The sequence below is a fragment of the Chionomys nivalis genome, chromosome 25 (genome assembly GCF_950005125.1).
Source record: "Chionomys nivalis chromosome 25, mChiNiv1.1, whole genome shotgun sequence".
In the NCBI taxonomy this organism is placed as follows: domain Eukaryota; kingdom Metazoa; phylum Chordata; class Mammalia; order Rodentia; family Cricetidae; genus Chionomys; species Chionomys nivalis.
This window is the reverse complement of record NC_080110.1, coordinates 14,056,161-14,200,339: the sequence shown is the minus strand read 5'-3', so window position 1 is coordinate 14,200,339 and position 144,179 is coordinate 14,056,161. Positions and strand designations below refer to the sequence as shown.

At 41.9% G+C, this 144,179-nt stretch overlaps 1 protein-coding gene across 3 annotated transcripts; it reads right to left on the bottom strand.

Annotated features, from left to right (window-relative positions):
- Window positions 1-27,185: 27,185 nt before the first annotated feature.
- Kitlg (KIT ligand) lies at window positions 27,186-112,922 on the bottom strand. Of its 3 annotated transcripts, none has more exons than XM_057758044.1 (10): window positions 112,726-112,922; window positions 73,641-73,754; window positions 61,626-61,688; window positions 50,790-50,960; window positions 47,917-48,073; window positions 47,114-47,200; window positions 40,032-40,141; window positions 39,278-39,345; window positions 38,250-38,325; window positions 27,186-31,368 (listed from the first exon to the last, which is right to left on the bottom strand). In XM_057758044.1, the coding sequence occupies exons 1-9, from the start codon at window positions 112,738-112,740 to the stop codon at window positions 38,286-38,288; spliced, it is 825 nt and encodes a 274-aa protein (XP_057614027.1). In that variant the 5' UTR covers window positions 112,741-112,922; the 3' UTR covers window positions 27,186-31,368; window positions 38,250-38,285. The 3 variants fall into 3 exon arrangements, with proteins under 3 accessions (XP_057614027.1, XP_057614026.1, XP_057614028.1); XM_057758043.1 differs by lacking the exon at window positions 112,726-112,922 and adding an exon at window positions 112,606-112,710; XM_057758045.1 differs by lacking the exons at window positions 47,114-47,200; window positions 112,726-112,922 and adding an exon at window positions 112,606-112,710.
- Between the last annotated feature and the right edge of the window lie 31,257 nt (window positions 112,923-144,179).

The window sequence follows — 144,179 nt, the reverse complement described above, 5'->3', positions numbered from 1 at the left end:
TGTAATCATTGTTTTCTTACCTTTCTGCAAGCCAGAAGGCCAAGATCAAGGTACTAACATTTAGTACTGATGCCTCTGCAGTTTGTAGATGTATGTCTTTGTGTGGTCAGCCCTCTGTGTACGCCTACCTTTCTATTCTGTTCAGGACATCTAAGTGGATTAAGACCCATCTTAAAGTCCTCGTTTTGATTTCTTTTCTTAAAAAATTCATTTCTTAATATAATTACTTTACAAAGACTGTGGGTCTTAACATATAAATTTGGGAGACACACAATTCAGACCATGGTACTCAGTAATAAAAATAATCAGACCACATCTATTCAGCTTTGAACTACATTTCCCAGCCTCCCTTTGAGCTACCAGTTGGTAGATGGCTGCCATTTTACTCTTATATGTGCACAGAAGTGATATCATTTCCGTACTTCAAGTCCATCTCATCTAAGAGATAACATTCTCCTCCTTGATATGTCCCTCTCCTGGAGTGGTGAAGCTACACCAGCATCCCTTTCTACTCATAAGGAAAAGGAAGGCCAGGGCACACATTCTGTATTGTTACAGGAAAGAGAAAGAACTCTATGTTTAGACTTTAAATAATAGTGGAATCTTATGTCTTTAACAAACACATAAAGACACGCACACATACACATCCTTATGTATATACTTGCTACTTAATGTTGACTGAAGGGAAGGTTGGATATTAACCATTAATTTGAGTGTAGTTGCCAGGCTTATGGCAAAATAACTTACAAGTTCCACAGTCTATATGTTAAACTATTTTTTAAATACTACAGCTATTTATTAAGTTGATAAAATTAATCTATTGAGCTCTTACGCTCTAGCCATAAACAATCAAGGAAGCAAACCCTATGGATTTCATACTGTCTTTGACCTCAAGTTGCTCCAAGTTCTATGACAGAAGATGTAATCAAGCTACCAAGTACATTTTTTTCAAAGGGAAACCTACAGAATCTGCCAGTGTATCTAGATGAAACTACAATGGATTATTATATATGGATTTAAAGGAACCATATGCAATTTTTAGAAGACATAGACATGGAAAACTTAGGAGAAAGTTAATTGTTAAATATAAGATGAAAGAAAATAACGTACGAATGATTTTGAAATAGGCATAGAAGTCAGACCACCTGTAAGAGAGAATTGTTGATAATTTCCCTCTGTGCTGGGTGAAAATTAGTGATGCTTAAACATGATCAGGAATCTGATTTCCCTGTGCTCAGTGGCTGATCTGGGTGTCAGGTAATGGAAACCAGCTCTGTTTCTGGAAAACGTCAGCGTGCACGAGGCACTGAACTCTGCAGATAGGTTCCTGTTGCCTTGAGGCGTGAGCATGGTGAGGTAAGTCCTGAAGCTGTTCTTTTGCTTCTAGGAAGGTGAGAGAAAACAACAAGAAAACTAAAGGCATGTTCTGCAGTGGTTGTTTGGAATATATATCCATATACAGTTCTTTGTGGAAATGCTTATGTTAGTCCTATCTTATAGAAGAAGAAATGGAGTCCCAGAAAATAAATGTGCACGGTCGTGCAGAGGAAGGAGTGAATTTTATCTGACTCTGGCACCCATGTTCTTCCATTTCACTTTGTACTTTCTACAACCTACTTGCTGTGAGGGCTTCCAGAACCTTCACCTGAACCAGCGCACTTCCGACAATTGCATCACAGTGTTGAGCGAATCCTCTCTGGAGGCTGGCTACCTGGGTGTGAAGGGACATTCACCCCCTGTGAACAATGTGGACAAAGAAACACATCCAAATCCCCCTGCCCTCCCGCTTCCTTCTGCCCTCCCCTGCAGGACTTCTTCTGCAAGATATAGTTGTAATATGTGCTTGCTGCAGAGAGCGACCCAGCTGCAATCCACAGAGCAACCACGACATGCAGTGTTTACCTACTCTTGGCCGTGACCCAGAATAGATTTTTTTCTTTCATCAGCTTAAGGCTTTAAAGATCAGCATTTAATTTTCCAATTTCTTTCTCAGTATGCAATATTAATCTGCACAATAAAAAGCAGAAGCTGGAATCTATTGTGTAAGAAATTAAATGTTTTTAAAGATGATTGTGGGCCTCAGTGGTCCTAAGTGAAACATTATGTCACTCTATTCCACAGATATGTGAGGTTAAGACACTGCATACTTATGCTTCTGTCTTTAAATTTAATGTTTATTTATATATAAATTAAAATTAAATTTAATATTTGAGTCTCACAAGCTTTTTCTTTTTTATTTTTAAGACTGTTCTGCTTAACTCCAGCTTTTAACTCTTTTGTAATGAACACAATTCAGAATTAATGTCCCCTAATAATATGCCACAGAACCTAACCCTGAATCAAAGCTAAAGTTGATTCTGTTGTTTGCATTGTTAGCTGTCTATCTCTGTTGCCTGTGTCCTCCTGGCTAATCTTTCCCACTGATAATTAATAGTCTTAGGCCTGGAATCTTTTCCCCTTCCCAAACTGCTGATAGCTATGTGGTCATTCTATGGCTGTCCGTGCTGAGTCAAAAGACGGTTTCCTTGCTCCCTTCTTTGTTTGTAACAGTAACTCTCAATATAGAGTCCATACCAGTGCCCTGACTATGCACATTGCACAAGCCACATCGCAATGAGCAACCATTCGTTAGCTTTCAACCCCCAAAGTCCAAAGGGTCTACTGCTCACTCTCTTAACCGAGGACTGTTTTCTCTTTGGAATTCTTGTAGTAAGAGCAGATGTTCAAGTTTCTCTAATTATCCTCAGTGACCTAACAGGAGAGTGGAATCCTAATAACAGCTATGTCAAGACCACAGGTGCAATAAGGTTTGGGATCTCCCTATTCAGCCCAGCCTTCCCTCACCATCTGTTGAAAAGGAGCTAATATTTCAGACTAGGAATTATGGGATGCTCATGCCGCCTCCATTCCTCTTTGCTGTTTATGTCTTTGAGCAGTAAAATGTACTATCCTACAGCTACGATTGAATAAAATTTAAACGTAATAGTCCTGTTATAATATTCAACATCTTTGGCACTTTTATTTGAGATGTAAAGTTACAATAGCAGAGGTACCAGAATCGCAAATAATTTTGTTTTTAAATTTTAATGGTATTTGTAAGCTAATAGTTGAGTTCTATATGTATAGCCAGTCAAAATGTGTGCATGTGTTGAAACACGAGTGCAGAAGCATTGATAACAGCGTTGCATTTCAAACTAGAGACCACTGACATCTTTGTCAACAGTAGAACCCATAAATCAGTATGATACCCAGCAAGAGAATGAGCAACTACATACAAACAAGGTTGACTCTTGCTAGCATGCCCTTGCATGTTTAGCTATGGGCCTCAAAACAGTGCATACTACCTGATTTCATTTACATACCTTCAGAAAGAAATTAAATTAACACATGACATCGCAGTAAGCCATGCCAATGGCTGTCCTTTGGTGGGGGTGAAGATGTAACAAGGCATGCTGGGAGAATATGAGATTCTAATAATATTCTGTACTAGCCTGATTAAAAGGTACATTTAGTTTGCGAAAATTCAATCAAATATGTCCTTATATTTGTTCTCTATTTAATATATACATGATACTTTGATGCCATTTTAGATTTTATATATGTAATCATCTTATATAAACAAATATTTTTTTCCAAAATCTGGCAACACCAGTTTTATGAAAAAACAAAACAAAACAGCTCTTAGCAAATCAACATAAGGAATGGAATTTCGATAAAATTCATTAAATTCAATAGAATTCCAATGGAAATTCAATAAAAATATTGAAAAATTCTGATTGCAGCAGTCAGCAGTGAAATAAAGGAGTACAGGGCTGATGTTGTAGCTTAATTGGTAAAGTACTTTGCTAGTGTACAAAACACTATAGGTTCATTGCAGTGTACGTGAGTTAAGGCAGACAATGAAGGTCGCATGCCCTTCAGGAGTAGGGTGTGACTCCCACGCATGTCAGCCAGTTTTCCTAAATGATACTCTGCATTTTCTGAGCCCCTTTGCCAGCTTGCCTCCTTCCAGGGTAACACTGGTCAGCACCCTGTCATGGAGGATTGCTGGCCTCCCGTAAAACCAGCTGGAGGAGAGCTTTTTGTGAAGTCACCCATGATCTATAAGTATCTAATACAGGAACTTGAAATCAGCTGGTGAGTACATTTATTTTTGGCCATCATTTGTTTCCTTAAAATTCATGCCCGTTAACTTCAACAACACATTGCTTGGTTGCTACCTGGCTGTACGCATCAGCAGATTTAGAACGTGTGGAGTTCCACACCTGGCGTTAATTTCTGAGGAGAGGAAGAGGTACAGAGCAGACATGATGAATCAAGAGCCAACCGACTAAGCACGGGGAAGGATTAAGAGTCTTGGCTGACCATCAATCACCCACCCCTAAATTAATTGTACCCCAGAGGCCATTCTGATTCCCTTCCTTTACTTGACCTTTAGTCTTATCTCGGAGCATGTAAACAACTCAGAAGTCACTGTAATCTTTTAAACTGAGTCTAACTTTTAATAATTAATAAGACCAATAATGATGATACAACTATTGCTCGCAATGTGTGAGGCACTTCATATACTCGCCAGAGCTTCCTGGGGTTGGTACTTCATCCTCACAGATGATGGAGGAGAGTGGCTTCTGCATGCGGGAAGCAAGTAAGCAGTTAACTTAGGACTTGAGTCTACAAATTCTGAATACAGAGTTTGCTCTTAAGACCTCTTATACCTTCCTGCTGTTACCCTAGCTCATAATTCAACTTGTTACCCCATAGAATTATATTCTTACTAAAGGAGCAATTTGCTCCCAGTTTCTTTTTCAAATGGCATGTAAGTAAGTAAAATCTCTCTCTCTCTCTCTCTCTCTCTCTCTCTCTCTCTCTCTCTGTCATTTTTTTCAAGACAGGGTTTCTCTTTGTAACCTCAGCTGTCCTGGAACTCAATACACCAGGCTGGCCTCAAATTCCTGAGTACTGGGATTAAAGGTGTACGCCATCACTACCTGGCTTTCTTATTTCTACCTGGCTGATTTATGGTCAGATAAGTGTAGTTGTGCCTTAGCAACACTGAGAAAACACAAGAGAACAAATTGGGTTTTGAGATGCTGGAGAAGGCAGTCTTGAAATGCTGAAGATGGAAAAAAAGAGCTCAAGTTTGGTGGTTAAAATACAGAATACTTGCGGAAAACCCAAGAGGAAGGACTGACACTCAGATACACTTAAAAAGATGGAAATTTGTTTTTGCAAAGGTGTTCCATGCTGCCTGGCTGCCTCCCTCCCAACCAGTACCACCTCATTTTGATTACATATTCATTTTATTTAAGATTATGTAATGCCACTTTGAGCGAGATCACTGTGACTATTTTTATTGGGATGGGGCATACGTGTGGGGGTGTGTGCATCTATTAGTATATGGCGTGCGTGTGTTAGTATATATGTGTTCCCTGTGTATATAAGGACACATGCTTGTGTGGGTGATATGCATTAGTATATGGTGTGCATGTATTAGCATATGTGTGTTCCCTGTGTATATAAAAGCACATGTTTGTTGGGTGCACATGTAATTATGCTTGTATATGTATAACTCAGTGGTTATACATCCTTGATTGCTCTTCATCTTGTATCTTGCGGCAGGGTCTCTCTTGACCCTGTGAGCTATGACTAGTCTAGCTACCAGTTTGCCTGTGGAGATGCCCTTTCCCCATCTCTGCAGTGTGAGCCCTGGGATTTCAGGTGGGCTTCTGAGCACACGTAGGCATTTACACAAATGCTGGGGATCCAAACTCAACTGTTCAGGCTTACACAGCAAATGTGTATCCACGGAGCCATCTCCCCTGTTCCTTGAACCACTTTTTCTCTAGCTCCAGTTACATAATTTTATAAGTCATATTAACATAATGATAATAAGTAATATATAATGCAGACTTATTTCTCTCACCTGAAGGAATAATCGCTAATTTCACAGTCTGATTTCCATAGGAAAAGCATTTCCCAATGTGTAGAGATTTGTTTCAGCAATCCTTCTTATTAGCAATAAACTTTGTTTTTTAAGATCTCCACCCTTGAAGCTTTACACTCAGTGCTACAGCCAACCTCAAATTCTTATCTAGTGCCTGCCAACGCTGAGCATCTAAAGCTTCTGATGAAGATAGAACAGTTTAACTAATTTTTTTAGTAATCCCTTGTGTATAAGCTTTGTACGGCGTGTTTTACAAAGCTGTGCAGCATTGTGTGCAATCAGCTCTGCTATTCTCTTAATGAATTCTGTTCTCTCACTGAGTGAGGGTCTGTATGTGTATTAGACATGAGTCATCTGTTACTGCCAGCATCTCAATGAGTCGATAAATCATGATTCTGGATAAAGAATGACTAAAGTCTAAGCCTTTTTATCTACACGACGTACGCACTATAAGTGGAAAATTGCTAAGTGAAGAGCAGCAAATCCCGTGTTTGATCAGACATTTGTCTATGACACTGGGGTTTTAAAGCAATTCAAAGTCAGGCCCGGGTTTTCCTTAGTTAGCCTGAGGCAGCAGGCCTTTCTCTAAAAGCCTTGCCCGGGAAATAGTCTTCTGCGGTTAGATCCACTACAAGATCAGACACTAGACAAGCGCCCTATGGATGTATGCACCTTAGGAACCAGCAGAGGCACTGAGTCCAGGAAGACTTTAATGTTGTCTATAGAGTGCACTATCATTTTGGAGAAAGAAAGCAGGATATGAAATTATGGCTTTATCTGCATAGGATACCCTGTCAAAAAAAATAAAAATAAAAAGTAATATAGAATAAAAGTGATGGTAGTTTTTGCAGAATCTTCCCAGTAGTAAGGAAGAGGAAACAACTTCATGGGAGAAAATGAGAAACAATTGAATTTTGTTAGGACCTTAGTAAGTGCATCTCAGCGAAGTCGTTAAAAACCATATAAACTTGAAAAAAACTAGAAATCTTGTCAAAAGCTCCATCTGGGCAATATTTCTTATCTTGAAGGTTCTCAAGATGAAATGAAAAAAATAACTTTAATAGAGTGTATTCAGGGATTAGAAACTCAAACTGTTGAACCAGAATATAAGACCTAGAAAAAAAAAAAAGAAACAAAAACAAACAAATAAAAAACATTCAAGATTTACGGAACTGAAGACAGTCTCAGCGGCCCGGCCTTAAGTGTGTCTGCCTAACATTGGCTGGGTGTCATTTAAGAGGGTTTTCAGCTACAGATAGCCTAGGCAAAATTAAGGTGCTAAAAGAAATCTAACAGGGAAAGAAGTTGAGCCGTAGAATCCAGGGCGAACTCCCTGCTGTAGCGATTTCTTCCCTTCTCTTTATTGCTATGTAATCACAAGAAGCCCGTAGTATATTGAAGGTTTGCTTCTCTTCTTTAGTCATAGAGAGAGGAAGCGGCAGCAGACAGAAGAGGCAGCCGAGCCCATTATATTATCATAATCAAGAAAACAACATTTCTTAGGAGCCTGTGTCTCTCCACTTTCTTTTTTATTATATTCTTCAGAACTGGGTCATGCAAGACTCCAGAGATAAGATAAGTTATCAGTGTTGAGGAGGAAGGACATTACTGTAATTTAGACCAGAATTGGGATAGGGGTCAAATTGCCCAGGAGCCCTGTGGGTTAACCAAACTTATCAGGGTCTGTGCTAACAGGGAAGAGAGGATGCGAGAGAATGCCAGGGTGTAGTCAATGATGGCTTCTGTCAGAATTAGCCACGGAGCCCCAGCCAGTCTTCATGGTTGAAATCCAATTCTTTCAAAAAGCAATATATATCATTTCAGTGCCAGACCCTTCTGGAAAACAAACAACAGGAAAATACCATGCGGATATATTAGCAAAATACGTTTCTAATTTGTTTACTACTTAGGTAACTATAATAAATTCAGAGGTTTGTTGTGTATACTTATACACTTTTAGGCATGTATAGAAAAGAATAAAACATAGAATCTTCTTTTTTTTCTTTCAGAAAAAGCTGAAATCTCTGTTTTGCCCTGAAATTATGAACTCTTTTTTGTTTGTTTGCTTGCTTTTTTTTTTCTTTTTTTGAGACAAGATCTCTCTCTAGCTTTCGAACCTGTCCTGGAACTAGCTCTTGTAGACCATACTGGCCTTGAACTCACAGAGATCCACCTTCCTCTGTCTCCTGAGTGCTGGGATTAAAGGCGTGCACCACCACCACCCGGCCTGAAATGATGAACTCTTTCTTTGGAAAGAAGGAAAAATTTTTATTGTGCGTGGGAAGAAATTTAATCAAAGGTCCTTGGTAGAGACAGAATTCCTACTTCATGGTTAGGGAAATACTTTTAAAACCTAGGATAAAAGTCCAAAACCCATTCGTCAGTATGGCAGAATAACGGTCATCTGTTGCTGTGCTCAGAGAAGATGAAAAAGTTCTAAGACCCAGGAGAGAGTGTGTTGCCATAGGATGCAATCTCAGACCTCCTAACCCTATCTTGGAGTGCTTTTATCTCTAGCTTTCTCAGGCTGAAGCCATCCAACAATCTGGGGAAAGAATGTGGGGTGGGTAGCATTCGTTCCTGTAAGAGAGGAACAGATAGGAAGAGGAATTCCCCAGAGAGTTTACCTCCCAGCTAGGAGGAGAAGGAAAAGCATGTTTGTATACAACCAGCAAGCCTGAAATGTTAAACTCTTCCCCCGCCACACACACCCCAATTTCCTCTCTTTATTTCTACCTGTGCTTATGCAGCCTCTGTTTTCTAACTGACACAAAGTATAAAGTCAACGCTGTGCTTTGGTACAAACTAAATTTTGAAATACGCTTCTAGATTTTACATGTGGTCACAATCAAAATTATGGCTTATGATTCACTGGAAAGGAGCCTTCCCACAATGAGTTCAGTGTATCTAGCGTCTCGTCCAAAGAAGAAATGAATTTCTAATTTCATAGGAGAATCAATACTAAGTGAAGAAGTCAACTTTTGTTTAGGGGTCAAAGTGCCAATCATGTCTTTAATTTAAGTGTGTTTGAATCATGTTCGTCGTACAAGATATTTCACCAGAGAGACAGCTAGAAAGCATGGTAGATTTCTAGGTGTAAAAAACAACATCCAATCTATCCTCTCTCTTTCAACCTACAGCCCCTGCTCATTGAGATGAATGCTGCAAAGCACTCTCCCGTTTTTTTTTTTTTAATATTTGAGATTAATGGTTGCTTTTTTTAAAAAAAAATATTTATACAGTATCCTGCCTGTAGGTAAGAAGAAGACACCAGATCTCATTATAGGTGGTTGTGAGCCACAAGGTGGTTGCTGGGAATTGAACTCAGGACCTTTGGAAGAGCAGTCAGTGATCTTAACCGCTGAGCCATCTCTCCAGCCCCTACTCTTCTGTTTTGAATAACATTATCTTTTTCCAATTTTTTTAAGTTGTGAAGTTCACTTATTAAAGTCCATCTCAAGCCTCATCAGAAAAGCTTCTCCTTGCAGTAGGAACCCAAAGGACCTCAACTGGTCAATGTGCAGAGAATGAGAGACTGTGGCCTGCTCATCCCTAGCTGAGCCACACCTATCACAGTCCTTCCCCCAAGGCTCAGGGAGGTTTGAGAAACAGAGGAACCAAGGTTTTGAGAGTCCGCGGTGGTGGATAATATCAAGGGAACAGTATTTTCCAGACAGAGAAAGGCAGTGGAAAAGACAGACTCAACGCTTTTGTGATATTATGTATGAGATCTGCACAAGCTTAAGATCAGTGTAACTGGGGCATGGTACAAAATCTCAGCATAACTGGGGTGTGTGTGGAGGGAGGGGTACGAAATCTCACCACCAGTGGAGAAGCTATTGGCGTTTGATAGCTGCTGGGAGGAGAGTCTGTTTTCTCTAGTGTTGTGACCTATAGTAGGTCAAGCACACACCAGGGCAGCCCTCACTCCTGAAACTAGTTGAACAACACAAACTGGATTTGATTGGAAGAAGAAGATTCTTCTCAGAATAGGATGGAGAGTGGGGGAGGGTGGAGGCAGTACTTATGAGCTGAGTTGGGGTAAGTGGGGGCTGTTAAACGTGTTTAAAATACGTTGCATGAAATTCTTAAAGAATTAATGTAAACATTGCTTAAATTATTTAAATTAATTATTTATAAATTCATTATGCATGGACATACTATGAAATAAACTGGCACATACATGACCATGAAAGTGGAGGATTGTAGTTCAGTGTCCAATAAAAGTTGCTACAGATTCATATCTGTTTTGATCTGGGGTAGGAAAGAATAGTAAATAATTCACAAAGTACTGCTTAGAGATCTATTACAAGCTAGGAATTCATCAAAGGAAACTAACCGGAGCATCTCCCCCTCTAAAACCTCCATATATATTATGTCTTTTGACCCACAAAGAAGCAGAAAAAATAACTTTTATTAGCCCCAGTTACAGTGACAAAAACAATGAAATTCTTAATGACTTATAGTTGGTAGGTGGTAGAGACAAGATTGGAACCCAATTTTGTATGAACTTAAAAATCTGTATTTTTTTCAATGATGGAGCCCTGTGCCCAGGACAGCATAGATTGAGATCCATGTGTGAATCCCTTTCTTTATATGGAGTCAGGGGAGACAGCTCCATCTTGATCTTCAGTGAAGACTAACGTACAAAAAGCATACTGAGTAATTGTACATTTATATACAATATATAAAGAAAGTCTTATTCTACTGATACAAAAGTTAGCATCCATTTTTTGACTAATCTCTGCCAAGATCAAAATTCTATTTTATGCCTTTTTTTGGTTCAAACCCCACTTCTTACTTTCATTAATTTTTCTTTTGCTCTTCAGTTCTTCCCTCTGACATTGTGAGATCTACAACTCATAAAGACATACGTGTCTTACCTAGAGCTCCTGGCTCACAACTCTCTCTCCAAAGCAGGACACATTTCCCAAAAATTCTACCTTAGAGTTGACCATTGATGCTATATGACCTACTTTGCCTGATAGTAGATAAAAGACCTTCATGTCAAAAGAGGTTTTGCTTCTATCCCAGGGACTGCTGCTGAGAGAAGCCACTAAGGATCAGGACAGGTCACACATGGTCTTCTGTCTTCTGTTTAGGATTCTTAGATCAGACATCCCCTTTCATCCAATTACATTTACACATGGACTGTTCAAGCTTCAGGGATGCCTATTCAATAAAGTTGCAGTTAAAAACTCCAAAGAAGATTAATGGATCATCTGTACACGGGAACTGGAGAGGCTCCCGGGAAGCAGACAAGGGTTCATTAGCATTCCGTGACCATGACTCAACGTAGCTCCTTGGGAGTAGCAACTCTTACTCTCAGGACCCTTTCAAACCTTACTTTCTTTATCTGGTTGTTTAATATTCTTTTAATACACCACTGGATTTACAGAACATAAACTTTACCAATGAGGGGTTAGCTAATAAACTCATCAACTACAAGAATGTATCTAACAGAAATATTATGCTTATTACTGTGTCCACTTTTGCTGGCCTCCGTCATTCACTTTAATGTGCAAAGCATGAGATAACCAGAAAAGAAGTGTCTTCCAGTAATAAAAAAGAGTATTTATTTATGACTAATTACGTATTCTGAGTCATGCACTATGCAAAGTCTGAGGACAAAAAGATGAGTAAGATATATTTGCTTCCATAATAAACAGTGAGCCCTCTTTAGTAATCAGCACTGTGCCTGAGTTCTACCAACAGTTGCTCAAAACTGTTCATTAATACACTTGTATCAAATTATGAGGAATATAATGGTTATGCCTGTACTGAACACTTGTAAATTTGTCTCCTTTTCTTTATACTATAAACAGAACAATCAAGAACACTAATGAAGAATTTGAGTTCCATTAGATATAATGGTAATTTAGAGATGTGACAGATTATAAACAGATATATTTTAAGTAACCTGAGGATCTGCAAACTTTTTCATCTGCTTGGTTCCTAATAGCAAGGGATGACTGTATATAATTATTGCCAAATACACCTTGATTAACAATGTTTTAAAAATACACATTTGAGGCTGGTGAGACTCAGTGGTTAAGAGCACTGACTGCTCTTCCAGAGGACCCAGGTTCAGTTCCCAGCACCCACACGGCAGTGCACAACTGTCTGTAATTCCAGTTCCGGGGGACATGACACCCATGGCAAAATATCAATGTACATAAAAACAAAGCAAAACAAAAATATGTATTTCCTATCATTAATTTCAAGTAGCTGCCATAAAGGGCGATTATGACAGAGCTATATGAAGGACACTCTGAGACTAATACTGTGAAATGTTCAGTTACACGGTCAGAACCTTCTGGGACCCCTGAAGGTGAATGTGTTCTATGACCTCCACTTAACTTCTGGCAGTTGTAGCGATCCTCGATTTGTAATGTGTCACTGTCTTCTCTGCCCCATCACTGCATGGACTTCTTTTCTCTGACTTTATCATCCTACAACTTCTTTCAACTCTAATCATTGAATTTTAGAGCCGTTGATTCTACATGACAGTAACACAGAGAATACCATACATACATCTGCAGACCCTACTAACAATTGAGTTCATGCACGGAGGTTCCAAGCAGATGTGAGTTATGAAAGGTGCTACTCAGGCCCCTGCATTCACTTGCAGTGACATGAATTTGATCAAAAAGCTAACTTCTTTGGGCCTCATATATAAATGGAGACTAAGAATAGCATCTAAATCCTAAATTCTAGGAACGTATCAGTAAAACATATCCATGTATTCAGGATATTGTTTGGCAGATAATAACTCGTAAACAAATGCTAAGAAATATTAGTTCTAAGCATAACAGTCCATTTTTTTCTTGGGAAATCCATCCTGCTGAAGAGTTTAGATCACTCCCAAACTGCAGCAGAACCCTATTACATGTTCACAAAAGCTCTCCAAGAAACACCAGGGCCAAGAATTGTACCATTATAAGTATGTGCAAGAAAAGTCATGTTCCAAGAATGTGTGCACTTGGGGACTGGCTGCCTCCACTTGATCTTCTGATGAAGACAGTGGGTTGAGTAAATCCTGAACCACAGAAGAATCCGAGACTAAGATCTGGCTGTGACTTCCAATTAACTTGGATAGGAAACAGAGATTTCTGCCTCTCTTCTCCTCTACCTCTCTGACGGCCAAGTATGAAGATGGGAAGGCACACAGCAGATACCAGAAGACAAGCAGCATTGGTCCTTCACATTGCAAACTCTGGGACTCAGTCCTGGGGGCAGATCACAGGTTTGTCAAGCGTGAAAGATGGAGACGTCAAGGTCCCCTAAGAGATGTGATGCTCAAATTCCTGAAAAGATTGAGGAGGGTGAGTGTGTGGCTCTTGACAGGCTGCGAGGAAGTCCAGCAAGTTGGTCTTTTCGCCCAGACTAGCTCAGTCTTCCCAAGCCTGGGCATTGAAATGAAATCATGGGACCTCCTCTGAAGCACATGGTGTATAATGCTGACTTCTTTTCCATCTGGTGGAGGACCCCTACACAACGGGACCTCTATCTTTGCCAGTGTGCTCAGTGACCTCTAGCCAGGGACATTGCTGAATGTAACTACCAGATAACATTACTCTGTGTCTGCTGGAGTGTGCCACTGTGATAAAAACTCTCTACCTTGCCTTCTAATGAAGAGGCTACCAACAGGAAAGAAAAACTCATCTACGGTCCTGTAGTGTCTCAAAACAGTTAACAGTGCAAGAGGATGAAGATGCTTCTTTATACTGGTGAATTCTGCTTTACGGAGATCCCACCATGGGATACTTGATATTTCAGGAGTGTCAAGCCTGAAGTGAATTTTCTGTGTCTCCCAGTATTTAGGGAAGTACATTTCAGGGATCTCTTAAGGAAAGCTGAAAAGTTTTATGGGGCCTGGAATCAGTTGAGTTAGAAGTTCAATGATTTAGAGGAAAACAGAAGAAAAGTGTCCAAGATGATGGATTTCTTGTGGCATTTTCACACTTGTATGCCATAGACTGATCTCCCCATAATCACTCTCATGGTTTGCATCCTTCCTCTCAAGAAGCACGCTTCTACTTTCACACATGTTTAGATAGTTATTTTATTCAAAACATACCATTACTAATATTAATGAATCCCTAGTTCCTAACAGTTAATTCATACAACCCTGGCTGCCCACAAGGAATCTACTGAGTCTGATGTGCCAAATGATTGACTTGAAAGAGTCTGGATCAAAGAAAAAGGTATATACCGCCTTCTCAGAGATTTTGTTAGATTTTGGATCTTAGAACTATTGGTGCTCTTTTGTTTCGATGAGCAACGCTACTCTAAAGAGAAAGTTGCTCTAGGGATGAAGCATGGCAGAGAAGGGTCCAAGAACTAATGGATAACGTCAACTTTAAGGTCATTTGACTTCAGGACTTCTCAGCCACTGAGCCATCTCTCCAGCCCCAGGCTTCAGGACTTCTCATTACGAGTCAATGCTTGCCCTCGTAGACTAAATTGAGTCACTTCCATTATGAGTTTATTCAGAACACTCTCATGCACTGCTCTCTATGATTAGGACAGTCCCTTCTCAAGAAGCAAAATACCTTTCATTCAACACCAAACTAAATGATCACATCTTCCATTAAGCCTTCCTCATCCCATGGGCAAGAATCATTGACACTTATTCTCCTATAATGTTTTTTTTCCTCACCGAATGATGACTAATATTTATGTGTTAATTGTCTGGATTAAGGATTTTCAGGACAGTTTGGTGAAGCATTATTCCTCAGAATTCTTGCAAAGCTTCTAGAAGAAATTAGCATTTGAATACATAGACTATGGGAAGAAGGTGTCTGCCAAAGGCTTAAATACAAGAACAATGCAAAAGGGAAGGTTCACTTTCTGAGTTGGGACATCCATCTTCTCCTAATTTCAGATGTGGGTATTTCTGCTTCTCAAATCTTCACATTTGAACTGAGCAAAATTGCAACACCAACTTTCTTGTGGTTCTAGAAACACTGATGGCATATTTTGTGACCTCTTGATCTCCATAATCATGAAAGCCTAAAGTTCCTATAACAAATCTCTCTTCTTTTGCTTTCTCTCCCTCCTTCTCCCTCTTTCCTCTTCTCCACACATATGTGTGAACATAAGCACACATACATAATCGGTCTGCTTCTCTGCAGAATTCAAACACTTCCTTTTATTCATCCTCCATCCACTCACTATATATTTACTGGGGATTTGTAGATGGCAGTTTCTGGATAGGCAAAGCCACGTACAAATAGGGAAAATGGTGGAACTCCAAGCCTCCATGGACCTTATGTTCTAGGTGACAAAACAAAGTAAATGCCACCACCAACAACAACAGCAGAAGCATGATGGAGGGGTATTTAAAATGTTTTTGATGAGGCTAGAAAAATACAATGTGTAGCCATGGGGAGTGGCTGCAATGTGAAACGGGGTTAGAGAAGGTTTATGGTTTCTTTCAGAAGACGAAATTTAAACAATGATTTCAAAGGCATGAGGAAGGCCAGGTGTGCTTGGATTCCACAAGTAATGCCAGCACCTGGGAGGTAGAAGCAGGGGAATCACAGGTTTGATGTCCGCTTGGGCTGTTACTACAAGACTGTCAAAACAAAATGTAAGAAGTAAGTGTATGATTATGGAAAATGAAGCAGGATATTGGGTATGTTCAACATTATTGTGAGATGGGAGTAAAGAACCAGAGAAAGGTGGGACCAGGACAGAAGGAAGAAAAGAGGGGAACACATGGGAAGCAGACATCGGATGCACAGGGTCTTGTAAGTTCCCAACATAGCTATGGGCAGGGCAGATGCTGCCAAGATATGGCTTCTGACCCCAATGCCTCTCTTGGCTGCTGATCTGAGAGCTAACTTTGGGAGGCTGTTTCTCAAGCTGTGGTCGTTAGCTATCTGTTCATCTCTAGCACTTCTCCCCCTTAACAAGACTGACATTTCTCCATTTTAATACACTTGCTACTCGACATTGTTTGACTTACTGAGTGATCATTAATTTATTGACTTTTTTCTATTTCTTCATTAATGATTATATATATATAAATGCATACATATATGTGCATATGTGCATGCATCAAATATGATGTGAAAATGTATGCAAAACGTATATCACAGAAGAGGAAAACTAAACAGGCAGGTGAGATTAAGGGAAAAGGAAAACTACATAAGCTTGCACGTAGGAAGATAACAGATTTAAAACAAAGAATAAAGCCAAAATGTTATGAGATTCCAAAATGAATTAGGACCTAAATAAATTGAGGATTATGATACCAAAAAGGTATCAATTCAACAACTACAATACAAATTATCCTGCAATGCATCCCTAACGCCTTTCAAATTAAATGTTGCTAAAAGCCTGGATAGAGACTCAGATGCCTGTGCTAAGTCACTGTTATGGGCCAATCACTGTCAGTACTCCACAGCCAAAGAAATTTGTCCTCAGCCTCTAAATCAAATGTGAGCTCGAGGCACATCTGCTACTTCCAAGTACAAACTTGCAACTTCATTGACTTGTCAGACAATTCATAGGTTTTGCTGAATTTATTCTTCAGCCCCAATTGTCTGGGGTTTGAAAAGCAGTATTCATCAAACCACTGGAAAATACTTCTAAGCTGCGTGGTGCCAGGCATTGGCAAATGTCCTCCCCTGGACATGTGCTGGAGCAAACAAGCCACACAGCAACTTCCCTCCCGCATAATCCCTATGGTTTAGTGGGATTGGATGACCTTCCTGGGAACTCTTTACGGTAGTCCGCATGAGTGCCAAAAGCCCAAGGAAGCTTGCTGCGTTCTTCTCATTCAAATACTTGGGCTTGCTGGGTTCTTATTCAGGCATCTTTAGACACACTTCCTTCTTGCTCAGCAAAACTGCTAATTGGCACAGGAAACATCCTGGCTTTGTCTGTTTTCTATAGAAGTTGGAAATGCTTCTACCTGACTATACAGACAGAATTATACTTTCAATGGTATGAATGGCCCAGACATTTCAATGACAACATTGGGAGCAAAGTAACACATAATACAGTTAGTCGGTCTTCAACTGTCTCGTGAAACAATGTAAGTCATTTAAAGCAAAAATCCTCAGAAACTGGGGATTAAATAAAATAGATGTTTGGGATATGGCTATTTAAGTTTGGTGAAAGCCGTACACAGGACTTTTCTGTTTCTATGTTCTTCACCTTCGCTGGCTCCCGCCCACACGCTTAATCTGTTCACCACTTGCTATAACTAAGAAGGGTTATTATAGTTGCTTTCCCAAGAAATGGTTTTTCATAAGCTCAAGAAAACACATTGTATTGCCAAAAGTAAAGAAAATAGTATTTGTACTTACTGCCAGCCCAAAGCCCATGTCTCGAATGGACCTGAAGGCGGAGGCAAAGGGTGAGCGAAGGAAGCCTTTAATTCCTATTTTTATGTCCTTCCTGCCTCTCCTGGATTTATGTAGAGTGAAAGGCAAGGGGAGGAATAATTAATCACTTGTGAGTACATTGGGAACTTGGATTGAAATTATTACGAACTTTTAAGGTTGACATTAATATTCTGAATCTACTTGCCCAAGACACCATAAATTATTAGTATATGTATTTGCATATATATATATTTAAATTCATGTAGATGAATTAAGTTTCACTTGAGTCTTTAGGGGCAGTCCTTAGAGGATGTTCTGTTATAATGGAGTATTCTGTTCAAATACATCACTATGATTAACCCTCATGATCCAATCAAAACTTTTAAATAACAATTGACTAAACAGGTAGGTGGCTATATATAGAAAAGTTATTCTTAGACTTTTCTACACTTTACTTATAAGAAATCCATTCATGCTACCCTACTTCAGTGTTGGAAGTTATTTAAGTCATGAAAGTTCTATGCCCTGACAATGTGCCCAGAATGGTGATAGACATTTGAAGGGATGGAAAAGAAGTCTCCTGGAGAACATCTGTTCAGACAATGATTGAATTGTGATTTACAATCAGTACTCGCTAAGCTGTTGGAATTAGTTTTTATAAAAGAGTTTGGAAGGGTAATATTTTATGTTTCAAACCCTCAACTTAAATAATCCATTAATATGCAATGCTCAAGTAGAAACTATCTTCAGGATCACAGTGAGTTAAACAGTCAGTCTCTGAGAGGGCATTGAAATGACAGAACAGAGCTGACAGTTACAGAAATGAATACAAAATTCTCATGGGGATTTGGTGCGCGACAAAGCTGTTCCTTCCACACTGTGAGGGAAATCAATTATTTACTAAATAGGGGTGAAACAGCTGGCTAGCCATTTGGTTGAAGTTCAAGTGGAATCTATATTTTTGAACTGAAATAAATGCTTTATTAAAACAAATGACTTAACAACAACAGTAAAGGAACATTAAAAATGTGATATAGTTTTTCTTCATTGTCATGGAACAGGTAATGTCTTTTTAAAAATAAAACAACACATGCAGTACACACAGAATTAATGACTGAATTGACTACATAAAAACATGAAATTTCATGTCACAGAATTATATAAAACACAGTACCTCCAGGAACAGGTAGCAAAAATTATCTTTAAGATGTGATAGATAGATAGATAGATAGATAGATAGATAGATAGATAGATAGATAGTCAAGCTGGTACGAATATCTGCTAAATCTATAAACAAGAATTGAATTTCTATGTGAGCAAAAAATATTCACAAACCCACAAAACAACAAGAAACACAACATGATTAGCAAAAATGTAGGCAGAAAAGTCACAGAAAATATAAAGGCCAGTAATCATATATATCTGCATACTTTAAAAGAATTCATGTAGATGCATCAAGTTTTACATGAGTCTTTAGGGGCAGTCCACTGAAAACCATGACTACTCAGACTGCTCGGAGTATCTGAGAGAGCAAAGCAGGGGCAAACCCCTCCCCACACACTTGGGCACATGCTGTCGTGATGGGTGGCAATGAGAAGCCATTTTCCTAACTCATCTAATACAGAAGGAATAGTACCCTAGGTTGGGTTGCCCCTTCCTTCTCAACAGTATGCTGTTTAAATTACCAAGGGTATGAATGTGAGTGTCCCCCAAATGCATTTGTTGGAACTTAATTCTTGATGTCATGGTAATAATAGGGGGTCGTTAGGGAAATGATTAAATCATGAAGGTCCTACCCTCACAAATGGGATTAGTGTCCTCATAGATAGAGAAAATAAAGAGAGCATGTCTACTCTTTTTACCTCTTCTTCCATGGTCTGTCAAGCTGACAGTCACGATTAACCACCTTAAGTAGTCTTTGAAGCTGCACTAGTTTCTGAAAGCTTCAGGAAGGATGTTACACTAATATATTTTACATAACCGACATTTCCCATTATATTCACCTTAATATGGCTATTCTTAATTACAATGGTGATCTTTCCTTTTGCTTGTAAAATACTATAGAATCTTTCAGACCTGCCTATAAATGAGATAATTTCTATATTGGGATAATTTCTAAATGAAACTTAGGATACATAAATAAGAACTAAAATTAGTGTTCCTATTCATATATACTTTAGTCACAGTATGAACATTATTTTGTGTTATTAAGTATTTTAAGCAAATTAATTTTAATTGACAAAAATGTACATATTAAAATTTACTGTGTGCTGTATAATGTTTAAATCAGGTTAAACATAGCTATGTCTCTTCAAACACTTATCATTTCACTATGATAAAAATCTCACAGCAATTTAAAGTTACTTAAATTTATATTCATTTTTAATGTTTATGATTGTCATTCTGTACAACGATACATCAGAACACCTTATTTCTACACCACAGCACTCTTAACAATGGAGCCATCTCTCCAGGTCCAACAATATTTGACTCTAGCAAATTATATAGTAGTGGGACCTTCTTCAATTAAGAGATACCAATTAAGGGTATAATTCTTATTAATTCTAAAAAGTCATTTGGAAAACCTCTATGTGAGTGCTGGAATTGAACCCAGATCCATGGGAGATCGGCCTGTCAGAGCTGACTGAGGAATGAGGTCTAGCTGAATGAAGTAGGTCACTCCTCTCCTCTCTCGCTCTTCTCGCTCTTCTCCCCTCTCTGCTTCCTCTTAGCTTTCTGGCCTACAGTGAGCAAACAGCCTCCTCTAGCACCTTCTCCCTCTACCGTGATGTTCTTCCTACCGCAGACAGACCTAAAAGTAATAGAGTCTCCCAACATTAACAGAAAGCATGATCAGAAGTAAGTTCTCCTTTAAAGTTATCTTCCTGACTTGGCTGCTCTTCCTGAGGCTCAGAACTCATCCACTGATATAAGGAACATCCTCATGGTCCAGTCACCTGTTAAATGGTCCAATGAGCAGGGCCAGACCCTCAGCTCATGAGCCTGTAGCAGTCACTTCCTATCTAAGCCTCCACCATGTAGATCTTCAACCCTTTGTTAAGCTGATGACGCTTTTAAGCAGCTTATAGTTAATACGTTGTGGAGAACATATTATGAGCTTTGCGTTATTTTCCTCATTATGATATTTAGTTTCTTTCTTTTTTTTTTTTTTGAAATGGGTCTGTCTTGCCACACAACAGTGTAGACTGTGCAACAGCTTAATATTTCTGACTCATTCCCCCTGCTGAGATTACGGGTATGTGAGATTTCTCTATTCTCAGAAAACACAGGGCTGCATCAAATCAACAAAATCTTTAAGTAGTTTGTCAATATATTCCAGTTGGCCCATTTCAAAATTGATTATAAGTCTATCTAACTATCTGCTCATTATTCCCTTTGTGAACTTACATTTTTCTACTAGCAACTTAATGTTTTTTTAACTTTTTATTTTTATTTATCCTTTGTGTCTTTCATATCACGCATCCTGATTCCATTCCTTTCCCCGTCCCTTCGTATCATAAAATGTAAGAGAAAAAAGAAAAAGGAAAGGAAAAAAAAAGGGGGGGGGGAATCTCATCATGGAAGCTGTAGTGTTATACAGTACACCCTTTTGGTCATATATCTTTACTTGCAAGTGTTCATTGCAGAGTCATTGGTCTGGTTTGAGGCCTCTGGTTTCTGCTACACCACCAGTATTGGGCCCTCACTGGGACTACTTTTGAATATCCTGTTGCCCTGTGCTCTGGAGATCCTGCAGCTTTGGGTCTGTACAACCAGCCCCTTCCCAGCAGATCATAGATAGGGTGGAAGTTCCAGTGCACCATCTGATTCTGGGCCTAGGGAGTTGCAAGGTTGGTCAGTTTGCCAGCAGTCTGCCATCCTTACCACCAGGGTGAGCTCTCCAGCCCTGCTCCTGGGCCTTGCTAGTTCATCCCTTGCTGCATTGAGGAAGGGGCCTGGCCGGTTCTCCTGGTTTTTTTTTTTGCCCGCAGGGTCTACTCCCACACCTGAATCATCAGGGCCAGCTCTAAGGTGCTGCCCAGTTGAGGTGCAGGGGCCACTCGCCTGCATCCTACAGCTGGTGGCGGGGCAGGGACAGCTTATCCCGCTCTTATGACCTCAGGGCCAGCTCTCCCATCTGCCACAGGCAGGAAAGGGGCCAGTCCTGAAGATGTCAGCATGGGAGAACTGTTGCACTACTTGTCTGTCATGGGGTAGCGGTGAGGGTGGGGGAGAAGTCCCTCCTTAATCCTCGCCCCTCGCCCCTGCTACAGAGGAGGGAGCCTCCCCTCCCCTTATGAGCTATAGTGCTTAGGAAAGCAGGCCCTGCTCCTGGCCTGGGCACCACAATAGAGCTGACCTTGTTGGTAGAGGCACTGGTGAGATAGTCCTGAGCATGTGAGAGTGAGCTAGCGGGCCACACATTCCTTGTCTGCCTTGTGGTGGACAGGGCGAGGGAAAGATTCCCTCCTCATCTTGCCCCGGCCCCCACTGCTGTGCCAGGGAGCTGAGCCTCCCTTAACCAGCTACAGCACTCAGGAAAGGGGTCCCCACACCTCTCCTGGGCAACGAAGCAAAGCTGGCCCTATCGACAGGAAGTACTGATGACCTGGTTCGAAAAAAGAGCATGGAGATCTGGCCCCGCCCCTCATCTGTCATACGGTGGTGTGTTCGGGGGAGAGATGTCCCCCTTGTTGCCTGTGATAGTGGAAGAGTTGGATCTGAGGTCATAAATTACTGGTTATATATGATGTTTTTGCTAAAATTCGATTCTCAGAAAATAATGCAATTTTCTTTCCTCGGTGATCTTTATTGATTTCTGGTTCATATTTATTTAATTTAAATATCGTCCCAATTATTTAATAAATAAATGAGTACAGAGACAGACATAGATTTTTAAATCTATTTTATATGCTGGAATCCGGGTATAATAATTTCTGAAATGGTTTTTATGATACATTCCAAAACAGCCTTCCAAACTGCAGTTAAATGTACATAAATTTTTGCCAACATTTTAATGTGCTTTGACTTTCTATGCATTAAAAATACATTCAAGAAATCGTTAGGGTGACATACTGTATTGTATTGCTTTTTAGGGTTCAGTATACAGCATCTTGACCTCTTAAAAATTGAAGTTTTCAAGTGTTAAACATGTTCTGTCGACATGAGACACTGGGGAGGAAAACATACGACAGCTGTGACATATGGGAACCATCAAATTGTGTACCATGTAGACTGCTTTCTGAGATTAAGGAACGGACTCATCATATGAGTCTCACGTATTTTTAAAACAGTCACAGATGCTCTGCAGCAAACAGCGGGCAGAACGGAAAGGCGAGCCACAGGCTGGGATAAAGTCTGTGCACATCACACATCTAACAAAGAACTTGCTTCCAAAACACCACAAAGAACGCTTAAAACTCTAGGTAAGAAAACAAACAGCCCAGCTTCAAAGTGGACAAAAGATGTGACCAGAAACCTCACTGCAGATACACAGATGGAGAATAAGCACATGAAAAACACTCATCCGCCTCATTGGTCACCGCAGAGCTGCAGGCTGAACAATAGCGATGGATTCAAAGGCAAAGCTGGCCATGGCAGTTGCTGGCAAGGATGGGGAGCTGCAGTAATTCCTCCTAGTCATCATGGCCCCGGATGTAAGATGGCCCCATGACTTGGGGGAAATAGTTTGGCAGCTTCTTCCAAACCTAAACATAGCTTTACAGTATAACTAGGCAACTGTATTTCTATGCGTTTACGCAAATAATTGGCACTCTCAAGCCCACATGGAAGCTTATATAGTAGCTTTTTGTTGAAAGTATTTTCAAGTGTCTGCACAGGACTGGATGTTCATACTTTTTTGTGGCTATTCTCTAAGCTGTACAGTATAACACATATGAGTCTGGCATTTTTATTTCATGTTAAGAAATCTCGAGATGATTTTCTATATGAGGGATGTGTATTAGGTGAAAGCACTATACATTTCCTATATGAGAACTGGGCGTCTTAGAGTTAGCTATGGGCAGCAGGTTCTTAGAACAATTCACCAGTATCAAGGGATAAGTGAACTGCCTTACTGACTTCCTGGCCAGGAAAAACTTCTGTTTGGCCAGACTTGGATGAAACCAGTCTTCCTTTATAAGGTAAATTAGCAGTTCTGAAAACATTCTACAAAGTGTCTGCTGGCTCCATGCGGTTCCTCAACCCTCACCAACAAACTTCAGGTATAAGGTCCACAGAATGTTTCTACCGTGTTATAGCAATTGGCTATGCACCATCGGGTCACGATGGGTTAGAGAGCTAGCACATGGTCAGTAACTGTCACTGGAAGCAGTTCCGCTATCATCACAGCTACTGGTAAACATAGATGGCTGAAAATTTACAGAAATCTATGTGCGAACATGTGACAAGATTGCTTAGGTCCCCTCTCGTGCCCTATAAAGTATGTGTGGAACAAGAGATTCTGACATCATAGTCTATTGAGTATGACAGAAACGAAGACAAGGGTGTGAATAAATCAAACGATAATGATCCAGGCAATAAAACTACCAAGGAACTGCCTGAAAATCAGCTAGTGTCTGAAAGGAACAAGGAATGACGTTAAAAATGTACTCTGGGCATAGACAAGCCAAATTAAGGACCCCCAAAAGGTGCCCCAGATGATACAATGAGGAATGGAGAACACATCCTCAGATCGTGTGGCAGCTGTGGTGGAGCATAGTCATTGACAGAGAGGATTGAGGAGGCTGAGGGGTCCTGATAAGGACCTGTGTTTAATTCTGAAATGATGAGGGGAAATTATTTTGAGTCTATCATGCATTTCACTAAGTGTGGGCTGAAATGTTGTCTAAGGGCACACATTACGTCACAACCTTAATGCATATACCTGTGATTTCCTGTCTGCTGATGTACAGTGGAGAGTAGTTGGCTGTTTTCTAGTCTTTACTCTCTTGGGGGCCTGACACCCAGCTCCCAAATAAACACTCATTGAGTATTATTCTTTCTTATGAATGCCCAGCCTTAACTTGGCTTATTACTAGCCAGCTTCCTTAACCTAAATTATCCCATTTACCTTTTGCCTCTGGGCTTTCTCTCTTTCTTGTTTCTTTCTGTGTATCTGTTGTTCTTACTCTGTGGCTGACTGGGAGGCTGGGTGACTGGCCCCTACTGTCCTCCTCTCCTTGTTTCTTGCTCCTCAGTCTTCCCCTCACAGATTTCTCCTATTTATTCTCTCCGCCTGCCAGCCCCACCTATCCTTTCTCCTGCCTTGCTATGGGCCCTTCAGCTCTTTATCAGACCAATTAGGGTATTTTAGACAGGCAAAGTAACACAGCTTCACAGAGTTAAACAAATGCAGCATAAAAGAATGCAACACATCTTTGCATCATTAAACAAATGTTCCACAGCATCAACAAATGTAACACATCTTGAAATAATATTCCGCAACAGTGAAGGTAGATCTTTCTAGGCTAATGCACACTCTTCTAAGTGTATCAAAGTACAGATCAACATTACATTTACTATTACATATTACATTACATTGTTTTCTACATATTACACAAAATTATAAATATTACATTACAAAGTACAGACCAATATTACAATTACATACAAGCACACACACGTGTATATATTTATGTGTGTGTGTGTGTGTGTGTGTGTGCGTGTCTGTGTATGTTACATTCCAAAACTATTCTAGAGGTTGGCAAGATGAGGTAGAAGTGATACCTCGGGCACAGCCAACTATCCTATGGAGGGAAGGTTGTAGGGTTAGGGCTCGTAGGGCTAGATTTATACATTATTCCTTACTTCAGGGTAGTAGTGCTTCATTGTAAAGTGTGAAAGAGCCAAAGTATGAATAAAGCAGGCCTTTGTCATCAGTGGGTTCCCAATTAGTGGATTCAAGCAGTCATAGTTGAAATGTTAGATAAAGTCTTCTTCTTCTTCTTCTTCTTCTTCTTCTTCTTCTTCTTCTTCTTCTTCTTCTTCTTCTTCTTCTTCTTCTTCTTCTCCTTCTCCTTCTCCTCCTCCTCCTCCTCCTCCTCCTCCTCCTCCTCCTCCTCCTCCTCCTCCTTCTTCTTCTTTTTAGAATAGACTAGGAGGACTGAAGGGCAAAACCAAACAGCCCCAAGTTTATTTCTCAGCCAGTATATATACTAAATACAGTCAAAAGGCAGAACAAAGAGCATTTAAGTCAGCTAACCATTTCCCTGCACTATCCTTGGGATGCAGCTCAATGAGGTGCATTATCCTATTCAGCCTAGCAGCTTTTTTAAATTAATTTTTAAAAAAATAATTTATTGTTTTTTATTGAGCTCTACATTTTTCTGCTCCCCTCCCTGCCTCTCCCTTCCCCTTCAATCCTCTCCCATGTTCCCGATTTACTCAGGAGAGCCTGTCTTTTTCTACTTCCTGTGTAGATTAGATCTATGTGTGTCTCTCTTAGGATCCTCATTGTTGTCTAGGTTCTCTGGGATTGTGATTTGTGGGCTTTTTTTGTTGTTGCTGTTGTTGCTTTATGTTTAAAAACCACTTATGTGATAATGGTCTTTCTGAGTCTGGGTTACCTCACTCAAAATGATGTTTTCTAGCTCCATTCATTTGCCTGCAAAATTCAAGATGTAATTATTTTTTTCTGCTGTGTCGTACTCCAGTGAGTAAATGTACCACATTTTCCTTATCCATTCTTTAGTCAAGGGGCATTTAGGTTGTTTCCAGGTTCTGACTTTGACCAAACTCCCATCAGAGTGGTCCATTGTGAAGTGACAAAAGCAACTTATGGAAGGGTTATCTCGTCTCTTCAGGAGTGCAGCCATAATGGTAAAGGAATGACAGCGTGTGTGTGAAGTGGTTGGACTCATGGGTCCTCAGTCAAGAAACAGACATAAATGCCAGCGCCCCACGCAACTTCTTTCTATTTAGACTGGGGCACCAGCACGTGGAACGATGCAACTCATATCACATTCTAGGTGGGTCTTCTAGTATCAGTTGAAACTGTCTTGAAAACTGTATTTATTACAAATAAAATCCACCCGGTGGTATTTTTCCTAGGCAACTACCCAACTACATACAGACAGATTGACACAAAGATTAATCAGTGCATAGTCTCCAGTCAGTGCTAGCCAGGGACTGAGTAAAATGTTTATATACTGCCCAAACCACAGGCATCATAGTGAGTTTAATTGGCCAGTGATTTTCTCAAAAGCACACATGAATGTAGACACTAGGACTGTGTCTTCATTACCTGTTGTACCATCCTTAGGTCTCATCTCTCTGTATATCTTTTTTTATATAATATATGCTGAGGATACCCTTGTTTGACTAGGTGGGAAAAGCTAAGTGGTTTTGATACTTCCTTAGTTTCAAGTATGAGAATGTCTTATCCTTCCAAGTGATAACTCCAAAACCAACTCTTTAAAGAACTTCCCTTGCTTAATCCATTTCTTGTGTGCCATAAACATGTTACCTGGACTCCAGTTTAGCATGTAGGGGTAGCATGTAAGTAGTTACTGCAGTGTGACTTTGCACACATCATGGTGTCTTTCATTTCCTTTTCTTATTTACGCTGTAAAACTCTTGAAAGCAGTATGCTAGCTAATCATGATCACCTTTGCCAGATTTTATAGTAAAAATTTCCTATCTATTTGCATTTATACTTGATGACAAGGATACACACACACACATAGATCTGCAGCTTAATAAATGCTAATCCATGTTGTTAATAATATAATAACCTGAAGATATCAAATGAGAGGGCAGATTTATGAGGGTGCATAAAATTCTTTATTTAGAACAATAAAGTATATGTTTATATAATGTAATTTCAAATTCAAACCTGTATAAAAAGGGTCAGGACATATACCTATTTTAAAAAGTACACATACAATATATACACATACACATCACATTTTACAACTTTTATTTAATTAAACTTCAGTCATAAACTATTTAGAATAGTGTTGACATACACTTACATTTACAATATGCAAACTCCAATGTATGACTGAACTAGCAATATATCTGTGAAGCCATCTAAATGTCTGAATACTTCTCAAGTCTATTGACTTTAAAAAAAAAAAAAAAAAAAAACAGTGGCAGGTGGGCACAGTAATCGCACACCAATCCCTAGACTACTGGAGAAGAAGACTATAGGAATCTGGATTGCGAATTTGTATTTAGTGAAGTCTTATGCCCTAGAAATGGAGTAAATGAAAATACCATGTTTTTTTTTCTTTAAGCATTTTCTAAAAACAGCATTGTAAGAAAATATTAGGAGATGGCAGTTGTGCATTTCCAATACTTAATAGCAAACATTTCAGAACCATAAATATCCCACCTTCGTATGGATCGTTCCTCACCCACTCCTGTTACGAAAGAGTTGCCGTTAATTTTATTCTGACAAAGGCATTTTAAGACTGGTTAATGGAAGGCAGTAACACGAGTTGTGTAATCAGATCCCATAAATAACTTTTTTGATCTGAATTGGTTACATTTAAAGTCACTTTCACAATATCATTCTAAAGATAAACCGGCTTACTTTCAAATTCTTGTCCTACTTTTTCAATTTTAAATGTAATTTATGGATTATCATTTTACAGATTGGCTTGAATCTATCTCTTGGCATCTAAGATCTTTAGTAGCACCCTCCATTTTTTTTTTTTTTGTTCTTAGCTTTTAACAACATGAGAACATTTACACTCGTACACATTTCCAAATGTTACCCACGTCTTGTGTCTCTTCCTGATGAAAAGTCACTACTGGTTTTCATTCCTCAGAGATGATTCCAAACATTTATTCAAGCAAAGGTAAAAGCCATCTCATGTGTAAATGATTATCCAATTCACCCTACTTAAAGTTGAATTTCGCTTTTACTAATGGACCCTATTTATATTAGAAACTCAAACAGAAAGGACTTCTTCCAGCCCAACACTTATGCAGAAAGCCAGAGTTGTGTGTTTTCCATAGGATGCTTTCAGCTGTTTTCTCTGTTTTGTTAACTGTGTGATGTAAGGGCTCACGCCTGAAGAGAGACCACAGAGTTTGTCCACACACAAATACAAATCTGAGATCCAAAGAGGGAGGTGAATTATTGTATCCATAGGTGGCAACCTAGAGTCCCCTGACAATCTTTCTCAACAGTCACTTGAAGCCACCTAACTGCCTAATTTGAAAACTATATGCCTTCAAGAATGTCTAGGATAGCTAAGATTCTATATCAGAACTAAATCGCAAAATCAAAACCCACTGTAGAAACACAGCAGAAACCATTACGATTCCACAAGAGATTTTTCTGCTCATTTATAACTTCAACTCATTTACAGAACCAAACTAGGGCACGCTGCTTATTTCAAAGCACATGAAAGTTCACTGAAATGTGTTTATTTCTCAACTAAAAGCACACACTTCATTGTGGATACATTCTTTTACATAGTTCCACTTTTTCTCAATACTTTTTGTAGTGCAGCTTTTTTATTATTGTAGAGAAAAATTCATTTTTTTCTATGACTCATTACAACGTGGCAGTGTGATAAGCGTGTTAGATAACAATATAAAACCCAGGACTCTTCTAGCACAACCCACTGGTCCACAGATAGTACGGCTACAGGCTTCATTTCTACCGGGGGATACCAAGCTTCCAACACAATTTACACTTTGCAGATTTCTTAGATTGTTGACATTGAAAAGCAAGTTTTAAACATTACAAAAGAGAACTCTTGGAAAAATGGGTCACTTTCAGGGTGAGTTTTACGCTTTATCTTCTCAGTTGGGAGGTTTTCATATTTTAAGAAAAATATTCAGAACATATATGGAATAAAATATGCAAAGATATGTATTTTTTAATCTGAAAGCAGATATGCCATAATTAATGTCCAAGCAGCTAGCATTCAAAATAATGGTCAGCATTTTCCTATTGTTCATGCATTTTATTGAACCTTAGTATTTAAAGAGAATTGGCAATCCGTGGATCAACCTATTTAATCTTCCACCCTATACACATCAGATTTTATAGCCTGTTAAATTTGTTTAATCAACACTATTGATTAAGACCGTGGTTTCGAGTGTTAAAATCCAACTGCTAGCTTTGAAAACCAATGTACTTATTGTAGTCTCCAGCTCAGTAAACAGCACTGTCATAAGCCTGAACAAAATGTGACTTCCAGAGCAAGAAATCAAGCCACGAAACTGAGAAATAACAGCAGTCTCAATCTATATACACCTACACCTATGATTTGTGCTAACCTACATCTATTATTATTCCCAAAGCAATCAATGCCAAACAACAAAATAGGTCCTTTCTGTAACTAACTTGATTGCTAGTGTATTACTAATTACTGGGCTATCTTAGGGCTTGAACAAGCAAATACAACGTCTCGACGCACTTGGCTTCAAGTAGCGGGAATGATAGCATTGGAGTAACCTTGGAGTTTGAGATTAAGAACTAAAGAAACCATCTGAATTCTTTGGTATGAAGAAGAGCAGAGGCCAGGTAGTGGAGTTGTGTTTGGACTAGCTCGGAATGTAAGCTAGAATTTTTCATGCACTTTCAAGAGAGTAGAGACACTAGCAGTTAAGTTCCCATGCACTTCCACATAAGGGCATTGAAAACAGCTGTCTGGAGGTTTGAGTACAGGGCAAATAAGACTGTTACAAGGGTTAAGTTAGAATGAAATCTTGAAGTTTTGTATATGCCTATGGTAGGTGAAAAGACCCTTCACCGAAATTAAAGCAGAAGAGAAGTTATTCTTTGATTTTGGCCAATTGTTCTATTAAAAACAAAAACAAAACAAAACAAAACAAAAATGGACCAGGGGAATCCACATCACATCTTGTAAGTTCTGGTCTTTAAAAGCACTGTTCACTGCCAATTTCCGTCTACTATGAGAAATTCTGTCACACATTTGAAGTAGCAAACTGACAGGCGTAACTACATACAGCTCTCCTTTTATTTCATTTCATAAACTTTAATGCATACACAGTGTCTGATTTTCAAAATGGCTACTTGAAGGAGATAATGGCTACACTGTAAGTCACTAAAGTTTTCTAGTTCCTTGCATTCTTGGACAGTCCGAGTTACTTAGTTTGCAACACCCATATTAGCATTAAGTGTACATTACTAACCTTATGTACTACATACCATCATTTATTTTCATTCTCTTCCATGATAAAAATTAAAAAACAAAAAAAAAAAAAAAAAAAAAAAAACAACGGGACCCTTACACATTCAGCATATTCTCCCAAGTCTGCTTTCATAGCTCTGCGGTAGTTTCTAAACCTAAACGTGTCACATTTTAGTTTTGCAAACACGAATCACACACTCTAGAGCGACGGTCAAGGGAAAAGACCGGCTTCATTAGGGGCCAAATGTCTTTCTTGGCACGTTCTTCCGCTGGTCCATGGCAACAGCTTTTTCGGCTGCGGCGACTGCACTGGAGTCTTCCATACACCATGGCATCCCACTTCAGTCCAGGGCTTCTGCGGTATGAACCAGCCCACCATGTCCATTTTCCTGGCGGGATGTGGTGCACATGGTTTCGGTCAAGAAGAGCCAAAGCTTTGGCTCCTCTTGCTAATCACAACCACAGAGCAGATATGCCTGCTTCCAAAAACAAAACATGCTCCCCATGGCTTTCAACTCCATACAGTGGCTGATGCTACGGAATTATTGTTCTTAAAACTGTTTTCTACATCCCTTTGTGAAAAAAAAGTCTCCCTCACCCCCAATATCCAGGCTGAGATCTACTTGCAGGGTCCAGAATTAACTACAGGCTGCAGGTTGTAACTGAAGACCGAAGCTGTGTGGGCATTTCCCAAGCCCTTCAAATGGCGCAAGCGGACTAGACACGCGTTCCTTCCTTCCCATCATCACTTTCGAAACCTCCAGAGTCCTGCTCCATGTAAATTCTTCTTTCTAGATGACAAATTCAGTGCCAGGTTCGCAGCCAAACGCTCTGCTCCCACTTCTGAATCAACCATACAAAGTCATGGGTAGCAAGACCAGACAAAGATGAGGGCTGTCACTTCAGACAGAATAGGAGTTTGTTTAAAGCTGCTTCATTTATGAAGCAAACATGAACTGTCACCAGCCTGGAGAAGGAGAAAGAGGAGAAGGATTAAGATGTGTCTTGCTGCCTTCTTTTACAGCTACATTCACAATTCACATAAAACCCCAGAGCAAGGATCAGAGTCAATGTGTATTACTCTCAGCCTTAAAGGACTGGGTAGGATTTCTGTGATAATGAGCCACTGTCTCCTTGGGAAGACTTATTATCTCAAACCATCTTATTGATGATCTGTTGTCTTCTCTTCTCATTAGACTAGAAGCTCTACAAGGTCAGATGACTTCGTCTATGATTGTCACTGTTGTAGACGACTCTCAGAAAAGGGCCTGGCATGCAGTATAATAGACAGGCAGCAAATATTTCTTGGACATACGAATGAATAAATTTCACTGCTTCTCTCTTCATGATAGCAAGAAAATGGAGCCTTCTGAGGTGTCCCCTGACAGGTGGATGGATAATGAGATGTGGCGGTGCCTGTACCCAGTGCAACTTTATTCAGCCATCAGAGAAAGGGAAAGTACAAAATTTGTAGGAAAATGGTTTGATCTACAAAAGTGTGTGATTTTCTATAGGCACAAACACACATGCACACATGCATGCACACACACACACACAAATACACAAACACACAAATGGGTGTAAATGTGGAAAAAGCCTAAGAAGCTGTAAAGGAAACCAAGAAGGGTAAATGGGTGATGAGGAAGGATGGGGTGGGGCGGGCAAAAGGGCAAAAAAGAGATGTGAAATTGGGAAAACAATGGGGGATAGGATGGGGTGGAGATAGGAAGGGGGATTTGCTCTAGCAAGGTGAGGTCACCCTGTTTATTTCATGAGCGTGATGTAAAAATTCAAGGTAACATAATAAAAAATTATAGTGTTTTTCCCCTATGGACGAATGACTGTAAACTACAGGAAGGAAGGAGAAATGAGGGGGGCAAAAAATCAAAAGCATACTTTGTTGGAAAATATTATAAAAACAGAAGAACAGAATGATGATCATTGAAAAATTAAGAATAATAATAAATGGACAAGTGGGATGGGGAGACAGCTCAGCTGAAAAAGTGTCTGCCAGTCAAGTATAAAAACCTGAGTTTGATCACCAGAACATGCTTGAAAACCACACACACACACACACACAAACACACACACACATATACACATACACACTCATATATATACACACACATACATAAATGTATATACACAAAAACAAATATACATACACAGGCATGTATCGCCATATCAAAACCCATTTCTTTGTAAGCCAATAAAAATAACATTTAAATTAAAAGAAAAATCTAGACATGGTGGCATGTACTTGTAACCCTGGCACTATGGAAATGGGGACAGGTAGATCCTTGGACATCACTGGCCAGCCAGCCCAGATGAATCGGCAAGCTCCAAGCTGGTAAAGGACACTGTCTCCGAAAACAAGATGGGTGGTACCCGCAGAATGAGAGCCAAAGTGGTCTCATGTCTCAACATTCATACACACACATGAACACACGTACACAGGGAAAAAAAGAATGAATAAATTAATATCCCACGGCTGTCATGCCCCCAAACCTCCATTTATCTCAGTTTGGGGCATGAGAGTGAGCAATCTACATAGCTTTGAAGTTCTCTAGCATCCAGAGTAGTGGATGGATGGTGAGCAAAGGAGGTTCGAACCCAAGGAAGTGTCTAGGGAGTGTGGGGGTGGAGCCAGATGGAGTGGCATAAGCCACATAGCTGGGGCAGGTGGAGAAGCTGTCCAGAGGCCACCGTTCCAGCCTCAGGGCTGAGCAGTTGCAGTGTTCTGGCTGCCTAGCTAGTTCGAAGCAATTGCTTCTCCCAGCCGAGGAAATCCCAGCAACAGGCTCTCCCTCGGTGTTTCTAAACCAAGAAAGAATTAATGAATTGGTGGCAACACAGGCTGAAGAATTAATTCACTTGGCCTCGGTACAGTTTATTGTACTTGGTGAAGCACAGAAAAACATACTTTGTTTTAGTTTCTCGGGGCTGGTTTTAAACCACCGAATGCTCAGATATTTCTGCTTTCCAGTAATTTAGGAAAGCAAATTTAAATCTATACAGAGAAACAAAGAGGGATGAAAAGAAACCTTCAGAAGTTGAGAATATAGAGATTTTTTAAAATAGAGCCTGGCAAGACAAGCAAACTGGAATAAGAGAACACAGGAGAGCTATGTATAATTTGAAATTCTAGAGCTAATTAAATACAGAGAAATCTGTACTGGAAATATATTTTAGATTTTTGTTCTTGAGTCACTAAAGCAAAGAAAATAAAATTGAAGGCTGACAGCAATTGTTCCATCGAACAAAATTACAAGTTCTTTATAATGACATCTTGGGTCTTGCAGCACACTCATGAAATAAATAGAGTGGTACTGTTATTCCATCAGTATACAACGATGTGCCACTTAACGATAGGGATGCTGTCTTACAAGCAAGGCATTCGGTGGCTTTGTTGTAGAAATATTATCAGGTCTACAAATCTAGATGGGATAACATGCTTCACAGCTAGGCTATAGTATAATGGTGGCACTGGATAACCACAGGTAGGGTACACTGGCCGACACAGCAGCATGTGCCTATGAAAGCACAGAGGTTAAAGGATGCCAAAGCGTTCAGGATGCTACGACCGGTTGCATAGTCAAGGTTTGAACTCAGGCCCAACCTAATTTATAATCTCTTGCTTTATTATGCAGACAAAAAGAAAACTCACAGGAAAAAGGAGCCCTCCCCAAACAAAGACACTTTTAGGAAACATCTCAGAAAGCAATCAGGAACCTCAATAACAAGTGACCTTCCATTTTCAAGTCGGCGCCCTAAATGTCCGGGCATGGCTTAAGCTTCCTCTCTTACCAAGTCTCAGATCTGTTTCTCCTAGTGAAGCTCAGATCTAAAGGGAAATTTACTTTGTGTTGTTTTTAATCTTTTTTTATGACTGTCTACACATGTGTGTATGTATATGTATATATACATATATAAATTATAAAATATATTTCAAAAATACTTAAATATTTATATATTGAAGTTATAATAAATGCATGAAAATACATAATTTTAAGATGTTTTGAAATTATACTTTTTGGAATTTACTTTCTACTCTTATCATGGTGAAATAATGGAAGGTAACTAAGTGCACGCTACAAGTGCTTGCTATTAATGACCAGCCAGCCTCAGCCTTCTCCACGAGTCAAGTGTTTTTTTCCCAAGGTCTCTATAGGTTCCAGCCCCAAGTGACCTCCCTACTTTGAGGTCACTGCATGTGGTAACTTCTCAGCTCAATATTCATCTCATCAAGAACTCTCTCTTGACTTCAGGCATCCCATTTCCTTGAGCAGGAGCACCATCCTTTCTTCCTTAAATTGCAGATCGTCGCGGAGACCCATCAAGCTGTCCAGTCTACCAGTAAAGGCTGATTGGTTCTGCTACTGCAATGTCTCCAAAGTGGTCCATTTTTTTTTTCCAAATTGTCAAGGCCCTGACCCTAGTTCTCATCTCTCCCATCTGAATGGAAGACAGTTCTCCAGGGCATAACCTCTACCTCCAGTTCAAACCTCTGTCCCTCTGGCCACACCAGTATCTGATGACATTTCCTAAGTGTCTGCTTGCACGGCATGGCTAGTACTTTTCTAAGCCCCCGAACAGCTTTTAGATTACTTAATGGAACGTAAGTCATATTCCTAGAATTCAAATGTGCGTTTAAACTGACATCCACTCTTTCTTTTCAGCACTGACCCTGTGTGCTGAATCCTTTTCCTGTCAACTTGATATAGGCTAAAGTCATCTGAGAGGAGGGAAACTCGCTGAAGAAAATGTTTCCCTAAGAACCAGCTGTAAAGCATCTTCTTCATTAGTGATTGAAAGGGGAGGGCCAGCCACCCCCAGAATATTGGTGCCACCCCTAAGCTGCTGGTACTGGGTGCTATAAGAAAGCAGGCTGAGCAAGCCAGGAGGAGCAAAAGCCAGTTACGCAGCACCCCTCTATGGCCTCTGTATCTGTTCCTGCCTCCAGATTCCTGCCCTGTTTGAGATCCTGTCCTGAGTTCTTTTGATGACTCAGCAGTGATTAGGAAGCTTAATAATAATAAGGCATTTTCTCTCCATATTGTTTTTTGATCATAGTGTTGCATCAAAGCAGTAGTAACCCTAATAAAGACACCCTGAGTATGTGACTTCCACTCGAGTCCTTTGTACCAGCTGTGTGGCTTTGCAACAGTTGTTCGTACTCTGAGCCCTTCCTAACTTTGTTCATGCCACGTGAAGTCTCTACATCAATCCTCTCTATTGCTAATAATATGCTACCAATCAGCCACCATTTGACACATTTAGTGTACACATTACCTCTATCAATCACAGGACCAAACCTTTCTTCTATGGCCAGTGATTTTTTTTTAGCCCCTCAGATGGAGAGATTGGGCCTGGCACAACCCTAGGGGATGCTGTCCACATCAGCATCCAGGGTTGTGACAACCTCACATCTTCTATACGCAGTGGTCTTACTGTGTAGCCTTTGCAAACCCCGTTAGTTACTTCTGAACTTCGTAAATTCATTTACTTCAACATTTCATCCTGTAGTGTTATTACCTTTCGTAGGCCATAGTTAACACGAGGACACAACTATGCTGTGGTGTGGTGCACATACCAATGTAGCTTTTGCAGTTTGTTGGAATAACATCGTGAGAAGCATGAAGAACACAGTTTCTCAATAATGTACCAACATAAATGAAGCTTTTAATGTACATCATCTCCACTTTATTTCTGTCTTTTAAGTTGTATTCCATACAACCCAATTCATGAGTAAGTTGCTGTGTGGGGAGTCAATGTCATCTAGGTGACAAAGTCAAATTCTTATGTGCTATAAAACTTTTCATGATTGATGTCAAACAAACACAACTTTAACATGTTTTTTTTTTAAGAAACTTCTCTTGCTTCCAGTTCATCATTTAGTTCCTTCCACATTATTTTCATTACTTTTATTTTCGTCTACAAATTTTATTTCCTTTGGAAAATCAGCTATTTAGTGTTTTCTCTTCCATTTGGTTAAAATAGTTTAAGCCTCACTGGTTCATCCACATAACAAATATTCATCAAGAATCCATATTGTTGTGGGGATAGGGGGAGGGGAGGGGAGGGAGGGGGCAATATTTGGGAGGAGGGGAGGGAAATGGGAAACGGGGAGCAGGTGGAAATATTAATTAAAAAAAACAAAAAAAATACCAAAAAAAAAAAAAAAAGAATCCATATTGTACTGGAAAAGAATTCCCCGTGCTAGGGATGTGGCATGAAACCAGACAGCCCCACCTCCTGTCCTTGAACGTTAGGAGACTGGTAGAAGTGTGTATAACTCCTTTGATTACGTCTGTTCTAAAATGTCATCAATTCTTTTCCTCCTAAGCAGTGGCTTGGGTTCCCTCATCTTAATCCAGATGTCATAGGGCAAACACCACAATTCAAACCACAGGACTGAAGAACTACACACCAAAACGGGATCCCTGAAATGCAACCCCCCACCCAAACAGCAGTGGCTATCACCTGAGCTTCTAGGGTGCAATCAACCATTTAAGGGGTGGCATGTAAGAAAGGATCTCTGAAACTTGGGCTGGGACTGAAGGACAAAGAAAGGGGATTCAAGGAAGAACAATGATTTCAACTTAAAGAACACTGTTTTGGGAAAAAAAAGGAGATTTCATTTCCTTATTATTTCGTCTATTACAGGAGAGGGGAAAATTGAGCCTCAAGAAGCTAGGACGGGAGCAGATAAGACCCACAGTCATGGCGTGCACGTGGCAGTCAGGGGGATGGCTGGCGGCAAAAGCCAAATGTATATGGAGCAATTATTTTCTCATGGTAAGTCCAGTTGTTAAAAATGGTCTCTTACACCAATCAAAGGGAGTTATTAGAGCAAGACGCAGAGGCTACGACCCAGGTTCCCCGGGGAAGATTCAATTTGGAGATAATTTTGGAATCTGGGACAGAGTGACAGCTGGAAGGACAGTGACCTATAGGGAAAGGAGAGAATTCGCCAGGCACTTTATCCCGAAAGAAGAAGGAAATGGTCCTTCAAAAATGAAGGTGTGTAGGAAGAACTGAGGCTCTGGGGGGAGGAGCAGCCAGTCCTGCTCGCTGCGGAAAATGCACACAAGGCTAAGAGAGTGATCATTACTGACCAGGTGCCGGAAGTAAAAGTGAGTCAGAGGTGGAACTGATAATGGATCAAGCTGAGGGCTCTCTGGGTGTCCCACCACCTGCATCTGTGCCTGAGAGCAGGAAAAGTGGCTAGCGTGAGAGCTAATGAACACCTGTCCCTTCTAGCTAGGCCATACTCTACTTTCTTGTGCAGCATCCACCCCCCACAAAAAATACCTCATGATCACATCAGGTGTCTGTTCTTGGTTTATGGAGTCAGTACACTGAGCAAGCCTGCACCAGTGACATTTTGCCTTAACAGTTTTGTTCTGGCTATAAGAAGCTGTTTTGTTTTGTTTTCCTTTAAATGGCAGGAAGATAGTTTGAGGTTTTCTCTTTATTAAGTATCTAGCAAATGGGTCTCTGTCTTTTGACAATGGTCACACCTAAATGAAATAGGATGCGATTATTGTTTTTTTATTCCTAATTTTCTCTGCTTCCTTTTACTCCAAGTCAAAAATCAATGATTAATATTTTGTGTATCTCCCATCTAAAATGAAGCCATTATTGTGGACCAATGCTACCTACTTTTCAAAACCTGAGAATTTGCCAGTGAGAGAGGCAGGCACCATTCGACTTTGTAACTACTCCAGCTACATTTAGACACCAGTGCCATCAAGGACACAACAATCAAGTTTGTTTCTAAATGTTGACCTTTAAAATCTTTTATGGTTCTTGCATGCTCTGGCAGCTTGACTTCCAGCAACTTACCACTGTGCGAAGGTAACAATGTTGATACATCCACAATTACACCTCCTGAAACTCTCTCTCTTTTTGTTGCAACATACTGAAAAACAACAAGAAAAAAAATCCTCATTTGTTTCTGGAGAGATTCTGAAGTCATCACTAGCAGCGCACTGTAAGAAGCTGATCTAGAAATGTTAGTAAATACAGGAGCAAAAGACTTGCTGGGTGGGGAAGGGTTAATGCAAACATGTAAGAAGCTTATCTTAATGTCTGTCCTACAGAGAAGAAAGATGATGTGGCCTGCATAATATTGCCCCACAATCATCAGCTGAAGCAGTTAAAAATATATAGCGATAATGTTTATATGTTCAGTGTGTGTGTGTTTGTGTGTACACTGACAGACAGACATAAGAGAAAATACCATGGTGGAGATTATACTCGAAGGCAGATAAAGTGCTGGGGTGAGAGGTGGAAGAGTCTTCTGGGTCAGTTACAGTAGCTAGGAAAACATTTAAAATAATAGCATTGTTTAGCTTTAAATAAAATGTTAAATAAACTGGGCAAAGTTGAGGGCTGCAGAAACCAGATTGAAGTAAAAAGTTATGTTAAGGCTGCCAGAGAAAGTCATTCCACAGGGTTTTGACCAGGAAGTCGAATCACACACAGAGATTTAAAAAGCAACAGGACAAAGAATGTATCTACAAGAGCTGATGAAGAATATGCTGTCTGTACCCTGTCTGTGAAAGCAACTCAGGCAACAAGGATAAGACAGACACCAGACACAGGCAAAAAAGGTTAGCTTCTAAGGACACAGGAGTCTGTGGAAAGAGAACACAGGCAAATGTGCCCTCAGAGACAGCTAGTGCACAGGAAAAGACGTAGGACTGAGGATACAGCGGACGGTCAGAAACAGCCAAAGATTGGGGAACACACTGAATGGGAGGTGGGGTCCAGCAATGAACAACACCCTAAAGATGTTTACGATCAAGCACAGCGGGGGAAATGGCAACACCAAGCTTATCCGAGCACACACGGTTCAGAGAACAAAATACCTTATCTCATTATCTTCTTCATTAATCTGTATATTTTCACCTGCTCTTGTGAGACTTGACTGTTTCTTCTGGGAAAAATAAAAGCAAAAACAAACCAATGGCATGGATTGCAGAAACACCAATGACTGCTGCAAGGTTTGAGGTCAGTGGTCTTCACTTACATCACTAATGGCAATTACATGCCGTCCCAGGTGCTTTTTCTTAAAAATGCAAAATAACTATGTGTGTGTGGGCACGCACGCAATGAAGGTCGTGCAAGCATTATCAACTCAATAGCTTTAGACTATTCTATAAATAGTGATCAAATTAAAAAGCTATCTCTTAAAGTTGAGTCATAATGATTTAGCACCTTCAAAATTTTAGACAGACTTCAGCAAGAGAACAAAAGAGGGAACATTCAAAGTAGCAGCCACATATAGATACATCTGTTTGGCTTTTAAATCACAGCATATGAGTCTCAATATATTTAATTCCTTTTTCTATTTAATTAAACTGGGTCCCATCCCTTAACTGTGCATACTCAGTTACGGGACTGCTCCAACGAACAATGAAGAAGAATGGAAATCTTTCTAAAGCTTGAGTTTCATTGAGGCTCTACGCTATGATAAAAATGATCTTTTTTTCTCAATAGAACCATTTTTTGGAAAATAGGAGTACGTCAATCATGTGTATATATGTGTAGATTGTATGAACAAACAAACATGTAAAGCTGTTGATGGGGTGGGAAGAATAGCAATTCCAGTATGAGGCTCACCTTCCAGTATAAGGCTCCAAAAGCAAATCCAATTACAAGAGAAATGAGTGCCGGCAATGCCATGGCTGTCCATTGTAGGCCGGGGTCTTCAGTGGACTTTGCGGCTTTCCCTGCAATTCAAAGAACACGGTGGTGAAGACAGCTGCTGCATTCGGGACGTTTGCCCGTTAGGCTGTGGTTGTTCCCAAAGGCTTCCGTACTGATGTGCAAAACCCTTCACAGTTTTCCAAAAGCAGGCTTTTCTGTTGAATTCTCTTTTTGCAAGCAATATAATTCCATACATGCTCCAGCATTTAAAAAAAGAAAGAAACCCAACAGACAGCAGACAGAAAGAGACTTGAAGTGGTTAAGGTTCATGCATATGTGGAATACGGGCTTGCTATTTTCCCGAGCAGGAAGGATTTCTACCAACAAGCAAATCTCTCCTCTAATCAATTGTCAAATATCTAGCCTTCTGGGCCTTAGCATTCTGATCACTCTCCCCCACCCGCCAACTTTAAAGAGCCTTGCAAAGTGGACCATCAGATCCTGCTTGCAGTCCGTTGAGGTTTAGTCTGCTGCAGACAGGAAGTCATTCAATGCATACTGCATATACAGCACTTTAAGCGGCCTTAAAACTACGGCTCGTTGCTTATTCACATCCTCAGTGCACCCAGGGGAATGGGACTTTCTCTTTTCTACATTGGAAAGTTCGAAACGACACTGAAGACTGGCTGAAGCCACCAGTGTCACCACAGTCGAAATAACACCTTGAGCACAAAAACAAATGACACCGAGGGCTGATACCTCTCCTTGAGAAGCTGAATGAGTCGCACAATAACCTCTTCCTCCCAAAGTGAGACTGACTTTGATGTTCCTATGGGAATCCTCACAGAGAACAGTTGAGTTATTTGGAAACATTGGCACATATGCTAGCTTGGAATTTCCTTTCAAAGAAATCAGAAATCTCCAACAATTACAGGACTCAAACTAAAATAAGATCAAGGTTAAAGTGGCTGCTTTTAGCTAACCTTATAACAGGAATTTGGTTACAAGGTCAGCTTAGAATTACTTATTTACCGTCTAACGCCCCTCCAAGAGATGACTGTAAAGGAACAGATTCGCTGTGCATGTAAACCCATGCTGATAAGGGGAAAGCTCATAAGTTTAGCCTGAAAGGTAAGAAGTCAATCTTATCCACTACAGCGAGAACAGGGATCCGCTATTCCTTTTGCACATGTCAACAACAAGGAGGGAAGTTCCTAATTCTCTGACTCCTGTACTTCCAACATAATGTTTCCTTGTGAGCTCATGCACACACATGTGTGAGAGGGGATGCGAAGGATGGGCGTTCAGCATAAAACACAGGGATTGTGCGGGAAGTTGTGGGAAGGGGTACCAACCACTTAGATGATATTAACACTACCTCAGGACAGAGTTAATAGTGCTCTGGCTGCGACATCAGAAAGACTTGGGACAGACATGTTCTAGGCATCCTAGGTTAGGGACCAGTAAGCATTTACCTCTTCAAACAAAGCAGCCCCTGCATTGCAGACAGATTGAGTATAACCAAAGCAATGACGTACATCATAAGCAACTACACCACTTCAGGAATCTCAGTATCACTGCCTACCAATAAACAATCTGGCCTTCTGTGTTTGTATCCCCTTTGAAGGATGACCAGCTATGGCTGCCACTGTCTACTGGGACCATGCACCCTCGGACTATTGGTAGACACAGGCTGTACAGTCTAAATGCAGCAGCATTCCTTCTATAGAAAAGGAAGGGAGAGGGATCCAAAAAAAAAAAAAAAGGCACGGATGCTATTTCTTCTGCAGAGGTCAGTGTTGCTCACACTAGCACACACCAGGGAAGACTTCAGCACCATCACCGTGGCTTCTCCACCAGAACTGGATGCCTCGGAGCCCACAGGAAGGGTAGCTGACCCAAAGCCCATGTGCATCACAGAGCACTGCTTTAGTCTGTACAAGAGATTGCCTGCCAAGACCTTGTGGAAGAGAGAGTCGATCAAGACGGAATCTGAGTCATCGTCCCTGGGCCACAACAGCATGGACTGTCCCTCATTATTACTAAAACCCGACAGTGCTTGAAACAGCTTACAGACTGATTCATTTGTTACATATCCTCACAATCAACATCTGGAAAACACCTGGAACACAGACATCTGTGCTAATCTTGCCTGGCTTCTCTTTAGGGAATTGGCCTGCTTAGGAACTCCCTGACAATGGCTCTCTCTCGCCACTTCAGAAACAGGCAAATGATTCAGATCCCAGACTCAACAGCATCACTGCCCCATAGTCCTATTGTCCCACAGGGTCTAGCTGTTCCCATATGAATGACTAACTCTCTCACTAGACATTAAGTATGGCTCCAAGCACATGCACACTGAGTCACTGAAATTCACAGAAGTCCCGGTGAAGGAGGGATTAGCACACACCAGCCTAAAGATTTAGAAAGTGCAAGCCACTTGCCCAAGATCACCCAGCATGCTCTCGCGGGTCCACGTATCCTGATTCACAGTAGATCTCTAGATGTGCAGCTGACCACAAAGCAGGGCTTTCTTTCTGCACTATTTATTTCAACACTGCTCGGAAGGCTCTCAGACAAGGGTTCTGGAAACACTCTGGCTTTGCATAAAGAATGCTACTATTTACTCTGTAACTATAACCCCATTCATATAGACAGTAGTAGGCCTGAGTATGACTCCTCCCTGTTCATTTTTATGTTTCATAAGCCCTGGTCCTCTGATTGACACAGTTTAGAACTCCTCCTCCTCCTCTTCCTTCTTCCTCTTCTTTCTTCAACTTCGCTTTTGGTTTTCCAAGACATGTAGCCCTGGTTGTCCTGGAACTCACCCTGTAGACCAGGCCAGCCTTGAAAGAGAGCCATCTGTCTCTGCCTCCCGAGTGCTAGGTCTAATGATGTGTGCCACCACAGCTTGGCCACTTATAACCCTTCCTTTTTTCTTTTATTTTATTGGTGTTTTGCCTGTATGTATGCCTGTGTAAGGGTGTTGGATCCTGGAGTTACAGTTGTGAGCTGCCATGAGTGTGTTGGGAATTGAACCTGGGTCCTGTGGAAGAGCAGTCAATGCTCTTAATCATTGAGCCATCTCTCCAGCCCCTGCTTATAACACTTATCTCTACAAACTATAATTCTTTTTTCAAATTTTCCTGACCACTCTTCCCCAAACAGACTAATTTCCTTCATGCTGTAGGCAAAAACATTTTACAGTTCTATGGTGATTCGTATTATAAATTGTACGTAGGTGTTTCATTCATATCTCTTAGAATGTGAGCACCGCAAAAGACTGGTATCTAACATATGAGTGACATTATACCTAGCCAAGCTGTGGAATGTAAGACCTATGTTTTACAAAAGAAAAAAGGAGTGAAATATATGAGAATGGGTAAGGAAAAGAAAGATAGACCAGGATGTCCACCTTACAAAGAGAGAGAGAGAGAAAGAGAGAGAGAGAGAGAGACTTAAATAGCTTTTGGATTTGCATCCAGGTTTTCTCTTTTTGTTTGTTTGATCGTTTTTTTTTTTTTTTTTTTTTTTTTTTTTGTTGCTGTTGTGGTTGATGTTGTTTTTGAAGTTAGAAAGTAGGAAATTCTTTCCTTCAAATCAGGAGTGACAGCCTTCTCAAACTACATAATTATAACCTTGGACACATTCTATGAAACAACTATTCTCACCAATTAGGCCACAAACAGTACAAGATGTGACTGCCAACAGAAATATGCAAAGAAAGAGCCATTACTGATTTTGGCTTCTCTGGGCTGGGAAGATGCAACTCCACTAAGGCTCCATGCTCTCTTGAGAGATGGGAGTTCAGGGTTGTTGACTTGGGTGGGATTGAACCCTTGTACTTGATGAAAATGAACTGTGCAAACAAGAAGCATCACAAACCTTTTGCTGAGTCTCTTTAAGGTATCAGACAAATAACAACCTATATAAGGGCAGAGAGACACATAGCAAAGGCTTGCCGGAACACAGCTATTACCGAGCAAACACACTGATATTCTCACGGCAATACAAGGAGGTCTACAGCCCAGATTGTTCAGTATCCAAAGTACTCTAGAGACATTTCAGAAAACCCAAACCATAAGAATGAGGCTGTTACCCTTTCCTTGTCCCTAACAAAGTTTTCAAAAAAGCCTGGAAAGGAAGATGAAGCTTCTCTATCAGTGAATGAACCACTAACCGAACAAAACGCAAGTCTCTAAAAGAATGCTACAAAACCCAGACACATCAACAATATAACAGTCATGATATGTGGCATATGTTAAAAAATTACTGACGTTTAGAGAATAGCTGGCCACAATCAGGAAGACAAAAAAGCTATAGAGATTGAATGCTAAGATGACATACATGTTCAACTTAGGTAGTAAGAATGTTAGACAAAAAGAAAATGTCTTGATACGAAGATAGAAAATCTCAGCACCAAAACATAAGAAGTAACTAGATGGAAATTCTAGAACATAAAAAGAAACCAGAGATGAGAGCAAACTCTAGCTGTAAGATTCAGTCCAGAGGAGGTTGAAGAAAACCTTAGTAAATTGGAAACCAAAGAAGTGAAAATTATACATTGAGATCGACAATGATAAAGAGGCTTCATAAAATTAATACAGGCAATCCCAGCACTTGGGAGGTGAAAACAGAGAATCAGCAAGCTGTGACCAGTGAGTTCAAGGCTAGCTGGGGCTGTGTGAGATCTTTTCTTAAGAGAAGCAAAAAGGGGGCCGGGCGGTGGTGGCGCACGCCTTTAATCCCAGCACTCGGGAGGCAGAGGCAGGTGGATCTCTGGGAGTTCGAGGCCAGCCTGGTCTACAAGAGCTAGTTCTGGGACGGGCACCAAAGCTACAGAGAAACCCTGTCTCGAAAAACCAAAAAGAAAGAAAGAAAGAAAGAAAGAAAGAAAGAAAGAAAGAAAGAAAGAAAGAAAGAAAGAAGCAAAAAGGAATGAAAAATAAAAACGATGCAAGTCTTGTGACACCTAACACAATACCAAACTAACAAAGAGATGTGTGACCGGCTGTCTCAGAAGAAGAGGAACAAGAGAATAAGGAGGAAGTATTTGCCTATGGGCAAACTCTCCTTAGCTTTGGGATTGGAAGGAAACTCAGAAATTCAAGAAACCAGACAAATGTCAAGAAAAATGAATACAAGAAAAATCCCCTGTCATTGGCATCTTTCATATTAATTTACCTTTCAAAGAATAAAAGAAAAAATTACTAACCCAGAATTTGCTATCTACTAAAAAGTACCTCTACATGCAACAAATATTACATACGTTTCTTTAGAAAAAGAAAGGATTTGTTGTGGATAGATCTGTGTTGCAGAAAATGCCAAAGGGGTTCTATTTCCTGAGAAGAATTAATGTGAGGTAGAAACTTGGATTGAGGAAGAAATGGAAGGGGTATGAAAATAGCATAAAAAGTGACACACTTTTTTTTTTATTGAAAGGATACAGAGTTGTTTAGAACAACAGTTTGAAAACTCTGAATATGGGCATTTTTGACTTCAGGGTATGACATTTTATAAACACAATAGATCGGGTCAGGTAAGGTCCATGTTTTTTTTTCCTGAAGTACACCAATAATAACTCTAAAAAAATATTACAAGTTAAGATGTATATTTTAGCTCCCCAAATCACTATAAATAACACAAAAAGATACTGAAGATCAAATAGAAATAAAATGGATCCCTCAGAACAAAGGGGCTAGAGTGAAAAAAGAGGGAATAAAAACTAGAGCAAGAAAGCAGAGGGAAAATTTATCCACAACAATGACATTACATATAAAGAGTTGAAACAGCAGAGGCAGCTGGGTGTGGTACCCATACTGGAATACTCAGTTCAGAAACTGAGACAGGCAGATACCAAGCCTGGTTACACATTAGAAATTTGTTTCCAAAAACCCAATGTATGTATGCATACTTTTGAAAAACCATAGAAACACAATATACAAAAACGTATGGGAATCAGCAACACCAGTACATACAAAGGAACTTTTACCTATTAAGGCAAAGAAATTAGTTTAAAATCAACTATGCAATTTTTCCAATTTTAGAATCTGGGACAGGTTGAGTAAGTTAGAAGCAAAGTAAGGAGGATGGAAACAGTAAATATTAATATCAACGAGACAGGAACTGAGGGTCTAAGATGTTAAAAGTGATTTTTTTGAATAGACGTGTAGGAGATTCTAAGATGAAACACGCATGAAAAACTCATCAGATTGGATGTGTTAAGCATGCAGTTCAGAATTTAGGTTTCGGGAGACTTCCAGCAAACATCCAACACTGTAGACTGCCAGCCCATGAGCTCTGGCACCATTTTTCCATCGGATGCATTAAAAGTCTATACTGTGAAATGTACAGATGTTTCCAGATTCTAAAACGTGAATGTCAGAGATTTTTCTTTTAAAATGACATAAGTTACTATAAATTCGTAAAGGAATGAGGCCAAAGTATATACACAGTATATTCAAGAGCCTTTGTAATTCTCGTTGCACAGATTTGAAAATAAGACACAGTCTTCCAGGACCTGGGTTCTTGGGTAGAGAGGACTGAAATTTCAGGGAAACAACTACATTCTCCTCCAACATACATTCTTGGGCAAAATGACAATGTCACCAATTTCCCAAACATGTGGTAATAAATAGAGACACAAAACTGAACATAATCTTGTACGTGGAGAGAGAGACTTAGCACAAATACTTTAAATGTCAAAACCCCATTCTGGCCCGGGACATTCTCCACAAAGTTTATTTTAAGCCTACAATGATTTTATTAAAAAAAAAAAAAGTCTTCATCATATTTCTACAGTTAATTTCATGTCTTATTTAAAATAATCTTAGCAGAAAGTTTATTGGCCTAATTCCTTCATCATTACCTTAAAACTCCAGGGAAATCCAAGTCTATCAATCAGATATTTAATTGTCAGGAAGACCATACAAGGAATAACAGTAACAGAACAGTATGATTAGCAATAGTGTATAAAATGTCTTTAAAGTCCATGCAATACTCCTAGAGAGGCTACTTGGAGCCATGCATGCATTAAGTCAGGTGCGTGTACTTACTATTACTGCTACTGCTGCTGTCATTCCTAAGGGAGCTGGCTGCAACAGGGGGTAACATAAATGGTTTTGTGACACTGACTCTGGAATCTAAATAGAAAGCAATAACGTGTCAGTGTTACCATGGTGATTTATATGAATCACAGAGTCCCCAAAAGGTGAAGTGCGATACCAGAGCACGTGCTGGGCCTGCTCCCCAAATCTAGATCATCCAGTTCCTACTTATTCATACTTAGTCCTGTTACTCAGTTTTTTCAAGAAAATCCACTATAGCTATCTTGCAGAACAATGATTTATGGCATGCATATACATGTTCAGAAATGTGAATAACAAAAAGCCGTTGGTAATTCGTCACATTTTGAAAGAAAGCAATGATGTTAGTTCTATCATAGGGACCCAGTTCAGGGAGAATGGGGATTAGAATGAACTGGTGAGGGTCAGAATTCAAGTTTTAAGGATATAAGAAGTGAACAGTAGAGACACTGGGAATGAAGAATAACATAATTTTACTCTAACAAATATCAGGTAAGAAGAAAAAAAATGTGAGTCATCATTGTGCATTGTTAACTCACACAATTCTTCCATTTAAAAATAGTGAGTATTGTTTTTGCCTCAGAAATTGACATATCTCTAACAATTAATAGATGATAATCACTAGTGGTCATGGATACTTGTTTTTTTTTTTTTATTGGGAAAACAGACATGGTCTTACCATCATAATACACCCAGCTGATTCAGAAATAGAGTCTTAATAGAAGTCCCAGCTGTCTACATGCATTTAAAACAGAAATGATTAAATGTCTTACCTTTCTCGGGACCTAATGTTGATGAAAGCACACAATCACTGGTGTCAGCTGCCACCGTAAAGTCCTTGAAAGCATCAATGGATCTATTGAAAATACTAAAGAATTCTTCAGGAGTGAAGAGCCTGGGTTCTTGCCTCTTCGGTGATTCTTTTACATTCTAGACCAAGAAATAAATAAACTAAATAAATAAGATTCTATTTTCCAAAGAACTCGAAGTCTTCACTGAAGTCAAGACAATGGACTACTGACTGTGCCCTCAAAGATAAACTATTTGAATTCTACAAGCTGACAGTTTTGAACAGCTGTTCTAATAGACACAACTCAAACTGGATAGAAGATAATGATTACATCATATCAGTCTCAGATTCAACTCATGACCAAAGCAACTAGAGGAGGCAGAAATACAAAAGGACAATAAAATGATCCCCCAAAATTAAGAATTTTAAAATATGCTTATTAAAGTATGAATGTTAGCTTTTGTTTTTTGAGACAGAGTTTCTCTGTGTAACAGCCATGGCTATCCTGGAACTAGATTTGTAGACCAGGTTGCCCTTGAACTCCGAGATCTGCCTGCCTCTGCCTCCCCAAGTACTGAGATTGAAGGTGTGCATCACCACACTCAGTGAGTGTTAGCTTTTAAAAGACTCCTCCAGAAAACATGTTCCAAGAATTTCCATCTGGGCAGTCCAAATATAGAAAGGATTTGAAATGAAGGGAACTCTTTTAATTTTTTTATTTCTTAATTATTTGTACATATGTGTTGAGGGAGTTGGTGGCATGTACAGGTATGAGTACAGATGGCCACGGAGTCCAGAAGAGGGTATCACATCCCCTGGAGCTGGAATTACAGAAAGTCGTGAGTTACTCGCCATGGGTTCTAGAAACTAAATAAACGTGGAAAGCTTATTGCCTTTGCCTAATTACATTTGATTTATATTATATATATATAGTACATTTATATAATATTATATATATTATTATATTTAATTTATATTTGCCTTTGCTCTTTACTGCTGAGCCATCTCCATAGCACCACGGAAAATTCTTATACATCGATCAAGAAATTCCACTCACAGGGAAATACCCTACTGAAACTCTCAGGCACACATATCATAAGACAGAGAAAAACTATAGCAGCAGTGTTTGTCACCCTGTGCCAATCAATGGATGTGTGGCTTACTAAACAGTGGTATTCTCAGTAATAATGGAATGCTCAGTAATAATGGAATCAACTGTTATATGTATGAAAGATACTATAACATAAACAATACGGGATGAAAGAAACACATGATAAGAACAGAAAGAGTATGGTTGGCTTATATAAAGCTTACAGATTCAAATCATAGCTCTCCGTTAGGAACACATAAACAATTAATATTATATAGTATCAGTAGCACACATCTATAATTTCTGGGGCCCCAGTAAAAATGTCATGGTTAGCAAATGCACATTCTTTGTTATTTGTGATGCTTTATCCAACACTGCCATTCATTAAACACAAGTCATCTTTTAATCCTCAATATACACACTATTTCCCTTGGGATAATCTTGTGAGGTACCCGTTCTTTTGTGATTCCTACTTGCTACAAATGAAACGACACTCTAGCTGCAATAGTAATTGGAAGAACGTAGAGAAGGCAATGTTAAGACTGTGGATTTCAAGCTTTGGTCTACGTTCAGAAATTAGAAAGTGAAACAAGAGAAATAGTAAGCTGTCATGAAGAGATTATTGATGACAAGAACACCAAGCAGAGACAGCGTTAAGTAGGATTTGAATCTTACGAGTAGCTAAAGTTTTGATGAGAACATTCAGGGCTTCAAGAGAAAAGTGTTTAGACTTCTAGAAGTCCAATAGGCCAAACTGGCTAGGTGAGCCCTCTATCCAGTTCGATCTCGTTCTCAACCTCCCTACAGCTGTTACCCTTTAATACAGTTCTTCACGTTGTGGTGCGCCCCAGCAATAAAATCATTTGTGTTGCTTCTTTATAACTGCAATTTTGCTACCATTGTGAATGGTTACGTAAATATCTGAGATGTATGATATCTAATATGTAACCCCTGTAAAAAGGGGATGCTCCCCAAGGGTTGCAACCCACAGATTGAGAACCACTGAATTAGATCCTCCAAAACCTAGTCTATTACAGAGATAGTACTACAAATAACAATACCACAATGTGTCCACATTTATTTTTCTGCATGTGGCCCTAAAGTACTCATCAGAGACACCCTATGTTGATACTTGTGAGAGGGAGTGTGCCCCTGGGCCCTGTTTTAGGAATAAAGAAAGTAAAGTATCAAAAAGTTAAGACAGGCAAGGCTGATCAGTGACAGACTTAGAACTTGAACTCTTACTGTTAATTCCTTAAGTCCTGGGGTCCATTACTATCCCACAGGAGCAGGAGCCAGACTAGGGTCCTGTCCAGACCCTGAAGATGGACCAAAAATTCTACAATGACAGGAGGAACCGAAGTGTACCATTGTTGTCAGTGTGAGCTAATTACATCACAGAGAACAGAGCAAGTAGTCTGAGCTCTCCAAGGGCAACATTGGGTTTAAATACATTTGGAACTTACTGGGAAGGTGATATGAACTCCACTGAGGTATGAGACGGAAATAAAAGCAAAAGCAAAATTGTTTTTAGCATTACAGTGCGAAGATACTGTTTTTTCACCTTAGGTGGCAATATTTAGGCCCGAATATTCATTTCAGCATTGCAGTAGAACTACAGATTATGGACTCTGACTAGTTTTAAAATAAAAGTTTATATTTAAAATAGCACCAAATCAGGAGGCTCCCATCCCACCAATACCATTGGAGAGGAAAGGTCTTAAGAGCTGTATAAGAAGAATGAATTCGAATGACTATCACGTTACCTTAGGTGCATTTTCTTCCATACATTCCACAAGGTCATCCACTATCTTCGTAAGCTTGTCTATGATGGAGTAATTGCTCAAGCCTTCGGAAATATTTGAAAACTTGTCCAGAAGGTCAGTCAAGCTGAGTGACAACTGTATTACCATATCTCGTAACCAACAGTGACTGGGCTGGAAGACATTCAAAGAGAAGACCAAACATCCATGAATAAAGGGCAAGGGAGCCAGAGGGCTCTTCACATCTATCTGTCACCCGAGTTAGTCACAGACTGCAGGACAAAGGACTTCCTTAGAACACAGCAGGTCAACTCTTGTCTTGCTCCAGCCAGATTTAAAAAAAAAAAAAAAAAAAAACCAGAATGCATGAGATCAGAGGAAATGGTCCATGACTTTCCCTTCCACGGGAGAAAAATGAAGCCAATAAGAGCTAACCCTTTACCCACACAAAGTTCATCTATGAATGGACTTAAATTCTACAGATGATTATTTATGGTCTACTCACTGTGATTCCCCCCCCCCCCAAGAGCATTAGATACAGGTTGGTGTTGTAGGAATTACCAACAGTTACTGGGGAGGGGAGTCTTAGCTCTGATGGAACTTCAAGGCTAAAATAAATGAACCTAAAGGTCTTGATAGGTTTCAAGGCTTCTGAACAGACAGATTACACAGGCGGGCACGTGGTTTGAGGGCTGAATGGAAGCCCTTCAGCCTCGTTGGCAGTACCAACTGTGTTGTGTGTGGGAGGGAGCGCAAGGTGAAAGTGTTTTCCTTGTTCAAAACTATCATTCCACAGTTTGCTCAAAAACTATCTAAAATTTCAAGGCTGTGATAGCGGCACACGGCGCCCAGCAGGCCCAGCTCAGGGAGCCTGTTCTGCCCAGTTGTTAGATAGCAAGGAGAAGCTGTGATCAGGCCCAGCTGCTCTCTGGTCTAGAATTAATATATTGTTTTCTATGGGGCCTTTACTGCAGCGTACTCTGGGGCGTGTGGGGTTGCTCAGAAACTATGTACTAAAAAGATAGATGAATGGATAGAAAAAAGGAATTGATTAGAGGCCAGAGAATTGACTCTGGTTAAGAGCACGAGTTGCTTCAGCAGAAGACTCGGGTTTACTTCTCAGCACCCTCAGGACAGCTCCCATACATCTCTAGCTCCAGTTCCAAGGCGCCCCAATGACCTCTTCTAGGGCTTTGTAAGACTCTTGGATCTACTGGAGAGACAACCAAAGCAAACAAATCCATATTCACTGTCAGCCTCTTTCCACCTTCCTGCTGGGAAGGCAGGGGTGGGGGGGATTATTGGGGGGCGGAGAGACAGAATGTGGAGGAACAGGATGAGGGGGAGAAAGGAGGGCAATGGATGACCAGTTTTGACTAGAACATCAAGCAGTTTCTTTTCCTTCTTCTTTTTTCTGTTTAATTAAATATAGTCAATGATTTGCAAGGAGAACAAAACACAGTGCACTAAGCATTTCATTTGTGAGGCCAGAAGAAGTCTGTTGTTCCATTGTTCCAAGATTATGGTTATGAAATAGCTGATTAAGTGTTGTCAAATTCACAAACAGAATCCTTTCTCCTTTGCCTGAAAATGGCACTAAGGCAACTTCTTATCTTTCCGGGGCCATTTAAAACTTTAATGCTTAAAAGTAAATATTAACTCACAGCCATTATTAGAAGACAGACTGTTCTCGCTGGCTCAAAGAATGTGAAGGGTGAGGAAAGTTAACAGTAATGCAAGATGTTATAGAAAACACACGGCCTTCACATAGCTGAAGGACACATCATTAGACTTGACTGGGTTTGTTTTTTGTCTTTTTTTCTAATCCATACATATATCTTTCAAAAGAAGAAATGAAACTGCTTTCAATAGGAAAACTGGCCTGTGTTTTTCCTTGCCTCCATACTGTATATAATCTCACCTTCCGATTTCCATTCTCTAAGTATTTCGTTTGAGAGATGGTAGGAGGTTAATTAGTGGGTCTTTCTGAGGCTCCTGGAGCATCATGTGTTACTCCTACATATTTGTACCCATATTAATCGAAAATGCTAATTGACTCCATGACCTTTAAACTACCATCTTTGGACCAGGAGCAGATCACCACCACTACTGATTTAGCTACGAATTTTCCTAGGGATCTGAGTGGACCACGGGCATCAGATAACATGATTTCACCACACGACTAAATGAAAGATACAATGAAAGGCAAATATAATTGTCAATATTCTAAACATGAGTGGGAACTGAATGCTTGGCATTGGCAATGATGAAAACACCCACGCAGCCCTAAAATCAGGCGAATGTTGAAAAGAAAATGCGTGGGTTCCGTAAGCTGTGTGATGAAGCCGCTCTGTGGCATCAGTCAGTCAATTTGAGCCATCCATGATGAAAATGTGGTAGAAATACCTTGGGGCTTGCTAAATCTGGATATTTTGTCCCCTCAGAATCTGACACGTTATTCTCCATCAGTTGGAGAAGCACAGTCTCTTTGTGCCCAACATAAGATTCAAGGGTTTCAGCTGGGTGGTGGTGGTGCATGCCTTTAATCCCAGCACTTGGAAGGCAGAGGCAGGTAGATCTCTGTGAGTTCGAGGCCAGCCTGGTCCACAAGAGCTAGGTCCAGGACAGGCTCCAAAGTTACAGAGAAACCCTGTCTTGAAAAACCATTAAAAAATAAAATAAAAGGGTTTCACAGTAAGCAAAGCAAACTTGGTATACTTGGTAGCTATGTACTTTCTTAGTGAGCTGAACTTTGGTATAGTACTATCAATCAGATTCTGAAGGAGAAAAGCCCTAGGTAGTAAACTTTGAATGGTATTCACAAGAAGTACACACCCAGCTTCTAATTCTTGGCAACAGGAATATGATTCCATGGGTGGGCAAATCGAATGTTTCCCTAAAATAGCACGCTGTAAAAGATTATGTCTTTCCATGGTTAGTAGAGCCTTCCCCAAACCCTAACTCCTTTTGGATGATCTGGGTTTGGGAATAACTCTGTGAGTCCTCCCCTGAACAATTTGTCTGGATCTTCAGCGCTTATCCATTAAGTTTGCATTTTCTCTTTAGAATTAAAGAGATGGACAATACAAGTCTGACCAAGATGGTATTCAAACAAGCAATATAAACACATGCTATTTCTTGGGACAGGACTAGAAATGGCTCCTGAGCCAGACCCAAAATAGCAAAGTGGGAACACATCTCAGGAGGTAGCAGAGCCCTAAGGTCACGAACTCAATTCTTAGGTAGAGTCACCTCACTTGGAATTCTAGGCAAGACAATTCATTTAGGGCTTCCCTCCCTCCCTCTGTGAAATAAAAGGATCTGTTTCATTTGTCCTGGCAACTGCTGGAGTCAATCCCCATCTGTGGTTACTTGTAAGAACATGCACAGTGAACATTTAGTGTCTGAAGTGGAATTTGTTGTAGGTATGAAATGTGCAGAGAATTTTCAATAATGAAAGGAAGGTACACTATTTTACTGATAATTTTACATTAAAGTAAATGATTGCATTTTGAATATTGCAAGCTAAATATAATTTATTACATTCAATTGTATCTGTTCTTTTAAACCTTTTTTTTTTAATGTGGCTACACAAGAAGTGAGGGTTACATGTGGCTCTTTCTTTCCTGTCAGATAGTAATTTGGTTACATGTTCTAAACAGCTTATCCATTTTCCTTTTTCTTTCATTTTTAAGAAATACTTTCTTAAGGCAGGTATTGGAGGCATGGGACTATAACCCCACTATTTCAAGATGATGAAGTAGGAAGATATGGAATTTAAGGTCATTCCTGGCTCCACAGTGAGTTTGAGGTCATCCTAGGCTACAGAAGAACTTCTCAATAAAATAAAATATAAAAAGTTTAAAGTAATACTTTCTTCCTAAATGGAAGGTTAAAGTACATGGAGATAAGCCCGCTTATCTACTTAGCTGAATTTAATTTCTAAAGTAAGTATCATATCATAGGGGTGGACCGTCTAAATCCATATGGACAGGGACATGTCTTATGATGACAGTGGACACCCGATTCAGATAAGCCCATAAGAAAAATCTCTGCCACAATAGTAGTGGTGATCAGGGCTATAATTAATAGTCTTTGAGTTGGGCTAAACTCTAATGTGTCAATTTGGGGACTCAGACAGCTGTGGAACAAGGAAGAAGCACTCTGCACAGACTCAAGGAAAATCTACAGAGAATCAGACACAAGGAAGGGAAAACCTGGTAGCCTTGCAACCACAGCCCCCATGAGACCGCACACACCCAGGCCCTTGGCGGTGAGCTGTTTTTTCTCATCCTCCAACCTACCTTCCCTTCCTTTCTCCTTTCCTTTCCCTTCCTCTTCTTTTTTTCCCCCTTTCTTTTCCTGGTTAAGTTTGAGTTCCCTATTCTTAAAAAAAGGACCATGGGCATCCTTATCAGTGTAGTAAGATAGGTTTCTTCAATACACAGAAATCTGGCATTTTCACTACAATTAAATTAAACGTTGTCTGGTAAGTGGTTTCTGAGTAAGTACTGTATGCAGGGATGTACTATATCTAGGGAATGGAAAGAAGAAGTACTATATCTAAAGAATGGAAAAGAATACAACACGGTGAAGAGGCCACCCCTGCTCTTTCTGTAGTTAAGACAGAATAAACAAAGGGGTCAACAACAGAGTCATAACATCTGGGCATGGTAGCACACCCGTGTATACCAGCCAGCCCTTGGGAGGCTGAGGCAGGAGGACTTCAAGCTTGAGACCCACCAAGTTATTGTCATCATAATGATAATAATAATGACAACGATGATGGTGACAATTATTATGTGCATGCCACACATCACAACACATTGAGATGAGCACATAACCCCACATACTTCAGTTGCCTTCTAAGAATTATGATATTATACCCACAATGAATACCTTCTTGGGAATTCCACAGAAATCAAGAGATAATGAGCTAAAAGACAACATTCCTTCAGCGCGTACATGGTGTTAGTGCTGCTGGCCACTGTGTCTTCAGTATCAATTTCCTAGGGTCCCATATTAAAAAGGAAAGAGAAAGACCTTAACCTACTTTTAAAAGAGCCATTAGCTACCATATGGTAAATTCCCAAATAGCCACCATTCCATGGTAGGGTAAGTGGGCAGAGGAAAGGAGATCTCTGGAAAGGGGAAGCAGCAATCAGCATAGCACAGGAGTGGAGAACAGGTAGGACTTCAGGGGGCAGTGAAACCTCAGGCTGGGGTGGAGAGTTGGTGCGGAGGAAGCATGGGTAATACCAGAGCGAGGCAAGATTGTGGAGATTATGGATTATAAACAGCAAGCTTAGGGGTTTGGCTCTCAGCTCAGCCTTCTGAAAACGAGAATGAGATGGTTCTTGAGCAGAAATGATTCCATACAAACAGATTTGGAGGCTCATATGCACAACTAAAAACTCTTACAACCAAGACCTCATGGGATGTGCACAAATTTAAAGATTTTAGATAGGAGCATTGCGGAGGTTCAGATACTACATCACCTGGGACCTTAAGGATCGCAAGTGATTGATTACGTGTCGGGGAATGCTTCTGCTTCCTTTCATCGTATCCTTCCATCAAATATTTAGTAAATGCTCATCACCCCAGAAGCCACTGCAGGTGAAGATCAGCACAACAAATGAAAACAATGTGTTTGCATAGGCTTCCTTCATGTTTGCAATGTTTGTGGGCTAGGGGAAAACCGTCAATCAAATAGCCCTGTAACCCATCAGGAAACTGTATTTAGAGCCCTGGTTGGAATAATGCCTTTTCCTGTTTCAGAAGATGAAAGGGAAGCCAGTCAGTACATATGAAGGAGGGATAGAACCACAATTGTACAATCATTTTTACGTCGCCCTGTCAAACCAGGAACGGAGGGACACAATAAGAAGTCCTGGAATGGTGAAGGAGGAAAGAACGGAGACCGCAAAAGAGCCTCAGAGTGAACCTGCATGTGCCCAAGGAAAGTTATGGAGGAAGACACAGATGAAAGCTACAGATAAAGACAGCTAGGCGGTGTACTGTCCCCATAATAATAGAGGTCCTGGGTCAATCATTTCCCTCTCAGCTGTTCCTTTAAGAACTGGGCCAGTGACTCAGTGTGCCCGGCATAACCACAGTCCTGGGTCTGCTCTCAAGCACCAAAACAAGCAAACCAAAACTGAAAAAGATGTAACGGTAGAGATTAGCTCGGGCAATAAAGGTCAATAGTTATAAACTTTGATAAGGAGCAGGGTGTTCACGCGGGCTTAAGGTGTCTCCAAGGCTGTTAGTGAGTAAATGCACAGGAATCGGCTGAACATCTTCACTAGGTGAGAGAAACAAGTTACCTTGTGGGAGATGGCATACAAACACTGCAGCCTCTGGGAGGGACAATCTGAGCAAGTGCCAGCAAGAGACACCCTGGCTTAGACTGCATTAATTCGACAGAATTGGTAGGAACTATCAATCACACTTGAAAGGGAACACTTTACCATAAACACAAAGAAAGGCTGAACAGGGACTTCTGAAGGGGACTTCATGCTACGATCTGCTGATTTCTCTTGTAGCTAGAACAAATTATCACAGAGCTGGTAGACAAGATGGAGTTTATTCAACAGTTCTGGAGGCCAGACATTCAGGAGAAATCTTACTGAGCTAAAGTTAAGTCACTCACAGGTACTCAGGGAGGACTTTGCCCTGCCCTTTCCAGTTCCTACAGGCCACCAGCCAGCCAGTGTTACCGGAGCCACCGCTTTCATCTTTAAAGCCAGCACAAGAACATTTGCAAATTTCCCTCTCAATCTCAGACACTGCAGATTCCTTGATAAGGATGCAAGGGCATTGGCTGGGCCCACTTGATAATAAAATCTTAACCTAACTACCTCTTCCAGGCTAATCTCATCTCACAATCTGAACTAAATTACTTCTTCAAAGTGCCCATAGCCAGATAAATTAACGGGACTACAGTATCTGTGGGGAAATCACTATTCTTGTTATTAAAAGCATGCTATTGGAGACACAGCAGCTCAGCAGTTAAGAGTTGTTCTTCTATCCCATGCCTCAAGTTCAATTCTCAGCACCCATGTCCAGCAATACCGCTAGTCTCCATGGGTACCTGTCCTTAGGAACATGCACGTGTGTGTGTTTGTGTGTATGTATGCTCACACACGCACACACACACACAATTTAAAACACTAAAAATAAATCTTGAAAGATTAAATTGTAAATCATAATCACAGGATGGACCTTTACCAGAGTCAGAGAAATGAAAACACAGAAGGATGAAACTGAAGTCTGCCAATGCGTTAACATATAACGACTGTAGCTAAATTTACTAGAGTTGAAAGTATCTTGCTGATAAGTAAGAAATTATTCTCTCCTTAAGAAAGATATACTAAAGTATTTAGATGGCCATGGTGGACACAATGCATTTGGAAAAAATAATATATATTTATATAGAAAAAGACAGCTTTTCTAAAGCAAATGGATATTGGGAGAAAAACAGTTGAACCTGAACTAGGGCATATATTGTTCTTTGAATATTCTTGCAATTATTCTGTACAGCTAAGGGCATTTCCAAATAAAAAGTAAAAAAAAAAAAAAAAAAAAAAAAAAAAAAAAAAAAAAAAAAAACCTGCGACTGTCTAAATATAATTTACCCTAATTTAAAAACGATGAGGAATTTACCCCAGCAGCTCCTGGTGTATGGGCTGAGACACACCAGAGCAAACACAGCTGTGTAGTGACCTTCAGCAACCCCACGTCCATTCTTTCTATGGTAACCGCAGGGTGAATGAAGGACCCAGCAACGTTCATTCGGGTATTTCAGGAATTTTTTTTTTAAATAACATTTTTTTTAAAATTTATTTTACATACCAACCAGTTTCCCCTCTCCCCATTTCTTTTTTTCCCTCCCGTTTCCCATCTACCCCTCTCCCCCATCCGCTTCTCCTCCATCTCCATGGAGAAAGGGACAGGCCTCCCATGGGCTTGCACAAAGCAAGACACATCAAGTTGAGGCAGGACCGAGTTCTCCCCTTGAGTCCAGGCAGGCCCAGGTAATCCAGCATGAGGAACAGGTTACCAAAAGCCAGCTAAGCACCAGGGAGAGGTTCTGCTGTCACTGTTAGAAGCCTTCCTAAGAGACCAGGCTACACAATTGCCACACACATGCAGAGAACATAGGTCGTTCCCACGCAGGCTCGCTGACTGTTGTTCCCGCGTCCATGAGCTCCCATCATCTGTCTCTGTGGGTTCCCCTATCATTCTGGTATTTCTAAGTCTAAGAAGTTGAAGGAAACATCCTACCCATCATCTGGCGGTATTCCGGCTGTGAGGATTTGAATTGGGGTTGCTCAGTAGATTCAAATACTAACTGGATGACCACAACCTGCTATTTCAGAGAGGGAATCTGCCAGGACCTTGAGTGAGGAAAGCAGACTTTCCTTTGTAGTACTTAGCTGGTTTTTACAATGAAAGTGAAAAATAAACTGTAAACTGCCCAGTGCCCAAGGCTGACTTTTATTGCTTTAGGCCCCAGGGAACCTTTCTGGCGTCAAGACCCACTCCACCCTCCTTTGTTTAAAGACAAAAGATTAGGCAGCTGGGGTTCTGACCACCAACAAATCACCGCCGCGGGCCACTCAACTGGGAAAGGCCTCTATCTTGGCAGAGATGAACACTTTAAAATGAAGGTAAAGGGTAAGACCCCAGTTTCTGGGCTGAGCCCTCCACACAAGCTTGATTTTCCTGCCAGCTGCAGTGGCCAAGAACAATGTTTCTCAGTAGTTCCACGATAGCATGCCAAGACCAAATAATAGCAGGCTTCTCTCAATCGCAGAAACACGCACCAAATATGTGGCAATCAGTCGGTTTTATTTTTACAAGCCTGGTCCTGGCTATCGCCAGCCCATACTGCAATGCATGATTTAGCACCATCTATGATTAGACCAGCACAAAATCCGTCTATTCAGTTATTCCCCCCCCCCCCAAGGCTTGCTTTTGCAAAGAACAGCAGGGTTGCTTGGAGCTCAAGGGGGTGGGGGGTGCAGTCAAGAGCGGGAAGGAGTCTTTATTACCTAGAAACTTCCAACATTTGGCTCACCACTGTAATAATCCACATCACCATTTTCAGTAACCCAGGGTTAAGAGTCAGATGGGTGGAATGGGGTGAGGTTAGGGTGTGCTTCTTAGGTCTGTCACGTTCAAGTTGCAGAACCCCGGTCAAAATAAGTCTGGGCTGTAAACCTCCTTGAGTCTTTTGTAAAACTGAACGACAACATCTAACTAATTAATACACAGATTTTCTCTCACCTTTATTGGGGGAAGCGGGGAGTGACATCCATCTTTTCACAGATAGAAAAGAAATGTCACACACAGACTATGTACTTTCTCTTCTCTCAATTTTTATTAAGACATTTTCATTATTTACTCTTCGCGTTGCTGCCAGTGGGACCTTACATATGCTAGGCAAGTACTTGAATCCCAAGGCCAGAGTTTTTAACCTTGTAAGCACAGATCCAGTTGTGATCTTCATCTTCACCAAGCCCTTGCTGACAATGTGATCAGATGTCTGCATTGACCGATTTTCAAGCTGCTATGACTTTCTATTTGCAGAGAATGCCGCCACCTGAATTGAGCCAGTGGCTAGGCTCACGGACAGCTGGCCCAGCATGAAGACCCATGTTCCATAGAGTTCTAAAGAACTTTCAGCAGTTCATGCTAAAACGCTCACCCAGTAAAAAGAAGTATGGCCACGGACAAGTCTCGTGGGCAGTATTTGAAAGGCATTTTAAAGAACATAGCAATATGCTTACATTGGTCATCATGATGGCTGACCGATCCACAAAACCCAGAAACAACACGTGCATAATCAAAAGGCGGTGAGTCTCTGGGGCAGGGAACTATGGGAATCGCAAAGGTGAGACCGGCCCAGGTGGCTTTAAATTTGCTTCAGGATTGCAGTTGCGACAGGGACTCAATACGGATGCACAGCGTGTATGCTGAAAACAGGAGGCTGCGTGGCAAGTCGGAACACACAAGATGGCAGCCTTCACGCAGGATTACTGTGCATCTTGTTGGTCTATATAGCTCTAGTGGGGTTCGCCAACAGCCGAACAACCAAGAACTTACATCAAGACAGAAAATTCTAGCTCAGAATAACTTTTATCACTGAGAGACAGTTAGGGGAGTCATGGAAACGGGGACGCATGTATGAGGTCATGGGGGGAAGATCTAAAAGCAGAGACTGTGCAATGCCAGGGGTTGATAAGCTCCAGGGGGAGGCTATACATGCTATATTTATTTCATATTCACAAATTCTGACGCTACGCAATAGTGTTTTAGGGATAGAGGAGATCTTTTCATTATAACCACATACTTTTATTCATACTTTTATTAGCATGGCTAATAAGTTCAGATATAAAATATTCCATGCTCTTAACAAAATAGGAATGAGTATGTATATATATATATATGTGTGTGTGTGTGTGTGTATGTATGTATGTATATGACATCATCAAGGAATTAAAATTAATTAACATGTACTTTACATTCATTGAGTGTAGCATTAACTACACTCTCAAGCTCCTTTGAGAGATGTCCAGGGGAAAAGGAGACATCAGTTGCTCAGTTTAATAAAAACCGTCTGCTTCCTTTTAGTTTAAAGGCCTAAAACACAAGCTGAAATGATCACTGTTAATCAATGGCTTGAGTGAAAAAGTTTTTTAAAAATTGATAAAGGCAAAATCTACAGATATCATCTTCAAATCAAGACAAAGAGCAGAGGATTTCTTTAGTGTGAATGACCCATTTCCCCCATTAGCTACTAAAATACAACTCAGAAATGTACAGATTACATACCAAGACATCCATTCCGGTGACATAGTTGAGGGTTATCATATAGTCATTTGGAAGATTTGCCACCTACAGAGACCAACAGATAAGTGAGTAAGTACAAAAGAATTCCTTTAGAAAATGTATACATTCCACCCACCCACCCCGCCCCTTTGTCATCCAAAACCTAGTGATAAGACAAGACTTCTGAATTCTCAATCTGCTCGTGGCTGGTTAAGTATACACCATACCTGGTACCGGAAACCTAGCCAGTTACCCACAGCTAGCTAAGGCATGGCTCTCAGAGGAGAACCTACAACCACTGCTTTGTTAATTCTACTGAGTTTTGGAAAACGTATCACGCATCTTCATTTCCAAAAGTAGCACTGGAATTCCCCCTTAGGACAATTTTCCAATTTGGTTCTACGTAAGGTCATTATGCCTTTCTCGTCAGTAATTCTCAAAGCGCCAGGGCGGGCTGAAGAAGGAAACTGCTAGACACTCAAGTTCTCATGCCTCATCAGAAGCGCTGCATCATTTTATCTAACAAGTCCCATGGGGATGCTGACAAACTCTCAATAGGGAGCACTATAGTTCTATGTTGATCCTAGGAAAAGCCAGGATGGACACTTTAGATTTTAACTTAGAAAGGTCTGGTTTTGTGACAGGACTCTGTTCGGGTACTTTGGGTTGGACACTTGATGTGCATCACCAACCTGCCTAACGTCTAAAGGTTCGGAAAAGCATCTAACACTCTTAAAGCAATAAGCCTGGCATCAGTCAACCAGCAATGGGCTGAGCGCTCACCCTAGGGAATTCAGAATGGAGCTATTTTCCTCATTTATAAAACAGAGAACCAGTTATAGCTAAGTGAATATGCCAAACAGACTGTAAAATAGCAACCCATGTCCTTTCCTGAGAACTAGCGAGGGAAACGGTTTCAAAGGCATCTGACATCTTTATCCTGTGGTTGCTGTCTTCGCTGTTCATCTAGAAAGCTGGGATCTCACGTGTATTTACAGGGGCGGTTGTCTCCGGCATGTTTTCTATGACTTAGGACATGTGCTGCTTCTTCAAATACACGTGACGAGAGCAAAACGGACGTAGCACCACAGTAGGTATTATTCCACCACCTACCCATTTCATCCTCTGTGCACAAATTTAACAACTGAGCTTTCTGTAACATCTGCAATGATTAACAGCAAAGGAGTCTCATCGTTTTCAAATACTTCCGCTATCCTAGGCACTGCACTCTTAAGCATGCAAGGGCAATATTGTCTCCCGACCATGGTATCTCTATTTAGCAAGTGAAGAAATGGAGACCCAGAGACCAAATCACTTGGCTGAAGTCACTTGCCTCTCGGGTACTGCTTGTGGCCTAGAATCCAGGTTTCCCTAATAATGTGAATAAGGTGAATTGCTGCACAGCTCAGCAGCACAGGTTTATCCAATTTGGCCCCTTGTGCATTAGAACAGACTGGACCCAGCAATCTACATGTAAAATACCACTACTTGCCTAGCATGTGACACATGCCTGTAATCCTAGTATTCGTGGCCAGACAGCAAATGAAATTCTCCTTGTGAATCTCCACCATTATCTGTATCACGTGATATTCTCACTGTCAGCTGGAAACAGACCTGGGCGCCTGTAGAAGGTGGTGGTGTTTTGTTTATTTTAGGAGTTAACTCTTACACTCGATATTTTAACTTTCTTCTTCTTAATCAGTTTTCTGACCATGCTTCTGTTACTTCTTTTGCCTTGTACATCTTTACCCTCTACTTCGAAAAGCAAACCAACCTAGTCATTTTACACAAGTGCACCAACAAAGGCACAGTGTTTACCTTAACAGGCACGAGAGTGAGAAGTTGTTTGTGTTCATGATGGACTAACCATGTAGATTAAAGCCATTCCATACACCAAGAAGCAGTAAGTATTCTCAACACAGGTTGCTGAAGAGTTTATATTACTTTCTAAAGTGGAAGTTTAGAATTAGCATTTAAAAACCTTAGGGTCAGGGGTATAGCAAAAGGATAGAGATAAGGGAGATGCTGGCCGATTCTCATTTTATGAGAAATTAACACATAAAAATTAAAGATGCCAACGAAAGCTCGCAGTAAGTTCTCTAACCAGGACACCAGCATCTCCACAGTGTCAGGGGAGGATGCAGCTCACACTGAGCTACTTCACCAATATTTGAAGGACCAAAAGAAGAGAGTGTATTTGAATGTGGTTTTACAATTCACAGTAGGTTTTCATACACTCACCAGTGTAACCCCGTGAGGCATGCCTTATTAAGCCAATTTCACAAATGAGGATGAGGAGGGAAGTATGGGGGTACGGAAGTTAAGTATGGGGTTAAGTGGCACCTCCTAGGTCAGAGGCAACAGGGGGACCTGCAGCAAGGGAGAAACGCTGACGGGCTTTGCTGGTGTCTGCACACCAAGCCACGGTGTTGGCTCTTGATAGAGCCTGGCTTCCCCTATTACCTTTGGAAGAGAATTTGAAAAACTGAGCTGTAGACATTTATAATGTATTGTATCACTTCATAAATCATGACAATACTTCTCCACATCTGCAGAACGTTGAATAGGACTGAGAAAACATGAATCATCTGGAGATATAAATTCTACATCTGTGATATGTTTATTGATCACTGGGGAAAGTTTTATAAAGACGAGAGAGTTTTGGACCTGAGAGACAGCTGCTGCTTAAAGGTGCGGAACTTGAAGTTGGGGCCAACGGTACAGGTTCTGAAGACAGCCGTTTACGTTGGATGGTAGTCTGCCACCTGCTAATTCAGGTCTGGGAAATGACTCGAATGGCTTCAGCTTTCATTTTCATATGCACAAGTGGAAATTAAACTAGATTGTGACTAAAAGATTTATAAGGATTAAATAACTCATACTAAGAGCTAGCTGGGCATGTGATGTATGCCTTGATTCTCAGCCCTCTGGAAGCTGAAACAGAGGGACAGTCATGAGTTCGAGACCCTCGAGATACATAGCAAGTATAAAGTCCTTTAGGGTACACAGCAACCCTGTCTCTAAAATCTTCAGTAGAAGAAAGGAAGTGCAGGAAAGAAAGGAGGGAGGGAGGAAGAGAAGGGAGGGCTTGGACATGGTGTATGAAAGAGTGAGAAAAGTGGGGGCCTGCTGAATACAAAAGCATCATATGTAAGGGAAGGAATGGAGAGTTTGTGGTATGTTTGAGAGACGAGATAGAAAAGAGACATGGAATTAGGACACATTGGAGGGACGTCTGAACGCTGGGCACACAGATTCCTGTGGGAGGCAGCACCACTCAAGGGGAACAGTGGCCGTGGGCACATCTCACTATCTCCATTATCTCCGCGGACTTTCTACCTTGTGAAAGAGGATTAAATGGCTAATTACTAAGATTAAGTCTGGTTTAACTTTCTGGCAAGCAGGGAAGGAAAAAGGCAGTAAATTCAGGATCAACGGCCTAGAAGAACGATGGGAGGATGGAGGAGTCAGAGTCGCAGGCTAGTGCCACAGGTGTTCCACATTTACACAGAAAACGGAACTCTCTAGAAAAGCGTGAACTAAAGCTGGGTGTTGGTGTGCACAGCTGTAACCCTAGCACTCTGGAGGTGAGGGCAGGAGGATCGAGAGGTCAAAGTCAACGTTAGATATAGATTACATGGAGGGAAGGTGAATTCAAGCCAGTCTGGGCTACATGAAGTGTCCCAGAAGGGCAAAAGATAGAAAGATAAAAGGAGAAAAAGAGAAAGGTGGAAAGGAGAGAGAGAGGAAAAGAAAAGCAGGGGCCCAGTCTGAGCTCTCCAGAGGGAACACAGTGGTGGTGGTAAGGACCACACGAAGCACTAAATTTACTCCAAGGACCTGTCTGCAGACTTCCTTGGATATCTGAGGACTAACCATACTCAGCGACGCTGGAAAAAACCAGCAAAGGAGAACAGTTTTCAGAAAGTCTCAAAACTTTGCCAAGAAAACATCTTGGCAAAGCAAGCTGGCACTGGCTGCTCACCAGCCCCTGCAGGTATTTGGGCTCAAGAGAAGAGAACACAAAGTCAGGACACTTAACTCCATCTCTGGGTCACTGCTCTAAAATGTCTGGCTTTCATGACTCAAATGTCATTTGGATCCCGAAAAGTCATGTGATCAAAGGGAGCTTGGACATCTGTGACAAGACCCTCAGGGTCTCAGGGTCTCAAGTCCACAGTGGTGACTCATGGTTTCCTTGGCACCATCTGTGAAATGTTTTCCTTTTCTAACCTTTATGGGAAAGAAGGTCGTGATCTTTTGGTCTCATTAGGAACAGTCATTTAAAAATCATGGCAGAGCAGAGAAGGCTTACGGCATCCATGTCAGTTGGGTCTTGGCCAGCTTTCTCTAACGTGGCTTTTAGTTTCCAGTATACTCCAGGAAAATACTTAGTGACTTTGGACAATTTTTCCCCATGAGTAACGCCTAAAACTCTAATTAACATTGATTGTTTAAGGGTATCTGGGTGATTTCTTTTTTTCTTGTGTAACAATCCTAGCTGTCCTGGAACTAGCTCTTGTAAAACCAGGCTGGCTTCAAACTCACAGGAATCCACCTGCCTTTGCCTCCTGAGTGCTGGTATTAAAGGGCGCCTGCCACCACCGCCTGTCTGGGTATCTGGGCGATTTCCATTGCCATTTTAAAAATTGAAATAATGACTTCAGAAAACTTCCTATGCCACCTCTCATTAGTTCAGAACACTTAAATGAAAGCTGATAACCTTTGTTTCCTTTCAAATAGAACACATTATTTTTTTTTCTGTGCATATGATACGAAGAATCAAATCCAAGGCCTTATCCATGTTGGTCAGTAACTTACTCACTGAGCTACAACCCTGCCTAAGCTCATTTTTTAAAATCTATCTCACAATGCCATGGTTTGAATATAGTTTGCTCCTACAAAAATTAATGATGGAATTATTTTTTTTTATCATTTTTACACTGATTCATACTCCCCTCATGCCCCTGCCTCCACACATGCGTGTGCACGTGTGGACATCAGAAGACAACTTGTGGGAGCCAGTTCTCTCTGCTTTCTTGTGAAAGTCCCTGGGATTCAACTTGGGACCCTCAGGCAAACATCTTTGCTCCCTAAGCTAACTCAGCAGTCCGTCTTGCTGAAATTTAACTGTGAATGGTGTTGAGAGTATGTGAGGCTTTGAAGAGGGAGCTAGGATTCTGTCCTTAGGAATGTGGTTTGTTCTCTTAATATAATGTACAGATTAATGGGCTACCGCAAGAGTTTACCTGCCCTAAAAGCCAGTTTGACTGGGTCTTATCTTTGCCTTCTGTCTCACTTTATGGTGCACTGCCCTGTCTTAGGACTCCGCTACACAGACCACCAGATACCATCCTTGACTTAACCAGAACTGTGAGCCAAATTAAAAGTCTCCATAGCTTACCAAGTCTGAGATACTATGCTCTTAGCAACAGAAACAGAATAAGATACATATACCTTATGATGATTTCAGTTGTTATAGTAACTGCGCTTCTAAATGTGATTGGTAGGTTCCATGAGAAAAGGTGGTACAGAAAACAGAATTCATTGTCTTACCCTGGCAATTCACAGAGGACAGCTAAAACATTTACCTCAGGCTACTGGAAAAGATTTATCAATTATGAATATCAATCTATCACAAAAAACCTTTTGAGAAAGACAAATCACAATTTAGAAGATATGTAAAGATTAAACAGAACAGTTAAAAAAGAGTTAAAAGTTTACATTTAACTAAGTTCCCCCAAATGAAGGGAAAAGTACCACAAATGAAGAGTCAGGAGAACAGATGGGATGGATCTATTTGAACTATTTCAATATTTGGATGCCTTCCTACATGAGCAGTGACATTCAACGCTGCATCCTAACAATCCATAGAATTTTTCAAGTCTATCCTTTCCCCCAGATCCTTGACTCTTTCCTTAGATAGGTGTGTGCTTGTCATTTAAAACAGGCCTTGCAACATTTTTCAAAAACAGAGCAAAACGTTCTGTAAATAGATGAACCTATTATGCTAAGTAAACATGCCAGAAGGGTTTCAAATAAAAGCCATGGGGACCATAGAGGCAGTACAAAACGTCCAAGAAGAAATTTAAAAAAATAAAATGTAAAGCCATAAATCATGCGCTCATGGGGCAAGAGAATCTCACCCGAGCAAACATACTTTAGGCCTGTGGGCACTGGGCAATTCTCACTTACTGTAAGGACAGAGCTGGCAGAGTACAAAGGGCACACAAAAACATAGTACGGGCTCACATTCTTCCCACCACAACGAATGTGCCAGGGTTAGCCTGCAAGGACTCTTCTTCTTCTTGCCCTTCGTCTGGGCAAGATTGATTTAGTCTAGGCAGTACAAGCTAATGATGATACCTCACCGCGGCATAGAATAATTTAAAGTTTAGAAGGGTTGCCAAATTCTCTAATCATACCAACCTGCTTGGGGTCCCAGACTTCTCTGAGAAGCGAGGAAAGCTATCTACACAGCCCCCTCAGAAGTGGACATAAAGGAAAGGAAGGCACAATTTAGAGCTTCAAATATGAAGGATTCTCAATCATGACTATGTTTCTCATTTCAACATTCAGAAAAGGGAATCCTAGAAGGGTCCGGTAATTTGCCTATGGGCAGATGACCAGGTGTTGAATGGTATTCAAACTACCCTGTCCCCAGCTCCACCAGCATGTAGTACCCTACCATTCTTTAAGGGGGATTCTGCAATCTTCTGCCCCCATAATCTCAGCAGTCACTCCTGTTGGAAGGAATGGGGCTGCTAGATTAGCATAGGAAACACTTAACTTTCCAAATACACACACACACACACACACACAAGACAAACCTACATAGGCACTGTGGCTAAAGCAGCCCTGCAGCCTCTGGTTAATCACTGAATCATATACTTTCACCCTCCATCCAACTTTGTAGCCTAGGAAGCCTTCGGCCCACGTCCACAAGCAGCACCTCAGCACTGCTGCACTGGGACCACACAGCTTCCCCAGAGACTGGCGGGGCTGCTCCGCTCTAGTCTACCAATTTTGGTTACAGCCCTGGCTTCCTATCAGGCTCTCAAAAGCTCTCCTGCGTCAGGCCGAGCTTTATCTGGAAGCACAGATCGCTAAACAAAAGTCACAGGGCTTGGTGGCTCTAGGAATCCCTGACAGCTCCTGCTTCTGAAGGCACAGAAGGGGTAAGGGGCCCCAGAGCTAGGCTTCCCTTCTCTGGCACCCTCGTTTCCTTTTTTGTTTATAGCTTCCTTGGATCATCTCCACGTTCCCTTCTACATCCGGCACACAACCACTGCCATAAATGGCTGAGCATCCGAAGAGGCTTGCCCAGACACTCTTCTCTTTCAGTTCTCACGATCATTTGATAAGATTAAGCATGATTAACTTATTGGAAGAGGCAAGAACACTGAGGTCGAGAGAATCTATGTGATACCAACTGGTTAAAATAAAACAAACAAAACCCACCTTACTTAATATATACCACAAAATTGAGAAGTAGAGACTGAGATTTAGAAAGGTAATTTCCTTATCTAATGTAAAAGAGCGAGGATGTAAACTCAGATCTGCCAAAATTGATTATTTTGTAATCAGTGTACACAGAAGGCTATACTATTTTGTGAACTTTTTAAAAAATTAACCACAGTTAGTGTGTGTGTATGTGTGTGTGCGAGCACGCAGTCACATCAGCGTGTGTGTGTGTGCGTGTGTGTGTGTGTGCATGCGCAGTCACATCAAAGTGTGTGTGTGGGCAGTCACATCACTGTGTGTGTGCGTGTGTGTGTGTGTGCATGCACAGTCACATCAAAGTGTGTGTGTGTGTGCAGTCACATCAGTGTATGTGTGTGTGCGTGTGCATGCGCAGTCACATCAAAGTGTGTGTGTGGGCAGTCACATCACTGTGTGTGTGTGCGTGTGTGTGTGTGTGCATGCACAGTCACATCAAAGTGTGTGTGTGTGCAGTCACATCAGTGTGTGTGTGCGTGTGTGTGTGCATGCGCAGTCACATCAAAGTGTGTGTGTGTGTGCAGTCACATCAGTGTGTGTGTGTGTGTGCATGCGCAGTCACATCAAAGTGTGTGTGTGTGCAGTCACATCAGTGTGTGTGTGTGTGCGTGTGCATGCGCAGTCACATCAAAGTGTGTGTGTGGGCAGTCACATCAGTGTGTGTGTGTGCGTGTGTGTGTGTGTGTGCATGCACAGTCACATCAAAGTGTGTGTATGTGCAGTCACATCAGTGTGTGTGTGTGTGTGTGTGTGCGTGTGCATGCGCAGTCACATCAAAGTGTGTGTGTGGGCAGTCACATCACTGTGTGTGTGGGGGGTGGGGGGGTGTAGGTCTAAAGGCAACTTATGGACATCCATTCTCTCCTTCTCTCATATTGGTTCCCAGGGATAGAACCTGGGTTGGCTGGCTTGACAGCGCATTTTACCTGCTGAGGCAACTTGCTGACTCCCATTGTGATTCAGAGAGCAGATTATCAAACTCCTTCAATAATTCTCTGTGCTCAGGGGTGGTTTTTCTAGTTTCCTTTCCCTCTCCATCAAACACAGGCTGTGGATTGTATAGGTCTTTATTCAGTAACCAGTGGCCTTCGGAGACCTGTTATTCCTAACCTGACTCATTTTCAAATGTCTTAATATAAAATGCCCTAGAAAACATATTGATTTCATCAGAGGAACTATTAGATGTTTTTCCCAAGCCAAACGCTGGAAGGCAGAAAACCTTCCTCTTTTCTTGTTCAGTGATTTTAACATTTGTGTTGGGAGTGAGAATTATATTTTACTGTCAATATTAACAAACACCCCCTTTCCAAGCCTTTTTTCTTTCTCAGTTTCTTACTACTTTTGTAGTATTTTTCAATGTATCAACTTATTATTAAAAGGTAATAAATAATCCAGGGATAAAGAGAAGAGAGAGTCTTGGAAGGTGTTTGTAATCCCCACCTGCGGTACTCGCAAATACCACTTTGACATTTACAAGAAGTCGTTCTTATTAAGTTATGTTCCGTCAACACTTTGCAAGTAATTTCTCTTAAGCATTGCGTTAATCATATGTTCAGTCAGCACGCATGGGTACTTTGTGTGTCTGCATGCATACCTGTGCACCGTGTGTGTGCTTGGTGTCAAGGAGGTCAGAAATGGGCATCGGATCCCCTAGAACTGGAGTCACAGAGCCCACATCTTCTGGAAGAGCGGCCAGTACTATTGACCTCTGAGCATCAATCCAGTTTGGGACTGCTTACTTGAAATCTGCAACTCCCCGAGCTCACTCCCAGCATTCCCCAATATAGTAGCAGTTCCAGGAGGTTAGTTTGCAGTGACCTACTTCAAAGCACACATTGGAGCTTTGTACTAACTGATATTCTTAAAATCTGTATGGTAAAGAATCACTTGGGGACTAGAATTGGGACTGAATTACAGCAAAGATAATGACCTCTTGACTGGTTTGAAATTACTATTATCATTACTTTTGCAGCACACAATGCTGAGCCTAGGGCTTCACACATGGAATGTCTTTAGTCCTGAGTTACATCTTAAGCACTTTGTCTCTAAACTTTTGACAGAAGAGGCCATCTAAAGCAAACTGTTCTGAAACCTCCTTACAGAACTTCATGAAAAATGTAGGTGCCTGGACCCTTGCCCGGGCTCACTGAATCAGCTCACTGGAGCAGGGCCCAGTGTCTCATAAGCACCACAAGCATAGACGATCTGCATGGAAGTGCAGCCTGTGACTTTCCCATTCACCCAACAACACGGGAAGATGGTGAGTGCGAGGGTTGGTTTCAATGGTCGACTTGAGGCAATCTGAAATTGCCTGAGAAGGGAGTCCCAGCGAGGGACTGTCTACATGAGGTTGGCTTATGAGCCTATCTGTGGGGGATTATCTGGGTTGCTCTAATTGGAGTGGAAAGACCTATTCACTGTGGGTGGCAGCATTCTCTGGGCCTGAAATGCCCACTGTATTACAATGGAGAAATCAAGCCAAGTGAGTGCTAATGTCCATGTATCAATTCAGGGCTCTCTGCTGACTGTGTGGGGGGCTATAATCAGGTGCTTCAAGTTCCTGCCTCTTTGATTTCCCCTCAGCGATGAACTATTAACTTGGAATTATGAGCCAAATAACCCCCCTCTCAAACTGCTTCCATTATTCGTAACAACGGAAAAGAAAACTAGGAAAGAGAGCCCCGTGTGGTGCTGCATACCTATCACCCCAGCATGGATTAAAAAGGCCAGAAGTTTGATGAGGCCAGACTGGTGTACACAGGCAAATTTAAATTCAAGAAATGAAACAAAATGAAACACACACACACACACACACAAGGAAATAACAAATCTCCCAAATACTTGCATTTTGCACTGGTGAATGCACGTAACTCAACAATAAAGCGCTTACTTAGCACACACAAGGTCTTAATATCATATTACCCCACCCCACCACCCACCTCCAACACCCAGGGTGGGGGAGGGTCAACAAGTGAACATCTTCTATTAATATACACAAAACTTAGAATATAAACACACATCGCCTTCTTAATATTATTTCTTGGATCATCAGTTAACACAAAATTTGAAGAAAGGGACCATGATCTATGGTTTCCAAAACTCCTTCCTCCCTACCCTCATATATGTGGTCCTCAGCGCCAAGCTGGAGAGCCACTAACTGTATCACTTTGCTCACCAGGCCTTCTGGTGACATATGCATACAATGTCATATTTTATGATGCTCAGTGCTAGGGAACAGACTCAGGGCCTTGTGCACACTGGGCAAGAATGCTTTTAAATCTGGAATGTTCTGGCATGCCAAGGAATCTGCATAAATCGTGAGTGAGTTTGTGTGTGTGTGTGTGTGCTTCTAATTCTTCACTGAGGCTAAGTTAGCTAAACCCCAACTACAGAATTTAACTTCTTTTTTCAAGTTCTGTTATGAACATCACACACACATACACACACAATCAACTCATAAGCCAGTAATGAATATCTAAAGATGGAACTTCCTCTGTTTCATCTACTAATACCAAGAAGTATATTTTATTCCTTTTCTCCATATAACAACTCTTATTTCTTCCTCTTTCGTATCACCTATGTTCTCTACAGTCAATTTTCTAATAACCGAGAGACACATAATTAAGGAATTTTCACTCAAGTTACTTTTCTTTCTTTTATGTCATCATATAGAACTGTCCTTAGAATCACCTTATGATAGTCTCAGCTGCTAGCATCATTTTTTTTGTGTATGTCATCATGTCTAGCTCAAATTTCGATGATATTGAAATCATACTCAGTACTCCAAGTTCAAGTATAAACTATCTTTCCTAGGTCACGAGAGTGCATCACAGTGCATTTCCGTTGTGTTTGGGTCTCTGTCTTGAGTCTTAAAAGAAGCATCCAAAGAAACAAAGCAGGAAGCTGGCTGGGACCAAGCCAGTTGTGTTCAGAATGGCTTTTGCTGAAGGAAGACTTTCCAGAGTGACAAGCATGGGGGTGAGTGGCTTCTAGTGGGCGGGAGAAGTACCTCTTGCTATGTTCATTGGGATCAAATCTCTCGCCACACATGACAATCTCTGTGCTGCTAGGGGAACATGGTCATCATAGGTGGCCTGTGGCTAAGCTTCCTCGGAGAGCAGGAAGCATGTGGCAGACATTGCCACACAGAGAAACCCACTCAGCAGATAACAGGGAAAAGCCAGTCACTGTCTTTCAGAGAGGACAAGACCAGCAGAGAACTAACGTCATTATATTCAATATTATATATTCAATGTCATAATTCAAAGTCATATATTCAATGGGCCAGTTTCACAGACAAATACTATGACCTATACATCTCCTATGTGTTCTGTGGAAGCCCTTCAGATTCAAACAGTCCTTGTTTTAGCAAACTATGCACAGGGCAAGCATGCCCTAAATCTATGGTCAGCACAGTCCTTGCTTTAGAGAGCTGTGGGCTCAGGGTAGGAATACCCTATATCTATGGTCAGCAAGAATAGGGAGGAGTCGTAGCAGCCCAAATCATTCCTTACTTACCAATTTTGTGATGTCTTTTACATTATCAGTCACAGGGTTCCCGCAGATCTCCTTAGTTTTGACGAGAGGATTAAGTAGGAGCAGTTGAAGATAAATGCAAGTGATAATCCAAGTCTAAACAAAAACAGAAACATTTCTTGGAGCCCATCGGTAAAACATGCATGATTATGCAAACCAGTAACCCCCGTATAGCATATGTGGCAAATGCAAATAGACCAGCGCGTTTCTAAAAACCGGGTGGCATAAATATAATTAAATGCTAAGCCTTCAAGCTGCTCTCACCAAACTTCAAAGAAAAAGAGCAACAACAACAACAAAATATTCCTGGATACAATCCTGACTGAATTATTCTTTCAATGGCTTTACTGTTAATTTCTGTTGTAAGCTCTCCACAGCCAGTTTCCTAATAGCAATTAGGGACGAACTTGTAGCAACACGTGGAGGAATTATCACTTGGGGGGACCTCAGGGAAAAAGTAGGAATGCATGAAATTCATACCCTAGGGCTGAAGGGAACCACTTTCCTTTTAAATGCAGACAGTTTGGCAAGCAGGAACACAACCTTGCGAGCAACTTTCATTTAGACCTCTGCATCAGCACACCCTGCCACAGGAGGCTGAGCTGTGTCTGTAGATCCAAGGCAGAATTTAACCTCAGTTCTCACACAGCAAGAGAATCACCGTGCGGAGTCAATTTGGTAGCCACTTTATAGGGAAAGCACTGCCTTAGCCAATACTTAGGTGTTTCTGAACTCTGATGGGAATCTCTCTCTCTCTCTCTCTCTCTCTCTCTCTCTCTCTCTCTCTTCCTCTCTCTCTCTCTCTCTCTCTCTCCCCCTCTCTCCCCCTCTCTCCCTCTCTGTCTTTCTCTGTCCTTCCCTCCCTCTCTTCATCCCTCCCTCTCCCTCCTCTCTTTCTCTATCCCTCTCTTCCTCTTTCTCCCTCCTCTGTCTCTCTTTCCCTCCCTCTGTCTCCCTCTTTTTCACAGACACACACACCCCTCTAAGAAAATAACACCTTCCACCATGGATTGGTTATTTTTATTCATGGCTTGTTTTTCTTTCTTACAGTAGATCACAGGATTTTCAGAACTTAAGCATCTGATTTGCACTTTTTTTCCCCCAAACATCTACAAAACACATACACCAGTGCCGCGCATACAAAAATCCCTCCACTACGTGTTTGCCGAATGAATCCATGGCCAAGACAAAAACCTATTCTAATTCTCTAACCCAGTAATTATTTATTGAACAAGTGTCGGGAGGAGGCAGTGGCTGCAGCATCATCAGGAAAGCAAAGATGATGAAGATGTCCTTGAAACACAGAAGCAGGTAAATAAATAACACCCCAATCCCCGATAAATGTCTTAGGAACACAGAGAAGAGAGCAATTCATCCATTAATCTTAAAGGGAGACAAGGAGTAAAAAGGTGGCTCCAAAGAAATGGAGAGAGGAAATGTGACTCTGGTTGAGGCCCGAAAAGACTTTGTGAATGACAATAAAGAAAAAATGACCACGGCAGAACAAACAAATAACATAAACAAAAGCATGTGAAAGCATTTAAAAACATGTTAGATCTTTTATGCACTAGTGTTCATCTGGGGCATTTCAAAATGATACAATAACACAGGTGCACAAAGATAGCCTCTTTCCTTCTTCTGTAGCTTGCCACATGTTATGAGGAGCTAAATTATTATTATCTTCTTAAAGTAAATATCTGCATCCTGACACACTGGACCCCATGACCACTTAAGCTGGCTAAAAAAACTATCACTGTAATACCATTTTGGTAGATACAGCGGCTTACAGATGGAATTAAAACCTCTTATCCTTAGCTGGGCAGTGGTGGAGCACGTCTTCAAACCCAGCACTTGGGAGGCAGAGACAGGCAGATCTCTGTGAGTTCGAGGCCTGTCTGGTCTACAAGAGCAAGTTCCAGGACAGCCAGAACTGCTATACAGAGAAACCCTGCCTTGAAAAACAAACAAACAAACAAAAAACCTTTTATTCTCTCACGACTTGGGGTTTTCTGTTTTGGCAGTAATAATCCCACTTTAGTTTATTCGGGGCTACTTCGAGCAATGTGGGGGACATACTCCTCATTATACCATCTCCCTTAGCCCACAGCAAAGGCCAAATCTGTCTGGGGATCCCTGCTTGGGGAAAAACCTGGCACACACATTTCCCCTTGATATCACAGTTTTCCTTCATAGGTATTTATTTCATGATGCCTTTCTTTTACATTGCTGACGCTGAGCTGTGACTCCCCTGAAAATTATTTCTCCAAGGCCCTTTATCCTGATAAGATTTGGGAAGCCTCCCCAAGGACCTTGGTAACTGGCCAAGCTGCCGACCTCTCCAAGAAGAATGTTCACATTGTAGGTCTTAGGAAACACGGAGGCAGATGATGTTGTGTGTCTTCACCATGCACTATGCCTGACACTAATGAATAAAAGCTGGAGAGAAAGAGAGAGGCAGACAAACACACAGAGACAGAGAGAGGTAATAATTTCTCAGTTCATTCAGCAAATAGTTATTGGGCACCTTGTTGAGTCTATATCATGTACTATGCTCTTGACACTACAGCAATACCCTGAACAAAAAGGCAAAACACCTCTTCCTTCAAAAACCTCACCTTTGACTTAAGTAGATGAACCATAAACAAGAATGAAATTGTGCTATACGTAGCCTGTTATACGGACTTAGGGAAAAGAATCAGAACCAGGGAAAGGGGTCGGTACTAAACAATTAAAATGAGATTCTTTGAACCGAAGATCACAAACAGGCATGATTTTGTAACAGAAGACCTGGGGATGGGACAGGCGTATCCAACTTCATATTGGGCTCTGCTGTTGCACGTCACAGCTATCATGGTTTTCACAGATTGAAGGTCAGTGACACACACATAGTGATCGGGTCTATGGGTGCCTATTTACAGCACCTCTGGTGGTCCTTAGCATTTTTAGCAACAAAGTATCTTTCATTTTCACTTTAATGTGTATGTGTGTTCTTTTTGCCCACCAAATAAGTTCCTGATGCCCACAGAGGTCAGAAGAGGGCGTCAAACTGTGGAACCGGAGTTATAGACAGTTTGTCAGCTACCAGGAGGATGCTGGGAATCAAACCCTGATCTTTGAAAGAACAGTCAATGTTCTTTCGCTCTGAGCCCCCAGGAAAGTATTTTTTTTTTTAACGTCAGTCCTGCATACTGTTTACTTAGACATGATGCTGTTACAGAGAATAGTATGGACATCAATGTTACAAGTACAGGAAGATCAAAGACTTAGAGACTCTCTTTACTGTGGCGCTGGTTTTGATACAGTGTCTGGAACAGAACCCACACTATCTCCAGCTTCAGAGGAAAACTCATGACAGACAGCAAAGAGCAGACACAGCTGAGCTGAAGTCTCTCGCAGCTTCCAAGCCATCTCTAATGTCTGCAAGTTGCTGCATACTTGGGATGCACGTGGCAATGACTGATGGCAGCCACGCAGGACCGCCCCTCTAGATATAGTGTCCCAGTTCAGTGGCCACTGAGAAGCTTCATCCTTTTACCAGAGTGACTCTCCCTCACCAGGGCATAACACAGCAATTCAGCACCAGTGATACTTTGTCTATCTGCTTCTTCAACTGTGTTCTCTGGGATGAAATACAGACATGCTCCATGCATATCCTGAGGTCATGTGTTTGGAAAGAATTATAGAGAGGATCAAATTCCCCGGAATTCCGGAGTCTAAAAGAAAAGATCATCAGAGCTGGCCTTTATCATTATCCTCCTAGGAGTGCAGCATGGGTGAAAATAGACTGGCATTTTAAACACAGGGATCAGTGGGTGCCTTCTGGGTATTTCCCCCCCAAGGACTGGATGGAACTAAAGTAGTTCGTTTAGACATCTGTGGGAAAATTCCGCTACAGAGAAAAGAGGAGGCCAAGTCTCGAAGGTATACTGAAGGGATCATGTTTATTTAAAGGGCTAGAGTAAACAGGCACAGCAGATGGCATCAGAGAGAATGGGCAGGGTGGGGGATCATGGGTATTTCAGTACTCAATCCAGTTTTCCTGTGAATGGAACAAGCTGCATTGAAGATTAAACAGGATTCGCAGAAGGCATAGGAGCAGGCTTCAAATTAAAATAAAACAGAAGTAAATTAAGTTAGGGGCTGGGAATGGAGTGCTTGTTAACACAGCTGAAGCCTTGTGTTTGATCCCTGGGACCACATAAACCAGGCATGGTGGTGCACACCTGTAAACCCAGCACTTGAGAGACTGGAAGCAAGTTTGAGGGTCAAAGTTCAAGACTACTCTCAATTAGATAGCAAGTTTGAAGCCAGCCTGTAATACAAACAACCACGTCTCAAGATAAACACCTTAATTACTTAAACAGACTCTTTTAAATAAACAAGATGACTGTAATTGCTGTAGGGTAATGAAAGGCAAAAATGTTTGTAAAAGAATGAAGAGATAGCAATGAAGGGATACCCTAGGAGCCACCAAAGATGGATAACAAAAAGCATTGGTCAGCCTCAAGAGTCTGGCCCTCCAGCTGATCCCTGGGTCTGGAGAATTACAACTGGAGGATTTGAGACTCAAGGCAACTCAAAGGTTTGGACCTGAACAAATGATTGTTTGTGCCCATTGAGATGAGTGTGGGGCAGACTAGAAGCTATGTTGCTTGAAAGATAACTGTACGGTCTTCCAGGGATGACACCAGCTCAGGACATTGGCATCTGGATTTGGGCCATGGGGTCAGTTGAGACTGGAAATGAACATACCCCCTTCAACGGATACACTGGATTCTAAACAAAAAGAATGGATTCGGTCACCCGGGGATTCTGAACAGAGACACTAACAAAGTACTAACCATGGTACCGTGTTCGAGCTCAGGTCCCACAGAAGATGAGAACTCATGCAAGAGCTGTACCGTAAATGTAGACACACCAAAGAAGCAAGAAAAAACAAGTATAATCAAAACTAAGAGCAGAGTGTGGGATCTCCTGACTATGAATCTCATTTAGCACTTGGAGTCTGAGGCAGGTGGATCCCAGTGCTATTGTGAATGACACCATGACTCAATAGGAAACAAAAACAGATAAAATACCAACAAGCTAAGCAGAAGGGGTCTGGGCCAGATTATGTTAAAGACCGAGAGCCAACCCCTGGATTATGCAAGAGCAACATGGAAGCCATTGGTAATACTAGCCAAGCATTTTGATTGAGGAAGCCTGGGGGGTAAAAAAAGAAAAACAAAACAAAACAAAAAACTTGTCTGAAGTGGCTTAAGGAAGCTTGAGCAAAAGGGGACCAGAATGAACAAGAAACTCTTTTGAAGAATGTTCTTTCAAAGGAAAGAACTTAATAAACGGACTACAAAAATAAAAGCAAAACAGAGTGGTAGCTGACAAGGAAGTAGGAGTTAGTGGGGGCGGTATTTGAAAGAAGGTGGAAACATTAGCAGACTTGTGTGCAGCTGGGGATGGTCCAGGGAGAGGAAACAACTGGCGATTCTGGTCAAAGAAAGGGAACTGGAGATACTGGCCAAAGAAAGGGAACGGCTAAAGATGCATATCTAAGTAGACTAGGCCAGGTAAGACCTGTGTCTAGGTACAGCAGCTGACTTTGCATAGGAGTGTAGATAACTCATCAAAACTCGAAAATATGGGAAGGTCAATGCAGACAGAGAGTGTGACTAGGAGGGGAGCAATGCAAGGAAGAAAGCTATTCATTTTAAAGATTTACTATGTATTGAGCATCTTGAATATCTTATAGCAAAAGAACGTAATTTTAGTGCATCCTAATCTTAAAAATGAGGAAGTTGAGGTGATTTCAGAGTAGTGAGGACCACTATGCAAACTCAGGTCTGACTGATTCTAACGCCTGTCCTTCTAAGTACAACACGCTGTCCCAAGGAAATCTGTAAGATCGTTTATGAGGACATTAAGGCATAGCTCTAGTACTTTAATAATTTTGCAAATACCAAACATATGGGAAGGCATTTGCTCAATATTCCATGCACAGCTGAATATTCTACACCATTCAGATGATCGTAGCTTTTAGTGTATGTCCTTTGATAGTTTCTTAAAATACAATTAAGACAGATTGCTACAATTGCAAAATAATTTCACCTGCACAGCCTCAGTTTTTGCTGTCAGTCAAATACAAATGTCTATGAAGATATTTTTCGCTGATTTTTATAGAAGTGTACTTGATTAAGGTGAAAATCAAACCTGTGTTAACTTAATCAAATGTCACCAAAACCCCTCTATTTCTTGAAGAACTTTATTTCAAAGCTATTACAAATAAATCTGCATTGCAATGGAGTTTTGTATGTACATTGATGCCACTAAAAAAAATACCTCCCTTGGACTGGAGAGATGGTTCAGCAGTCAAAAGCACAAACTGCTCTTCCAGAGGAACCAGGTTCAATTCCCAGCACCCATATGGCAGCTCACAGATGTCTGTAACTCCAATTCCAGGGGATCTGACATTCAAAACACCAACGTACATTACAAAAAAAAGAAAAGAAAGAAAGAAGAGAGGGAGGAAGGGAGGGAGGGAGGGAGGAAGGAAGGAAGAACCTGCCTCTCTTGCAATGACCTAACTTAATATTTATTCTAGTATAGTTCAGCATGAGAATGAGGAAACAGAGTCAAGAATGCAGAATTCATGGGAAATTTTCAGGATCAATGATTCTGTAAGAAACTTCATAGCCCACTCTCTTCCCTGATTTCTTGAACCTCAGTAGAAATATTAAACTTGTATTCAGCGGAGGCCTTGCAAAGCAGTTCCATTGTGCTGTTGCGAAGATGCTCCAGATTTCTGGATTTGTAGGGATGTCTGGTTTCCACTTTTCATTACCATCTGCTTCTTGTCCTCTTTCCCAGCCGATCAATCACCATTCTCATTACAATCTTCCTGAAGATGTGTTCCTTCGTGAGCCTGCCGAAGGCGCTCTTCCCCTACCTTCTTCTTCATCTTGTCATTTGTGTACCCTTCGTCTTTTTAAAACTTTTATGACTTCTTTTATTTTTTTGAGCTAATATAAAATGACATCACTCCCCCCTCCCTTTGCTCCCGTCAAACGCTCTCATTTACCTCCCCTTGTGCTCGTTCCGATTCATAGCCTCTTTTCTCAATTGTTGTTACATACACACATATATTTTAGAGTCCTAAGTAAGCCTGCTTGGTCTGTATTTGTATGTATGTTTTCAGGGCTGACCACTGGGAACTGGATAACCAACGGGCACACTCTTCCCTGGGGAAGACCCATTCTACTCCGCCGCTCGAGCCTTTTTCTTGGTGGTGTGTGAACACAAGTCTTGTCCATCCTGGGGACAGCACACTATCCCTGAAGATGACTGGGTCCTATTAATGGAACCTGTGGATGTGTAGTTCTATGTAATAGAGTGAACTAAAACCCACCATCTTGGGTTGGAGGACTCAGTTCTTTCTACCTGCATCCTTTAAAATGGAGAATATTTAATGTCTCTGGTTGGAAAAATAATGACACGGGACAGACATGGTTGACCACAGCTAGCTCTGAAAACAGAGAAAATAACCCAAGAGTCAGGACCAAGGCTACTTCTAGAACCTGGAAAGCGGAAGAAAATGCTTTTCCTCCCTAGAGTCCTTGGGAAGGAATATTTGACTTTAGTCTTATGATCTCAGAAAAATCCTAATATATTTGCATTCTAGTAAGGCTGGTGGTTTTCACAGACAAAATAGAAAAGCAAAACAGACCTCAAAGAACACATCCTGAATGAGTGGAGGGTGTAATAAGGAGGCCACATCAAGCCCTTCTTCCCAGGGAGAATGAGCTGCCCCCTATCAGAACTCTGGGTCCCTCCCCTCTATTTTAAACCAAGAAATCCAGCTTCTTTCTGTATTCTTCTTTATTCATGCCTCTGAGTAAGATTTTGTTTGAACAAAGCTATCCCGGGGGTGGGGGAGGACTCTATTACACACACACTCTCTCTCAGAAACCACGAGAAACCAACACAGGATTCAAACACTCTGGAGCCTGACCATATGGCCTTGAACAAGGCAGTTGATTCCTCCTGGCTGACACACAGACCAATTTAATAGCCCCAAGCCTCACCCTTCTCACAAACCTGCTGGTAAAAATAAAATAAGGAACTCTCCCAACCAGAGGAACTACACAACCATTCATTGTGTGCCTTATGAACTTTGGATTGGCTAGATGGGAAAAAAATGAGGAATGTTTAAATAAGCCAGCAAAGCTGGTTCACACCTATAATTCTATCACTTGGAAAGGCACCGGGCTGCTGTTAGTTCAAGGCCAGCCTAACGAACTAGTCAGTTTCAGAGCACCCTGGGTTTCAGAGTGGGATTTTGTCTCATAAAAGAAATAAAGTAAAATAAGAAAGAATGAAAAGCTTGCGTAAAAAGTCGTAGGAAGTCCTTTACAGACTGAAGTAACGGTGGATAGCGTATGGCCTTTAGATGACACATAAACTCCTATCTGTCATGGGGAAGGTCAATATGGACTTCCATACACAGATCTTGTGACACCGTTTGGGGGATCGGACACCATGCTCCATACTTTACTTTTCAACTGTGTTGAGAGTGGAGGTAGTCAGGAAAATCCAGTGAAGCGTGTCAAGATAGGAACAGAATCTCTCTCCTCCTGTCTTTCTCCCCCTCTTTCACCAAGGTTTTAGAAAAAACCTTCAAGGAGAGCCTGTGCACCAGCGCCTCCCTCAACGGGCGTGCACACAGACGTAAGTAAGCACACATCCCCGTCCAGATACGGCGCAGAGGCAAAATGTAAGTTCTGTTCTAAATGTATCTCTTCGACTTGCAGAATCAACTTGCCGTTGTGTTTCGCAACATTCTCTTCATCTGAATGGCATTTTCTTTGGCTACTTTGTGTCAGAGCGGCACAAGTCTTCTCTCTAGGCCACACTCAGTGTGTGATAACCTCCCCTTTGAGATAACCTTTGCCACACAGACACACTAAACAAATCTTACTGACGGCAGGGCTTGATTTTTTTTCCTTTTTGTGAGGTAGGGATCAAAAGTATCTCCCACACACTCCTCATAAAACTTACCTATCCTTTCATTGCAAAGATTGCTTTCAAATGATGGGCATTATGGGAGGGAAATTAAGAAAAATTTGCAAGTCCTGTTAGGACTCAGTCACGCAACAGAAACAATCCCGGGAGAAGGAAGCAATAGAGTGTACAGTTCACACTCCACAGGTCTCAGGTCCTTTCCCGAGAGGAGGTTTTATAGTCAAAGTGACAGGGGGTGGAAGGAGGAAGCTGGAGCTCACCCCTGCACCCCCCCCCAACAAAGCATTATTAGGGAGAACAACCTTAAACAGGACGCCAGGGAAACATTCATCTAATCCCTGATCCCCTGAGCGCAGCCTGCCACACAGCACAAAGGTACAATCCAGCAAGGGGGTTTGCTCCCCTAAGAACACTATTCACTTGCTCGGAACGTGTGTCCGCACAGACACGTCTCCTGTGTGGCACTGCCGTCGTTTCCTATACAGCACTAGGAACCAATTCGCACACGGGCCAGGCTACTCAAAAAACCAGAAGACCCCAATTCCATAAACCTGAAGTACAAAAATCTTCTTCCCCGTGCACCTACGTGCATCAGGAATTTTAAAACGATACATTACGAGGCTCCAAGTTATGGCTCCACAATGTCATAAAGGGAGGGGAGAGTGTTCTGTATGCAGGGGAACTAACAGAGTGGGTATTAGAACGAGTGCCATGGACAAAACAGCCTCCGCTGCCAGAGGCGCCTTTCATTTCCTTTTTAATGTCACGAGCCCACTCTGGAAGCAGGCAGGGTTTTTTTTTTTTTTTTTTTTTTTTTTTTTTTTTTTTTTTTTTTTTTTTGTAGCCCAAATGTGTCTTGGAGCATACCCAACTGGCTTAGCCACCCAGAGTCAGGGAAGTAAATTATCAAGGCCCAGGTAGAGCAATTAGTCTTTAGCTCAGGTCTTTTGAGGTCATAAGAAACAGACTTTTCCCAAGTAAACCAACAACACAGTTCTCATTTGGCAAACAAGCACTTCCTGTTTTACTACCATTTTGCTTCTCAGATTTTTTTTTAATTGCTTAAAAACAGCATCAAGCGTTATCAGGGGCACAGCTACTCACTGTACAAACTCACTGACTCAAACTTTCTCTGATTTGTGTCCAGTCATTTCCAAGAGAGAAAGGCAACAGCAGAATTCCTTCCTAAATGTCATTGCTCAGTGAAACCCGCTAAGCAGGACAGCCACTTCCCTGTGAGGTCAACTCTGCCACCATCTTTACATCCTCTCGAAGAGACATAAGGCAGGCATTAAAAAAAAGTTAAAGGTATTTTACCGTATGCATGGTGGTAAGTGTGTAGTGGGTGAGCGCTTGTAAAAAAAAAATTAACACAGAACTTAGCATGGTGGTGGATACCTGCAATTCCAGGTGGCTAAGTGGAAACCTAGATTACAGAGCAAGCTCTAGGTCATCCTTGGGATAAGGACAGAGCAAGCAAGCAAGCAAGCAAGCAAGCAAGCAAGCAAGCAAGCGGTCTGCCTTTCCCAGAAACAAATTGCTTAATATAAAAGCAATGAATTTAATAGGAACTTTAAAGACTTTATAGTATTAATCTATTGTGGAAGGGGGAAAAAAACCACTCCCAGTAAAAATCCTTGTTACATACAATGGCTCCTTAAAGGGGAATCCAGCATATGTTTACTAAGGGCTTCAAGAAGAATGAACAATCGGCAAATAAGATTTCCTAGGGCACTTTCATTTACCAAGTAAACATTGCCCTGTTCTGGAAGCCAATAAAACACTTACTGAGAAACTAAGTAACTTCCTTTAGGCCCTGCCCCTAGGAAATCACAGTTAGGTTTTTGCAAAGACTATACTAAGCTGGGCAAGTGAGGTAATAAAACTGGTCCCATTTACATGCAACGAACCATTAAGTTTTATGTAAAGGTCTGAGAGAGAGAGAGAGAGAGAGAGAGAGAGAGAGAGAGAGAGACCCCTTCCTTTGACTTAACCGGTTCCTAGGCAAGTAAGTGCTATTCTGAGCTCCATCCCTAATCCTTTAATCAGTTCCTCACTAAAAACAAAAACAAAAACAAAAAACCCACAAGGCTGAAATAAACAGGTAAATGAATGTATTCTAACCTGTACTTTAAAAGAAACAATTTGCATACCTAGAGGGAAGGGAGCAACCCAAAATTTAAATTGAAAGGTTCCTTAACAGGCATAGATGCTTTCTGCTTTTTAGAAAGCCTCTCAAAGAGACTTATCCAGCAAATAAACTTGGGAGTACCAGAAAAGCAGATAAGATAAAAGCAGAGAAGACACCAGTAGAAGCTCACTGAGTGGAAAGGGCCAGGATTAAAAACCTGCTGGGGGAGATAGTAGCTGGGAGGACCCGGACGAGGACCAGATCACACACCAGGACTTCACAATCAACTTCTAATGGAGTGAGATGTTCATTACATCTGCAAATTCTCTAGAGACAGAGGCAGTAAGACAGCTTGCTGGAAAGGAAGTTTCTTCAAAGGTTTACAGGAGATAGGAAGGTCAAATGAGCTGTAAGAAGAGAGGGTCCAAAGAACAGAGGGGACAAGAAATGTTCACAGAGCACCATGTTTGCAGGGTCAAAGATTTAGCTGAGTTCAATCATGGCCACTGGCATGAGGCAGTGGGGTGGGACTGTTATGGAATGTGGGCCCACTAACCAGTGTTCACAACATTTAAGAAAAGGACGTCCTCTCCAATAGCTGGCCACAATCCTCCCCCCCCCCCCATGAAATGAAATGGTATCAGTTAATCTAGCCTGACAGAGAGACCAATGGTCAGGCCATATCCACAGGAGGCAGCATTCCTACAGGACACACATCCCCAATTCTTCTGACTCTCCTTCTCGAATGCATTGAGCCTTGGAGGGGATAATGCAGATGTTAAGCTCAGGGCCAATCACTCTTCAGTCATGTATTTCCCTCAGACAGACCAGCTGTGAGTCCCTACATTAACTGCCACCTACTTCAGCCTGGAGTGCCTCTCATGGAGGCTAAGAGGAGCATTCTCCTAACAACAGAAGAAAACCTTGCCAATTATGGCAATTTTACTATTAAGGGACTGGTGGCCCTAGAAAGAAGAGTGTCAAGATCTGACTCACTTCTGAAAGGATGGTCAGTCATCAAACGGAAGGAGCGGGGAAGGGGAGCAAGCGGAGAGGTAGGAGATCCATAAGAAGAGCTCTAGCAACTTGGTCCATATTTGGGCAAGATGGGAGACAGTGTCAGTCAGAGTGAAGTGGCCAAGCTCCAGATGCAGAGCTAGAATGGAAGACCTTCTTGACTAACAGGTAGCGAGTGGCGCAAAGGGAAGGTACAATTGATTTTCCGGTTACAACCTGGCTGAGTGGGTAAAAAGCGGAGTCATATAGGTACATAGATGAGCAGAAGAGAAGCCTAGTCAGGATGACCTTTGGCCAACAGAAAAGAAAGAGCTACACGCAGGGTATGACGAGTGGAACACGCACAAACAGAGGTCAAACACGCAGCAGGTCCTAATCAGCTCAGAAGGTGGGTGACCTTGACGAGGACAGCTGTAGTGATGGAACTGAACTCGGACCACAGGGGAGAGGTCACAGACTTGAGAGGGGGCGGGGTCACTGGACTGCAGAGGAACAGCTGGTCATAAAAGGACAAAGCAGAGGGAGCAGCATCTGGAATGGTAGAAAGTTCACCTCTACCTTGGTAAAAGGGGGAAAGGAGAAGGCTGAAATGACAGCCTCAGCAATTCTCTCTTGCAAATGGCCCAGAGGGGATGACTCACCTGTGGGGAGAGGGAGGAAAACCACCTCAGCTCAGGTCTCTTGAGGAGGAGGAGCCAGATGCTGGGCCCAGCGCTCAGATCTGTGGTGTTGATTTGCAATGCACGTGTGCTAGGACAAACCTTTGAGCTGGTGTGTGTATTATTCCGCTAAAGACAGGTCGTGAAATCTTCCTATGAGCAGTTCTTTATTAGCTCTACCAAACGTGGGGTGGGGTAACCTCAACCTAAAAGTGCACTAGAAAATGGGGTTAACAGCTAATTCACATCAATTTTATGAAGATGAGATGGGACAGAATCAGTCAAGAAGACCCTGAACATAGAAGGGCACATCTGTTGCTGACTCCTTGGAATATAGTTTTTTCAAAAGAAGAAGAAGAAGAGGAGGAGGAGGAAGAGGAAGAGGAGGAGGAGGAGAAGAAGAAGAAGAAGGAGGAGGAGGAGGAGGAGGAGGAGGAGGAGGAGGAGGAGGAGGAGGACACATAAGAGGAACAGTTCCCAAAATTGGTCAGACTATAGAAATACAATTAAAGAAAAAGAAAAGAAGAAGCAAGTGAAAAACCTTCTGAGCTTTTGAAAACATCCCATCCAGGACCTCCACAGGCCCTGCCCTTTATGATGACAACTGTCAATCACACTCCAATTAGCTGCCTTTCAAACTGACCAGCAACAGAATCGTGACAGGCAGTTTGTGCTCTCCTACAGAGGAGGCTGGCTCCCGAAATATGCTAGCTCGTGAAAATCCAGAGCCCAGAATTCTCTAAAATCTGTAAAAAATCTCCCCAATTGTAAACAATCCAGTCATGGGAAATGAGAGTAAGCTCCCTCTAAGTCTGGAAGTGAGCGCCCAGAGCATCCTAAGACCCCTTGTGTTTCTTGCCAGGGATGTAATTAAATGTGAATTATTGTCGGGGTAGGTGCCAAAACAGTGGCTTTGGGGGGGGGGGTGCGGTCATGGGCCATTTCAATTTTTAACAAACTCCACGTCAATCCTGAGAATTCATATACAGTTAATGGTTAATGAGGGAGGGATAGGGATAGCCACTTTCGTTAGAAGTGTAGCTAGCTACTGATAAGACACAAAGGTCCCTGCAAACAAATCTCTCACCCATACTACAGCTAACAACCCTACTAAGGAAACATTGAGTGCTCCCTCACCCTCCAAAAAGCTGTGAGGGGGGGGGGAGTTGGGAAGAGTAAAGGATTAGCAGAGAAGAGAAGGGGGGAGAGAAAAGGAGGGAAGGCGGAGTTAGTATAATTAAAATACACTATGTCATAATAGAACCCTTTATATGTGTAGAATTACTGATGCTAATAAAAATATTAAAAAGTGTCACATCGGGGAACAGGTCAGACAGTCTCCAAAAACCCAAACTTTTCTGTTTCCTGGGTTTTTTGCTCGATTATGATACGATAAACTTCTACAATCTGCAATCTACCTTTCCAAAGGCCTCAAAGCTGGCAGAGAGAAAGACATGAACTCAACAAACATTCCCGATCTTGACCATTTTCTTCATCACATCGGACAACAAGCCTGATATGCAAAGGTCAGAAAGACCAGCATCCCTAATTGGTCAATGTGTGCCAGACACACCAATTGCCTTCTGCCGAATGACATAAATTACCCGGGGGCTCCCCTTTCATTGACTGTACCCCACATGGAAAAAGGGGAGCCGGCTCTCTTATGGTAACAGGAAGCAGAGTCATTTTGGGTGCTGACTTCAAATGCAGATTCCTGACTGTCACAAGGAATCCAGATTTCTCAGGGTGCATCTGAGGCTTGTACATCACATACCCTCTATGGGATTCTTATATCTGAAAGCTGGGACACTTATTTTAGGTAGCTAATAAGTACAATTCGATTAATGAGAATACACACACACACATGAATGTCTAAAATGGCACACAGGCTTTGATTCCATTCATAAACCAGCTAGCCGATGCCTGAGATTAGAATACCTTGATGCAAGCACAGTGAGAGTGGGGGGGGGGGGTATAACACGATTAGCATTTCAAATCCCACTGTACTTTCCTTCCAGCATACCCTGTCCTGAATGCCTAGAAAGCTAAAAGCGAGATCTCTCAGCCTCCGCTTATTTTGCTAGGCTTGTCGATGTGACTCAGGCCCCGTCAGTCTGTCAGGCATGACCCTGTAAGGTTTCTTAGGAGAAGGGAAAGTGGAGAGGAGATGCTGGAGGCTGGATGTGTCTGCCGGCTGCACCTGAGCAAGACCGTGAGGCTTTGCGGCAACAGCAATTAAAGTCTTTCAGCACTGAGCTTAGCAGCTTTATGAACTGCGGTGGACTTAACTGGGTTCTGAGAGCTGGAAGCCTTCCCAAGCTCACCACACACCCTGTGCCTGTGCCTTCCAATAGTTTTAGAGATCGTTCATGGCACTTCAGGGCACCCCTTTCTGTTTAATGCCTGCTATGCCACATTACATTATCTGCACAAATCTGACACAAAAAGAGCATTTATTCTCCAGGAGCTTGGGGATTTTTCTATTAGCAGTTGACAGTTAAAACTGGAAAACAATGATCATCTGAAATGTTTTTCAAAGGAAATTTTGGTGGTTAATTCCCGAGAATTTTAATATACATTTACTACTTGAAGCACATTTGTGGGGCTTGACACGTTCTTGTGGTAAGACACTTCAGAAGTAGCTCCAGGCACACACCTGGGCTATGTTCACCTCATACATTTCAAGCGCAGGGGTTTGTTCATCTTGTTCTTGTTGTTTCTGTTCTTTTTACAAAGGCAATGATGTCTGAAGTAGAGCATCATCAAAATAAGACCTGGGTTCAATTTTTGGCTTTGTCACTTTTGGGCCCCCACCATACACAAATTATGAAGCCCCTCTGGGGCCTTGGCTTTCCTGAAATGACATTTCTGAATCTTTTTAAAAGCTTAAATTAGGTGTTATATATAAACTACCCATAAAAGGATTGGCAGAGATGAGGCCATTATGTGACAGTTAATGCCACTTACTATTTTATTAGCAATAGGAAATCCCTTAAATGTTGGCATCTACAAGCTGCACCTGAAGGCAAAGACACTGTTTTGGGCGTGTTCTGCCTCCCCAGGCACACAGGAGTGATAAAAGGTTGTGAAATCACCCCTGGATCTGGGTTTGGATCAGCAGTCCCAAAGGAGGGAGGCTCCTGCCTTCCTGCTGTAAAAGTAAGACTGCTTTGTTGGGCAATAACTGAATGGTTAACCTAAATAGCAGCTCCAAAAGTCAACCTCAGCTCCCCTGACACCGCCAAGAGGGCCCGAGGAGACCAAGTGTTTATTCTTTTACAGGGTGGCAGGTGAGGGGGGGAGTGGATAGAGTGAGAAATAGGAATCATCTATTTCAGAATCCGACAGCCCAAATGTTCCTTTCTGTTCCGCCATCAACTAACCTGTGGCCTTCAGAAACTTATTTAATCTCTCTGTGCCTCCGTTTCCTCATCTGCGACATGGGCATAAGAAAAGAAATCACTTAGAGGGCATGTGGCAGATTAGATTGAATTGTTGGAATTGTGTGTGTAAGACACTTGATACATTACTTGAGAAATGTCTCAAAAATTCTCCGACTATTATTATTATCAGTTCCAACCGTATGTCAAATGAGCACGGCCAGTTATAGCATTTCCAGCTTGCAGGATGGTAGTTCACGCCAAAATTCTGAGTATCACCTTGATTCTTTCCATCCCCCCATTTCTCCATCTTGTCTGTCATATTTCCTAATACCACAAACAAACACAGTCTCAAAACAAAACCGTCACTCCTCCTGCTTGTCCCTGGTTCCATGACACTTCCCACCGAGTTCCACCACCGTCACTAGAGGATGGCCATGAGGGGATTACAATGTTTTCCCTTTCGTGCTTGATACAGTAGTGTTCCCCGGAAATATAAACTGTCGCTGCTGGCCTGAAATGCCACAATAAAAAAAAAAAACACACGCCAAGGCTTGTACAACTTACCACTGCACTGAATTCCCATGCCTTACAAAGCTTTCTCTCTCTACTATGCTCTGGCTGTATCAGCCTCCTTAAATGCCTGGAACATACGAAATACACTTGTTCCTCAAGACCCCTGTGCTTTGCGAGTGGAAAATCCTTTATATTACTCAGAACCACTTTCTCAGGGAAACTTTCTAACATTTGTTTCTTAGATATGGTTAAATATGATGTGTGTGACACAGGCTTCTCTTTTTTCTTCTTTTTTCTTTTTCCTCTCTCTCTCTCTCTCTCTCTCTCTCTCTCTCTCTCTCTCTCTCTCTCTCTCATTTGTCCCCAGCTGGCAGGCACTATTAGGAAGGCTCTAGAACCTTTGGAAGTTGGAGACTAGCTGGTGAGAGAAGATTACTAAGGAGAGGCATCTTAAGGCACTAGCCACGCTCATTTCTGTTTTCTGCTTCCTGTAAGCCATGATGGAACAGTCTCTGCCACACGTGCCACCACCATAATAAACCGAACTCTGCCATAATGAATGGACCGAAAGCCTCAGAATGAAACTAAAGTAAACCATTTTCCCATCAGTTGTTTGTCAAGCATTCTGTCAAGCAACACCAAGGTATTAGGGTAGCATCTCAGGGAGGTCTATGAACCACATCAGATTTCTTCTCTGCAGAGCAATGGCCAGCCCCCAGCAATGATGCATGTATGTCTGTGTACAACATACATATGTGTTTGTGTGTGTATAATGTCTATGTGTATGTATATATATGTATGTGTGTCTGTATACAGTGCATATATATACATATATATATCTGTGTGTGTATGTATGTGTGTCTCTGTGTGTATAATGTATATATGTGAGTATGTCTGTCTGTCTGAGTGGCTATGTATAATGTGTATGTATAATGTATGTGTCTGTGTGTATCTCTGTGTATGATGCATATATGTGAGTATGTCTGAGTGTGTGTCTATGTAGAATGTGTATGTATAATGTATGTATCTGTGTGTCTGTATATGTGTATCTCTCTGTGTATAATGTGTCTTTGTGTGTGTGTGTGTATCTCTGTGTGTATGTGTATCTCTGTGTGTATGTGTGTGTTTGTGTATAATGTCTCTCTGTGAGTATGCATGTGTGTCTCTGTGTATGGCTGCATGTTTGGTACAAGAATTCACTCTGTAACCAAGGTTAGCTTGAAACTTATTATGTAGTCCAGACTGGTCTCAAACTCATGACAACCTTGCTTCAACCTCCACACTTGCTTCAAATAAATGGTTATTTTTGTTTATTTGTCTCTGCTTACTTTTTTGTACATGGTAGGCAAGTACTCTATCACGGTTGCAACCATGGTAGAAATTGCCATGATAGTTTGGTAGGTCTACTCGCCACCTGCTCCTTGTGGTGAGTGTATAGACAATGTAAAAATTAGGGGTTTACTATTACTATTCTGTCTTAACCTGCTCCTTATAGTGCCTACTCATCCACATTTGTGACTGGTGTGCATTGTTCACTATGTCTACACTATTTATAAGAGTTGTGCAATACCGGGAGTAATGTTGTAGTCTTACAATCCCATCACTTCAGTGTCTGAGGCAGGAGCATTGCCATGAGTTTAAGGTTACCCTAGGCTACGTGATGTGTTCCAGGCCATCAGGATCCTGTAACAAAAAACAACACACACACACACACACACACACACAATCTCTTACAGTTGAATTCTCCTTTTTACAGTATAGACCAAGATGATGGCAGCATCTTCATCAACCAGTACTGGCTGGTTTTGTGTGTCAACTTGACACAAGATGAAGTCATCAGAGGAAGGAGCCTTAGTTGAGGAAATGCCTTGATGAGATCAAGGTGTAAGGCATTTTCTCATTTAGTTAACAATGGGTGAGGGCTCAGTCCATGGTGGGTGACACCATCCCTGGGCTGTTGGTCCTAGGTTCTATGGGGGGGGGGGGAGGGGTTGAGCAAGCCATGGGAAGCAAGCCAGTAAGGAGCTCCCCTCCATGGCTTCTGCATCAGTCCCTGCCTCCAGGTTCCTGTCCTGTTTGAGTTCCTGTCTTGACTTTCCTTCAGTGATGAACAGCAATGCTGAAGTATAAGTCAAATACACCCTTTCACTCCAAGTTGCTGTTTGGCCATGTGTTTTGCAACAGCAATAGAAACCCTGACTAAGATACAACCATCCTGAGAATAATCCTTAATATTGTAAAAGGACGGAGTGGATGTTACCGTGGTGTTTAGTTCAATCCTTAGCAGATGGTGCCCATATTTACATAATGGGGTTGAGTTGCAACATCCTTAACCATTTGTGCTTGTCTGTCTCCCATACTGGAGTGTATGCAACCATAAGGCAGGACTTTCAGTGTTTCTCTGTTTTGTGGAAGGTGGTTGGCCTAGAGTCAAGCTGGAAAAATTCTCCTGTAACTATTTAAAGAATGCATGAATGAACATCAGAAGAGTCTTCTCACGGTTGAGTACGAACCTCTGACTCTTGGGTCTAGAGTTAGAATTCTAAGAGCCAACTGATCAGTTAACAAACTGCTCCACTGTTTGAACTTCTAGCTTTCCTTCCACCTTGAAATTTCTCTTTGATCCAGGTAAACAGAAAATGAGTACAGAAAACTAAGAGTGGATTGCAGACTCCATGGAAACAAGGAAAAAAAAAAAAGAAAACACCAACCCTGCAAGTGTTTTGCTTATTACTGTATCTCTGGGTTTCAGAACAGGGAAATTAAGTTTTCATGAATAAACAATCATTGGAAAATGCCTCTCTCCTAGTGGAGTGATGGCGCAGAAATGTAGCAAATCCAAGTGCTGATGGTAAGTAAGGTCCTGCTCTCCCTGTCTGCAGAAGTGTGTAAAGATAACGGCAGAGCAACTCTCTTACATTGTTTCAACACAGTGGTACCAAATAAAGCCACCACAATGTCTTGCAAAGCAAGTCTCCAAGAAGTCTACAATTCCAGGCAGCTAGAACTTTCTTCCTATAATGCAAATGAGCCGCAATCGATCCAGAGCCGGCACTTCATAACTAATTATTCAGAGCGACTCTGCAGAGGAAACGGACACAGGAAGTAAGGTTTCACCCAGGGACAGACCCATTTGGAAGTGATGACACAGGTTCATCTTTTAAATGCTAATGACATCCCTTCCCAAAGCTTGAGATGACTCTTTCCTATTTGTCATCCCTCCAGAAGCAGACCAAAAAAAAAAAAAAAAAGACTCATAGAGTGGAATTTCTGTATGCCAGTCAATTTTTCACTTTGACTCAAGAACAACACTAGCTCCCCTTTCTTCAAGGTCACATGGAAGAGTGCTGATGCATCCCCATCACGTGACTTCTCATAAGAGACAAAGTGGCAAGCCAGACAACTCATGTTAATATCTCATCCCCCCCGCCACACACACAAAAAGGCTGCCTTATTGCCTATTTATGATAATGAGATGAGTAAGTGAGGCAAGCTCCCTTTTGAAGCTTTCCTATTCGACTTTTTTTAACCATGACACCTGGGAAATGTGCCTAGCAGTCTGTATAATAAGAATCTAAAGGATACCCCCAAAAGTCATGCATGTCAGAAATAAAAAGAAGTAGATATTATTTCTAGAATCTATCAACATAGCTGGTACCAGCAGACATCATTACTATTATTAAATGCTTGTTAGTTAGTTTGTTTGTTTGGAGAAACAGGGTCTCATTGTGTATCCCTGGTTGGCCTGGGACCCAGAGATGACCAGTCTCTGTTGCCATGGTGATAGGATTAAGGCATGTAGCACCACTGACATGGTCTGGGACCCAGAGATGACCAGTCTCTGTTGCCACAGTGATAGGATTTAAGGCATGTAACAATACTGACATGATTACATGTTCTTAAAGGTTCTGTACACATATTCTTTTTCTGACGTTCTGAAATTCATCCTTATGCGAAACTTGGGGAAGGTTACCAATTAATCTCAGTTTAGAAATGAGAAGAATAAGAACAACGGACTTCAAGAGTTCAAGTCCCCACACTAAGTCATGCTGGGAGAAGAAGAAAGCGAGTTTCTCTTAGGGACAGGAAAGAGGGTAAGTGGGTAAACCATCCCAGGGCAATCCTTTGGACTTCTCTTCAAAGCAGCTGCTTCGTTGAAGATTCAGAAAGAGAATGGAGCAAGAAATGTAAACAAGAGACTGTTTGGAAAGCAAAGAGACTCTCTCACCAGATGGCAGCGAGCGAGGATAGGATCGACTTCCTCAGGAAATGGAGAGAGGGACTTGGGAGCCGCATATCCAGCTAAATGAAATTAAGACGACATGCTTCAGCTGCTGCAGCATCAAGAGTGCCAAGTCTGTACTGACCTTCCCTCACACGGGCTTCAGTTTCCTTTGTTATCTCCTCCCCTCACTAATGGTCCCTCCTGGATGTCTGCTTGCAAACTGAGGCAAGAGCTGACCTTTGCCCTCAGTGAGAAAAGTATCAAAAACTTGCAAAGGGCTGGTACAACTTGTTTGTTTCTTTTCCTTTCTTTCTTTTTTTTTTTGACCTAGTTTTGGCCTTGAACTTGTAGCCATCCTCCTGCCTCAGACTCCTAAGTACTGGCATTGCAGCATATACCACCTATCCATCACTAAGACACTGCCCTCGGTGGCACACGCTATCTAAAAACACCCTTTCTTGTAAACCCTTCTCCAGAGAGCTTTACCCAAACCTGATGTAATCTCTCAACTGTGGGAATATTGTTCTGACAGACTCCTTAACCATATCTGCCTTTCATACCTAAATATCATCCAGAGGGATTCAATGAGAACTTCTCACACTGTTACAGTCCCAAATTAGCCTGTTCCATGCATCAAATGCGGTACATAGTCACAGCATCCTCTGCATGCCTATTGCACTGGCAACTTCGGGTACCTCCTATCTAGTCTAGAACACAGAGAAACGTTTGAAGGAAGCATGATGAATGTGGGTATCCCGGGGGAGGGGATTCATTTACCGTAACTGTCTTGCACAGTATTGCCACGAACAAGAAACTGGAAACAGATAAGACTTGATGACTAGCGGTTATAAAATGCTGAGTAACTTGCTCAACCTCTCTGAACCCATCCATATTCCTCTTCTGTACAAGGATTTGTCACATGGCCACTCTCACAGCTGTGGCAAATTAGGACGCAAAGTATGCAACCCGCTTAGCTCACAGTTAAGAATCTGGCAGACAAAATGAACGGTTTCAGTCCTAGAACCCCGACTGGCTCTTAATTCTTTCATATATCTAGAATTGGCTGCAACTGGTACTTGTCTTTCAAGCTATTGTGTGAGGTCCTGAGAGCACTGGTTCTTAACCTCTGAGTTGTGACCCCTTTGAGGGTTGAATGACCATCAAAAAAAAAACAATTATTTACATTAGGATTCATAAAAGGAGCAAAATAACAGTTATGAAGTAGCAACAAAAATAATTTTATGGTTGGGGTCTACCACAATGAGGAAACATCTCAAAGGGTTGCAACATTAGGAAGATTGAGATCCACTGTTTTAAAGAAAGGCAAGCGACTGCCCACTATATTCCAAAACCTCAACAGAATGATTATCATTTTTCTCTCTGAGCAAAATTATGTTTGAACGACATGTATGTTTATGCAGGGATTGCTGTGTGCAGGGTTTCATGTGTCCCCATTGACACTGATGCATTAATAGTAATAGACACATTTCTTCCTACTTTCCAACTTCCCCTCTCTGATGCCCACAATGTGTTGACTCAGGTCCTTAGGCATAAAATTGTTAATTGCCCAGATCTATGCCTAGACTACTAATGGTAGATGGTTTCCCTGGGACACCAGGCATGACTCACTAAAATCTTCGTTCAGGGCTGTTGAGACAGTCCAGCAAGTAAAGGGGCTTACTGCCACCTGATAGCATAAGTTCGATTCCCAGGACCCACATGGTGGAAAGAAAAATTCCAGTCTGGCAAGTTTTCCCCTCACCTCCATACATGCCATAGTATACACATGCTAAATAAAGGCAGTAAAATCTTTTTAAAAAAATAAAAACATAGTTCAGTTTAAAAATATCTTCACAAAGACTGTGGTAGTGTATTACTATAAGATAAAAAACTTAGTTTAGGGGCTGGAGAGATGGCTCAGAGGTTAAGAGCATTGCCTGCTCTTCCAAAGGTCCTGAGTTCAATTCCCAGCAACCACATGGTGGCTCATAACCATCTGTAATGGGGTCTGGTGCTCTCTTCTGGCCAGCAGGCATATACACAGACAGAATATTGTATATATAATAAATAAATAAATAAATAAATAAATATTAAAAAAAAAAAAAAAAAAAAAAAAAAAACTTAGTTTAGCCAAGTAAGTAAAAAAGAGAATTTCAAGTTATTATAAATGGTACTTGTGATATGACTCGTATGTGTGTGTGTGTGTTTGTGTGTGTATGTGTGAGGTGGGGGAAGAAGAGCAAATGGACCCCATGGATGACCCCTAGAGAAAGACTCCTCTGCATTAGACAAATGAGCCACGGGACCTTTAAGAACATTGGCTATGGCATGAATAAGAACATGTGATCTGGGTCCAGGGGTAGGTTGATCCCAATTTTTCTGAGAAACCGCCACACTGATTTCCAAAGTGGTTGCACAAGTTTGCAGTCCCACCAGCAATGGATGAGGGTACCCCTTTCTCCACAACCTCTCCAGCAAAGGCTATCCTTGGTGTTTTTGATTTTAGCCATTCTGACAGGTGTAAGATGATATCTCAAAGTTGTTTTGATTTGCATTTCTCTGATCGCTAAGGAGGTTGAGCATGACCTTAAGTATCTTTTGGCCATTTTAACTTCTTCTGTTGAGAATTCTCTGTTCAGTTCAGTGCCCCATTTTTTAATTGGGTTAATTATCCTTTTAAAGTCTAGTTTCTTGAGTTCTTTATATATTTTGGAGATCAGACCTTTGTCTGTTGCGGGGTTGGTGAAGATCTTCTCCCAGTCAGTAGGCTGCCTTTTTGTCTTAATGACAGTGTCCTTTGCTTTACAGAAGCTTCTCAGTTTCAGGAGGTCCCATTTATTCAATGTTGTCCTTAATGTCTGTGCTGCTGGGGTTATACATAGGAAGCGATCTCCAGTGCCCATATGTTGTAGGGTACTTCCCATTTTCTCTTCTATCAGGTTCAGTGTGTTCAGATTGATATTGAGGTCTTTGATCCATTTGGACTTGAGTTTTGTGCATGGTGATAGCTGGCTTTGTGGGAGCTTAGCCTGTTTTGATGCTCACCTTCCTGGGCCTGGATGGAAGTGGGAGGACCTTGGTCTTCCTGTAGGGCAGGGAATTTGGACTGCTCTTCAGTAGCGAGAGGGAGGGGGAATGGACTGGGGGGAGGAGAAGAGGAGTGGGGATAGGGGAGGGGAGAGGGGGGAGGGGGCAATGTGTGGGAGGAGGGGAGGGAAATGGGAAACGGGGAGCAGTTGGAAATTTTAATTAAAAAAGAATAAAAAAAAATATATAATAAAAAAAAAAAAAAAAAGAACATGTGATCTGTCATAATTAGAAGATTAGAAGATGGTGAAGTGAAATTTTTAATATTAATTGGGGTGTGGTAGAGATAAGCCACAGCCAAACCACAGAGGACCTTGCATAGTGTGCTGTGCAGGCTTGGATTTGATCCTGGACCTTGAATAGTGTGTTACGGGCTTGGGTTTTACCCTGGTACTACAGAGACCGGTGGAAGACGGTAGCCAGGTTAGTCATAGGTTAGCCTTGCCTTGACACCCCTGCACAGTGTGCACTGCAGAGAACCTCTAAGATTCTAGAACCCACTACTCATTTTGCCAATACTGAAATGGATGTCTTCTCTGTGACAGACTACAGGCCAATGCCAGACACTTGAGTTTGTGAAGGGAGCTTCTTGTGCTGCCTTACAAGTTCTTATTCTGCTTCTCCTTCAAAAACTAGGACAACCCAGACCCTTGGGGAAAGGTGGACACTTCAGCTCTTTTAAAATCTAACTCTGCTCCTAAGCCCTTTATATGTGTAGTCAGTGTATCTTTCTTGTTCTCTTCCTTAAAGGGAAGACATCGCAAGTGGACTACCTACCACCACCACCCACCACCACCACCACCACCAATAGCAACACGTACCAAGATCCACTCCCACCACCCACCCTTACCATCCACCACCACCACCACCTGACATTCACCACCAAGACCCACCAACATCCACCACCAACACCCACCAACAGCACCCACCAATATCCACCAACAACAATACCCACCAACATCCACTACCACCACCAACATCCACCACCAACACCACCACCCACCAACACCAACACCCACCAACATCCACTACTATCACCAACACCCACCAACAATACTTATCAACATCCACCACCACCACCACTTCCCACCAACATCCACCACCACTACCACCACCCACCAACATCCACTACCACCACAAATACCCACCACCAACACCCATCAACATCTACCACCATCCACCACTCACAACCACCACCACTATCCACCATTACCACCACCAACACCCATCAACATCCACCACCACCACCCATTAACATCCACAATGATCAACAACAACACCCAAGCCCCCATCACTACCCTCACTACCCACTCACCGCCACTACACCTACCACCCCACCAACATCATCCACAAGAGATTTTCCATCTGTTTTCCCTCAGTTGGAATTTTGTGTCAGACCCTCCTCTGCAATGAGCACACTCTGACTTTACATTTGTGGCTTGGTGAGTTTAGGCAGAGACATCACAAGTCTGCAATCAACGATTCAGGCAAGAAACTCTTAGAAGCAACTGTGAGGTTGGAAGAGATGAGAGAGGGAACAGGAGCTGTTTTCTCTCTTTCACGAGGGCTTTGAACAAGTCAGCACACCATCAAAGAAACCTAACAATTTAATGTTCTGTCAGTGAAAGGGATGCTTGTTTACCTGAAAGAACGGACTGATAAAAGAAACGTGTGTCTGCCTTGACGGATACAAAACTCACTCCAAGATCAACCTGCACAATTAAACACTGGCAAGAGGCTTGGGGTTTCCTTTAATTGTACAACATGTGCTTAGCATGTGTGAGGCCTTAGGTACAATCACCAGCACCAGAAAGAGGAAAGAAAGAAAGAAAGAAAGAAATCACTGAAAAGAAACAGAACATGAATTTATAAGGGAGATGTTTGAAACCATGTCTCCTACATTTATTAAAGAAACACTTCAAAAATTAAACAACAAAAAAGTTAACACTTTAAAAATTAAACAAAATTAAAGGCATGTGGTGGTGGTACATGCCTTTAATCCCAGCTCTCAGGAGGCAGAGGCAGGTGGATTCTCTGTGAGTTCAAGGCCAGCCTGGTCTACAAGAACCAGATCCAAGACAGCTAGGACTGTTACACAGAGAAACCCTGTCTCGAAAACTAATAATAATAATGATAATAATAATAATTAAACAACAATATTGCACTCCAAAAAAAAAAAACCCATTTAACTGATAGCAAGCAGTATTTCTCTAGGTTCCTGGTACCCAGTTCCTAACCCTTTACATACTTAGTCATTCAATGATGGGAATCACCTTAAAAATTAGACTCTAGCCTCATTTTACAAAGGAGAGAAAATCTAAAGATTAGAAAAACAGAGTGCATCAAAATCTCCCAACTTGAAGAGCAGCCTCTGTGACCAAAAGAAAAAAAAAAGGTTAAGGCCCATGTTGAAAGACGTTAATAAAAAGACATTTAGAAAGCTTGAAATTTTCCCCCTCCCTCTAGGCTCGAGATAACAGGACTTTTGCCCCAGAATAGGAGAAGACATTCTATAGAGTGCTACCTCACTCATCGCCGCCTCTCCGCTCTCGACAACCTGTGTCAGCATCCATACAATCACCCACGCTCCTGCCAGGCTGTTTGCAGCGACACAGCCCACATTTCATATTGCCCACAATCTTGCTTTTCAATGAGACCGGCTTCTAAATTATCACAGCCGACCTACCCATGGAATACACTGACAGAGTAGGCAGACAATGTACTTACTTCCTCACAGAGAAAGGCCCCTAAGTTAGACAACTTCCCTGAATACCTCATTTAATCCTGTGCTCTAACTGTAAATTACTTGCATCATCCTTCATCCAGATCAGTGGTTCTCAATCTATGGGTGGTGACCTCTTTGGGGGAGAGGGGGTTGAACGATCCTTCCAGAGGGGTCACCTAAGACCATCTGCATATCAGATATTTACATTACGATTCATAACTAGCAAAATTACAGTTATAAAAAAGCAATGAAAATAATTTTATGGTGGTGGTGGGGATCACCACAACAGGAAGAACTGTATTAGAGGGTCGCAGCACTAGGGAAGCTGAGAACTGCTGAGCTAGATGAAACTGTGAGGCCTGGAGAAAGAAAATCATTATGATGGTCTAAGTGATTGACAGGTTAAGATAAAAGCCTCATTCAGACTCTAAATCTCACTCACGTGCTTCTGGAATATGCAGTTTATCAGTCGACACTACAATACAGAATTTGCCCACTAACAATACAGTAGGAAACGCATGAACTCTGAAAGATTTCTTTCTATTTGCACATTTGTAGCTAGGGAGGGAACTAGGGCCCTTCACAGACTAGGCTAGCCCTCTACCACTGAGTTCTATGCCCTCAGCTCTGCAAAAATGCTCATCATACAATTCCAAGAAGGTTCATCACATACATGTTAGTCCTAAATTTAAAGGGGAGGTTGGGTGGAGAAGGAAGGAACAAGGGAAGGGGAGGGGGAGAAAAAACAAACAAGGGGGGGGGGAAGAAAGGGAAGCTACAAAGTCTCATCACTCTGTTTTTGCTAAGGTTACAGAAAGGTTAAACCAAGTTAAATACATTGCCCAAGACCCCACAGAACCTGGAGTCAGAGCCAGAGGGAAACCCCAGGTGCTCTAACACAAAAGCCACACTGTTTCTCCCTCCCCTCAACGAGTAGGTGGATTTCTTCAGATGCTAAAACCGACATCTCTCCGATAAAAAAAAAAAAATGGCAAGGAAGAACACCCTGAATCAAAATGAGAAAAGGTTAATATTGAGCCCCCCCCCCCCAGTTTTCAGTTTTCGGCGCTGGGCTTATGTATGTGGACTTCGGATACAGGCCCCCCCCTCCCCTGCACTACTGAGCTCTGTGACCTTGGGCACGTGACAGAAAAGGAACTTTGTTCTCAGTAAACTCTCTTGAGACTGGATAAAAGCTTCTAATCTTCCGTGGCTTGACAGTTGATTTCGTTAGGAAATGAGCCATCACTACAGATGGACACTCCGTTCCCATTTTCTTCATGCTAACGTAACTTCCCAGGGTGTTTGTTTATGCAGTATTTCCTTTTTACCCGGCGCTGGCCCATGTTCTTTCTGCGGGCTACTTCTTTTATTCATAGTCTCCTTTGAGAAAATGTACGTTCACCTTCTTTGACAAATGGAGAAACTGAGGCAGGGGGTTTATATGAAAAAGAGCAGCCCATCTGCCACAATCTATTCTGCTGAGCCTCTGCTCAGCCTGCCCTACACTACAAAGTAATTAGTTACATGGTGATACTGTTGCTAAGGATGCTAAAAACAACTGTCTGTAAAAAAGTTATCACTTCAGGCATAGCGTTTGCTACCCAAGCATGAGGTCCCGAGTTCAGATCCTCACATAAAAAGCCAGGCGCAGTGCTGCAGGCCCATAATCCTGGTGCTAGGTTTTAAATCTCTTAAATGAATTGTATTGGGGTCTTTGCTGAATAAGCAAGGAATTCTAAGGTAAAGAACACAATACAAACAAAAATATAGACTTAAAACCCAGACATAATCATAAAGGCATTTCAGCGAAAGTTTCCTTATCTGATTGTGGCCATTTAAGATTGTCTTTAAAAAACAAATAGTATGGAAATAGAGTCAGAGCAAATTGATAAATGTAAGCTCTATAGCGCCCCTCTCTCTTTGCTGAGTTATCTAGAAGCATAATTTAAAGACATTTAAAAATTTGCTCTTTGCCTTTCAAGTACTATTTTATTCGAAAAATGCCAAACCCATCCAGTTAAATGGTGTGCAATGGGCCTCTCCCACAGCAGTCCGGAGGCCTGGGTATCGAGCTCCCATTGGAGAGTCCCGGAAATGGGGGGCTGGAGAGCTGCCCATGAAGGCCAGAATCCCTGACTCGCAGGCCCTGTTCAAACACAACCATTGACACCCGTGGACGGCACTGAGGCGCTGGCATCAAAGCAGATTTTCCACTTAACCGGAAACTTTGGCTCAACTTTGCTCTCGGGTTCCCTGGTTCAAAAAGACATGGGGGACTGGGGGACGAGGAGGAGGAGGGGAGGAAGAGGAGGGGGGGGTTGTAGGAGGAGAAGGCAGCAACAGCAGCCACTCCAACCTTACACATTACCTTTGTTTCCATGGCTGTGGAGTAAAGAAATTGAGATGATCAACTTTTAAGGTAATAAAGGTTCCTTTGACCTTGGAGTTTCCCAGACTGTAGCACGCAGCCATGTGGTCTTGTTGCTTTGAGCCTGCACATCATGGTGGCGTGGTGGCATGGCTGAGGCCTGTTCTCTTTATGGTTGCCAGAAAGCAAAAGGAGGAAGGAAAATGGGGACTCGGGGGCTCCAATGCTCCCTTCAAGAGCATGCACTAAATGATAAGGTCCTCCCTCTGAAGACTCTGCCACTTGCCAACAGCCAACAGCACTACAGGTGGGGACCCAGCCTTCAGCACCTTGCCAAGGGGGAGCACAGCAGTAGAGCACAGGTGGCGTCTCTGAGCTTGTGTGTCAACATGGGTGTGTGACATCTCAGTGATTAAGAGGGATGGAGTCTTTAGAATTTAATAGGTGTGGCTTCCGGTTCTAAACCCCTGGACTTCCTAGCATTCTTTCCCCCTGCTAATCCCAGGCAAATATTCTGAATCTTTCTGAACTTTGTTTATTTAATAAAACTCAGGATTGGCAAAAGGCAGGGTGGCGGGGGTGGAGGGGGGGGATAGTCCTCAAGTCATTGTATTATGTACTTCAAAACATTTTTGCTTGGAAATCTTATGCAGTTTGTGGCTCAGTGTCTCCTTCCTGGCAAGTTCAACATATACTAACTTAATAACTAGTCTTACTAGCCTTACCTAATGAACTTCCTTTCACTTCTTAGGCAGCTACTCCTCTTGGTACCTTTCACAGACGCGGTGAAGTGCCAGTCACCAGGACATCGGATAGTCTATCATTTGATTATCCCCATGGATATGCCTACCTTGTAGTTACTTCTGTCCACTGGAATATGGGGATAGTAAAATACAGAGAGAAAAAAAACCTAGAGGGTCACAAAGCCAACAAGTAATAAAAACAAAGATAAGTCTTGCCCTCAGCTCTTGTCACTTGGGTGGACTCCAGTAACAGAGGACATGGTCCTTACTAATAAATGAATTGCCTACTCACTGAAAATTATGCCTATAAATGGTGGCCAAACTAGCCTCTAGAGTTATATATGTATGAAACGAGTAATATTATTTTTTAATTTAGCACTTAAAAAGGGAAAAGTTTGTGTAAACAATTGTACCAAGAGTCAACAACCCAAAGCAGACACACATTCATTTCACTGTGCGTTGATTGAGCATCCACCATGAGCCCCTGTGCTAGGCAACAGTAGCTATGACTTTCCATCCAAATGCTCTCCCTGGCAGCTGTTGGCGCTATCTGAATCACTTTTGCTTTCTAGTCAGGGTTCCTGTAAACAGAATCTGTATCTCCACAAACTGAAGAAGTCCCACGAATGTGCTTGCTGAGTCACACTGCATCCCTCAGGGTGACAACAGTGGCAACATTGCAAATTCAAGGAGGAAATGCCTGTGTCAGCTTCCTCGTCTGCATAAGGAATGACATCTACCTCCCAGAAGAAAAGCTAAGTGAGTTGATTATGGAACTACCTTCTACGAAGCACCGTTTTGCCACATTTTATTACCAAAATGGTTAAATTTTGTAAAATGATGGTGAGAACTTTAAAATGGCTTCATATTTCAATACTTTACATGGATTATAGCAAATTTATATCCTTCAAATTGACTTATTTATTTGGGGACATGTGCACAGAAATGTTAACAGTAAGTGGCCAAGTCAACTTTATACTGAAAAGTCTGTTATTTAAAATGTTGAAGTATATTATGGACTTAGAAAGAGCCCTCTGATAGTGAATGGTAGATTTCAAAACTAGCTGTAAGTAAGTACTAGAAACTATTTCTGAATTTTTTTTTTTTGTTTTTTGTTTGTTTGTTTTTTTTTTTTTGGTTTTTCGAGACAAGGTTTCTCTGTAGCTTTGGTGCCTGTCCTGGAACTAGCTCTTGTAGACCAGGCTGGCCTCGAACTCACAGAGATCCACCTGCCTCTGCCTCCCGAGTGCTGGGATTAAAAAGGCGTGCGCCACCACCGCCCGGCTCTAGTTCTGAATTTTTTAATTAAAATTCTTCACAGTGAAATGTGCGTTTACTTGTAATAAAACCTTGCATCTTAGTAAATTACCAGACATAATTCTAAAAGCAGAAAAGAGGTTTCTACTGTTTTCTAAGTAGAGTTAGGGCACAGATTACTGTGGCTTTTAAACATTATAGCATATGCAAAAGGTTTGGTGGGCAGTGGTGGCACATGCCTTTAATCCCAGCACTCGGGAGGCAGAGACAGGAGGATCTTTGTGAGTTCGAGGCCAGCCTGGTCTACAAGAGCTAGTGCCAGGACAGGCTCCAAAGCTACAGAGAAACCCTGTCTCGAAAAACAAAATCAAACAAACAAACAAAAAGGTTTAAAACACTCTTCTGGGGAGGGCTTAAATTTTTTTTTTTTAAAAAAAGCCAATTTCTAATTTGTTACAAAAATAAAAAACTATGCGAATTGTATTTCTACACAAAATTAACTTCACCTTGATATTAAAAGCTTCACATTAATTCTCGCCTTTCCACTGTTCATGAACCTTGCTAGCCCCTTGATGACTCTGCAGCTTAGCCTCTATGTGGACCACCTGGAAACAACAGGCACCTATGCTTCCTCTGTGAAGCTGCAACTTCCAAGGGGAGAGACCTGTGTGGCGCTCCACCGAGCAGGATGCACCAAAAAGGTCTCCAGTGAGACCTGCCGAGCACAAGCTGTTGACTAGTGTCCCGGATCCAGACGGAAGCAGCCACAGAGGTTTGCATTGGTGATGAAAACGGGGAAGGCCTCGTGTGTTTATCATTTCCTAAGCGCTAAAGTGTGAGTGTATATAGAAGCCTAAATAATGGCCTGGCGCAGGACTCCTGGGCTTTGTTTTGCAATCCCTTGGGCTTGGTTTTCTAGATCATGGTATAAACTATTTTCTATGCACACATCTCTACTCTCCCTTCCCAGGACTCATCCTGCTGCACTTCAGCAGCGACTTGAGTTTTAACTGCATAACACACAGTACTCACACAAGACAGCTCCCCAGGAGGGAGCAAGGCCTTTAGAACAAAACAGCACATTTTCTCTATTAACTCTGTTATTTGAAACCCAGGAATTGGTGTGTTTTCATAAGGTGGTTGTTGGGGGGCGGGGAGAGGACACCCCGGAATACAGTAGAAAGCTCACCACAGTAGAGTATCTAGGGATCCGTCACAAGTCATCCACCACTAAATAGTTCTGCCTGTCGACAGCGATCTCGTCTATGTGCACTCAAAGACACACAAGCCAGTGATGAGCTGTGATTCACCCAGGAGTTTAGTAAGCACACTAAGATGGAAAAGGTCATTTGCTTCAAAGAGTCCATGTATATCAAGGTGAAAAAGAATTTCTAAGCACCCATGGGGCTTTTGTTCCTAGGATGAACTTCTGGTGGCAACACGATTATATGTGTGCAAAGAAAAGCCCCTGACTGCCCCTCCTCCCCCCTCCCGGCCAGGCTGTGCTCTTCTTCCCTCCAGGGTTTACACAGGAACATAGTTACACAGTAGAGATGCCCTTTTGCAAAGATGACCCAGGCTTGCTTTTGTAAGCGGGGGACTGTGGATGGATGGGTTTCTCTGTGCTCTTTTCACGCCCTCTTTCGCGGTCACCCTAGTGAGCAAAGGCATTCTTTGCAAGGCAACGAGGAGATGTTTCAGCTGCCATCTGTGTGCGGAGAACGCACACACAAAGGCCACCTAATCACGCCCCTCCCGACAAAACGGGGCTCTAATCCACAGCCCTCAAGAGAGCCAAGTGGCGCCAACAGCTACAGGTGCAGCGTCAAGTGTGAACCGGGCATCTCGATAACCAAAGGACGGCTATTGCTATCTTTGTTTTTCAATTGTCTGGAGTATTGCCTCGGTTGTGAACTTTCTTTTTAATAGGCAACTCATTACTCTCTGGCAACACTCAGACTTGAGCATTGTAGCCATGGCCAAGCACAGTTTTTCAGAGGAATCTCTAGTCTCTTGGCAGCAGGACGGTCCAGCTGACTTTTAAATATTCTGATGTCCACAAGGAGAACCGCGGCTTCTGACATCTAAAGAAAATCCGTTGCCGGCTACGCGTCCTGTATCTAGTATTAGCCAAGGAAGTGAGGTGGACGGGGATTGCTCTAGAGGCACTCGGGACCCTGGTAAATGATGAGGCAAGCATGGACTTGGCAAACATCACTACAGAGCTAGCCTTCCCCCAAGCCTCCCTGCTCTGTCCATTCCTATGGCCGCAGCTGCTGCCTCTCACCTCCATTGTCTTCTCAGTATTAACTCATGGATGCTACTCAGGGATGCGGAGACTCAGTGACTTGTCCAAAGTCACATACCTAGAGACAGATGAAAGCACACAGCCCTTCCTCTGGTTCTCTCTACTTATGCTTTCTGCCACATCACCAGGTTTGTCTTTCTGCTTTCACCCCCATACAGATGTTGGAGCCTGGCAGGAAGACACAAGGAAGCATGACCTCGAAAAAGGACTTCGTGGGACTGTCTGACTATTTAGGAGTCTTCCTCACTCAGAGAACTGAGAACACTAGAAGAGAGTGGAAGTCTTCTTCAATTAGAAATATCATTCTTGTTTTAGAGAAATAACAAGTGGTAGGTGAGATTCCTAAAGATTAAACCTTAATGTCTCCCCATAATGCACTTCATTCGCACTGAAGCAATGGCCACAAAAATCTCAGAAGTAAAAAGAAAGCTCCTGCGCCATCTGGTTCAAATTTCTCTCTTAGAAGGATTTTTAGAAGAGAAAGGTTTTTAGAAGAAAAGGCACAGAGAAGTAGCCAGCCCTACTCTCCCATCTTTCCGATGAGGAAACAGGTTCGGAGGGGTCCAAATGATTTCCCAAAGTCACACAACTCGATATCCAGGTTATAAAAAGAACACAGGGCCTGGAGAGATAGATGGCTCAGCAGAATAGAGCACTGGCTGCTCTTCAAAAGGACCCAGGTTCAATTCCCAGCACCCACATGGCAGCGCACAACTGTCCGTAACTCCAGTTCTAGGGGATCTGACACCCTCACACACCTACATGCAGGCAAGACACCAATGTGCATATAAAGAAATTAAAAAGAAATTAAAAGAAATTTTAAAAAGAAAAGAACATCAGAGTCCCCTAATAGCCAAGGCAGTGAGCTAGTCTAGAAGCAACCAGCAAAATACAGCCCAAGGGCACAGGCAACACAACAGTCTTCCCTCGGATGACACACATCATACTTTTTTTGGGGAAAAAAAAGAACCAGGAGGCCTAATTATATGAAAAGTGCCCCACCTTCTTTTGTTTCTGGATAGACAGAAATAGGTAGGGAAGGATAATGATAATGCCAGCTCTAGCCCCAGTAAACAGTGCTTCGGTATGCCCATAATTAAGCCAAAAGGCAGCAGCAGAAAGCAGCAGGGCAGGAGCCAACGGTTTCCATGAAGCAGAGACACAACAGCCCTGAGTGCCGGGCACAGCTACTGTTCAAGCATCCCATCTGGGTTGTTCTCTCTCACCACAGGGGTGACTAAGACCAAAGGCAGAATTGCGCCAGCTGCTACGGATTCACTTACTTGAACAGATAACAGATCTCTACTCAGTGTCTTACCCTGATTTACAGATGGCAACATCGCAGAAGTTGAGAAAATGGGAGGGGGGTCCCCAAACTCACAGAATGGGGGGAAATATCACCAGCTGTTGCCTGGTAAGGAGGGGATGAATGTACATCCTCGCTGAGAAGAGCAATGACAATACACAGATAGGAAGCTGACCTTAGTCTTCAGGACGATAGGCCCTCAGACCCAATGATGAACTTGGCACAAGTACATAAATTGAAGAGTAAATCAAAGGGACACGTGTCCCCAACACTTCTGGGTCCCACTCTAGTTCTCTCCTTTACTTTTGACTTGAAAAAAAACTTGAGAGAGTTTCCCATCCATTGGCAGGTCCACACACCATCCTGGAGTCCCAGCCTTCCTAGTTTGGCCTGTGCTAAGGACAACTGACAATCAGCTGTCAGCTTGTAATGAAGGCCAGGAGCTGAATTAAAGGATCCGGATTTAGAAAAGCTGGCTCTCTGCTTTGCTCCTCAGAGGTCATTTTCCTCTGGCTTTTAAATTGGCGGGAAGGCAATTCCCTTCAGACAGTAGTTAGAGTAAGCTACTGTTCGGGGACAGTGACTGTCCATCCCCTTTAGCCCCATCAGCCACCATCTGAGAAACATCTTCATAACTATTTCACTAACATCACACAGATTACAAAACGGAAATCCCAAGATGCCTTTTGCCTCATTTGTCTCCAGAGTGGTAAAACAGGAATTGAAGCCTAAGTCTCTCACAGGCTAAGCCTAGAGTCCTCCCCTTAACACGTGTTTGAGGTGCTCCACCAACTGGGAGACAGAGGAAAGGGAACATAAAAAAAAAACTTCCAACCCTGAAAGAGGAGCTATTTTGGCAGGGATTTCATTTTCAACCTTACTTAAGGTGGCAGTGAGATTCCGCACACCTGTCAGCAAAGAGCAAACGCTCACTCAGAATTCGCTATCTTCACATCAGCAGTTAGGGACATAAATAAAATTTAGCAATTTTAATTGGTTTGGCACCGACTTTCAGATTCCCATATGGTTATTTTCCCTGTTTTATGTTAAATGTAATCGACTTCGCACTTGAGCCTCAAAGTCTTGGCAGAACGTATCAATTAAAAGCTGCATGAATTAGGACTACTGGAAGCACACACTGCAAACTGAGTGACTGCAGGGACGAGATTTTAAAATGCTCTTTTCACAAACACGTTCATGTTCTATATTGTAACTGCCATTGTCACCCACGTGACAAATGTCTCATACACAGAAAGAGGGTATTTCTCTAGTGTCGTAAAAGCTAACATCCTATGTGTTGCTTCCTTGGGAGCTTCAGTATTCTATCCCTAAAATAGACCTTTCCTCATTGTTTTCAAGACAGACCTTTCCTGTCTCAGGATTCCTGACATCCACAGCACCCACAACTATGGAAACCTGTAGGGGACTAAAATGTAAGCACAACAGACAAAAGCATGAACGCAGCAAGCTGACCATACCACTGGCCTTGCAATATGCCCTCTCAATTGTAATGCATCGTGTTAGGGTCCCGCGTTTTTAAAAATAGCTGCTTATTGAGAGCGATACAGTGTCTAAGCCAGAGTCACAGTTTTCTTTAGATACCGTAAATTCATGCACTACGAGAGGGGGATAAAACAAACACAAAGAGAAACTTCAAAAATACAAAAGACCTTCCTCATTGCAGATTTAAGACATAATTTATTGTCCTGGTTGCTCAGCATGACGCTGTGTGTACTTATTTTCCAAATACTGAAGTCTATCACTGGTACTAAGTAAATCTAAGGGTCATCCATCAAGCCCCAAGTGGCTGCTGATGGAATTTTCACACTTATTTAGTTTGACTGAAGGCTCAAAATGCCTGGTGTCCGCACGATTCTTGCCAAGCTATATAACTTAGATTGAAATCCTTTAAAGGGTTATGATTAAATTCTTTTATCACTTATTGGGTAACGAGAACATACGGAACAAGGGGGCTAGAAGGGAAGTTGTTATTGTTCCTGTATTGACCGTAGAGTATTTAATAGATTTTCCTTCCAGGCAAAGATAACATCTAAAATTAAAAAGAAGAAGAAAAGCCTGGCTTTCTCTTAGTGTCCAGTTCCCTGTACCATGCCCTACACAGGCACAGCTGTGCAGAAAATTTCCTTGCCACTCTTGGATTAGGAGACTTGACAACCGTAAAGAGAATCTAATCCCTTCCTTCATTGCCGTGGATTATTTTATTGATTTTGTGCTTTTTATTTTCCAGTGTCCAATTTTTTAGGAAGAAGAATGTGAATGGCTAGAAGTATCCTTAAAGGAAACCTTGAAGGCCATTAGAGGGGAGACAATGACCGCCTTCATTCAGTGAGAGCACTCCCCTCTTTCTGCCTACAAACCCTTCAGCAGCGGCAAGTTCCCCCCTAAGGGCCTGCACTTTAACTTGGTTTCGAACTGGTCACATTTCTAAAATACTTAAGTCATCTCAAATGTCTCTGGTCGGCAGCACTGAGTCACCCTTGTCACCGGCCACAGCCTTTCAGGCTGGATCTACCTCTTTCTGGTTTTCAATGGAATTATTCCATGTAATCCTATTTACACAGCCATTTCATCAAAGCGAGAAAGGCGATTACAGAGCTCTCGCACTTGTTTTGCAAAGAGGGTGCAAGGATCATCAATCCTACTGACTCTCAAAGTGACTCCATAGCCCATTGCTGGGCTTTGGCGTGTTGGACATTAACCTTGTCTGTCTCCTGTTTTCTTGTTTAAATAAGAAGGTTGGGGCTCTCTTCCGGAACCAGAAGCTGCTCCACTCTGAGCTGCCACCATTATTCATGTAAGCAGATGCTCTTATAAGAAAAGAAATTGGTACCCCACCCTTGTTTATTATTCCACAAAGCAGAAGGCACGTACACACCAAGCAAACACAGCAAAACTTTTCTTTGTTGCAGGAATCATTCACATCCCCATCTCAGAAGCACACTATGGTGATCTCAGGTGTGCTGCCTTGGGTAAAAACTAACCTGCATGCAGGGGCCGATACCTGCCATTCATTTCTCTTCTCCCCCCCGCCCCTCCCAACCTCACTGACTCAGGGAGAGTGTTCTAGGGAAAACACCTCCAGTATGCCAAGCCATGCTCCCTTCCCTGTCCCTTTCCAAGCCCAGGATAGGTGCTTTATTCTTGCTGTTTCCTAATGGGTCCGTCTCCAAGCCTAGCTATCTATTTAAATTAAGACGTCATATGAGTAATTTAATTAATTACTCGCAACACACCGACGCCCTGATCAATGCAGCAGATGAGTACAAACCCTCAAATCTCATTCCCTTCCATACATTTCAGAAACTGCAATCACCCACAGAAGGGGGGGGGGCGTGAAAGAGCTGCTTTACCCAACCTGCTGCAGCTAACAGAACAAATCAGAAAGGAAGAACCCTGAAGAGGTAGCAACCGCCGAGGGTAAAAAGAACCACAGACAGGAATACTACAGTAGCTCTTTCTAACCCGGAGCTAGATCTGTGCGTCAACGAAGAAAAGGCATAATTGGACCCCCGGGCAATGTTTTATGCATAAAGCGCAATTTAGCGACCCTGGGCATTATCTCAATAACTATCCTTAGGAGGTGCACATTTAGAAAAAGAAAGGAAAAGAAAGAAAGAAAAAAGAACTTTTACTGTTTTGTAATGGAAGAGGGCTTCATGCAGTGTGGAAGTACTACAACTCCATCTAGAGCTTTCTGAAGGGCCCACCCAAAGCTGTGAACCCGGCCGACTTCCAGGCTGCCAAGTTTTCCCCGCCTGCTGGGCAGGTTCTACACCCCGCCTGGCGCTGCCGCCTAGGAGCTCAGGGTTGGCTTCACTCCAGTGGCTGCACCCGCGTCCGCACCGCGTCCCGCGCCCACCTGGGGACTGCATAGATAAATCTGACTGCGAGAGCGAGCGAGGGTGGCGCGTGGGAAGCTGTTTCATAATCTCCCCGAATCCGCGGGGAAAGACCTCCCGTGCTAAAACAGCCTTCCCTGTAAGAAGTCGAACTCCCAGGCCAAAGAGCGAAGCCAGCATCTGCGGCTTGCGACTGACAGCTCCAAACTTCGCTGCTGCGGCTGCAAACTTGCCACGATCTCCCTCTCACCCTTGGCGCTCCCCAGCTCCCGGGCTTACCCCCAACCCCCGCAGCGGGGAGGCTCGGGCTCGCACACCACGCCTGCCTCCCCCGCACCTTCCTGGCTCACCCGACGGGCGCAGCCCCTCATGGCCCGGCTGCCGGTCCCAGGGCACGCTGGGCTCCCCAGGGCTCCGGGCGCGATTTTCTTGGAAAGGCTTCGAGCACCTCCCGGGCGTGCCCTACTCACTTGTGTCTTCTTCATAAGGAAAGGCAGCGCTGCGATCCAGCCCAGGCAGCGGTGTGGCGACTCCGTTTAGCTGTTCTGGTGCTCCAGCATATTGCACGAGCAGCGGCTGCAGATAGTCCCAGCATTGGGTAGCCCAAGCGCAGCGCCCTATCCTCGGCCGTTGCTTTCCCGCGACACTCCCGGTCCCGGCGACGGACAGCAAATGAAGCCCGGACTGCTGAGCCGCCGGCGCTTTTTATATACAGCTCCCTCCCGCCCGCCCGCCCGCTCGCTTCGGACACGCCTCCTTCTCTTCCGGAGCCTCGGGGAGCCGAGTAGCTCGCTCTGGAGGGCGGGGATCGTCCCAGAGGTTCGACCGCTTCGGCCTCGTCTGTCCGTTCCCCGCCTGGGTCCTGGCCAGAGTCCACTGGGGCGCGGGGCGTCTCAGTGGACTCAATCGAGCAACCTGCAGCAGTCGCCCGCGCAGCGTGACCCAGCTCTGCAGCAGGCTCACCTCGCACCGCTTGGGGACTGCGGTTCCACCCGGTGCTCCGGAGAGGGTCTCAGCTCAGTCTAATACGGTGAAGTGGCGCCTCGCGACAGACTTCACCTGGTTCTGAGCAAAGACTTTTCCCCGCCCCGCCTTAGGGAAATAGAACCACCAACAAAAAAGTTTAATTACAATCTACGGTTTAGCCATTGTCTTGGCCCGTCTCTCTTTCTTTCCTCCTCAATTACTTTAGTGAGAAACTTATTGAGTCAGGGTCAAACGTTACTAAGATGTTTCCGAACAGTTTACATACAGTACCTTTTGAAAGCAAAATTGAAAGAGATTACTAAATGTACGAGCTGTCCTCACCACAAGGGTTTTAAAGATCCACTTTTTGGTTAGGAAAGTTCGTAAAAATCGGAACGATAAGGCAATGGTCAAAGTAATAACTAACACCATCATGCGATGGCTCAGTTATTACGTACTAGGTGTTGTGTAAGAACTATGCATAAATTATCTCTTTAAATCTTTTCTATGGACCTGGTGTCTGTGTATGTGTCCCATTTTACAGATAAAGAAATGGCCTCAGGTGGTTAATTTTCCCAAATAGCCAAGTAAGAGAGTTATGATTTAAATCCAAAACCTTGGATATACTGCCTTAAAAAAAATGCCAAACAATAATATTCTTGATTTTCCAAAAGCACTTCAATATTCTTACGCGCAACTGGGGGATAATAAAGAAGCATCTGGTTATTCTTATAAAGAAAATATTGACCCAGCACCCCCATCAGCAATCATTTGGAGCAAGCGAGCCGTATAAATTTAGGAGTCCAGTCATTCTCATAAGAGAGGAGTATTCCAGACTTGCCTTGATTGGCTCAGTTGTCATTGTTAAAAAACGAATGTGCCAAAGTCACTGTGTTACTTGTCGACAGCAGCTGTGAGAATTTAGCACAGACTAAACGGTGGGAAGCATCACACGTTAGTCTTAGTGTTTGGGGGTCAAAAGTCCAAAATGCCTATTGTTGAAAGCAAATCAGCTGTTGCCAAGACACATTCCTTTAGGCAGGCTTGAGTGAGAGACTTCATTTCCTTGCCTTTCCGAGCTTCTAAGGCTGCCCAGGTTCGTAGACTCATAGCCACCTTTATCTTCAAAGCCAGGATTGCTACACTGAGTCTCCTATCAGCCAACTCTTACCTTCTGGTCGGCCTCCCTGTGGCACTTCTAAGGATTTAGGAGATTGCATTGGTTTACCGGGGTTATCCGGAATAATCTTTCCACTTTCAAAGCAATTGTTTAGCAATCTAAATTCCATTGACAGCTTGGATTCTTGACAGAAGTGCTAGGGTACATAAATCACAGATTCCAAGCACCAGAGCATGGCTGCTTTAGGGGCCAATATCCTGTCTATGTCACTCATCTGCAAGCTTGTGGAGAACAGAGCGGAGGCAAATCTCTGTGCATCCTTGGTGGGAGCTCCCAGCTGGAAGAGCGAGTCCTTCTGAAGTTATAAGATTATTAAATTTTAATGAGGGAGACCAGAAGAAAAACTAAAGATATTATATAACTGACTGATTTAAAAAAAAAATTTAGCCAAAAGATACAGAAAACATTTTGACCAGAAGAACAAGAAGGCAAAATGGCACCAAATATAAGCACATTGGAAAAATCTTTAAATTAAGCGGTCCCTCCTGGCAATCCTTGTCTTGACACAGCCCTTAACTGGCTCTTTGGTTTGTCAGACAGAATCTTCCAAATACCTGCTATATGTACAAAAGAGCTTTATCCCTATTATTTGTGTTGAGATCTAATAAGAGATGGTTTTGAGGAAGGTTGATTTTTTTTCAGATTTCTCAACAGACTGTACAACTTGTCTCCAAGGTTCAAAGCCAGGCAGGCATTCACAGTTACAAGGAAACTTGAGATGACTTTATGTGGGTTTATGGCTTATACAAATGGTGAACTTGTTTATAGCATTAGTATATGCTAAGAAGTATATTTAATAATGTCAACAAAATACAACAAATGATTGAGACTCCAACCTTTTCTGTATAAATTGTCTTTATCAAGAACTAGTATTAACAGTCATGGGCTTGGTAGTGCGTGCCTTTAACCCCAGTATTTAGGAGGCAGAGGCGGGTGGCTCTCTGTGAGTACCAGTCTAGACAAGGCTACATAATAAGATTTTGTCAAAGAAGAAAAGGGATGGGTGAGTATAAATATGTAAAATATTAAAAAGAAATGTTTAATAGGAATAACTGGGGCATAGCAAGTATTTTCCTCTATTAATTTACTTTGTGGAACTGAAGAGAGAACTCAGTTATAAAGAACACGTATTGTGTTGCTAGAGGACCCAAGTTTGGGTCCTAGAACTATTAGCTGGATGTAACTTCAGCTTCAGGGAACCCAGTCCTCTCTTCTGAACCCCACTGGGCACCTACACACCTGTAGCAGACACAGATACACACACATGCACATGAATAAGAATAAATATTTTAGAAAAGGATTACTTTTATGTGAGCCAATGTGATGACTTAACAGGTAAAATACTTGCAGGGAAAATCTGATGACCTGAATTAAATCTCTGGAACCTGTGTAAAAGTGGAAGGAGAGCATCATCTCCACAAAGTTGTCCTCTGCCCTCCATGTGCACACTCTGACATGTGTGCGTCCCCACATACATTATACATATGCATGCACAATAACGAGACATGAAAACATTTAAAAATTATTTTTGAAGTCAAGAATTTGTTTTTCCCTAATGTTTGACAAATATTGCGTATTTGTATCATGTACATTTTATTATATATATATATATATACACTTTAAATTCTATATTTTATTATACATGGGCATTTTGCCTGCATGTATGTTTGTGCATCATGTGGTACCCAGGGAGGCAGGATCACCAGAAACTGGAGTTACAAATGGTTGTGAGCTACCTTGTGGTGCTGAGAATTGAACCCTGGTCCTCTGGCAGAGCAATCTGTATTCTTAACCACTCAGACATCGCTTTAAGCCTATAGTGAGATTTTAAAATCAAACTGAAGTCTACTTTCCTAGCAATGTCTAGGTATACAGCACATTGTCCACTGTGGTTACCACACTGCCATTTGGGTGATCCAATCAAGTGACTTAAAGGTCAAGGAAATATACACAGTACATGAGAAGGATTGGGAAGAGATGATAGTAAATCAAACATCGTAGATAATTCATCCTAGGATGAGAGGTGGGTCAGAAATAATCACCTTCACAGCTGACACTTTTCAGCAGACGCAGGTTATCATGAATCCTTATCATGAGAACCAAAAATCTATTAATACAGACAAGATGATGCCCTGGTAGACAAGGCCCATGGGGTGTTTTCTCACGGAAACAGTAGGCTCCTTCCCAACCAGTTCACAGTCCAAGATGCAGTAGGCTGGGCAGAAAGCCTTCGAACGGCTTTCTAGTCTTCTATACTTCTGACGCTTTTGGTAGGTAGTTCTTTGTGCATTTTTAAAAATCAGTAGAATTGATGGAAAACTTTGGGGCGGTTTACTCTTTCTGTTGTTGTCAGCCATGTCTATTTTAGAAAAATGGATGTTATAAATCTTCGTCTTGAACACAGGACCTGTCTTGTGTTCACTTATCATTCTGTGGCTGTCTTCTTTTAGATAGTATGTTGATTTTATGTGCAGATTTGTGTGTGTCTGTTGTGTGTGATGTATTTGTGTTTATGCACATATGTGTTAGATGCACTCATATGTGGGAAGTTAGAGTTCTAAACTTGGAATCTGCCAGGTTATAGTTTTTGAGACAGGGTCTCTCACTACACCTGGACGACAGCAATTTCATCTAGACTGGCTGAACACCCATAATCTACCTGTCTCCTCCTCTCCCAGTGCTGGGCCTACAGGCCTATGTGTTCATGCATTATTTCTGACTTGCACACTGAGGATTTGTATTTATGCTTGTATAACATGCTTGTGTAACATGCTTGTGTAACAAGTATTTTACCCAGGGAGCCACGCCCCAGCCTCATGTACCTGTTCTTTTTAGAAAGTGGCACACCGAATTGAATCCTGCACAGTCTAAGCAAACTGTACCAAAAGGGTGCCATCCAGTTCCAGTTTAGATAACTAAAGAGGAACAAGTCAAAGGGCAAGAATCATTCTCTGATTACAGAATCCCCTTTGCTGAAAAGTCTTTGGTGGCTTGCCACTGCTCTTGTAGAGAATCCAGAAGCTGCAGGATGGTGATGATGCATGCCTTTAATCCCAGCACTCAGGAGGCAGAAGTTGGTGGATCTCTGTGAGTTTGAGGCCAGCCTGGTCTACAGAGCGAGTTTCAGGACAGCCAGGACTGTTTCACAGAGAAAACCCTGTCTAGGAGAGAGGGGGGTAAGGGAGGGAGGGAGGGAAGGAGGAAGGGAGAGAGGGAGAGAGAGGACTGACTTTAAGGCTTCCCAGGCATATCCTGAGCTGCTCTAGAGGTAAGCCATTTTCCTGCTCCCCACGATAGGCTCTCCTCTCAGTGCATCTGCAGCTCCCTTTCCCACTCTCTCATATTCACCTAGGACATATCTGCCCAGTATTCAGGGAGGAATTAATGTGCCCTGTAGTCCCTTCTTCAGCGAAGCTACTTCTGACGGCTTCCATTTGCTCGACTCCTCTTATTATAAACTGAATCATAAATCCCTCGCCTTACACAAAACAGCTGCGACTTCACATCTGTTTGCTTTCATGATCATTTTGCATAAACCAAAGAGTGTGCACACCTTCCTGTGTGCCTAATTTCATCTGTAGGGTCTAGGACTGGGAGCACAATGCCGGGACAACTACCAAATACCAATCTGACTAAGTTCCAGAGACCAGCTATGAGCCGGTTATTAGAGAAATGAGTCTGAGAGCTAGAACCTCTGGGTGCATGTCAGAAGAACTAATTCAACTTTACAAAAATAACTCTTGTTATCTAGTCACCAGTTCACTTAGTAGACAATATTTTCCTAAAGCACTGTTTTCCTCCAAACATTAACAATTAATAGTCAATAACTGATTCCTGCTAAAATACTCTAATATTATTAGTAATTTCTTCCAACTCATTGCCCATTCTTATCTCTTTAATATTGTGGATTATTTTTTCCAACTCATTGTCCGTCCTTTAGAGACGTCTTGTGAATATCACCTATCTGCGGATAGCATTGCAACTTTGCTGCCAAATTTACTGTTACATGTGTACAATCAAGCCATGCCACTTCACCGCCAGCACACAGATTTTTATTCTTGGTACCTAGAGAATGAAATTAAAGACTCACAAGTTGGTGACAGTGTGTGTAGTTTCCTGGGCTTGTCTATTGCAGGATCCGCCTCCTTTCAACAGCCCCATTGGATAGCTACCTCTTTCCTGATCATTCTTTTTGTTCCTTTGCTCACTGTTCCTTTAGCACGGAGCAGCTTTTCAGCTATTATTTTCTGCCTGAAATCTTCTTTTCCTTCCTGAAGCCTGGCTCGAATATCACCTCTTCTCTGAAGCAGAGTAGTTGTTCATTCCTTTCCACTTCTAGTTAGGTTTACTGTTGTCAATGGGAACATTAATTCCTAACACACAAGCTTCCTCCACTCCACGAAGAGTAAAAAGCATTGCTCAAGATACACCGGGTGAAAGAATACAATGAGCCGCGGAAAGCTGAATGGAGCCTTCTAGAGAGAGCATGCTTACAGGGCTTGACGGAGGCTAGCTTCTTGTCATTTCTTTTCTCTACCAGGAGGGTAATGTCATTTTTAATTTAAGAAACTTTGTTTTCAGATAAAAGAAATGGGATCGTTTTATTTAATTTATCTATTTGTGTGAAGTCTGTTTTCCACTCTTTAAAGATTTTAAAAACTGTTTTACTTCCTGAACGTGGGTTTAAAACTGAAACAGAATTTTGGTGAATTGTAGTTACACAACTAACCTGCAGCTAGAAAAACAAAACCCTGAGGACCAAGATGAGCCCATTTACAGTAGAAGGAAGGCACCATTCGCATGTCTAGACCTGACTTATGAGAACTAACCCAGCCAATCCAGAAGTAGAGCTGCCAATAAAGATGAAAGAGAAAACATTCTGTTCCTGAAAGAGGTGAAAAAAAAAAAGCAATCTTTTAAGACACTGCCTCCTCATGTTTGTTAATTCTGTTTCAAGTTCCTAGGTTCTAGTAAAAAGCTTTCTAAGTTGGTGGGACGATAGTAGGCATGTACCACCTCACTGGAATGGGTGGTTTATATTTTAAAATATTTAGTTGTTTGTGTGTATGTGGGAATACATTCGCACGTGTCTGTGGGTGCACTCATGCAGAAAGGGGTTGGAGTTCCAGGGGGGATGCCCACCTTCTTACATATGTTCTGGAATCAAACTTGGGTAATCAGGCTTGGTGACAAAATCCTTTAGACACTAAGCGATCTCACTGGCCCAGTGATTTTAAGATTGTTCATATAACAAATTTGAGAGAGGAAGGAAGGGCGGAATTGATTTTCTGCATGATGTGTTATTCTGGGAATGTTTTTTTATATATTTTGTTTCCTCACAACCTAAGACTGTATGCACACACTTTGAATGCTCAAATGTCTTAGAGTTCTACAACTTGCATATATTCTACTACATAACTCTTCTCCATTATCATGTACGACATATCATATGATTGCCCATTCTTACGTAATTTTAGTTATGCCTTCTTCTATGTGTCTGATCAATTTTACACGCCTTAGATACATTTATTTGGGCAGGGACATTATCCATTTTCAATTATTTGGTTATGAGGAAATGTATGGGCCTAGTACTCTTTTTTACATATTTAACTTTTGAAACGTATGTACGCTAAAGAATCATTTAAATCAGAAATTGTCAGAGCATGGTTTATTGCATAAGTGACAAGAGTGTTTTGTATCTCTCTCTCTCTCTTTCTATCTCTATCTCTTTCTCCCTCTCTCTAACAGGAGCCGCACTCTCTTTTCATCAGAACAACTAAAGGCCACCAGTATCTCCACAGGCTGAATGACTTTGGAAGTGGTCAAGTTAATGAAGAACGTAGGGTCCTAGCTAATTGTACTATTGTAGGTTCTAACTGAAGACGGAATCTTCCTGTAGGAACCAGCAGAGATCATGGGATAGCTCACCAGGTTAAGGCCTTTTTCTGCTAAACCTGGGGAGCTGAGCTGTAGTCCCAGGACCCACAGGGTAGAGAGAACTGAGCCCTGAAAGTTGTCTCCTAAGCTCTCTTTATTCACCACGGCGTGCACAGGTGCCCCCTCAAATAAATATACTGCTACAACTGTAAACGGAAGAAAGAAACTGTCAGTGTCATAGATGGTGGTATTATCTTTTTTTTTTTTTTTTCAGAGTGATGTGGGGCAAAGATCTGATTTTTTTTTTTTTTTTTTTTTTTTGGTTTTTCGAGACAGGGTTTCTCTGTGGTTTTGGAGCCTGTCCTGGAACTAGCTCTTGTAGACCAGGCTGGTCTCGAACTCACAGAGATCCGCCTGCCTCTGCCTCCCAAGTGCTGGGATTAAAGGCGTGCGCCACCACCAAAGATCTGATATTAAAGCAGCTAGACAACAGACGGAGCTCACAGTGCAGATTCTACAATGGGCCCTGTAGATCCACTTCCCCTCCCCCCCTTTTTTGTCTTTTCTTTTCAGCATATGTGCAACTTGCTCAGACAAGTAGCAGCTTTTTCATGTGTTCTTCCAACGTCATCAAACCCCTTATCAATTTGGATAAAAGATACTTACTAACAATGTGCTCTATTGTATGAATTTTCTCTCAGCTAGAAACGGGAAGGTCGCAAATGACCTCCGTGACTAGTGGTTATGTGCAGCTTGACCAGTCTTGAACCAACTCTCCAGAAGCCTTGAGGGAAAAGATAGTGTTTGGGCTTTAAGTATCCCAAGCTTTGAATGAACTATCAACTCCAGAAACTGCCATCATCGGTGGCATAAATCCCCCATGTTCACCCACCCTCTTTTCTGGTTCCATCCAAGACTGTTGCTCTATATTCTGGCGGTTTCCTTGACAAATCACATATAGCCCAGGTGAAACATTGGACGAGGTGATCATTGCCATAAACATCGATTTTCAAGTAAACAGTTTCTTTTTGATGATAGAGGACGCACGCTTAAATTGGATTCATTGTTGCTCTGATAGCTCCCATTCCCCTTATCAAGTTTAAGGTGGCACTGTGAAGTGTACTGCGTGCCAAAAGTTAGAAGCATTCTACACAAGAAATTCAGTTCACAGGTAGATAATGAGCTCTCTAACTGGAAATCTCCAGGTACTACGGCACACTCACGCAAGTACTGCAGTCACATGAATCCACCTTAGGATCTAGCTGATGTGATACGAACACTGGGCATATACTACAAATAAGAACGGGTGGGCATATTCACAACGAGCATATTGTAAGGAAAAGTAGGAAGTTTGAGGTGGGGAAAATATTGACTAATTAATCATTATCACTAATCTAAAAAAAAGAGCTCTCATTGGTGAACTAAAACTGTTTAGGATTGGTAGACTGGCTTAAACGAGTTCAGAGATAGTCATTCTTAAGAAAGGTCTGAGAGAGGAGGGGGAGTATAGGAATGGGTAGGGGAGATGATGGGAAGAGACTGGGCGGAGAGGAGGGAAGGGTGACTGAAGATGAGAGTGTAAAATCAAGCAAACAAAACAAACTAACAAACAAAACCAGAAAGATCTGAGAATTCAATGAGATCAAAACATCTTAGCAATAAAAACAAAACTAGGGATTTGATCCCTACATATTCTGAAATACTCCCGCTACAGATGTGGGAGGATGTCTAATGATGTATTTATCTTAGACAAATCACTCATACAAGAATTTAATGGAAGAGTCCAATTAATTCAATTCCATTCAAGGCTGGAGATTAATCTCCCAAGAATCTTTGGTATGGCCTGACCTTTGTCTACACAACCAGTATATTGTTGGAGATTCATCTTGATGGGGAATGGAGCATTGGCTCTGTTGGGAACGTGCTTCTCCTGTAAGCATCAGAACCTGAGTCCTACAGTGACTATAATCCCAGCGTTAGGGGGATGGAGACAGGCAGATTCCAGGAACTTGCTGGCCAGCCTGGCTAGCCATTCAGAGGGTTCCAGTTTTTGAGAGAGATCCTATCGAAAAAAAATAAGTCAGCAAAGTAATAGAGGAAGATGATGTGGGCCTCTGGCATCTCCATGTATGACATTGGTACCCACACTCATACAATTCCACACAGAGACCCTCATCCTTCTTTCAAAATCTACAATGAATTCCCTAGCTAATTTTTTCCCATCCTATGATAGAAAGGAGTCTTTATTTGCTAAAATTGATGATTAGGAAAAAGTATGTATCTGTATATTAAAATAATAAATATGTAAATTATTTTTAAATTTTACTATGTTCTTTACTTTAGCTTAAATTTTATAATAGGAATACTTATAATGTCCCTATATGTGGTAAAACTTAAATCTATGACTTGCTTTCTATTTATACCATAAAGAACCCAAGAGTCGTGCATATTTAGTGGGCTTGAAGCCAGTTCACAAATGTTTATGAGCACCTCCCAAGCATTAAACACTATAAATATATAGTAATGAATAGTCATTATTTTTTTTAACACTAGTGCTCTTAAACTGTTGTCTGACAAAGCTTTTTCTGGGGAAACAAAACTGTGCACACTCCAGATAGGGGACCTAGAACACACAGAAGTATAGACACCAGCAAATTCCAACTTCCGTAAACCAATGTGTTTTACTGAGCTTATTTACAAGAATATGAGGGAGGGGTTATTTACAGGAGCAGAAATGACTCCGAGACAGCTGCATCACCAAAACCCACCACCAAGATCCACCCCGACCCGGCGTGGGTGACAGCTCACAGAGCTGGGCACCTGGAACACACTGCACAGCCTGCAGGCGGCTCAACAGGTTGGAGTGGGTTCTTTCCCAGCGCCTCAATTGATCTCAACCTCTTCCGGGCAGCTCGGCTGATTTCTGCCTCTTCTGGGCAGTAAGTCTGGTCCCAGAGTCTTTCTCGCAGCTTTTCTTCTCTGGGAGTCTTCACAGCTCAGCTTTTCTTCCTCTGAGTGTCTTCTGCACCCCTGGAGGTTTACTGTTTAATCTTGCAGGGAGGGGCCTGGTGAATCTGGTCAATTTCTGGGAGTTCTTTAAGTAGTTTTTAAGTTGTTTACCTCCCTGCTCTAGGAGCGCCCCTGCAGGACGGAATGTTAGTATCTGAGGGAGCTCTTACAAAGCACAATATCCCCGTTACTGTTTCCGGTAAGCCTTTTGTCATCGTTTCCAGAAAGAAACATGGGATGATCACATTCACCAGAGGTGTGAGGAGCATCCTGGTTCACAGATGAGGAAAGTAAGCCACAAGACAGTTAAGTCACTTCAAGGTCACAGAGTTGGGATTCAACTTGACGCCTTTATAAAGCCCATCATTCTAATCGTAAGGTTTTACGGCATAACGATGCACTATAATAATTCTTTATGTCAAATAAAGACATATATGGAGTAAGAAACGAGTGAACTATATATAATACTCCAGTATTTACCCTGCACGGTTTTCTTATCTGGTAGAAAGGTAAAAAGGTAACTTGTCAAGTCCTAAGGCATGCTGGGTAGCTCCCAGGACTGCGGGATAATTAAACACCTTTCAAAGCAGAGCTCTCAGCATGGAAAATGTCCCTAAGGACTTTGATTCAAATGACTGATTTCATGACAATGAGGGCCTCTAAGTGGAACAAGGTTCTTTTATGTAGAGCAAAGGAAATAGTCAGGGCAGCGCTGAGCCCTTTCGTGGCGAACATGGGAATCTGAAGATTATCGGTGCTGATTTTTTTTTTTTTTTTTTTTTGGCCTTAATCCCTGTTATTGAGTTTCTGGTTACCCGACCTTAGTGTGGCCTATACAATATCATCTCTGTAACCTTTGTGTTTGTTGGCTTATCTGGATGAACTCTCAGTGCAAAGTGAGAGGCCACCTTCATCTGGCTTCCAATGGCGCTAACTAGAGAAAGAGAGGCGGAAAAAAAAGTTTGCGTTGAGCAGAAATAAGATATGAAAGCACGAACAGTGAACTTAAAGAAGGTGTTTGAAGACGGAAGGATTCCTAGGGAGAAGGTTCACTAAAGAATAGCCTACAACCCAGGACACTGGGAACAAAGTGTGGTGACTGAAAAACCCCATCATTTTCAGAAGTACAAAGTTTTTCTATTTGAACTTTACTAAAAAGTTTTTGTCAGTTCATCCTTCTGCTGAAGCTGCCCACCTAAATCTCATGCATCAAAGATCGACATTGTTAAGAAAGCTAATTCTTGAACTCCCAGGAAGAGACGGGGAGAGCTGGCATAAAAGAGAAAAAGGGGTGGGCAACTTTCTACACACCTTCTTCCATGAAAACAGTAGAGCAAGTTTGGATTCTGGAGACCAAGGGGCCCTGAAAATAAGAGAAAAGGCTTCAGAGTCAAGGAGAGAGGAGAAAGCAAACAAGGACGTTGTAAGACACAACACAATTTTTTTTACAACAGTTTGTTAAACTAAAGGAAGGCACAGTTTGTGTGTCTTCTATGGATCCCTCTCCTCCTTGTAGTGGGAGTCACACAGCAGAGCAGGAGATGGACATGGGATTAGATCTCCACTCCTCCACTTCCTCTTTGGGAACCCTGCAGTAGCTTCTTTAACCTGCCTGTACCTCACTTGCTACAAAGGAGAAGTAGAACTTTCAGAGAATCCTCAAAGCCCGGTGGGTCTCTTCCTGGTTGTCTATGTGACTCTAACCTGCAAGCTTTAGAAGCTTCATCTGTAAGGAGGGAATAATAACGCTTTATGCTCTTCAGTCTAGAACTTTGTCCTGCATGCCAGGACAAAACATACAAGACTGATGATCTTTAGTGATTTACACCTTCTCAAATGATGATAACAATGAGTACCTAGTACTGCCATTTTAAAGATTAAGCAATATTGAAGGTCTCCAATTCTTAGAATCCAGGTTATAAACACAATTGACATTAGGATTGCATTATCAATTCTATGCAAAGTCTGTTGCAAGTATTTGCTTACTCAATATTTACTTTTATAGAGAAAAACATATATAAACCACAGCAGACAACATAAAGCAACGATATCCCATAATTTTAGGGTTTTTTTTTTCAGATTTGAAAACATAGCCATGGTTTGATGAAGAAGAACACACACACACACACACACACACACACACACACACACGTCTTTGTTTTCCAAAAGAGGGGGCTGAAATTCAGAAAAAAATTAGTGATATGTATTAGACATGATCTCATTGTAAGCAGAGGAGTCACGACAGAATCTGAATTGCTAAATTCTCCTCAGGGGATAAGAATGCTTGCCCTACAAATATGAGGATTTGTGTTCAAATCTTTAGCTAGGTGTGGCTGAACGCAACTATAAACCCAGCACTGGGCCAGAGCCAAGAAGATCATCACCGGGCCTTGCTAACTACCAGGTCCAGTGAGAGACCCTGTCTCCAGGGAAGAAGACTCATTGAGCAGGACATAGCCCAGCTTCTTCTGACCTCTGCGCGTAATGGCCATCATGCTGCACCCATTTACACAGAGGCACGTGCACCACACCAACATAGTCAAGCATGTGCACACACAAGAAAAACAAAACAACACACCCATGAATTCCTTAATTCCGTCCAAATTACACTAAATTCTTGCTGTCCTGTTGGTCTGTTATCCTTGCTAGACTAAGCCTCTAAGAACAGGAGAGAAGCAACCAAGATGCGCTTTTCTATTATGAGCCATGATACATGGTAGTCTTAGCTTTCAGTGTCTTAGAGAGAGACAGGGGTAGCTGGGGATAGAGTTTAGATCAGAGAAAACAACAATGAGTAAATTGTAATACTACTGGTTTTGAGCTTTGAACTCATTTCCAACCCTTGAGAGTTGAAAATTCACCAAATGTTTTGCTATCTCTGGAAAATAAAAAATTATGAATGAGCTCTTAAGACCACAAATCAAAATTTCCAACTCTAAACAGCTAAGGGGACAACTGAAATATTTTGAGCAGCAGAGCAAGTGGATTATGAATATTACTAAAATTTTTTGAAATACCTATTTTTAACAGAAGATTGTTACTGTCCATACATTGCTTAAAAGCCTTGCTTCTGCAATATATTTGTTTTCACAAGTAAAATATTTTAATATCTGCTTTGAAGTTTTGTTAACAGTACTAAAATACTTTAAGAAATTGACAGAAATATAGAGAAACTGCCATGTACTATTGATATGTTTTAATTCAGTCCATGGTGCCTATTATAAACCTATACCACCAAGCATGTAAGATTCTGAGGGACCCACAGTCTCTGCACGTGAGAGAGCCAAGGTCTGAGTTTGATGGTGATATGTGTATATAGTGCTAACTTATACTGAGTTCTGATAGATGCTAGCTACTCCGCTGAGAGCTTTGCATGTGTTTTCCTTTTCAATCACCTCCTGCAAAGTCCTTTGAAGATAATATTTCATTAGCTCAGTCTATAGATGAGGTTAGCATAGCTGAAATTGGGAAATTTATCCAGGGACACACTGCTTATCAATACAGTTCAATCTTTTTCTTAATTGGCATACAGACACAAATGAACATATCTATGCAAATATAAAAATTCAAATATAGGGCTGGAGAGATGGCTCAGTGGTTAAGAGCACTGGCTGCTCTTCCAGAGGTCCTGAGTTCAATTCCCAGCAACCACATGGTGGATTATAACCATCTGTAATAATATCTGGTGCCCTTTTCCGACATGCAGGCAGAATGCTATATACATAATAAATAAATATTTTTTAAAAATTCAAATATAAAAACATTGGATAAATACCTCTTGTTTCTTTTTGTTAAAGAAGTCTTTCTCCTGCTTGCTCCTGTTCACACACAGGTGATGTGTGGTTAGGAACACTGGAGTGCAGAAAAGGCCATGCCTTAACATTGAGGAGAGCAAAACTCTCCCAAGACCAGTAAATCTAGCCTTGCGTGCTCTCACCTCACACAGCAGCCTTGTGTTTATTTTGACAAAAGAAAATTGAGGTCAAATATAAGCAAAATGATATTTAAACTTAGGGCTGGCTTCTCAGTAAAATTTCTAATCTTGAATCACATTTGGAATTGCATTTCAAAGAAGTACACCAAGCACATGAAGCCAGAATCTTTTAAATAGGAGTACAAGAGAGCCACAAATGGAAATTAAAAAAAAAAAAACCTGGAAAGCACAAAACATTAAAAAATAATAACTCCTTGTGGTGATATCTCTAACAAATAAAGTTTGCCTGAAGATCAGAGGGTGGAGCTAGCCACTAGTTAACCATAGAGGTCTGGAGGTCTGTACAGACAGACAGGAAGTGAAATGGCTGGGTGGAGAGAGGAATAAAAGGCAGGAGGAGACATGAGGTTGGTCCTTTTTGGCTGAGGAGTTAGCAAGGTAAGAGTTGGCTGTGGCTTGCTCCTTTCTCTCTCTGATCTTTCAGCATTTTCCCTGATATCCGGCTCCAGGTTTTTATTATTAAGACCAATTAGAATTCATGCAACAACTTCTCTCCGTCAATTTTATCCTTTTGTGATGGGAAACACTTTTATGGTATACTTTGCCAATTTCTCGTCTCCTCCCTCCTCTCCAGTTTCTCACATGTACTAATGACTGGTTTATATGCGGATCAACTTTCTTAACTTCTATATAGGAAAGAGAACACATATTAGTTGTCTTTTTTTTGTGTGTGACTTATTTCATTTAACGCAGTGCCCTCGACCGTGTAAAACATTTCAATGTTCCGAGTTTGTATGTATTTAATTTCTAATATTTCACTGTCACTTTGTCTCTCCCAGTTTTATCTTTGTCTTTTTTTCTTTGAAAGTTCTTCTATTCTATTTTGTGTCAATCAACTCCTTCTTACACTTGCATTATGTTAAATACTATTCTGGTTATTAGTGTGTTTCTTCCAAAGTCCCTTAGTTACAACTATTTTCCAGCACAATTTCTAAAGAATTTAAGTTCTTACTTATTTGGTTATACTATTTTTTAAAATATAAAGGCAAGTAAAACTATGAATTCATCTTCCCCTTCATTGCATTCTATACATTTTTATCTCCAAATGGAACTTCCTCTAAATATGCAATTTTAGTTTTTGGTTTCCCCTTAGACCTCATACCTCTATTGATACAGGTTAATTGCTTATTTATTTTCTTTCCTAAATACCTTAAAGCAGAATTATATTTATTTATTTTGAAAGTGAGCATGGAGCCAACTCACAGCTCTGAGACTGGGATGGTGGAATTAGTGTGAATAAGTCTGAGAATGTCTGCTGGTAGAAGTGGCAATAACTTAAACCAACAGTAAAACTAATTGAGGAAAATAAATTATATTCCTTTACCTGTTATTTTTCTCAGGTTTGTGACATAGGAATGAATACTCAGTAGTTGGTATAGAAGTGAGGAATAATTACAAGGATGAAAAGCATCTATTACTTACAGAATTTATGCTGTTCCATGGTGTCTAGTACCTAACTTTAGAGGTGTATCTATGCAAGAAAGCATCTTTACCCTTATTTTTATTCTGCTTCATTGACTAATTTTAGGTACTTTTTACTACACATAGATCCAAATTCGCTTAATATCTTGAAACTGATTTAGGCAGTAATTGTAGGCATCCTCTTGCAATGTATCCATTTGCCATTCTGTGTACCCTCAAAGGGATCTTGGGCCTGTTGACACCCTGGATTTGGACTTCTGGCTGCTAGACCTGTGAGATAATTGTTGCTTTAATTTCAGTTGCATTAAACCACTTGGCTCCACGGTTTCTGTAGCTTGTGGCCAAGGCACTGTAGTCACCGCCTTGATCTTCTAAACTCCTTCTCTTTCTACCTTTCTGTAAGTTTTTGGGTTTATTCTTATAGCATTTCTCACTACAGAATAAGGTTAGTCCTTTTCTCCTTCCTAATACTAGGAAGTGCATGAAAGGTCTCTTGCTTGGTAGGCAAGCACTCTGATACTGTGCTAACACCCCAGTTAAATGTAGCTAAGTTGACACACTAGCTCTATTTAAGAATTTTTAAAAAGCACTAAATAGAAAGTATTTATGAGGGGCTCAGTCTTACATTATAATGTGGTATGCTCTGAAACGTCTTCTTAAGCTGTAAACTACAAATTACTAAATTTTCAAAGTCTTATTCCCCCTGGCTCAATATGTCTCAGATTTTTCCTGTTTAAGTTATGGACATATGCTCATTAATCTAGCTTCTCTTCATGGCTCAGAGACTGTTCAGTTATTTGGTTTCTCCCAAGAAACAGAACAAATAAGAGATAGGCAGAAACACACATACACACACAAATACATATAGTATGAAGAATTGACTATGGTTATAGAGACCAAGGTGTCCTCCAATATACCATCTGAAAGATGGGGGTTCAAAAAAGCCCATGATGAAATTTAGCTCATCTAGAGGCCTGAGAACCAAAGGAATTAATTTTATAAATTCCAGTCCTCATGTAGAAGAATCATTTTCCAGCCCAAATAGTAAGCCAGTAAGGAGTGGTCATCACTGATGGGAGTGCTTCTAACAGTGGAAGCAAATGAGTCGTCTGCCCCAACCAGCTCCAGAATGAGGTAATTCCCATAAAACACCTATCTTCCTCTGCTCTCTCTTTCTCTTTCCCTCCCAAAAATGCTCTGCCTTATTTAAGACAATCCATCACTTCGTGGCCTCATTCACAAACATGCTATCTTAAGGATATTCTTCAATTCACAGGCTAGAATGGGGAGGTTTTAGTATTTAAATATGAATTTGACACATAATTCTTATTTTTGATAATTATATTTCCAAATAAAATGTATATCCTAAATAATGGTAAAAATATTTGCTCATTGGCATAATTCTAGGATTCTAAAAAATGTATCTGGGAAAAAAATCATTTTCATTTGAAAGAGATTAATGTCCCTTATACCAGTATTGCTACATGATGTCTTTTTCTTTTTCCTCCCCCAATCCCAAACATTTTTCACTAAAATTTCTTGTTTCTAAAAAATTGTGTTATGCTACTTCCTGACTAATAACCTTAATTGATTTTCTATAACCTGTAGGGTGAAAGACTGAAGATGTATGACAGCCTTATACTATAGAAATTGCTGACATAATTTTGTAGATGATGTATATAGAAAATTAATTATTTAAAAACATTGGAAGCCAAAGAATTGGCACAAGTTCATATTTAATTTCTGTGGGTAGAATAGAATAAGATTAATAAAACCTTAAAATATTTATTTAGAGTCATTCTGCCCAAACTTATAGCCCATTTAATTTCTCATTCTGCCATTCCACACCACCTCGACTTGGCTGGGTACCAGCCTACACCTGTCCCAAATAATATGCCTGGCCTCTTCTCTAACCCACGAGTCCCAAGGCTTCAAGCTTTCCATTTCTTTAAAGTCCTAAGCTTTGTATTTCTTATAAAGATGTACAGTTTTCCCATGAGGAGCGTAAACCCAAAACTGCATTCCCAGGAGGGTGATATTTCTTTTCATTTAGACTCCTTCTGAAGCCTCTTGATTCCTAAGCATTATGTTCAGGTGTGTGACTTTTGGTTTTGCTGCATTTGTTTAACTCTGTGAAGCTGTGCATGTCTAAAATACCTGATGGTCCTAATAAAGAGATGAACAGCCAATAGTGAGGCAGGAGTAAGCGGGGGGGGGCTGGCAGGCAGAGTGTGTAAATAGGAGAACTGAGAGTGAGCAGCAACAAGAGAACAAGGAGAGGCAGACCTCAGGGGCCAGCCACCCAGCTACACAGCAAGCCACGGAGAAAGAAGAAAGGTATCCAGAAATAGAGAAAGATAAAAGCCCAGAGGCAGAAGGTAGTGCGGATAATTTAAGGAAAGCTGGCTAGAAACAAGCCAAGCTAAGGCGGGGCATTCATAACTAAGAATAAGCCTCCATGTGTGATTTATTTGGGAGCTGGGTGGTGGGCCCCTCAAAAAGCCGAAAGAGTAAGACTTCACACGACATACCCATGCACCCCCCATTTTAAAAAGCACCCCAGTAGATTCTGTGAGCTTCTTGTCTTGGATGCACAATAGCAGCCAGAATCACACTACCCTAAAATAGTCCCTTTGAACTTACCCTACACTGTACATGCTAAGTGCTTTTACTCCTCTGTCCCTGTTGGATGTCCCTATTTTCACCTCTAACACTCACCACTCCTTGAAATATGAAATATTCTTCTGTATTTGCCTATTAGCTGTTTTTTTCACTCAAAATTAATGAATAGGGGTTATTACTATTTTTTGTCTTGTTCAACATCCTGTCCACTTAGTAATTGTGGAATATATGGAAAAATAAAAGAATTAATGATTCCAAAAGGTGGGATTAGGAGGCCGTGCTGTTCCAAACTGTGACTTTGTAGCAGCTAGTTGAGTAAGAAGGAAGACAAAGATCACCCCTACAGACAGGGCTATAATTTGTCCCGATGACATGTCATCACTTTAGTAGGTGACAGAAACCTAGAGTAGACAAAGGCGTGCATGGCATTTGACAGATGATGTAGGGTTCCACATTAGCAGTCTGCTACAATGATTGAGGTTTAGAAATGATTACACGGCACGCTGCTGTTTCGTATAATTGTGCATCCATCCCTCTTGTTGGCTAAGGGAGGTGTGAATGAATCCAAGAACAAGGGCGCTGCATTGTGAGAACACGAAGCCTGGGGCTGTCTTTGAGGAGCTTGTAGAGAGGCATGAGTAGGCATGGATGGACAGAGGGGAAAGCTTTTGAAGAAGGACGCTTAAAAGAAATCCCACACTAGCTCAGAATTGAGTATAATAGAGTGCTATTTATTTAGGGGTGGACTCACAGATCACAATCCTCTGCTGGAACGGGGAACAGCAACCAAATACCACAGCCAGAAAAAAGGACAGAGGTGTGCTTTTCATAGGCATATATAGGATAAGAGGCCATGCCCAAGTGGGCGGGTAACTTAAAGGCTACTGGTGGTAGGAATTCCTACAGCAAACTTTTGTCCTACATGCTGAAGGAGTTAACACCAGATGAGAGGCATTTCTGACTGAGGAAGCTGAACTGTCCAAAGATGAGGGGCTGGAGAGATGGCTCAGTGGTAAAAAGCACTTGTTGCTCTTACGGTGGAGTTGAGTTTCTTTCCCAGCACCCACATGGCAGCTCACAAACATCTGATTCCAGGGATCCGATGCCCTTTTCTTAACTGTGTGGCACCAGGCCTGAATGTCATACACATACATACATACAAACATACATACATACAGGTAAAACATCATATGGAAAATAAAATAACTCTAAGAACAACTTTTAAAACATAGATGAGAAGGACCCTGGTGTCTCGGGGGAAGTGTTCTTGTTTATGATGAGAAATAGCTAGAGATGGAGGTTGGGGCTGAGGTAGAAAGTATCTTAATGACATTGAGTGTTTATCCTAAATAGGTTATAGAAAAATCACTAAAGATTATTAAGCAGGAGGTAAGTGTGTAGGGGGAGTGGGAGAGTGTGTTTCAGAAACATGACCATTCTTAGGGCAAGTGTTAGGGATTAAGAGAGAAGAGACATTTCCTCAGTATGCTAGCTTGAGCAGCTGGTCCAGGTGGAAAGAATGAAGATCACAGTAACAGTGATGGAACCCGAGCAGGTAGCAGAGCAGGTAAATACTTTCCTTAGAACTTCAGAATTGCCTGATGCTCAGGAGGAGGCAAGAGAAGGAATGAGGAATAGTGATGTAGCCTCCAATTCAGACACTTGGCATATTGTCTGTCTTCCTATGTCACGTGACTTAGACATGAGGGAAGAGGGTCGCAGGCTGGCTTGAAAGGCACCATGTGTGTGTGAACTGCGAGAGAGACTCCATATGAAACGGGGCAGAAGAGGAGATTTGGGTGACATTACTGAGACCTGGATTTTATCAGCTCTATCAGACAGAGAATGAAGACCAAGCATAAAAGCACGCTAGGTTCTAGGGCGCGAATGTTACACGGCCATCGATTAAAGCCGAATGAAGATTCAGTCTCGTTGGTGTAAAAAGAGGAGAGAGCGGCATCGCTGCAGAAGGAGGAAATGGACAGCTGGGAAATACCGTTCCTGACGACGATGACGTTCAGCAGTTAGCGGGTTTGGGGACCTTCCCAAGAGCAACAGCTGAATTGCAGGGCTGGCGAGGAGAGAAAGCAGGGCAAGTAATATACGTTTCACGTGAACATACACACCATCCGCCTTTGCGCCCTCTACTCTGGCCTTCTCACGGAAACAGATTCTCTGTCACCCAGAACTCTGGAGGAGGTGAGTTCATTTAGCACCTTGTGCTTCTATGAAGACTCTAACAGTATTCTCGAGTTTGCAGGATGTGACTGCCATTCTTTCCTGTTCCCTTAGCATCCTCACGGATGCTTTTTATACACCTCAGGAGCCTCACTTACTAAGGTGTACTTGAGAAGGCAAGCAAAGCCTGGAAAGTCTTCAGGTCGAAAAAGATCAGCAGCGGTCATCGTTAGTCACCCCGAGCTGTCTGCAACTTCAGTTTGATTGTTTGTGTGCTGACAGTGTTCTCTTGCATCTGTCTGGAGAATCAAAATGCCTCAATCCTTTCATGAACAGAGCTTTCCACAATCAGAAAGTTGAAAAGCACACGTACATGCACGCACACACACAGCTACTTATGTAACTGTACAGAAAAAGCAGACGGACACACATCTAACAGTTTGTGATGAGTTCCTCAGAGGAGAGGACAGGTCAGCTGAGAGCTAAAGGAAACGTTTGCCTTTTAATGCGTCTTCTGTACGTGTTAAGTTTTCAATTAGCATGTACTTGAGTTTTATTTGACTACTTTAAAAATTGTATGTGTACATGTGATTGTCTATGGATACTTCCGGGAGAATGTGTGTTACGGCCAGAAGTAAATATCAGGTATCTTTCTCTTGCTGCCCACCATATTTTCGTGGGTGACAGGGTCTCTCACTGAACCTGGAGTGCTCCGTTTTATCTAGAATGCATCCGGGGCCCACCTGCCTCCACTCCCTTGTGCTGGAGTTACTCATGTGCGCGGCCACAAATAAGCTTTTATAAAGTGGGTGCTGGGGATCCGAACTTCACCCGAGGGCTTGCACAACAGGCACTTTGCATATGGCGCTGTCTCTCCAGCTTCATTTGAGAAATTCTTTCGAAGACAGTATCCCCTTAAGTGAGAGGCCATCACACGTATCTTCCCACAATGTGCAGCAGAGAACTCATAATACGCTCACTTCAAACATGATTTCCACATTCCGACAAGTTGGTCTTATCCGTGAGTCTGTGAGTGAGTGGAGGGCTATAAGACGGTAAGGGGGGGACAGAACAGAAGGGAATATAAACCTTGAGAAGAGGTTCCTGTGCTCTCTTCAGCATCCAGACGGTGTGATATACTTGAGTGGGTCATGGAATGGTGTCCAACTGCATCCGAAACATTTCACTCTGCCCAACACATAGGATTCTGGGTTGGTGAGACCTAGACACCTAAAAGCGTTCGTAAAGAGCACTTGTAGTGATTTACATGTGTATAGCAGCAATGGAAACATCCCTGCAGATATAAAACATTACTCTCTTGGGACTCTAGGACCTGAATGGTAGGCTCATACTCTCTGCATGGTTTGGACAGACCGCTTTCTGCTTAAGTATTTCCCTTTGTATGTCATTGCTTTGGAAGTCCACAATTTTTAATCATTGTATATGTGACATAGCACTGTGAACAAGACCCTTTCCTTCAAGAAACACTTTCCATGATCTTGTTGACATTTGTGCTTGGTCCTACGAAGGGAAAGGAAGCCGTTAATGAAGTTGTGCTTATTGAATGCAAGCCAAAGCGGCCAACTGACTTTGTTTACTATCTCAGACCCTTGCTCGCTTATCTCTGATAAGAATGCCTGCTTCTCCAGGTCACCAGTGTGGGCCTGGGAGTGATCCTTGCCACGGGTGACAGGAGTGCAGCGGTCATAAAAAACGTCTCCTATCTCTTCCTGCGTTGTAAATATTTAGATGTGAAGTGTCTGTAATGGCTGGAACAGGAGATGGGGCTGGCCCAAGAGGCTTGGGATTAGAAAAGTCTTGAAAACAAAGTTTGTTTTCTTTCCTTCAAGCTCATGGAGTATGATGCTGCCCACTGGGGAGATGACACCGACTGTCCCCTGCTCTCTGCGCTCGGCACCTCCATCATCAGGAGCCCAGCAGCTTGTTTTACTCCAGTCCCAGCATTTTGAACTGGATGCTTTGCCTCCCGACACACAGTGGTCTAGGATTAGCCCTGTGAGATAGCTTTGGATTTATATCCTGATCCGAGGAAGCCAAGCAAGCAGCTGCAGGATGCCTGTCGGGACAGAGAGGCTATCTGCTGGCCTTTGTTCTACTGACCAAGAAGAGAAGAGAGAGGAGGGGAAGGAATGGAATTTGCTGGAGAGAACTTGCTGTACATTGGTATTTAACAGTATATAGATATTTTTTAAGAACTTGCCTTTTTTCTCCCCTTCCCTTCCCTCCCTCTCTTTCTTTTCTTCTGTTTTTTTTTTTAACATTATAGCAGATACGATTACATTCCCAGAAAGCCTAGTTTAATGAGAGGAAAGCATGTAAACTTACCATCATAAAAAGTGACAGTTCGACAGATATATAAGTAAAACCCCATGAGAAATTCTTATATTTGTTTAAAATCGTTAAGAACACAAAAATGTGGTTTCCTTGTTATTCTATAACACTTCGCTGAATTCAGCACAGTCTGCTATATCATAACCACAATGCAAATACCCTCTATGTCCTTCACAATGCCCTGAAATTTCCTAATGGCACACAGGGAATCAGAGTCCCAGTTGTATTTTGCAAGACATTTGCCCCTTCTTTGCTCTGTTTTCTTTTTCCAGTCCAAGAACTATTGCTTTTTCTACTTTGACCCTCTTCTCATCTTCTTTCTTTTTTCCTTTATTCTTTGGTTTTTCGAGACAGGATTTCTCTGTGTAGCTCTGACTGTCCTGGAACTCATTCTGCAGACCAGGCTGGCCTCAAACTCACAGAGATTTACCTGCCTCTGTCTCCCAAGTGCTGGGATTAAAGGTGTGTGGCACCACCACCTAGAACTTTCATTTTTTTTCTTTTTAAACATATCATTATTTTATATGCATTAGTGTTTTGCTTGCATATACATGTGTGCTGTGTGTGTGCCTGGTGCCTGAAAATGGCAGAAGAAGGCATAGGATCTCCAGAAACTCGAGTTACTGGTGGTTATAAGCTTGTATGTGGGTACTGAGAATCGAGTCTCGGCTTCCTGGAAGAGCAGCAAATGTCTTAACTACTCAGAGCCCCTTCTCTTTTGTTATGGGGATAGGACCCAGGACTCTGCTGCCCTCAGTAACTAACTAAAGTACATCCTTAGTGTCTCTTTTACTTCCTTGTTGCGATTATAAAATATTAGCATGTCTGACACGTTGAGTTCCAATAGCACTAGTCTATAGTGTGTAGTGATTTATTAATACATGCTTAATAGAGAAACACATTTAAAAAATCAGAACTGCTTATAAATCCTATATTGAGGATAAGCTGAAGAGTAAAGTACAGAAAAAAATCTGATAGAAAAGGTTTGTATTTAAAAAAAGGGAAAAGGTGCTTGGTCAAATAGTGAGAGGGACAGGTCATTCTGAAACACTCTTAGGCTGATTTGTTTTTCCCTTTGGATGGTACGTGATAGGGATTATTTAAGATAAAAAAAGGATACAACCAAAAAGCAAGGGAAAGGGAGAAAGAGTGGAGGGAAAGGACAGCAAGGACCTGCAGGGTGCTAATAGCATCTCATCTTGAATTTTTTCCTTTATTGTGATCCCTTTATTTATAGTTGACCATTCTATCTGTGCGTATGGCATCTTCAGTATTCTAGTAACCCCAGATCAAATATATTTGAATAGAAGGAGTTGTTTCTGCTGAACATGAACAGATGCTATCAAGACAGCTTTCCCTAGACAATACATTATAGCTCCTAAACAACATCTGTGTTGCATTCCGGAGTATAAGTACAGTACCACTTAAAATGCATGCCAAGGTGTGCAAATATTATATGCAAATGATCTGTCATATTAAATAGAGAGATAGAGCATATGTGGATTTGAGTATCTGCAGGGGGTCCTGGACCCAAACTCACATTATGACTTTATAATTAAAGTTTAGTTAAGCTCTATTAATCACTGAGGCTTAGAGTACATTTTTCTGAGAGATTCTGCAATTGAACTCCTTGATCAGAGCAGTAAACAGCTCAAGATCTTAGCTGATTCCCTTTCCCCAAGGCCAAGAGAAAGGTGACAGCAAACTTGCAAGGGACACATTGAAATCATCATCTGTTAAATTCCATCAGTTGGCCACAGGAAAAGGAGAGACACGGAAAAGCAAGAAGGGGGCTGCCAGCCATGGATCAGAAGAATGAGGAGGCACTGTTCTCCAAGATGGCCAGTCTACTGAGAAAGGAGAATCTGAACAGAGATGTGGATGCTGGAACTCAAGCAAACTGAGAGCTGACCAACCACCACACCACTTATCTCTGAAATTCCACTGATTTCTTAGTCCCCAGGAATTCCCTGCTTCTCAACAGTATGTCAGTTTGGTGTCATGGGTCTTGCAGGGCCCTTTGCCATTCATGCTCTGTGATGGTCTGCATGGGGTTGGGTGCTGTCCAGGGAGTCTTTGAGACTGAACTCCTCTCCATCTTCCAGCAGACAGACGTAGGTGTTAACCTCTGCCTCCGCCTCCTCCACCTTGACCTTCATGTTCAGCAGCTCGTCTTACTCTTGGTGTAGATGCCGGCTCAGGTCTGCGGCAGCTCTGAACACTTACATCTGCGTGTTGTAGTTGGCTTCTGTGTCCCTTAGCTTAAGCTAACCTTCAGATTTCCCAGGGAATCTAAGGCCTGAAAAGTATGTCTCAGCTCTGTAATTATTCACCAAATCTCTGATCTTTGGAGACTCAGCGGTGACCATTGTGGTCCTCCTCAATTTTCTGGGACTGGTGCCTGCCTGTACCTTTTGGTTCTTCCAAACCAATTGCTCATATGGGGCCTTATGTCTATCATGATCTTGCTGGGAGTTCTTGTTCCTTAATTTGGAGAATATCCTCTTCCACTCTGGACCCATAACTGACAACTGGGGCTTCTGGGCTTTTGTCTTTCCTGGTCCCGATTCTCCTTCATTAAAAGTAGCTTCTCCCTGAGAGTTTTGATTTAAGTCTCCAGCTGCAGTGTGTAACCCTGGCACTATCAGTTGTCTTTCTGAGTCTACAGATGCCATTCTCCACAGACTGACATGTGACCAGATGTCTCATAACTGACTCTAACATCAGCAGCAGCAAGAGGAGAATCGCCAGTCTGTAGGACAATGCAAACATTGTCCACGCAATTCTCAAAGGTCTGAACCTTCAGGTCCTCAGTGGTCTTGAGGCTGTGCCCCCAGTCTCTGGCCTTCTGGGACCTTTCTCTGGTTTCCCACTGTCAGTCTCCAGGGTTTCCACTCTGTCCATATATGAGGCAAGGTGGTCTCCTCCTTTCTGCATGCCACCCATTTCTACTAGGCCTCTGGGCCCTGAACCTGCCTAGATACTTGTGGAGCAGGATATAAAGATGCCAGACCTGGAGCCCAAGGTACCTGCATAGCCATTGATTATGCTGCTGGCTGGTGAGACCACTGACTGGGAAACCAGAGAGAGCCCAGGGAATGGTAGTCGATGGGGGAAGGAAGTGGAGCAGATACCAAAGCTCATACTGTTTTCAGAGATAAAAGACCAATAGCCAGGTATGGTGACTTCAGTGATTTCTATTTTAAATACTAAGTAAACCTGAAGATCATGGAAAAGGATTCACCACATCATGGGTATGTGCTGACTGGTTGGTTTGCAGACATGAATGAACCCAGTGCTAGCACGTTCTGTGAACTGGTATTTTCAGCAATCTCTCAACTCCAGGGATATCTTTTTATTTAGGTTGGTTGACAGTACACACTATGTAACCTTAGATGTACAAAGTTAGTATCTGCAAGGGAAGAAGACAGGGAGTACCAGGAAGGTTGAACTCTTAGAGGTCATCCAACTGGTTAGAAATGAACGGTGTTTATTTGATTGGCAGCTCTCGTGAAAGGGAATGTCGATGGAAAAACAATATGACTTTGTAAGCAGGCGCAGCACTGTTTCCCGCTGTCCTCCTGGAATTCAGCCATTGATACAATGCTGGCTTTACAGACTCATTTTTTTCCCCTCAGTCCTTCTTTATTCTCCGAAATTCTCTTCAGATTAAGAAACATAGATCCACTAATAAAATATTCACAATCCATAGGCTTAGAGCTCAGATTTATTTTTCTCATCCTTGAGGTTTTTCAGTTTAGCGATAAATAGAGGCACTTCTGGGAAGATTGAAATTAATTTTTGTCTCAAGTTGTTGTCATCTAGTTAACACTCATTCACTTCATATAAGCCCCTTTCTGTGTCAAACAATGAGAGTTTTATACAGAATAATCCGTAAGTATAATTATGTTTGATCTTTTCACTTCGGTAAAAAAACTCTTAGTCAATAGTCTGGTTTCTGGGATCAGAGGTGAATGGGGGTATTAATTGTGGTTGTCACTTAACACAGCGCACCCGTCCTGATATCAGGAGCCAGGGGCCTTAGAGGGAGATATAAATTGGTGCCACAGGCCTGGCGCCAGGCACAGACAGGGCCTGGCCTCAGTCATGACAGATGTCCTACTGTCAAAGTGATTTCTGGATGCTGTGACCTATTACCAGCCCCTCTGCCCCCGAAATGCACAGCCGGAATTGAACAAACTTGTCATTAATTTGTCTGTTTGCTTTTATGTTCCTTTGCTTTCCTGGCCTCCCTGGCTCCATTGCACCGCATCAGTAAAGAGTCCGTCATCTGTACAAAAGTCCGTGTGAGGGGATGCGACTGAGGTGGCAGGGAGCTTGAAGGAGCCTCAGACATCTGGAAGCTAGAAAGGGACACCCAGGGGGAAAGGATGAATTGGAAAAGAAAGCTTCAGAAATAAAGGACTTCTTCAAAGGATGTCGCGGGCAAAGAGCAGCCGTGTGAGGCTTACCTGGAAAAGAAAACCCAGAAGCTGAAAAATCAAAGAATGCCAGGCTAAAGAAAAAAAAAAAAATAGGGGACAGAGGTAGTTGGGAAGACAGAATTCAGGAGGGGCGAAAGAAAAGTGAAAGACAGACTCTTAGGAAGCATGTGACACAGATGGCTTCAGGGGCTCCCCTATCCTTTTTTCCAAATGTCCCCTGAGCGTTCAAATGCTCCCCAGCTGGTGGCTGTCTTTGTAAGCAGCGTAAACGTTAGGATGGGGGCCTACCAAGAGGAAGTGGGTTGCAGGGCTGGGGGTGGGAAAAGATGCTTCAGGCCCCAATCGCCCCTGCTTCTGGATCCTCTGGAGAGGGAACAGGCTCCTCTTCAAGCTCCTACCACGGAAGGAGCCCCAGCTGTAATGTCTCCCTAGCCATAACACTGACCTAAAAAATAAATCTTTTTGTTTGTTTGTTTCGCTGAGGTTTCTCTCAGGCAATTTGCTCAAGAGGTGACAAAAGTAACTAGCAAAACCAGAGTATACACTCATGATACTCCTGAGCCCTTCTCTAACCCATCAGCCTTTGAGTTGTCACGTTTCCAACAATTAGATTTCTCTGAAGAAATGTATTTTGAGTATCTACAGAGATAATTTGATTAGTAAGCAATTCCCATCCCTGAGCTGATGCTTTAAGACAGTGGTTCTCAATATTCCTAATGCTGGAAACTCTTTAATACCATTCCTCATGTTGTGGTGACCTACAACCATAAAATTATTTGTGTTGCTACTTCATAACGGTAATTTCACCACTGTTATGAATCATAATGTACATCTACATTTTCCAATGGTCTTAGGTGACCCCTGTGAAAAGTCCTTCGATCTCCCCAAGAGGTCACAACCCACAGATTGGGAACCACTGCTTTAAGACTTAATGAATAGGGGACTTGGAAGACTATCTTTTATTTTGAAACAAATTCTGTCCTCTTCTGTTTTGCTATTGAAGTCTTATGCAGCAGTGGATCAAAGGACATCAGAAACAGAGAAGTTGGCAATAAAGCCTGTCACAAAGTAGAAATGGCTCTTTGTGGTCCCCAAAGTTCCTATGGACCGTAGCTCACTGAGGCCGCCGCCATTTTTCTGAAGCTGTATTTGCTGTGCATACTCACTTTTCAATTAACTGGAGATGTACACTCATATTTCATTATTTACAACTTATTTATATTTAATATCCAAATGTGTTATAGGTCAGGAAGGTCTCAATTTCCTGCCATTATGAACTTGGCATGTAATCATGAAAAAATAGACGAGAGTCAGCAGAACACAGGAAATATTGAAGTGAAAACAAAACCAAAAAAAAAAAAAAACCACAAACTCAAAAACACTCAGAAAATGTACAGTCAAATATAGCATTGTCAAGGATGCCCATGATTTGAAATGATTTCTGCTGCTGTCACTACTTTCCTTTAGCTACTATGGCGATCTGACGCTTTACCAAATTCTGGTGCTTGGAACTCAAGTCTGTGATTATGTCAATAAAGGTATATATGTATAACCTTAATATGTGAATATGCAGATTAAGTGAAGTCACCTGTCCTTTCAAACAGTATGCAATCAACTGAAGGCCTAAATAAAACATAAAGACTCAAAAAATGAGAAGAACATTTCCCTGTCTGAGACTCTTTGAGTTCAAGTATTCTGCCATCCTTTGACCTCAAACCTGAATTTGCACGCAGATGAGACCTATATCATTGCCTTCTTTAATCTTTGGTTTGGTAACTGTAGATTCCAACATTTCTTAGCCTTCAGAATTTCATAAACAACCTCCTTATTATATCAGTCTCCCTCTCCTTCCCTTTCTATCTGTCTGTCTTTCCATATCTATATACGTATACCTTTGTGTAATACTTATTTGTAATCTCTCTAAAATATTTACCTTTTTTCATTCTGACTTCTATATAGCTTTCTCTTGAGGAACTCACAAGAGTTTTCTAGACCATAAAAACACTACCTTCAAAGATCTGTACTCCTCCTATGGAGTCTCTTTAAGGAGCCTCCAAGGGACGAGAGGAGCCATTCCCATTCATGTGTCTTGAACTCCACTGCAAGGCAGTCCTGTTTAAATAGCTCATCGGAATAAGGAAATGTGGCTTCCTTGAATCCCCTCCCCTGGCTGACTTCATTAAATAGCTCTGTCTATTTCTCCCTGGCTTGGAGTCCCAAAAGGCTTTTAGCATCTGGCAGTGCTTGCTCAGTTCCCAACTGCTGATACGATGCTGCTGGTGACTCGCTCAGCTTCTGGTTGTCTCTGCACTTGTTATTTTCAAAGCCTACTGCTCTGACAGCTTCTACTGGAACTGCTGCCGACTTCCCCAGTGTTCCTTCCACCCACATCTACGGATGGATGAGATGTGGGAAACCCTTAACCCCACGACATTAAGAAGAAACCTCATATATTAATTTGCCGAATAAACAGATCATGTAATTTTTTTCCTATTGGATTTTCAACTCACACCACCCAATGAGAAAAAGATTTTTGTCCTAGGGACTGCCAGGCATTTTTTTTTTTTTATTGTTGCCGATTCTTTAAGGATTTCTGATTCTTATACCTTGGGAAGAAACAGTAATTCAAAGAGCCATATCATTTGTTATATCAGCCACAACATTGACTTTGTTCTTTTTTTTTTTTTTTTTTACAAAATATATTTATCACCTCAAATATTTACCATTTGTTTTTTATAAGAACATTCTAAAATCTTCTCTTTGGGCTATTTAAAAATTTAATTCATTATTATCTAGTTTCTCCCCCTTGTCAGGAAGATCGGGATGTTTTCCTCCACACAAGGACATAGGAAGCCATCTCAGCAGCCTCAGGCTGGGAGGAACACCTCAGGGGCAAGCACTGCCATCCATGTTTTCAAAGAAATGCTCTGATCCCCAAGCCTTCAGAGTGTGCCATCCACACATTCACCACTGATTTGACTTACACAGTGTTCTGTCTCTTAATCCCCCACATCAGTAGAAGTTGCGTTTCCCCCACTTGCCCTAAAATATCCTCTTCTTTTTCTATTTGTCTATAGCAAGGTACATGAAAACTCAGCATCAGTATTGTCTCCCAACACTGACACACTTTTTGGATGCCCAATTTACCTGTGCATTTACTGGCTTTTGAGAAAACGTCTCACTATGTAACCTTAACTTCCCTCATACTTCTAGTCCTGCCTCAGCCTCCTAAATGCTGGTACTACCAGTATGCCTGGCTATCTTTTGATTTTAGTGCCTGGGATTTTCCAATTTAAGCTCCAGTGACAAAGCAAATTTACTGCTGTAATTTCCCTCGGAGAAAAGGACTATCCCCGGGATGTCCCTGGGTTCTGCCAAGCCTCTGCTAGCCCATCATGAGAACGTTCCAGGTTTATCTCCAGCACCTGAGCTTAGGACTGGTCCTTGTCTGCAGGGAGCTGTTGCTCTAGAGAGAGAGAAGGTATGTAAATATAGTGACAGTAAAGAGCGAGGGCAGCTATAAAATGAGGTCTGTAAACGCAGTGGGACTGTAGCCTAGGGGGCAATTAATTCTGCTGTTGGGAGAAGACTGGAGAGGGCTTGGCGAGCTCAGAAGATGAGAGCTGTTCCTCCTAGGTCCCGATATAATTTAGCCAAGGAGCCCCGTAGGAAAGAAAAAGAGGAGATCTGCTAAAGGTAAAATACTCCGGAGACTCGAAAAGTATTTAGAGAGGCACTGTATATGATCATTTTTTGAAAAGAACATTAAGTGTCCCTATCAAGCAAGGCCTGATACAATCATTAAGGCCAGGAAATTGTGTGCCCACCTTTGTAGTTGGCAGGGTCTATCTCTGCCTTTATTACTTTTTGTTTTTAGCA

Coding starts and splice junctions, on each gene's coding strand:
- Kitlg (XM_057758043.1), bottom strand. CDS start 112,626: ATGAGGGGCTGCGCCCGTCGG. Junction 50,961..61,625: donor TCACCGGAATGGATGTCTTG/GTATGTAATCTG, acceptor AATGTCTTCCAG/CCCAGTCACTGTTGGTTACG. Junction 38,326..39,277: donor GAAGAAGATAATGAGATAAG/GTATTTTGTTCT, acceptor GTTGTTTTTCAG/TATGTTGCAACAAAAAGAGA.